This window comes from Ascidiella aspersa, chromosome 6 (genome assembly GCF_963924565.1).
Source record: "Ascidiella aspersa chromosome 6, kaAscAspe10.2, whole genome shotgun sequence".
Classification (NCBI taxonomy): Eukaryota; Metazoa; Chordata; class Ascidiacea; order Phlebobranchia; family Ascidiidae; genus Ascidiella; species Ascidiella aspersa.
Window position 1 is genome coordinate 13803060 of NC_139452.1, and position 144179 is coordinate 13947238.

Below are 144179 nucleotides of genomic sequence, written 5' to 3' on the forward strand. Positions count from 1 at the left end.
TGTATTAAGCGTATCGGCAAGGAATTGGTTCAATTCAAGAGTTTCGAAATCAAAAATATTTGTCCAGAAAAATTGCTTTATTCTATTTGTTATAGCCAACCAACATATATTTTATCAGTCAAGCTCATAAACGTAAAAAAGGTAAACTTGTTTTAATGTAGTCATGTGTCACCCGATCCGTTAGAAATCAGTGCATTTCTAAGCAAAAAGGTCTACGACAAGGGCATCCAATTGCAGAAAAGTCTAGACTTTTAGACCTTGAGGTCCTGGCAATGCACTGATTTGGACCTTTAGGTAAACTCCCGGCGTAGATAAATTAAAAATATTCATTAAAAGTTCAGAAAGGATAACAAAAAATATGAGATAGGATTAATAACACTTGACCCACCTAAACCCTAACGCTAACCCGAATCCTAACCCAAATAATGTGCGTATTTTTAATAATTCTTTAAATGCTGTGGAAAAAGGCCCAAACTCGGATGGGCATAAGATGGTTTCTCGTCCATTGTTTTTAAGATTATTACGTCACAAATTGAGGTATTGGGGCCTGAAGCGTTATAATTATTAAATTATCGCACATTATTTAGGTTAGGGCGCTGGTTAGCGTTTGGGTTTGGTTGGGTCAAGTATTGTTAAACTTAATCTTCTCATGCACATTTGTTAATGCAAATTAGTGCATTGTCCAAGACCTCAAAGTCTAAAAGTCGGACTTTTTGATCCTTTGAATGCAATGATTGTCATAGACCTTTTTGCTTAGAACTACACTGATTTCTGACGGATGGGGTGCATGCGTGATTACCCAGGGAGGTTCCCTTAACCTAATATTTGATAAACATGAAGTGACACGCCTTGAATCAAAAACAAGACTTTAATACATGAAACACATAACATTGGCAATGATATGAAAATCAATACCGCCTAAGTTGACGTCTAACTTTGTTGTTGACGGTCTCGCTTGGATGGTTTCCTATTACTGGGGCAAAGGTAACACGCCGCCTCGGTGTACTTGATATGAGCTATTTAGAGTTTTTGAGTGGTATATAGTTATTTGCGAGGCGAATTGTAGATTTCACGAGTTATCAAATTTAATAGCGTTTTGCAAATTGTCAGCATACATTTGTTAAAATTGTGCCTGTGTATTATATCGGAATGTGTACCAGTCATAGAGTTGAACCAAGACTACCCGCTTCATTTATGTACATAGACAATCTCGAAAAATGTATATTTGATTCTATTACTAATATCATACATAATTTGTAAACTCAAAAAAGTAGCAAATTCTTTGGTTTCTAATGGAAGTAAACCTTTTGCTTGAGGCCCTTTTGTCTACATTTTGTTATAATTGTGTTGTAGGCACTTGGCAGTACACAGCACATGTAGTAAAACCTAGTTCAAAACCCTGTTATTTCGCTAGCTTACCGTATTGTTTTGAACCAATATATTTAGAGTCTAAATATATCTAAATTTTAGACCATAGGATAATATTTGGCTCCAAATATATCTTTGCTTAAACTCTTTTATCTACAAGGTATCTTTATTGTCAAGATTTATGGATAACTATAAAAGTTGACTATTAAAAGTTGACTATTTGTCACCATTGAATTTAGTGGTCGGCACCGCCGGTCCGCAAGGAGTTCGTTACCGGTCCGTAGCAGGGTTGCCAGGTTAAATTTTGATTTCAACCCAAACTGTACGTAAAAAAAGTACAAAAACAATTCCCACATTATCATTGGTTTAAATATAGCCAAAATTTCGTCGAGTGTGAGTCCTGAGTTCGTCTCCTACTTCGCAGCTCAGTTAACGTAGAGGAAGTTATCAGTCAAGCTCATAAACGTAAAAAAGGTAAACTTGTTTTAATGTAGTCATGTGTCACCCGACCCGTTAGAAATCAGTGCATTTCTAAGCAAAAAGGTCTACGACAAGGGCATCCAATTGCAGAAAAGTCTAGACTTTTAGACCTTGAGGTCCTGGCAATGCACTGATTTGGACCTTTAGGTAAACTCCCGGCGTAGATAAATTAAAAATATTCATTAAAAGTTCAGAAAGGATAACAAAAAATATGAGATAGGATTAATAACACTTGACCCACCTAAACCCTAACGCTAACCCGAATCCTAACCCAAATAATGTGCGTAATTTTAATAATTCTTTAAATGCTGGGGAAAAAGGCCCAAACTCGGATGGGCATAAGATGGTTTCTCGTCCATTGTTTTTAAGATTATTACGTCACAAATTGAGGTATTGGGGCCTGAAGCGTTATAATTATTAAATTATCGCACATTATTTAGGTTAGGGCGCTGGTTAGCGTTTGGGTTTGGTTGGGTCAAGTATTGTTAAACTTAATCTTCTCATGCACATTTGTTAATGCAAATTAGTGCATTGTCCAAGACCTCAAAGTCTAAAAGTCGGATTTTTTGATCCTTTGAATACACTGATTGTCATAGACCTTTTTGCTTAGAACTGCACTGATTTCTGACGGATGGGGTGCATGCGTGATTACCCAGGGAGGTTCCCTTAACCTAATATTTGATAAACTTGAAGTGACACGCCTTGAATCAAAAACAAGACTTTAATACATGAAACACATAACATTGGCAATGATATGAAAATCAATACCGCCTAAGTTGACGTCTAACTTTGTTGTTGACGGTCTCGCTTGGATGGTTTCCTATTACTGGGGCAAAGGTAACACGCCGCCTCGGTGTACTTGATATGAGCTATTTAGAGTTTTTGAGTGGTATATAGTTATTTGCGAGGCGAATTGTAGATTTCACGAGTTATCATATTTAATAGCGTTTTGCAAATTGTCAGCACACATTTGTTAAAATTGTGCCTGTGTATTATATCGGAATGTGTACCAGTCAAAGAGTTGAACCAAGACTACCCGCTTCATTTATGTACATAGACAATCTCGAAAAATGTATATTTGATTCTATTACTAATATCATACATAATTTGTAAACTCAAAAAAGTAGCAAATTCTTTGGTTTCTAATGGAAGTAAACCTTTTGCTTGAGGCCCTTTTGTCTACATTTTGTTATAATTGTGTTGTAGGCACTTGGCAGTACACAGCACATGTAGTAAAACCTAGTTCAAAACCCTGTTATTTCGCTAGCTTACCGTATTGTTTTGAACCAATATATTTAGAGTCTAAATATATCTAAATTTTAGACCATAGGATAATATTTGGCTCCAAATATATCTTTGCCTAAACTCTTTTATCTACAAGGTATCTTTATTGTCAAGATTTATGGATAACTATAAAAGTTGACTATTTGTCACCATTGAATTTAGTGGTCGGCACCGCCGGTCCGCAAGGAGTTCGTTACCGGTCCGTAGCAGGGTTGCCAGGTTAAATTTTGATTTCAACCCAAACTGTACGTAAAAAAAGTACAAAAACAATTCCCACATTATCATTGGTTTAAATATAGCCAAAATTTCGTCGAGTGTGAGTCCTGAGTTCGTCTCCTACTTCGCAGCTCAGTTAACGTAGAGGAAGTTCGTTTTAAAGGCCAATCAAGTGTAATAACTACGAAGGTTTGAAGAAATACCTTCGAGAATTGTTGCCCTTAGTTGATATCAAAAGAGTAAAATGACATAAATTTTGTTAAAATCACAGATGTATAGAACAACTATACCGATACTGCCCCCTGCTACCGTGTATAAACCTATTTTGCATAAAATTGCTTAAAAAGGTTTCTAAATTACTCGACTTGAAAATGCAAAATTAACTTATAGTGTTTTTAGCAAACCACTTGCATGTAATCTATATCTTTGTTTGTCGAAATTTGACTGCCGGTTGTTTGGTGTGTACGATTGCAAAATACTAATGTGATGGGCATTAAACGGTCTGTTGAAAGAGCCAAATAGTTAAAAGAGAATAATTTACTTGAGGCAAACACAAGAAACAAAACAAGGAACTCCCATGAAAGTGTATATGTGTCATGCTTTGCCAAGTATATTACGCTATAACCAACTGTTTAGTAGATCCGTTTTACACACTATAAACACAACATTGCTTTTTGGCTGCATGTTTGCCACAAACAATTTTTTAAATCGTGGGCTATAACACGAGGCTTAGGCAAATTTACACGGACATGGTACAACATTAGCAAATGAGATTGAAATTCCACAGGTTGGTGGATTCTTACATTTTTTTTTACCTCGCAAAATACATGCGAAATCCACAAATGATCGAGCTAATTGCAAAGGTTACATCGCAGGGACAACGCATGTCCAGGTTTGTTTTATAATACTTTAAGGCGAGATAGTATTAAACTGATGAATAAACGATTAGTATTTCGTCTATCTAGAGCAGTGGTTCTCAAACTTTTTGGTACTGCGGACTTCTTATACTTCCTTGAAAATAACGACGGACCAATTTAATGTTAAAAAACAACGAAAATTAAAAATCTACGGTAGGCTACAATAATGAAAATTATTCAAATATTCAGCTCACTCATATTACTAATTACGTCATACCGTGACGTCACAAAGTTCTAAACGTGACGTCAAAAAAACGTCACGTTTAGAACTTTGTGAAAGTAACTTATAAACACCACACAGTTCGTTTATTTTGTTATAGTATTACATTGAACAGGTGTTACCTTCGATACTAAAGCTAAAACGATGTTATAAAATAAGGGGTGTCAGAGTACCCTTCAGTTGAAAACTTCCGATACCAACATTTGTTTAACCCAAAACTCTTTAACACTAATTATGTACACCTTTAAAATATTTTTTATGAAATTTTATATTTTCCAGAATTTTTCAAAGTTTAAAATTTGCATTTTATGCAGAAATTTGTCTCTTAAGTAAATAGATTTTTTTTATTAGGGAATAAAATAAAAAATAAAAATAAAAAAGATTTAAAACCTTTTAATTAGATATAACAATTGGTGGCCTTAATTTAAAGACCCCCTCAATAAAAATGCATGGAAGGCTCCCTGGATTAGAACGTGACTGAATGCCGCTGTCTAATGGCTTCCTTTTTTCCCAAGGTAAAGACGTCGATGGCGGTAGGTTTTATACGTCATTTTATGTTGTGCAGGGAAAGTTTAAAGTTAAAACAAAAGGGCACCATGGATTATATTACGAGGCGATAACGAAGCATAACCATGAGGGAATACCAGAAAGAAGTTAAAAATGTTTGAAAAATGTGGTTACCGTCGACTTTATGCTGCCTTCTGGGATTTACCCTAGAAAGCATTTGTAAAGTGGATTTGGATTGATGACGACTTGCAACCGGTAAGAAAATGAATTGGAATTCGTCTTAAACTTTTTTATTGTTTTTTAAACTTCTTATTTTTTTAATAAACTTCAATTCAATCCTAATTAATTAAGTATCATGGCAACAATTACCAAGAGAACCGATAGCCTGATATATTTTGCTATACTTAGATAGTTTGTTTTGCCCTAAAATATTTTAGATTTAATATGGTAAGCAATTAAGACCATGCACAATGCCTCTAAAATGTTCTCGTGTATAAAAAATATGTGTATAAAAGTAAAAAAATAAGAGGAAATTTAGGTTTTATCTGCATTGAAACAGAGTAGCACCAAGTTGGTTGCTTTCTTTTCTCCCTTCTTTAATCACGCGCTAGTAGTCGCGACCAATCAGACATAAACCTAAAGATACATACACCCCAGAAACTAGCCAATAGGAGCAATGTTGACTTTTCGTTGTACGTTCAACATAACAGGTTTGGTGACGGTAGAGAAAGGCGATCGTCGAATGTCGCCATTTTATTTTTCCTTTAACTTCTTGATCTAGACTAGAGTTCGAACTTTTTTTTATTTTTGTCAAATATTTCAAGCTAATATACATATTTTTGTGTGTTGTACCGATTACCAAATGTTTGAAACACGTAGGAAAATAATAATTGCTTTTAGGTGTTTTTTTGGCTTATTTGTTTTGATTTTTTTAATAAAAATTCATGTATTTTAGGCATTGGATGTCTGCTATTAGAAAACTGAACAGTTTTTAAAAACCTAAACACAATTTTGTTTTAGTATAATCACACTTGATTGCGCCGTAACGAAGGTGTATTCAAATTTACAAATCACATTACAACACTACTGTAAATCAAGTTAGTGGTTTCTACTTTTCGCAAGGCGGTTGATGACTACGTCAGTAGTAATCACAATGTCTCGATGTACATATAGTAATAATAAACTGCTGAATTGTTTTCCACCGATCCGACTTCTTGCTCACGTTTTAAATGAGAGCACACTTGAAAAGCTTTTTTCTGGATGTGCGACGCTCACAGACAACGTAGAAACATGCGATTTGGCGAAGATTAGATATCCTTTGTTTATCGCATATTTGTAAAGCGTCTTCTACCATTCTAGAATTACTGATGATGCTGCCCTTTTTGAAACAACCAACTTACTATTCTTAACCTGACCCTTTTCTAATCGGATCTCTCGATTCCAATATTAGAACTAGCTTTCCAAGACACTACTTTAGATTAGGCACTTTTCAGAAATGGACTATACCATTTATAAAAACTTGTTCAAATTGATATTTTCTTTTATGCTTTCTTTTTTATGATAATTGATGAGTTAAATAGGTCATGGCGAAATTTACTGGTGATCTCCATGGTTATTTAGTAATTCATCATTTGTTCTGTCATCCAGACTAAAAACTAAGTCGATGGAACGCACGAAGAGTGGCATCCATAACACCTGTTATGGTTGATACGTTAGTTAACTTTGATAAGGAAGGTATATACTGACCATGCATATTATTAGCGGTTTTCTACCTCTCCTATATATTCTCGTCCTTTTCGTACTCTCGTCTATGATTTTACTTTCCGCTCCCGCCTTTATACAAACGTTATACAAAGTTTTCTAAGATCTTTTTCGCTTCTTTCCTGAATTACTGTAACATTATAGCTAGAAAGGTATCTTACCAGGGCAGAAAAGGTATCTTACCTGCAGAGTCGGGGTCGGACTCAGGAATAAACGAATCCGGTTTATTTCGATGGAATCGGATTTGGCCCTCGAATACAACTATACGTGAAATTAGCCTACTGCCGAGTCACACGCGCGCATGCGGAGTTCCAATTTTCTCACATAAGGCCGTAAACTGTAAATTTTAAAGGTGCAACAGCCTATAAAATTACCGTGATAAGCGTTATTAAATCGAATAAACCAGAGTTTTTCGATGGTGGCCCTCGACCCCGCTTGGGGTGGGGAGGGACGAAGCAGTCATTAGTGATCACCGGCATAACTTTGTAGATAGGTATAGCAAAAACAGTGTCACAATTTGAAAAAAATTAAATTAACGTAAATTTGTGTTTATTATTATGACTGTAATCCTTCTTGCAACGTTTTGTAACACAATTTTCTGACACGTTCCTTGACTGTCATTGGGATTGTTTATAGTATATTACAAATTTGATCATTTATTCGTTGGGTAACACCTAATCGTACGTACGCAAATGACAAGTTAAGATAAAGGCCTGTCGCTGTGGCGAAACAATTACTGTGTTGCTTTATATGTAGCCATTTGGGGCAGCGTCAGCGTCTTCGAGCAGCCAATTACTTGCCGATAACCTTCGCCTGATCATCAAGTGTCTGCCAAATGCTGTTAGGCGAGCAACTAACGTGTAGTGCCAGGTGCAGAGATTTGTTGCAAAAAAACATAACATTTTATAGAAAAACACATCAAGTACGTTACAGGGAATTCCTCAAGGTCAATTTTAGGCCATAATCAGCGAAGTTAGGCATAGCGTATTTGTTAAATAGTAGTAGTGAATTAAAAAATTGAAATCATCACGACGCATGTAATAACATTCGCTTGGCTCAGTAAAAAACAGGACCTAATATAAAAATATATTGGCGGGGCCCAAGAACAAACTTTGTAGTGTCTAACAAAGTTAATTTAAATTAAAATGTTAAATACTTGGAAAGTAAGTGTTTTTTCTCGTTGATTAATGGTGGAATTTGTTATCAACGTGCAGTGTAAAACAAATGAAAACAGCAAGGGGGCACGAGGATTGAAAGCCTTTCAAAGTGACCACGAACTGAGCAGCCACTGAAATAAACTTTTAACTTTTTTATGTGTCAAGTCTTCCTCTAAAGTCAAGGCTTCAATTTAAACTCATTATTTCGGACACCGACCGAATAGATTGCATAAAGAGATCAAGAATTTTTGGAATATTTTATTCGAAGTCATGTTATGTCACAACAAATATTAGCATAAATCTCCATAGCTGAAAGCGTATGGCACTCGAAAGGGTAAAATAATATTGTGGACCCAGCGCTGGAGAAATCATTGACCAGCCCTGATTTCGTAGATATTGTGGGGGGGGGTTACGCGGTGCTAGTATATTTTACTCAAAGTTATCTTCCGTTTCGGTGCTTTAGCAGGTGATAGCCGATGTGGCCCGAAGTTGCGTGTCATTAGTTGGCCATGGTGCGGTCTCACAAGATGTTGCTAGTGGACGTTGTCAGAGAAGTTCATTAAAATGTAGTGCCTAACACTTATTTTTTATCAAAATAATGTTTTTTTTTTTGAAAAGGTATGTTTATTCTATCGATAAAATCACCTCAATTTTTATCTTATTGTTCATATAGGTTAATTCTTTAAAGTTTTGCTGTTAAGCAAACCTACAATTGGTCTATATAATCAAACATATTTTTATTAAAACAAATGGTCGAATTTGAATTTTTGTCCCTTCTAAAATACCACCTGCTGTCCTGAGTAGTAAAATGCTGCAATTTGTCATCTCTGAAAAGCGCCTAAAACCAAAATTAATAGAAAACGACACCTTTAACCCCTAAAATCCACCCTAGGGTACAAATTTTTTACAATACAAACACATTTGTTAGGGTCTCTAACAGCTGTGAATTTTATATAATTTAACTTCGAATTGTGATTTTTGAAACTGACTTCTTAGACTTAAGGTGTTTTAACTTAACTTAAGTTATTTACAAATGATTAGTAACAAAAAGGCGGCTCGATATAATGGTCGTATCGGTAAAGTATAAAATATCAACTTACCTAAGTAGACAAAGAAACCCCGATCTCAACAGTTGGCCTGTAAAATATCTTTGATTTTCGCACTTCATTGCTCCGAATGTTAACCATGACAAAAATCAAAATATATTTTAAACAAGAACAAGTCCTTTAAGAACAACCCGAGTCAGACTCAAGTGAAAAAATAAAGCAGGAAAATCAATTAAACGTTCAACTCCCAAATACCGAGTCCTGATTTCGACTCCAGCCAAGTTAAGTGACTCGTTGAATCCCTTGTCCAAGTCCGACTCCACAACCCTGTATTTTACCCATCCCGTGACCAAAAATGAGATATGCAGTAATCCACATGTAGTGATGTCATACAACTCACCCAGTCCACTCAATACTATTTCACCTTTTCAACTTACAGTTTGCGGCAAACAAAACTTGCCATTACTCATATGCACGTCAGATCCGGCACTCGAGTAGTATCCAGTAGTCTTAATTAAGCGAGACCGACTCATTATTCTGCCAAGACTAGAGTTTTGAGTCCAGCCCCGACTCCACAGCTTTAATGTGCACGACGTGGTTGTCTTCCAGGAGCAGAATAATTAAAAAAGAGACAAGCTGGCTGTTACAGCAAACGACTGTTGCGCCATGGAATGACTAACTTTATTGAGGATGTAAACAACTAGGACTTGCATGATATAACCCTTAACACTTCAAACAAGTGATTACCTAAATTTCTCTTGTTGTTAAAAAGTAAAAAAATGGGCAAATTGAGGTTTTGCGAGCTCTTTAATTAATTAAAGGTTCCACTATACACCGCTAATTTGTTAAGAGACCACAAAAAAAACATTTAACACTTTGACCGAATGAAACGAGGCTCTAATTTTAGTTTCTTATGGCGGAAATTTTTATACAAATGACGCGTTGACAGCATTTTGTCATTGATTTTGCTGTAGTTAGGGTGCCCAATATTAGTTTATTAAACCGATACCAAGTTGTAGTATAGTTGTCGGATACTAGGGTGTGGTATCGGTACCGATCGGATACCAACTCAATCGAACTTTTTAGATTGGTAGCAAAGTAATGCACTGATTTCTAACCTAAACGTTATTTTTGTTTTTCGGTAAAATAAATGTTCTTGTTTACAAGGACATATCGCTTTTCTAAGTCATCCAACCAAACCCTTAACTTTACTTAAACGGAGATTTCAGTTGCATCAATGCGCATAACATCTAACGATAACCTCAGGCTTTCAAAAGTTACCTGTTTTAATTTTTTTTTTTTTGCCTTTTTAGGCTTTAAGTTGCCGATGTAATACCCGGTACAACGGCCATATGACAAAGACGGCATAACTCGGGAGAAACACACAACATTCATTAACTTAATTAGGTTGACAAAATGTGAATCGGTATGTTTCAGAGTTTAGAAAACGGCTGGCGGCTGGTGTTTAGTTCATATTTTAAAGACGGAATACATTCGACCGAAGCGCAAAAAATATATAAATAGTAGGATAAGTTTGTTAAACACTTGTTGGAGAGAACACCATAATGCATAGGCCGCTTTTGACTGTAAAAATACTAAAAAACGGATGGCACTCACGAGAAAGACAGAAGAGATTCGCGCAAAGCGCGATAATAATTTCCATTTTGTTATTTAAAACAGGCCAAAAATGTTTTGCGTGGTCAAAACTAGATCCATCTCTGGAAAGAGTGTTTAAGATACAACCAAACATGTATAATTCGCTCTTGTTTTTGCTTATATGCACTTTAGGAAAAATAAGCCGCGGCCGGATTAAATCGCTTGGCATGCCGCCAAGCGGGGTGTATGTTGCCCAGGTCTGCTCTTGATAGATATCATCTACTTTTTTATAGCTTTAACTACGTATAGCGTTGAATAATACTATAGTAAGCTAAAAATAGATCGAGACAAAATGTTCAAAATAGTTGTCCGGCAAGAAGTGGTACGCGTGGCAGCACAAAACGTCTAAGTGGTACAAGATCGTAAAAAGGTTGGGAACCCCTGCTGTAGGGTAGGCCTATATCAAGATTAACCCCTCCCCCAAACAAAATCGAGGTTAAAATTAAATAAAATATACTAGGATTCGTTATTCTACATTCTAAACCTAAAGTTCTAGAATCCTTTGGGATCTCCTCTGAACATTCCTACCTAATTAACTCTACTAATCTAATTCTTTCCGATTAATCCGGCTCGTGGCCCATATAAAAAAGTTACAACCAAAATAAAAAAGTTACAACCAAAAATAAATAAGTTATTTATGGATTATAAGATATTTTATTGAATAAATTAAACTTGTGTATCCTTAACATATTTCTATTTTTTTTTTCAGCATTAAATAATCACTTGCCAACGGTCACGATATTATAATACCTAAAAATACTATATTTTTATGGTAACATGACATCATTGCAACTTAAAAGGCTATATAACTCGACAAATTCCAAATAGTTTACTTAAAGCGATGGAAGAGGGTGGAAAGATCAAATTGTAAAAAGCTATAAAACAATTATTAAAAGAAATGGCAAAAAGGATTTAAAAAACATTTTTTTTAAAACATTTTAAAAAAACGAAACAAAACTAGACCTAAATTTTTGAAAGGAAGACATCGGCCCTCTAGAAAAGTAAAACGGGTATTATTAGGATTCCAATCCGTTTAGGTTAGCCACTGTATTGGCTGTTAACAAACGTTAAGAAGTTGTAAACCAAATAATTAGTAAAAAATGTATAAAAAACGTAACAAAGATACGCTTTTCAACGTGATAATCACGATATAGCAAACTATTCTGTTTATTGTACAAACTCAAAAGTTGGGTTTCCAATCTAAAGAAAAATTACGCGTTGAATCGCAATAAAGATAAGCTTAAGACTAAAGCAAAATTAAAAATAATAGATTTACAAATCAGAAAAATAACATCAATAGAAAGTAACATCATTAATGCACTATTAGTAAAACAAACTTGCTGTTATTTGACCAAACGCATAAACCGTCATTTTAGCAGAGCAACAAATAAAAATTATATAAAAGCAACTAACCTCTATAAATGCTCCAACTTGTCAGTAATTACATAACACAAATCGTGTGGGACTATAAGTATAAATATTTAGCATATTTTACAGAAAAGTTTTACTTCAGTTTAAGTATTAGTGTTAACTCTGTAGAACAAGTCAGTTCAACTGACAAAAATAATATTTACATTATTGGGTTAAGCTGGGGTCGGGTCAACATTTTGAAAAATTTCTTCCCTTTTTTTCATTCATACATAGATATGACCAAATGCAGACGGGCTACTGCATTGCATATTTAAACAAAGTGCACAAAAAACTGCAAATATTTTATTATGCTTTTCTACTCAAAAGTATAAATATTTCCTAAATGGTACTTTTTTAGTAATGTTTGTTGATAGAAATATTTTATTGTAAGCCGAAGGTATCGTTTAATTAAGCCATCAGATTCACTGTTGTTTGCGTTAATGAGTAACAAATCAACGACTTCAGCTTTTTATTCACCATTAGTTCGAAAGGCGCATATCTTCTATTAAGTTATTTTCCACCAAACAATGATAGTACGTTGAAACATTTTGAAGGCAGAAAATCTGGTTTTAAAGTACGCATGAGGCAAAAAATGTTGCACAACAGTCCAAGTAATCGTTTACGAGCTGAATAAAGTATGATGATATGCTATTATTTTAATTTAAGACCCTTGGCTGCATCACAACCTTGAAAGGCTTCGGACTCAAGGTCAGGCTGCAGACTGGACTTTCGTCTAGCTTTTGTCCATCCTCCGGCGGTGAAAATGTAAAGTGTTGCAACATTGCGGAGAAGAAAACGAACAGTTCCTGTTTGGCGATACTCATCCCCAAGCAAATACGAACACCTGATAAACAGTAGACGTCTTTGCCTTCCTATTTGTAAGCATTTAGTTTTAAACTATAGGTAAATTTTCAAGATCAATTTGACTGGTCGACATTTTCCAATTATGAGAAATAATGAAATGAACTTATTCAGAAAATACTAAAACTAACGTGTGGAACGCCAATTATAAACTTTACTTCACAAAAGGTCACCTCCACCGTACGGCATGAACGCGGGCCTGGAACCAACTTTTCCGTCGTCGTCCAGAAAGTTGCTGGGATCAAAGGTGTGGGGCGACTTCCAGTGGTCGGGTGATGCGTGGATGGAGTGGTAGCAGGGGATGATCCCTGTTCCTTTGGGGAGGTTGTAACCAGCAAGCTGAACGTTGTCGGTTGTTACGTGAACAAGACCTTGTGGACAAATGTAAATTAGACCAATCTTCTATGCAAAGGTAACACACAAAGGAAAACACCTTTGTTTGGCTGTGATTTGAATCGATTTTTCACTCTCAGCAAACTCGGATTTACGCTAAGCTTGAAAAACTTATTAATCTTTATATTAAAATGCTTTATAATCTGACAACAGGATCTTAAGTATGCGACTTAATTTTGTTTAGAAAAATTACAGTTTTTTTTTTGTTTAAAACATTGCTTTTTTGTTCCAGATGTCTGCTTCTATCTTGCTTTAACCCTAACGAAAATATATTTATATATACCATTATTGAATATTGTGTATATTCTTTGAAATGTTTAGAACACCAGTTATCCGCAAAGTATATAGGACCCTACTATTATTTTTTGTTAATGCTTATGTTAACCGGTTTTATATTGACATCATGAATTAGTTTTTTAATAAAAGAAGTAGTTTGCTCACGATTTCAGACCCACGGATAAAAACGAAACCATTCTAATGTTTTACCTTACTATGAGTAGCACTTAAACTTTAGAACTGTGCCTTTATAAAATTTGGTAAATGTGATTTGTTCGGCAAAACTTTTGGTGAATCAAACGTAATTTTTAATTCTAGTAAACTCGCATTACTCAGTGCTTCTTTTCAATCGCCTAAATTATTCGGTCTTTTCGTGCCTGTGTAAACTTGCTGTCACGTTCTGTATACGGTTTCCCAACTTTGCAAGGAAAACCGCACAATTTTGTCTACGTGCTTCTCAATGACACTAATTTCACCCTGACTATCCAAAATTGCTCTGCGGCGCTCCTAGGGTAAAAATTAAACAAAATAACCACCTACACAATTCCATTGTAAGCAAGCCTGTCTAGTATCGTTCACAAAAAATTACGTCACTTTTGTTACGGTACTTGAAGATAGAAATTGTTTTGACATACACAGTAACTTTGAATTGACCTTTTTAATCAAAACGGTAGGACACTCACAGCTTTAAAAAAGAAATTTATTAGGCATATCTTCACATGTTGTGTTGGCCGTTTACCAAATGCAACAACGGTTGGAGTGGTTAAATCAGACCACTTGTTTACGCTTACACATTGGCGGTTGCCCTTCTGTAGGCGAAAGGTGAATGCCTGAAGGGCATTTACCTCGGTGAGGTAATCCATTATTTCTCGCTGTACGCTGAACGGTGCAAAACAAATGCATTTGGTTGTATTGAAAAATTTATTTGTATCAACTTTACGAAGTCCTGTTTATTGAAATGCAATGTACTGTTTGATGTAACAGCCGTATCTTATACTGGATCAAAACAACCATTTTATTTAGATACCGTTAAATATACCGTGTATAATTTTGGTATTTCTTATATTCGATATTATCGTTAAAAATTGAACGAAAACAAAGATGTACATATTAGATCAGTATTGGTGAACAACACAAATGTCAATAAGAGTGTCTCCCAAATTCTAAATTTGCTTGTTTGAGTAAACAAAAAATATTCCCTTTTTGCGAATTTTAATGTCTATTTATGGTGACACGAATTGAGAATACCTTTATAGCCCAAAGACGCTGTGCGTATCGTGGCATTCTTTAATCTATTTGTTTTTGCTTTCGAGATAATATGTCTGTTGTATCGTAATTAACACCCCTCTAGCCTAAAGTTTTAAGGCGCTAAAAGCATTTTAAGATTATTCGCGTTTGAAGCAAACTTTGGCGATGGTTTTGGGAGGACGGCTGTAAAATGGCTCAAAATTTGTTTGCCATTTTATTCATGTGACACGTCTAAATGAATCAAAATTCCTTGACAAATGTATGTACCGTACCTACTGTGTTTGCTTGTAACTGTAACTGTTTATCTTGCTATTGCACAGCCTTATCTTCGTACAACAAAGCTCTGTCGTATATAATGAAAAATACAATCAGTTTACTTGCCAGAAAATATGACTTTTTGTAACAGAACCGACTGAAAAATATGACTTTGGGATAAAACCGGCTGACAAAAAATTTGATTTCCACCACTGATGTAAGTATGCACCAAAGGATTGCTATTATTCATTGCGAACAACCATCCAGTACATTAATACTAATTTATGATAAGTGATATAATTAATACACAAACTATTCGTGGAACCATTTTATTGTCCACCTTATTTTGTGATCTACTACTTCGTATTACCCTTATCGACAACGCACGCTTATAATCGATCAAACTGTATAAAATATCAGAAAAATTAAGGTGTTTAACTGAAAATTTGAGTGAAATTTAGTTTATTTTTCAACTAGGATGTGTTTAAAAAAAGTTACCTAACTTTAAAAGAATCTGCATAACATTTACTTAAACTTCGTTAATATTATCAAAGCTGTAGTCTGTTGGTTACGGAAAGTACTAAAGAAGACCTGTATAGAAAAATATATAGGAATAACATATTATTCCTAATAACACGTAGCAACGGTAGCAATATATTTTACAACGACAATTTGTAGTAAATATTTTTAGGGTCAGTTTTTCTTCGTGCGGTTAGTTTTATATTTTTTGTTCATAAATGGTTTGTTAATTAAAACGCGTAATACGTTTTTCTTAAAAGACTTTTTCTCAAAACTCTGTTATTTTAACTAATAGCTAGTATTTTGTGAGGAATGTTCGTTATGTTTGTGACAAATTAGTTTAGCTTTTTATATAGGTTATTCATTACAAAATGGCGCTTAACATTTTATTTTGAAATCGTTAAAGCTAGTGTAAACTGCTTGGAGGCAAATATGGTAATGGAAAAAAAGAATGCAACTAAACAAGAAGCTCTTAAAAGCAGGAACAACGATAAGAAGAAAATAAAACTAGCTTCAGATATGTTCAACTGCTAATTAAAAACACCTGAAAAGTTTTTGCCGCGTGAAACCCTTAAAAGCCTGGTAAGTTTGTTTCAATTTTTTTTTGTTTTAATTTTATTTAAGTTTATTTGTATAACCAAGATGAAATGGAAACGGGATTAATACATTCTCCGATATGCATAATCTTTGCTGTATTGTCACATATTTTATATTTTTCCTGATGGCAATTCGGCAAATTAATTTTACTGTTATGTTGTTTGATTATTATCTAGGTTTAAGTTCGTTTAAAAACGTCACAATAACGAAGACTGAAAAGACAACAATCAAAATGGCAGTTCATTTTCGACTAAAACGATCTTTGAGATTGGTATTTCAAGAATAGGTCAAAATTTATCTCTGTTATTTTAATGTTCTTAAAATTTGACTAACGTAAATATGATATTATATATATTACTCATTTTTAAAGCATAAGGCTTTTTATTTAAAACTAAACTTTCAACACGTTTAAATGGGTTTACTAAAGTGATTTTTAAGGACCGAAGCAGTTCGTAAAACTTTCTAGTTAAGAGGATTCTAGTAATGAAAAATTAATTATTAAAATAAATTGTTCGAGTAATATGCATTTTTTGAATGCTAAACCGAAAGGGTTGAAATGTTACGAGGATTTCGCTTTAAACCAACTTGCCATCTTAAATACCTTTATTACGTCACATTTTTCGACCAAAGGTTTTTTTGCTTGGCGCTGGTATGCTTCTGTCTCTATCGATCTTTTTTGCGTTACGCGTCAGTGATCGCAGCAACCAGGGTCTTCGATAACTAGTAGAAAGGTGGCCTCCATTCCTGAAACTCACCAATAGGAGCAATGTTGGCTTTTCGCTGTACTTCGAGTATGGTGGCTTCGGTAAAGGGCATCGACAGGCGATCGTCGTAGCTCGGACATTTTTCTTTTCCCAAAACTCGGTCGATCTCGGCTTGCACTTGCTCTTAAAGATTTTTTAACAGCACAAAAGTACAAATTCAGTCCGAAAAGTATTTCCTATTCATGTTAAACGTTATACAGCAATTACAATCAGACAAATAATTTTAGTTGTACAATTTAGTTTTCTAATGGCCTTCTAAAGGTATAGATGTAATGGCAATGTTGATTTCGCGCCTAAAACGCATAGGATTTTTTTTTGAACACTTACATTTGCAGGCGTAGGGGAGGTTTAAATCTATAGGCCAAGCTCTATAACTTTAATAACCTTCGCATATTATGCAAGACAAACAATGTCGCATTTTTTTCGCTTTTAACAACAACTTTCCCTAGCCTACATGTAGGTGGCTATTCCAAACATTGCACGGCAGTCAGGCGCACTTAAACTGTTTTTTGTTTGGTCTGCGGCCTTTTTAAATGTTTTGGATTTGATATATAGGTGGAACCAAAACATTTTTAATGAGCTTTCAATTAGACTATAAACAGAGAGCAGTGTTGTTGTACGTAAAATCGTCTTATATCAGTGATTCCCAACCAGCAACCTGGGGATCGCTATCCCTAAGGGGGTCACAATGCGTTGTCTAAGGGGGGAGGGTAAAACAAATGTAATAAAAGTTTTGCAGTAGAAGCTGCAAATGAAATGAAAGTTTAGCAGTAGGAGGTACTAAAGCAACCGCCAGTCTAAAAATTGTGTTTATGAGGTATTTGCTGCAGTGAACCAGTCGTATTTGTGACGTCAGCATTACACTTGTTTTTAATTAACAAATCTAGTATAGCTTCAATCAATTAGTGTTGTCAAATAAAAACCGTAATGCGACGAAGAGTCGTAAACCGTATATCTAGTGCATAAACTTTTGAAGTTTTACGTTTATCCCAATATTTAATAAAAGATGAGGAACGTTAGAACAAAAGGTGGGAACCGCCTATATGTAAAACAATGTTTGAAGAAATGTCATTTGATTTGCTGTTGTTTTGTGAGAACATAAAATATTCGGTTGTACAAAATACGTCAATTCAGTTATACAAATTCGCAAATAATATAATGTTAAAAAACAATATTGGCTGACTCCGAAATTAGATTAAAACTGTGCCAATAGCACTCTAAATTGTGTAACAACAATCTTTCTTTAAAGTTAACTTTAAAAAAAGGCTTTGTTGGATTAACTTACGATTATTTTTTTTAAGTTTAACGAACATAAAACGCATTTTAAACTAATAAAGGCAAAACTTTTTTAACATAAACAAATTGATTCGATATTATAGAGGGTTTAATAACTTTTCATTATCACATGTCATAACACATAAATATTCTACAAATTGAACAATAATTTATTGCAAAGTTTTTAATAGGGCGATTATTTTCGGACCAAACACTCGCCCTATTTATTAATAAAAAAATTTACAAGAAAAGATATTTTATAGAACTATTTTTGTCCACTATCATCATCATCATTTACTATCATCATTTATTAACGAAAAAGTAAGATATTCAAGTGTTTTGCCTTTTTCAGATCCTACAACGCAACGCACCATGTTGCCACTTATGAACTTTCTATATCTTTTGAATTTAAGGGCAATAAAATGTTTTAGCGGCCATTTACCTTTTTTAGGTTTACTTAAATCGAAGGTAGCACGAAATAGGGGGGGTGGGTCGATAAATTATCACTAAGCGTGTATACAAGTTTACGAAAAAGAAATATTATTTTGGCCAAATACTAATGATTTTCGGGCTACCTAGAGTTTGCCTATTATTTTTTGTATGTTTTAGAACAAATTTGGTTCTTAGCTACATAGAAAAGCAGAAACCGTAAAAACTTTTAAACCTTTGTAAGTAAATAAGTTTTTGAAAGATGACGTAGGTTTGTACATAAATGAATTTTCGGGGGTTAAAGGGTTTGCATCCTTTGGAGTTTTTAATAGCGTGGCTAAATTCCAAAAAGGATAAATATGTAGTTTAATAATTTCTTTTTTTAAATACTATGCAAGATAACACTACAAATTCGTCGTTTGTTTGTTTTATTTAGACAAAAGCTAGTATGTGTTGCACATACGGGTGTTGGAAGCCAGCGGTTGGAACGAATTTTTTTTGTAGACTAAAAAATACAGAATATATATTTGGCGATGGAGTAGATTTATAATAGGGTGCGTGCTAAAAGGTAAGCTGTTTTTCGGAGGAACCAGGACGTTTCACAAAAGAGTTAAGAGTGGAAAAGGTTTTAAGTGAAGGGGTAGCAAAACAGGAATAAGGCTAATTTATTTATTTGGGGAAGTTTAAACAACCCGCTGGCAAACTACCCCCTTATCATCTGTGATGTCAGACATGAGAACGACACAATTTGGGCCCGCCTTGTTTTCTCTTTCAAAATGAAGAAAGGAAAATAGAAAGCATATGCTATAGCGTAAACCAGTGGTTCTCAAACTTTTTCCCTGCGACGCCTTATGAAACATTTGCTGGAATTGCGACCAACCCAATAAGCAATTTTATTAATTTTCCTTGTTTATTTGTTTATTAAAATACACAGCGGAAAGAAAACAACTGCGCTTACTGAACTACGTGAAACAAAGCAAGGAATTGATATGTCATAAAAATACAAAATATGTATTAATTTATATTTTGGTTGCAACATTGTCTCTCTCTTCTATGTTTATATTTAGCCCTTGTTTGTCTTACGCCCAAAGGAGAAATGGTATTGTTGAATAATTATAATCAATTGTTACAGTTCTCAAAAAATACTTTAGTTTCAATGCAAATTTCGATATTTGCTAGCATTGCATCACTGTAGGTAAATTTTGATACAAAACGGAACGCCCGTGATAAATTGAGACGACGCACCAGGGCATCGCCACGTAAAGTTTGAGAACCTCTTGCACAAACCAACAAACCCGGGAACCAACGAACAAATGTAAAATAAGAAGGTATAATGCGCAAAAGAATTAGGCCTATACATTAGGCCTAAGAATTAGGCCTCTTCCCCAAGAATTTCAACCCCATCCCATTTTCTAACCCCACCTATTACCAACAAATAACTCCAAACAGTCCAAAAAATCTGTTGCCAAAACAGCGGCGCCCTAACGGCGCCATTCAAATTAGGGCGCCAAAACTTCGACACCATAGCGCCGTTGCCTGACCCATGGACCCCGATCGTCTCCATACAGTTTTAGGCGTTATTTTGGCCTATCAGGCCTTATTCCGACATGTTTAAGTCTTATTCACACGAAAAAGTGCTTTTTCTGTTGCGTATATTACGGCGTATATGGCTTTATTATCGTTGGTTTAATACTACGGTTTTATAGATTTTTTGGCCCTAGACTTATTGCTTTTTAGGTCTCATTGCGTGTGACCAGAGCTACATGGCAATAACCTCAAAGTAGTAAATTGTGTACCATTTAAAAAAATATGTATATCATCCATGGACCTATATTGTGTACCGCTAAAATAAGAAAGGTGAACTGATAAGCAATTAAAAAAAATATTTTAGAAAGTATTCTTGATTCTAGTACTTATATTAAATATCTATCCCTAAACTGACAGTAAACAAAACATTCGGGATACTGTAACAAGTCATCATGATTTAATTAAGGTATGTTCGGTGGGCCAGGAGTTTTCTGCTCTGTTCTTTTCGTTTTTAAAATTATTTCAGAATTTTTTTATATTTTGGTAGTAGGCCTACTTAAAATGCTATGACACTATAAGTACCCTACTTCTTTGTCTGTTTAAGGCTGGCAGTCAACAACAAGGACGGTAAAAACGAGAGACATGCAAACATCTCCCTTAGACAGAACTAACTTTAGTCTATACGCTCAATCCAGAACCTAACTTTGCTTAGCAAACAAGCATTAAAGAAAATCCGTTGACTAATCAACTGCGATAAATTAACTAAAGGGTAGAAGGGCATGGGGATTATCTTTTTTCACAAGATTAAAATGGCCATAGCGAATAAAGCGTGTATATGTGTTTTTAAAATAAGGAAAACGTCGCAAAATTAGATCTTATATATTTCGTCGACAGTATTTAGTTTTGAATGGACCTATATGAATTTACTTTAGAATGTATTATACTTCTGTGCTCCACATTTTCTAAATATGTTGAATAATTTGTTCTTTGACGCCAAATTTGCTTTTACCGATGGTTATGGGTTTGGTGAAAATGTTACCTTTTCGTCGCAATTTAAAAATGTGCCTTTAAAGTTTTCCTTATATGCTTGACAAATATGATCAACCATATCGAGCATAGCCACTGTGGTGCATCTCTAGGGATTATGTGTTAATAGAAGTGTCACATATCTGCTTGTCCGTAAGACACAGTTCCTATACAGGGATAGAAATGATAAAACATTTAGGTACAGATTAAGTTCTAGCACTGGCTGCAAAAATCGTGTAAATTGATCCACGAAGGGGGTAAATGTGGTAACAAATCTGTGTGATTGTAACTGTTGAGAAGCTAACATTTGCTTTAACCATTGATACATAATGTCCTTAACACACACGTAGTTGTTCTGTTTAAATAGCGATATAAGTGGAATAATTATATTTGGACTATTTTGTATTCACTGTATGTTTATAGCATGTCTTATCAATTTATAAAGCAAAGTTTTTTAACTGAACTAGTGCCTCCATGTAACATATATCGTTGCTATAACGAGGAGTATTTCACACAGGTACCCTATGGGGCTAATATAACACATTGTTCTGAAAATGTTAAAAGTTGACAAACATGTGTGACAGGTATTTTCGTATGCGCTTAGCGTCATACAGTACAATCTATCAAATCAATTAACGTAAAACCATAATGCCAAATAACTGATGCAAATTGGCAGCGGATGGGAAAAAATGCGTGTTAGTAAAACAATTGTTTTATGGCTTTTGTGCTAATTAACCAACCTTGTTTATGGTGACTTGAGATGTTTAATTTTAATTGTTAACCGAAGCTCAGTTTCGTTAAAATAATCTCTCTCGGGAAACGACCCCTTGTTCATCACTCGATACACATTTATCTACACAACTGAATTCCCTATAAAGGCATATTTCCCTACCTTATATTAAGGAAAATAATTTAGATTAGTTTAGTTTTAGACTTATGTAATATTATTTCACGAAGTTTCTAAAATCGTAAAACGGGGTCGCAAAAGCAAAACGTTTTGGAATTACTGTCACAACACCTTTCTGAAGCTCAAAAAAAAACGCAATTGTAACGTATGTATTACTTTATCCTGAAAGATATCGGTTAACCTACAACCTATTGCAAGCTAACATTCATTATTAATTATTAAAAGCGATATTGACTTGTAACATGAAATTAAACTTTACAGTATTTTAAGAAGCTTACGTTGCAAGTCCGGGTTATTAGCCATGTAAATTATGGCCCACTTTAACGTGGTGACTGTCGTTTCGGTACCAGCTTGAAAAAGATCCAAAATGGTCATCTGAAGCCCTGAGAACAAACAAATGCTAGTACTAAACTTTTCAGTTTGATATCACAAATTTCAAAAAAAATCATCAAAAAAATAATTAGCTTTTTAATTTTAACTGTAATTTTTACAAGTTTAAAATTTAAAAGTGATTCGACTTTAAACGATTATTTTTTTGTTTTTTAAATGTATTATGGAGAGCCATAAATTGAATATTTTGAAACTATAAACTTACGTAGAAGGAAATAAAATATTCGTCATAAAATAGCAACCTCATGTCAAGACAAAAATATTAAACACGAAAAAAAAAACAATCTTAGTTTTATAGATTTACTGTGCAGTGCTGTAATGTCAGTGTCTTGACTAAAGTGCATCTAAATGACTGTTTTCAAATGACTTGACTTGACTTAAGTCTTTTGGGCAAAATGACTTGACGTGACCGAAGTCTTTTGGACAAAAGACTTTGGTTGAGAAGTGTTTTCATTAGCCTAAGTATTTTTTTGCTGTATGAAGCTACTTGTAGGCCTACTAATTTTTGCACAAAAAAAAATTTGCTTGCTATATGTTGCGTTTTTCTTATTTTTTATTTTAGTTATTGCAAATAATCGTACGAGTTTAACAACTCTAATAGTTCAACGTTTTATTTTTATGACAAGGACGTGGCTTAAAGTTGACTTGCTCTAATTATGACCTGACCGGGACTTTATTTTTTTTTTAAATAAATAAGTTTGACTTCAGTTATTTAAGTTGTGTTACCTCACAGTTTTGTTCGAGTTACCTTCTTCTGAAAAGTTGATATCGCTTTCAGCCATTTCAATCAGGTAGTGATCAATAAAATCTCTCGGATTGGAGACATCCAATGTTTTTCTGTGATATACTACTTCAGAGTCAACAAACGCCTTTATGCTTCTGCCATTTTACATAAACTTGTTAAATTTTTTTTTATTTGGTAGAGAAACGTGTAACAAAACCGTTAAATTTACGTACTTCCCACACTGTATAATCTGCTTTAAAGACTGCGGATGCCATATTTTGTGCAGAAATGGAATGGCGGAAAGAACAAATGTCGCCTTCTGGTTTGCGACTAAACTGAAATACTTATTATTTAAAGCAATCAGATCCTTGAATTTTCTGTCCCCATAGGAATACCTTAAAAAAAAGCAAGTTTATTTAGAAAACCAAAAAAAATACTTAGTAATGTAACTAAATATTTGTGCGAAAGTGATTGGCATTATTTTAGCATAACACTACTTTTTAAATTTTATTTAAAAATTTAATTAAAATTTAAAAATAATTATGCAGAGGTTTTTAATAGGGAGAAAGTTTCCACTGGGAATAATTTTAATTTTACCACTGGCGGTAATTTTTTTAAGGGGAGAATTTGAGATTTTGGAATTATTTATGTTAAATGCGTTACTAAGGAAAATCTGTTATTAACCAATATTTTTAGCCCGGTACGCCATTAACCTCCAAAAACAGTTCTTTAAACCCAACTTTTCGTCGCGACCCCTTTTCAGTATTCTGAAACTTAAGCGACCCCCCTATTTTGGCGAAATCAAATCACAATAATTAAACAACTTGGCGAAATTTTAGCATTTCTATTGAATTTAAAATGTTACAATTGCATTAAAATTTGCCAAGAATCCCCGAATTACGCCATAAGCATGCAACAAGATCTAAAATTGCGGTCGCGACTCCCAGTTTGGGAACAACTAATATGCAGTGTAAGTAGAAAATACTTTTGCTTGTGTTTTCAGAGGTAGCGAAAATAGCAAGGCAGGCGGAATTAATTTGTTTGGGATAATTTAGGTTGCATTTAAAATATTCTTAAAACATTAAAACAAAAAAAAAGTTCAAAAAATTTAGCTTCTTTTTAATTTTAAAGCACCAATTTAAATCAAATTAAGGCACATTTTATTTGAGAGTGATATTTTTGACAAATTTACACAGTACACATGTCTATCGGTGAAACGAATAAGCAAATACCAATTTAAATACTAAATCAGGGTGGTCCAAACCTAGGCACGCGGGATACACGTGTCCCGCGACCTAATTTTTCGTGGCCCGCGAGCAGCTTTAAGTATTAAGGGTTTAATCCGCAGTGGTTCTCAACCAGGTTACGCGGCACATTAGGTTGCCATTTTAAGGGTGCCGACTCCATTTTTTGCACTATTGGTAAGCTTCTTGATACAACTTGTTGTGTACGATAAAAGGGCCAAAAATTAAAGAGTTTTTTTCAACCTTGTTGCACAGTTAATATGCTGTTTCGATATCGTTTATTGTAACGTTACAGTCAATCACTCAGCAAAAATACGAGGAAGGGTGTTGCGAACTTTCTATGATTTCTGTAGGATGCCGCAAGCCCCAAAAGGGTTGCGAAACACTGCAATCAAAGAAATATGACCAACCAACAACAAGCACGTTCGAATTGTTTAGTTATAATTACAATATTTCGGCTATACACCATTAAGTAAACCAGTTTACTATCGCTCATCAAGTTCGGATCTGGGGGTAAAAAAGACTAATTTTTGGTATGTGTTAGACCGGTTTGAAAGTCACAGAACGTCCTATATGGAACGTTTTAAAATGGCTGTTTTGCCAAATTATCAATTACATTTGCGATATGTTTTCCGTCTTTTTAATATAAACATAACATAAAAAGAAAAACATTCCACGCTTATAAAATGCAGTCTTTTAAATTAAAGTTTTGTCAATTACGCAATTTTTCCGCCCTTGCGCGAACCATTTTGCCAGTCTCATTATTACTCGATTTTAATTGCGCACAACTTCGACGAGACCAGCAAGTTTCTGGAGCTTATATGTCTTTCGACGTTACTTTTGACGATGCTTTGTGGCGTCATCTGAAAACATTTCATACCCCGACCAAACGAAAATCAATGATTTGATCCGCCCCTGGCACGCATGTATCACTCTATGTGGCCCGCAAAGAATATGCAAGAAATATTGTGTCCCGCGATCCTGTCAACCTTAGATCACCCTGGTCTAAACAGATGCACTAATTTTTATCTCTTTGGTACGCTAGAGTCATTATTATTACGTCACAGTGTGCTCTGTGTGCTTTCTGTTTTTTCTACAACTGCGTAGGCCTAAGTTGTTTTCCACAAAATGCCATTTTGTAAATGATAATTGATAAAGATTAAAATATAATTTAATAAAGATTAAGCACAGAACTTAGTAAACCGAAAATTAAGTTGGTTTGGATGTTATAATATGATAAACATATTTCGCTACTAAAAGCATCTTCAGTATCTTAATTAGAATAAAGGTAATTGATAACTATTAATGTAATAATAATATTGCGTTTAAAAAGCTTACAATTGTAAAGAGGTTATACCCTTTTCATATGGACATGTTTTTCTATGCGGGGATTTAGTTTTGGATAGCAGTTAAAAGTGTCCACGAGATATAAAAAGGTGGAGAACCACTCGCATATTGTAAATAAGCTTTAAGTTAAACCTATTTCCAAATGTAAAATATGCCAGTATATTAAGAACAGCGGAGCCAAGAAAAATCGAAGGGTCCAACGACATGGCTTGTTCCACGGCTTGATGAAATTCCGCAATCATAAACGAAACTTCATCACTAATGATTTTTCCAATTCCCCGATTGGTTAACCCCATATTTCGAAGAGTGGTATGGAACATTTTTCTATGTGCAGCCCAACAAGGCCCATACGGTGCGCTTGCAATGCCTATAAACATAACAAAAAAAACTTTATTTATCGTTTTTTTACCGGAAAACAAACGTTTTCGGACCATTGCTCAGCAAATTGAATTAAAATACATTTCTGGTATTTCATCTGATAATGTCAGATGAATGTGTTTTGTCCGGACAACACAAATACTTTTTTAAGTGCCTGGTAGCAAAAAATTAAAGCACAATAGGCCTACAGCGCAACAAAAAAATAATAATAGTTTTACAATGTTCACTATTCACGACTTATGTCAATTTATAATACCCAACACAGTACTTAAATATAAAAATATACGAGAAAACACTATATTCTTTATTTTAATGAAAAAAAGGTCAAATCATTATTTTATAATTGGTTAAAGTAATTTGAAAAATCGGGATAAATGAAAATCTGAACACTAGTATGAAATATCAATTTAAGGGACTAAAACGTACAGTTAAAATACACAAATAACAACATTTATAAGTAATAAATTCGAAATAACAGCGAAGCTATGGCCAACTAATTCCCTTTACTAAACTATTTGTAAAAGACAAAAACATAACGAAATAGGATTTCGAAATGATAGTTAAATAATTTAATTAATATGAGCTATGTTTTCGGTTTGCGTACGCAAAGTTTACTGCAGTCGGCGACCCAACTTAATCGAGTCCTATAGGTTAAGTACAAAGCATTAAAGCATACCCTTCGTGGAATTTCCACGCGTAAGCTTGCCAAGTATTCCATTTGTACGAGATGCAAATTCTTTCGGTCGGTCAATCATCACCTGTAAAAATAAACGTATGTTAAGTTCGGCAAAGTTTTACTGCTTGACTGATTACGTAATGACACCCACCTCTTTAATTAGGTCATAGCCCAAAATGGCAACTAGGGGCTTGGTCGATAGGAACAGGCCATAAATATTTCCATATTTTTTTCCCAACTTTGGTAGAGCTACAAATATACTATATGTTTACGAAGGAAAAATAAATGAATGTTAAAGATTTTTATTTCCATACATAATAGAGTTACAAAAAAATAAAAAGCAATTAGGCTGCGCTTTAATCTGCAAAATTAAACAAAAATATAATTTTACTTATAAGATAAACATTAGTCTATTTGACAAAGTAAATGAAGTCAAGGGTATAATTTTGCTTTCACGTCATACATTACCTAATTATCTATGTATAATTTTTAGAAATGCCACCAAAGTTTCACTGCTGAAATAGCCAGCTTACCTTCACTGAAATTTGGAATAACATAAAGTAAACTGCCAAACATTGGAATTCCAATCGGCCCTGGCGGAAAGTTCTTAGGTTTGCGTAATCCAGAACTTAAGATATAAAGCATCATTGATACCACCGTAATGCACAACAGGGAACAAATAACATTTTCCAAACTTAACATTTCTTGCAGCAACATTGAATTGCCAAACGGAGTCATCGCAAATGTTTTCAGCAACCCTTAAACAACATAATATGCATAGCTAACATTTTACTTATTGAAGTAGCAATACAATGCAATCTTACTGTTAAGAGCGTAAAATACTTATGATGTGCTGCTTCCACAATTGTTAACTAAACTGGCACATATTCGTTATTTTTTTATGCTAGCTTGCTGCAGTGCTCTTTTTCTTTTTATTCCTTTTGTATATTTTTGCATGCGATATATATTTAGAATAAACTTTCAACATACAATATGTGTAATTTTTTTTCCTAATTGCCGGCCCTTTGCAAGCACGCCGTAGAGTTACAGCGAGCAAAATTACCTTTTTCTCGTTGCGATAAATACCAACAAAAATTCCGCCGTATTGACATTTGACAAATATTTTCTCGAAAGAATCTTTGCAAGCTGAGGTTTTATGTAGTCGATTTTACTTACTTCAAAACGCAAAAAATCTAGTGTATATAATAGCCGAATACACCCTTTTTTTAGAGCATTGTTTACACCGGGTAAAAAAGAGTATAGTAAGACTTTGATCGGCGTAGAGCAGCCCAGCAAATTTGTTTGAGATCTACTGCAATCCAAACTTTGGTTGCAGTTTACTATTTTGTACTCTTAGTAGAGGATTTGTTATGTTAAATCACACAGGTCCTAGTGAGTTCCTTTAGTCTTATCAAGATAAATAGTACAATCAAACCAAACCTTAACAATATTCACGCTTCATATGATACATATTGCTTTGTATGGCCGCGTTATTTAGATTTATCGTTCAATATTGTATAAAACCTATAAAGTGACGTATTTAGTCGCTCAGCAGCATAATCTTGTGGCAAACTTCGGCTTCAAAGTAAATTCTTATAAATGCTTCAGTGAATCAAGCTATGTCTCGTATTTAAGGGCCTGTCAAATGCTAGGAACTTTTTTCTAAAAACAAATAAGCCATATCTGTGTATCTGCTTTACCTAAAGAAGTTGCTATTTGTTGCCAATCGCGGTAAATTGAATAATAAATCTGACTTAAAAACACCATACACGTTGTGTTGTCCGCAGGTCAGAATTTTGCAAAAAAAATAAAAAAGAGCAAAATCGTGGCAAAATAACAGGCAAATTAGTTTGATTGAATAATAATTTATTACTTTGTTGGCCATAATTATGTTAAATCGACAGGTCACGGTTGTTTATGCTGTTAAAACACAGAATCCTCGATACCAATGAAATATGGCAAACCTCGCAACATAAACCATTGCGAAATTTAAAATTGTTCTTCTCAAAACTGCATCCATAAAAATGTAAACACATAATATTGGTAGAAAGCAAAATAAAACAGACATTTACTAATATGGTGTTATTGCATGAAAACAGTAAAAGTGTGAAAAATTGTAATACATTATGACAATAGTAACTAAAGCATATATTTCCTAGGAAAATATTGGACTAAGATGACCTTCGACCGACAAGCAAATATGGAAGCAAAATGGCCGACGACTTAACATGTAGCGATTTGTAGTCAATTTTTGTTTTTATTTTCATACTTGTATTACAAAATATTGCGCGAAAATGAAGAATATTAAAGCGGGAAAAAGTCACATTATTGATTAAAAAATTTAAGTCAGCGTTCAGTGAATAATAGATCACAGATATGTTCAACCCTCATAATATTTTCTACCACCATTTGAATTACAGACTAAATTAGTAAATAGATATGTTTATCCAAAAAGAGTCGCATTCCTGGACTGCACCATGTTCTTGAAGGGCATTGGGCTCAAGGTCACACTGTAAACCGGACTTTCATTAAAGCTTAAAAAGTGTGAAGTGCTACACTATTGAGGCAAAACATATATGAGTTCCTGTTTAAAGATACTCATTCCCAGACAAATGAGGACACTTTGCAACAAATAAAAACGTAAGGCAGTGTAACCGGCATAGAGCAAAGTATTAAAATATGTATATTTTTTATTGCCAACAGGCATCTCAAGAAAACAATGAATTTTTAAAGAACGAACGATGACTTTACTTTGTAAAAAAAATATTTTTATGCATGTCATGTAAAAAATTGACACCTTTTAATATTGAATACCTTTGAACCCGATATTGTTCACAAATTAAACTAAGATTATTTTAATAAGGAGTTAAGGACAAACGTAATTTTGAGAAGTGATTCTGAATATAGTGTTATTTATTAAAATTCAGTAAATTTGATCTATTTATTTAATTTTTTTCATATGAGTAGTTTGATTTGCATGTGTTTATTTTAAGGTGTTGGGTGTACGAAAAAATTGCACCAAATCGAATACGTTCAGAAGTTAAGGAATAGTTTGTTGATTAACAATGATTTGACTGGCTATGCACTTCTTTCAGCAATTGATTGTGTGGTACCTTATACTTGACTAGATACTAGTTCAAAAGTACAAGACCTTTAAACGTTTAATATAAAATAACTATAACTATAGATTTGAACATTCCTGACCGTCAGGTCACTATTATATCCACCGAGTAATTTTCAGAGTTGCGTAGGTTGCGTAGAAAAACAACCAAGGGACAATAATATTTAGCGTTGTCTATTACACTTATATTATAGTTCGTGCTTTTCGACATTTGAAAAGCAGAAGAATAGACGCTGTTTGCAGAACATATTAACATAATTGCAGCTCGCGCCCTAGATACGAAATACAGTGTTAGTTACCAAACACTCCTGCTTAATAAGCAATAGCACCAGAGCTTAAGTCGGGGGTTCTAAACCTGGGTTACGCTTAAACCCAGGGGTTCGTAGGGAAAATGTCGTGGGTATGCCAGCAAGTTCATTTTACTGGCACAATTATTTAAAAAAATCGTTGCGAAAGTTAGGTGATAGGCGAAAAATCAACCCTCACTGTTGCTATTCATGCAGATAAATCGAAATAAAGGGTGCGCAGCTAAAAATGTATGAGTACTCCTGCCTAAGCATTTCTCGCTTTGCAATTAAACCCAGCATGAACTCAATACGACATCATCATAAATAGCAGTTAACCGACCACTCTCGCAAAATGTAAACAATTTCTACTTAGGTGGTGAAACGTTTTTTACAAACCACACCGGTCCTTTATCACGCGATGTTGCCCTAACCAATCCGAACGCGAGGTGCAAACATTTGAATGTTGCCGAGAGGCGAACTAACCAATAGAAGCAATGTTGGCTTTTCGCTGTACTTCGAGCATGGTGTCTTCGGTAAGCGGTAGCGACAGGCGATGGTCCTAGAAGAGAGAAAAGTCATTTGAAGAGACATAGAAAAGAACCTGCCCTGGGTTAAACCTTTAATTTAAAAATAATAACACCTATGTAAACGCACGTGTGGTCGTGCGCACAAAAAAGAATGATTATAGGTAGATTATAAACACCCCTTATATATTTGGCTATAATAAATCTAGACTTCGCGGACTATAATAAAACAATTAACCTTTGCCTATTAAGGAAAAAAAAGAACCTTCAAAAGCTAATCGACAACTTTTATTTACAACTTTTGTTCTGCGAAATTGAAAAAAAGCATTTCTTTAAACTATAAAGAGACCATACAAAAACTATATGCAATATAATACCCAAGCGTGCAAGTCAACATTTCAAAAGGCGGACGCCTTGCTTCAAAAATCCATCTTTGCATACATATACAACATACAACTACCAATTCCTTTTAGTGAGAAAGTCTCGCATGCTTGCAAACATTCCAATGTGGTTATTGTCTAATAATTAAACATGAAGCGCAGCCCACTTGAAAATCGTCCGAGGTACACTATAGTAGTGGTTCGTCGCCTGATTCTTTTTTTGGGTCGCTTGTTTTTCAGGCATATTGTATCTTTTCACAAAATATGAAAACTAAAGAGCGAAACCGGCTGGAAGTTAAAGCTGACATGCGTGACTCTATATGCTCAAGCAAAATAACGCCTCGATTTCAAAAACTCACTGAGAGCAAGCGAGCACAACTATCTCATTAGTAAATTAATAAACATATTATTTTCGGAAATAGTAACTGCTTTTGTAGTGCAGTTTGTTTGCAACGCAATCTTGTATTTGCTTGGGTCGCAAGATTATACCAAATTATTTTTTTTTTCAAAATGGGTCGCCTTAAAAACGTGTTAGGAACCACTGCATGGTGTGCTCGGCACACAATCTGGGAATCAATGCACATTCGTTCTGGTAACATATTGTCCACCGTCAATTACAGACTCGTGTGAAAGGATTTATGACTATGGTAGGAACGTGAATGTATTGATTGACTAGTTGGAGTTCAGATAAAAACAATTTTGTACAAAACAGTCGCAAAGAAAGTATTAAGTATAGTGTCTATTCATATGTGGTGCCATTTCGAAATATTTATACCGGAACAATCAACTTTGCCATGAATAACTTAGGCCCTCGTGAAATATTTACTGTAAATAACACTAAAAGAACAAATGAACAACGGATAGCAGAAAACCCTCGTTAAAGCGATTACCCTTGCGAATCGCGTGCCAGTGTTGTGTACCGTAGGGTGTGGTTACCTATTATGGGATATTTGATCGACGATAGCATAACCTCAATGGGGTCACCTGTGGCATAAAGCACGTGTTTGTCATTTCGTGTTCCCAGTTCAAATAACTTGTCAGCTTGCGATCACAAAAATGACTCGCTAGGATTTATTAATCCTATATATAGGACATTAATGTACTGCGCAGCGTAAGGCAAACCGAAAGTAAAAACTCAACCTATGGCAAAATGATAGTTTTCGAGGATAAAGCTTGGTTTAAACATGATACTACCATAGGTTAAACGTTAAACGCAAAACTTTTCAGTGTACTATGTAGTACCAAAACCCATGCAATGAAAACACGATAACAGGTTTAGTTAGCTTCGGCTTTTTTCGTTTTGTTTGTCATATATTTATTTGTTTTTATTTTGTATATTTAAGACAGATGTCTTGACGTTGAATTTTTTTTATTTTTATTTTACTAAACGAACAATAATAGGTCAACTGATCGCCTGAGATTGTGGAGGGCCCTATATTGCGCAATAATGTAAACATAATTTCAGCTCGGTTAGGTGAGCCCAACAAACAACTAATTTCTAAATTACGTATGTCAGCAGTATCGGTCGCGTTGCAAAATGTAAACACACCAATAGTTGTAAAGATTACACACAGCTAGTGCAAAATGATTACGTCAAGGAGTTTTAAACCCAATTCGTGCAACTCTTGGCAAGTATTGCAACAACCAAATTTAATGTTCAAAGTTCACCGGCATGGAGTATGACCCTTAAAACAGGGTTTAGCCAAATATACCGAATGACTCTCATTCTGTGCTATGAATAAGGATGCATCACACATGTCTGATTATTATTTCTTAATAACCCAAGTGTTTGCACGTACCTTATTTGCTTTAAATCAATCTCTTTTGCAACACAAACCTACGAATCTAAACCACCTCATGGTGACTTTTAAGCAATCAACTGTCAAACAACATATATTTTAACACGGTTTGTGATTTTTTGTATTTTTGTTACATGAAATTGTAATTTTTACAAAAGGAAAAATTATGACGTTGAAAGCAGTTAGACGTTTTAAAAATACCTAATGTGTATTCATTGGTTATTCGGGAAAAATATTGATCGGCGATATTATTACTCTTTGCTTGTTAACGTCACTGTTTATAAAATAAAAACAAAATAGCAAAAAATTAAATAAAAAATCATAAATTTAAACGGTTAACAAAGTCATATCAGTTGCAAGCTGGAGATTACCCAATGTTGAAAGCTTGTAACTATGTAAAAGTAAGTGTAAAAGTAATGCACTTTTCTTTAGCGAAAGCTGTGTTGTAAAATTAACTTTGAAATGGCTTAATTCCCAGTTATGTTATTTGTAAAAATCTAAGTCAAAAAAGACCAAGTCAAGTCATTGTTTGAGCAAAATCGAATCATTAAAATCCAAATTTAACGATAAACTATTACAACTTGTAAACTCGTAGGACTATGAGCAATGGGACAACCAAAATACATGCCTCACTTAAACATTTCCCGTTTTATTCAATTCAAGCAGAATTGGGTATTTGTACACGTTTGTTAACTTTGTTCATTTTTTAAAAAACAACTAGCATTTTAGTTATATTGTCATGATTACTCGGATAGATTAAACCGGGTTTATTAAACTGTTGATAGGCAATCAACATAAAATCACAGCTCTTTTCAAAATCATTTTGTCACGATGGGATAGTTTCCACCACTAGAGGCGTTGCGTGAGTCAGATGAACAGTCGCGAACTCGTGTCTTTTTAAGTTAGCTTTAATAAATATAATTAATCAATTTTTATTTGTATTTGCTTTCAATACTGCTAGTAAAGGATCCTTAAACATGTACTGTATCAAAAAGTTTGTACTCAAAATAGGTTTTAGGTCAAAACCTTTGAACCATAAAGAAAGTAGAATTACAATACTTGACCCTTGTCTAAAATTCTACCACTTTTTTTCGCAAAACTATTTGAGAACATAAATCGCAAACTATGGGAGAATAAATATAATAACATTTAACCTACTCGAACCCAAACGATAACCCGCTGCCTAACCCAAATAATTAGCGTTGATTTAATAATTATTTGATCTCTGCGGTAAAGAATAGGCTTAAACCAAGATAGGCAAAAAAATTTGTCGTCCGGAGATTTATAGCATTAGGCCTACTAACATTATTTGGGTTCGAGTGGACAAAATATTATTAATATATCAATTCTCTCATATTAATAATTCTCTTTTGCCATTTTAATCTTGTCAACTAGTTTCGTTACTGTGCCTAAAAAAAGGTGGTAAGATTCTAAACTAGTGCTCTTAAACCGGTGTGCACAGTGCACCCTAGCGTGCACTAAAATATGCATGGGGTGCAACAATACGAAAAGGTATGCAAGGGAGCATCACAAACTTTTAATGAACCATTAATATTGGACTTCTCAAGTTTGTTTAACTGCTGTTTTTTTCTCAGGTTTATTTGAATGCTGTTTTATGACATGCAATGGGACTCGCAAGCAGCCTGAAGCCATACCAAACTCTCACCGACAGTGTGTAAAACTTCGGCATCTCCGCACGGTTTAATTGACAGAATGATATTGAAACGCATATTCATTTTTCATATTGCTTTTTACCTCAGTTTACCTTTTTAATAAACAGGGTGCATGAGTTCGTCACAACAACTTTTAGGGTGCTCCAAAATAAAAAAGGTTGAAGAGCACTGTTATATAATATAAACTCCAAAAAAAATAGATTAAGGTGGAAAACCTAGCGCTATAACATCCTTGTCCTGTACACCTCACAAATATTACCTGAGCGCGCCTAAATAAAGTAATTGAGTAATATCTCCAAAAGTTAAGGGCCTACAAACAATGTATTTGTTTACTCTAGCGTGACAACCCAGCCATCCGTAACAACATAACACATGTTTCTTTTTCGGGTCAAACCGGACCCGAACCGGAACTTTTGTAAACCGGTTTGGACCACTTTTTCGAAACCTGAACTGTTTTCAAGGGGTTTTAAGGAGCCAAACAGGAACTGAAACGAATATTTTCAAAAAAAAATGAACCTTACCCGATCCTAACAAGTAAATGCACTGGTTCACTCCCGCATGACGTTACAACTTGTATTTTACAGAATTAAGCTATCCAGTGGTTCTCCAACATTTTTTAAAAAATTACGCAATATTTAAATTGCTCGCAGTCCCCTTAAAAATATACGCAAATAAACACAAAATAACACGTTGTTTTTAATGGTATCAATGGGTGCACTTGCTTCTTTGCTAGTAGCTCGGCTATGTTTGGTTCCGTTTTGGATAACGCAACCCTCATATTGTGAATCGCATCCAAACGGTTTCTTGCTTTTGGCTTGATGGAAAGTACTGTCGAAAGTGCAGATTCACACTAATATGCTGTTGGGAATAGAATTAGTACTTTCAAATTCATCATTAGCACAACCAGGGCTGCGGATTCGGAGTCGGTTTGTTTTGCTAGAGTCGGACTCGGGACTCGAGTAAGACCACGTAAAACTACCCGATTCCAGAGTCCGATATGCGCATGCGCAGTACCAAATTTTAAATTGATATGGCCGCCAACTGGAAATTGTAAAGGCCGTATAGCATATGGTGGAATATTTTGATTTAATTATACGACACCACTATAAGTGAATTGCTGAATATCCACGTTATTTTAGTTACGTAAATTGGCGCAACACAGGCTGTAGATTCAGAGCCGGACTCGGGACTCGACGAAATCGCACATTTGACCGGATTCAGACTCTTCAGGTTTTATGTGAAAAAACTCAGTTATTCCAATAACTTACCATACGAAACCAACTGCGTATAACATCAGGGCGGTTAGAATCTTCTATGTTACCGAATGATTGTGCGATTGTGCGTGTAAAATTTGTTCTCTTTACCAGCAAACATAAAAGTAATCATCGTGTATATAATCTGCTTCCGCCCAAGGTTTTTCACGATAAATTTGCATAACAATTAGGTGAATTAGGCTATTTTGTTTTAGCCCGGTCAGTACCAAGTATTTTGTTGAGTGTTCGTGACAAGGTGGAAGGCCACAGCCGCTACATGTTTTCACTGGTTACTTGTGCTAACAATTTTTTTTTTGCGACTGGACATCAAATTGAAATAATTAGTGTTTTACAAAAAGCGTTCGTGTGAACCATCCCGAAAGGCGTATTGAATCGGACGTCGAAACGTCAGGAAAGAAAAAAATTTACCCAAAAGCGCAGTTTTTATTGATAAAATGCCTTGAAGCTATTAATTAAAGTTTGAATGCCAAAATATGATAATTTTACGGTTGAAATCATATATGATTATCAGGAACGTTAACAGATATAATTTTTTGCACTTAATGCACAACAGCCTGTTGCTTGTTTTAAAAAATAACCATAAAAACAGCTTTCCTTCGATTCACAACGCAGCCGATTGTTTTAATCAAACGTAAATAGGTAATTTACTGTTTTATATTTTGAACGGAGATGCATACCAATTTAATGGTTTAATTATTAAAAAGAGGATTGCACCCAACAAGAATTTTGATTAGCCGGAAAATAATAAAGCATATTAATCAGCTTAGCTCAAAACGGAAGTATCAATTGAAAGCACTTTGCGTCTACTCTAATTAATACAGAAAACATCACAAAAGAAGAACTATTGCAAAACTGCAAGCGAGGGTAAACAACGCGCACAAAGACGTAGTTGGGCCTGAGGAATTCTACTGGTTGAAAGCAGCATCGCACAAGTTAAAATACATTTCAGAAAAAGCGAATTAGGCACATAAGATTGCATCTCAATTAACACTAAAGCGACAAACAAATAGTAATGTTTTGATTAGAGATCGACCGATATCACTTTTTTTGACCGACACCGACCCAATTTTTTACTATTTTGTCCACCTATACCCGATCCGATACCGATTTTTTTATATACTAAGATACGTTCAAAATTTGAATTAATTGAAAATAAAATCCTTTATTAATTTATTGAATTATTATTTTGCATATTACTTTGGGGCGATGCTAAAACCCAATTTTTTTCATTAAAAAATGGGTAAGTTGTTTGATGTACAGTAAAAATTATATCATATTTTCGTACAAAAATATCGGCCTACATTTACCGATACCGATATATCGGTACAAGCCAAATATCGGCCGATATTATCGGTAAACCGATATATCTCTAGTTTTGATTTAACGCTCGCGGCAATTTTTGAAGTTGTTTATAAAATGGGGATTAGTCTTATAACAGCAATATTGAATTCTACGGCAAAAAAACGAAATCGAACCAAAATAATTTCTTTAGAGCGTGCAAGAAAGTACCAGAATACAGTGACTGGGAAAGCCTCAACCCGACATCACAATTAAAAATAGGCATACCCTTTGATTTACGTTTCGGTAAAGCAGTTAAATGGATAACGTTTCATGGGAAAAACACCCTTTACCACTACAACAACTCCTCGCGACTACAATATTAATAAAAATACGTTACAATCAATTACTGTTGGCCGAATTTTGCTCTAAAGCCCACAAAAAAGCAACAGTTTGAAAAGGTAAAATATAAGAATTCTAGAACAATCCCTGAACCTCCATGGTTTCGGGATCCAAGTCGATGTCGTAGAAGCACGGACGCGTCGGAAGACCCGGCATCGTGCTCATAGTGCCCACTAGCGGATATAGGAAGCCGGCGCCCGCGCTCGCCCTGACGTCACGAATGGGCAGCACGAAGCCGCTGGGGGCGCCCTTGAGCTCGGGCTTGTGAGAGAGCGAGAGATGCGTCTTGGCCATGCAAATCGGCAGGTCGGCAAAGCCCTGGGTAAAGCCAAAGTTGCTTGTTTTAGGTACTTACGTCAATAACTTTTTTTTTATTACTAAAGATAACTCTTATTCTTTCGGACAAGTGACTTAACTGGAACTTAGTCGTATGACTGCATTTAGACTACTTTAATTAAATAAAAACTACCTTTGTTTAATAAATGGACGCTTCGCAAGGGGGGCGGAGAAGGCCTCATTAATTATTTATTACAAAGTTTTGAATGTAAAAAAATTTGTTGTTTTATAACTTATTATCGTTATGACTCAACTTTAACAACCCCAGTTTTAGGCCATTTTAAGAAACCCCATTCAGCCGATAGGTGTCATGCATCTAATCGTACCGTATATAAAATAACATTTTTGGCATTATGATATTTGCCCCCTATAATAACTTGGACTAGGATTTGACTTTATCCATGACATTTCACAATGGCTTGGAAGAAATCCCGGTCGGCAGATTGGCCGAGGTAGCAGCGAAAAAAAGAGAGAAAACGTCGATTTAACCTGCTTCGTGTACAACTCTACTTTCTCGGCCGCTTCGGGCAGCAACTCGATGCCGTCGGCGCCGTAGATCTTCTTGGCAATCACTTCGATCTTTTCCTTGATAGGGAGGTCGAGTGGGTAGAGGAAGCGGAAATTGCTGGGCGCGTCGGTCGCCTTGACAACCGCCTCCGCGAGATCGACCGCTCCGGCGCCACCGTGTGACCTGAATTAGACGAAGTAAAAGGTTTAGGCCAAGGCTGCGGAGTCGGTTCAAAATACACCGCGTCCGACTCCGGCCAAAAAAATAAACCCGAGTCCAACTCCCGAGTCCGACGCCGGAGAAATGTGCGATTTCGTCGAGTCCCGAGTCCGGCCCTAACCACAGCCAGTATTTCACCAATTTACGTAATTAAAATAACGCGGATATTCAGCAGTCCATTTATAGGGGTGTCATATAATTTATCCACTCCCAATACATGGTTGGAAAATATTAGACCATATGCTATTCCACCTTTACAATTTCCAGTAGGGGGCCATATCAGTTTTAAAATTTGGTACTGCGCATGTCAGTCCCGAGTCCGACTCCAGCAAAACAAACCAACTCCTCGAGTCCCCAGTCCCGAGTCCTGGTTACGGCAACTTACCTTATTTAGACATTAGATCAGTGGTTCTCAACCGGGGGTCCACGGACCCCTGAGGGTCCGCAGAACGTTTCAGGGGGTCCGCAAAAACTTCTAAATATACTTTTAACAAATTAACTAACGCTGGGATGGATACATGCAAAAAATCACAATCTAGGTAAGTGATAAAATCACATTGTACCATTTTGTAAATCGCATTGAGTGTGACGTAACATTTCCATTGTGATGTAACACAAATATATGGTAAAATGGAAGGCAGCATTACAACAGTTCACATGTACTGGATTTTGGTTATGCTATCGTTCGCAAAGATGACATGCGTCGAATATTATGGAAAACACAACCACGCATTTCAAGACTTGCTTCGGAAATGCAGCAGCAAAAATCACATTAAAATAAACTTGTCATAAAGTAATTTGGTGTTGTCTGTTACTTTGCTCAACATAAGGTGCACTACACAGATATACTGAAATATTATAAAGAACTAACCGCAGATATTACATCAAAAAAATGTAAGGGGTCCGCGACAATTTGAAAGCGACCAAAGAGCGCCACGGGTATAAAAAGGTTGAGAACCACTGCATTGAATCATACAATAACCGTGTGTTTGCAGATTTACTTTGACGTTTTTATTATAGTGGCAGCGTACTCCTATTCCTACTCCTAAAAATCAATCGCTAATCACGATATTCACAATTTCAGTTAAGTAGACAAAATTAAACTATAACATTGGCAGGGGCAGAATCAGGGGAACCAGAAATAAAAAAGAACGACATATGGTACTTTATGGTTGACCTTTAACCCTGTTGTTGTTTCGCAATGTGAAAAACTAGTAATTTTTTTTTATTAAAAATACAAAATATTCCTAATTTACGACAGTTACAAAAAATAATTATAATGGAAGCCAGAAAATCGGGTGCGGATTCGTTGCTGATCAAGTCCCTTATTCCCTAATTAATTTTTGTGTTTCGACAATGGTATGCTATCCAACGTAGACCTAAAATGTAAATTTCTCACAAAATAGTTATTAGGGAATTTGTTTTACAAAATAGCGTTTTCGACCTGATAAAACAGATTTATCAACAGATGTTGAAAATGAATAAAGAGTTATTCGAAACGTTCAAAATGATACCTACTTCTGTATGGGCTTTGATAATCTTATTACGTCTTACTACAACCTCCAACCATTATGCTCCAAAGATTTATCAACAAAACTTGCCACCTAAAAACTATCACGTGTCGCTATCGGAACAAAAGTATAGTACATATCAAATCGTAAATCGGTCGAAAAGCGAGGTCGCTTACAGACCACAACTAGATAACTCTAGTTTTCTAATTCAATGAGTTAGAACAAAATGTGGCTAATTCTAGTTCTAATCTAATTCGGATTTTAACCAAAATTCTACTTGGTCCGAGTCTCTCAGTTAAAACACAGAATTTCAATTAAAAACTCTTTGGTTTGAACGACTTGTATGTAATTTTTACAGTCTAAAAAGAATAAAAAGGCATAAAAATTAGCACACACTTATTTCTCATTCACATTCTTATAAGAACAAATTGCGATTAAATCAAATTGATTGTAAATAATTAAATGTGATTCTAATTGAAATTTTCATTTTTTTTAGAAATTCGGTAATTCTAATTCTAATCTAATTTAAGAAAACTCAATTTAACGATCTAATTCTAATCTAATCTAATTTGGAAAAAACTAAAATGCTCTAATTTTAACTCTAATACAGAATTAAAAAGCTAAAAAATAAATCTAGTTGTCCAAGTCTGGTCGCTTACCAGTGGCTGGCGCACACAGCGTCGAAGGCTCCCGCTTCCCTAGCAAGTCGTAGCGCCAGTTCGACTTCGGTGTCGCTGTCGGTGGCAAACCTGTTGAGGGCAAACACAACCGGCACACCGAAGAAGCGCGCATTCTCGATCTGCTTGCGAGGGTTCGAGAAGCCGGCCTCGACCAGTTCCAAGTTTTCCTGAAACAGACGCGTCATAGGTTTAGGGTGACTGCGTATAGGCCGGGTCGCAAAGGAAGGCTTCGCTGTTAAGGTACAGCAGTCTTAACGTTCGTTTAATGTGTATATAGTATTATATACAATTAAAAAAACATTTATAAAAAAAAACAATCTTACATTTTCGTTGTTAAATTACAACATATATGAACCTACTCGTGCTAACTTGTCCAATGCGATTTATTCTTGTTTAAAAAACAAAAAAGCCAACAAACTTTATGGACATTTGAGTTCCTGCATTTATCCAGACCCTTTACAACATTTTTGTGTATCCTGTCAAAAGGATATGTCCGGTCCTGGTGTTTACAAAACACATTGAGGCTCATGTGTCAACAATGTTTCCCGCAGTTTTGAAATTCATGTTTTTCTTGGATTTCCAACCAGAGTCGGCGGCTTTTAATTTGAATTTTACACAGAAAAAGCGTTTTAACCATATTTAAATCTGCGGGACACTAAGATGGACACGCGGAAATACAATGTTGCTCATATATATCCTTCTTTAAACCGCCTAAATACATTCAAATCCAAATCATTGCTAATGTTTCTCAAATAACTCGTTTATATATAGAATTCTTACAGTCTATAACGTTCACAAATAATCATGTTTTACACAAGCGCTAAACACAAAAAGCAAGCCCTGAATGGTCTACGTAACGGCATAAAAATCTGTAAAACTAAGCTACCATCCGAAGACGTTGTTGTACCCCGAAAAATTTAAATCATCTGACTTAAAAAAGCCTATAAGTTAAAATAACAAAAACCTTTGTCATAGTTATATTAAGTGGCATTATTTGCACACATTAACATATTTCTGCGGCTGATGACATCAATTTTCATGAAAATGGGTGATCACTGATCAATAATGCTTAACAAAATATAGTAAGAACTATTTAATAGCATAAAAGTGAGTTTTCCTTTTAACCTGCATCGTTTAGGCAAATATCTCTTTAACAACGAAATTAAACAGAGATAAAAAAAACATGAACGTATCCCAAACTGTATCGCAACACAGGATAGCCGCACCTCTCTCACTACACACAAGACAAGAGAAGTGCATTTTGACCCACCTCACAGTACTCCTTGGCCAGGGGCCTCCCGGCCACCACGGTGGGGCCGCCTCCGTGCATCTTAATGGCGCGTACGGTGGCCACCAGTACAACGGCGCTTGGCACCAACCCGGAACGTCTGCATTTGATGTTGAAGAACTTCTCCATTCCGATGTCGGCACCGAATCCCGCTTCCGTCACGACGAAGCCTTCGGGGCCTAAGTCGGGAAAAGGTGAAATAATGAGGGGTAGGATTGGAACCTGAACCGTAAGGAGAGGGCATCTCGTTGCAAAGTTTGAGAGAAAATAGGCAGACTTGGCCAACTAGATATCTTCGATTGATAATGTAGTTGGTCGTGGAGAAATACCGAAGAAGTTGTATTGCTACTCGTAATTTTGTTATACAAATTGCCGCTATATTTTTTGGCAAATTTCAATTTGCGGTTTTGGGGAAAATTTTTTACATGTTCCAAAAGCCGCCTTTAAAAGCAACGTGCAGCGCCAACCGCCGAATATAACAATCTTGCCGAACTTATCTTTGCCATTTACGTTGATGGACAATTTGATTTCGTTTTAATTTAAATTGTAATCCAATTTGAGCCAAATTGTAAACTAAACTCGTATAATTCAAAGCACCCATCTTTTTGTTTAAGTTCCGCGCATACAAACACGCTATGAAGTGGCCATAAAAAACTGGGGTGTGCCGCCCACTTTTTGCTAGAAAAAAAATATTTGACATACTGATAGGCTTGCAGGCAAGCACTCTAAATTCAAACACTATACATAAGATAACTGATTTTGGTATTTCCCTAATGCCTTTCCGTGTAGGTAGTGTTTTATTTAAGTCATAATTGTAGTTTTGTAGAAAGTCGGACGCAGTTTTTTTTTAACTTGTTTAGTGTGCCGCAAGTTAAAAGTAAAAAAAGTTTGGTAATCACTGGAGAAATTACATACAAAACCAAAGTTACACAAACTAGTAATGGAATTTTGCATCACACAATTTTTAAATATATGTGGCCACTTAGTAAATTAATACTGGGTGTAAATAAATTTTTGATCAAAAATTATGCAAATACGCACAGTATAAAAAAGCAAATCGGCAGCATTGTACTTCACAATTACTGAAAACATGTGGCTAAACAGCGTTAGTTATCGCAATTATTAAAGTATTCTAAAACGTAAACATTTGCATAAAAATACTCAATTTTGCATACACGTAAAGGTAACAAATGTTCACTTAAATCAAAGTGTGAGTTGAAATCAACCGATTAACTCGGTCTGCTAGCAAAATGTAACGCAGTCCAAAAATTAAATACGGAGTTCTATGTGTCAATCATGTGGAAGCTAAACAACAATCGCCCCCCGTCTCACTTAACTTCTATACCAATGGATAAATATCGACAAACTCCAATAAACAAAAATTGGTAGATACACATACCGGCAAGTTTGAGAGCAATCATATCGGCCAGCACAGAAGAGTTTCCATGCGCGATATTGGCGAAAGGACCGGCGTGCACAAAAACTGGGGTGCCCTCCAGTGTCTGCATCAGGTTTGGCTGGATCGCGTCACGCATGAGCACCGTCAGCGCACCTGTAGCTCCAAGGTCATCGCAGGTCACGGGGTCACCGGACCTGTTGGTAGCCACGACCATTTGTCCCAGGCGTTCTCTCATATCAGCAATGCTTGTGCAAAGAGCAAGAACCGCCATCACCTGGCGTTTTTTTGTAAATTGATTGTTAAGATATTCAAATTTTTATAGTACCGACATTTTTGGTAGATTAAGTTTCGGGATTTAACTATACAATTTCCGCTCGTTTGGGGTTGGCCGGATTTAAAAAAAACAAGAAAAAAAATGACACAATTTTTAATTTCCCGAACGACGTGCCAGTTTATAAAACTATTATATTTTTAAGATATGGAAACCCGTTAATCACAAGGCGTAAATAACAATAAAATAGGCTGGTCAATTTCCTTTGCGTTTTGTGTAGCCACAAAAAGTAAAAAAAAGCAGTGGTTCTTAACCGGGGTGCCGCGGCACTCTAGGGTGCCATTTTTAACGCTCAAGGGTGCCGTGAGGGTTCAGTTTTTGCTCTATAGGTCTTGATATAATTTTTTGTGAACGACAAAAGTGCACAAAATTAAAAAAGGTTTTTCAATCTTATTGCACAGTTAATGTGTTGTTTCAATCGTTTATTGCAACGTTACAGTTAACCACTCAGCAAAAATACGAGCAAGGGTGTCGCGAACTATTTATAATTTTGGTGGGGTGCCGCAAGCAGAAAAAGGTTGCGAAACACTGTCTTAAAGAAATTTTACAATAACAATAAGCACAGTGAGTTACCATTTCAAAAACAATAAACATAAACCGCGTTTCGAACAAACCTCGCTGGCGACAGAGATGTCGAACTGCGCCACTCGTTCGCGACCCTTTTCAGTGGCCGACTGACCAATGGTGATCTTGCGGAGGAAGCGGTCATTGGTGTCCATCACCCGCTGCCACGTGATCGCGTCTGGGTCGATGTCCAGCCGAGCGAATCGGCTGACCTCTTCGCTGGTCAGCTTGTCGGGGTCGCGCTCCGAGATGCCAAGCTTGTTTAGGCGCCGGATCTGTTGGAAGGGGACTTTGAATTGAAAATTGGAGAAGGAGAGTTTAAGTGAGCCAGCTATCGAGTGGCTTAAAACGCCAGGCTTTTATTGGGCGTCTCCAACATTAACATTGCATGATGCTGAACGAATTTTTGTTCGGCTTGTTTTTCAGGAAAAGCTATACCTTTTTTCATAACAAAATATCGCCGAAAATATCGGCTCAAATTTACCGCTACCGATATATCGATACGAGCGAAAGCGAAATATGCCGATATTGCCGGTCTATCTCTATCAAAAACTCTAGCAAAACTGTCAAAAACACCGACCTGGATTGCGGAAAATTTGCGCACGCCCTTCTTGTTGGGCACCAGCCGCGAATAGAGCGCCTTATCCTTCTGAGTCGACTCGTGGAAGACGCGCGCGTCGATGGCGGCGGCGAGTAGGTTGTTGGCGGCCGTGATGGCGTGGATGTCGCCGGTCAGGTGGAGGTTAAATTCGTCCATGGGGATCACTTGGGAGTAGCCGCCTCCCGCTGCGCCCCCCTTGATTCCAAAGGTCGGGCCCTGGATTGTGACGAAAAGGGGATATTTTTCGTTGGTGTACAGTGAAAAGTGAGTTTCAGAGAAGGGAATATTAAACCAAAGGAAAGTATGCAGCTTGAAATTCTTCGCGTAATATCTCCGGAAGTAAACTAGATATCAATCAAAAACTTTTACACATAATCAAAGCAACCTAACTTAGCCAGCAAAAAGACTTTGAAATAATATCAATATTCAAACTTATAAATATTAATATTCAGTCAGATTCGGCCTTAAAAAAATGTGTTTGAAGTGACTCACATAGTGTGATACCTACGAGTGTACTCTTTAAAATGAGCCATGACTCGCCGCCAGTTATTCAGGGTTAAATATTTCGAAAAATTAAAATAAAGTCCTCGCGCCAACTGACATTTTTGTTCCCATTAAACGTAGCTTGTAGACCAACAAAAAAACAAATGATTTTTGCGTGTGCGCTTTTATTTTTAAAAGGTGTAACTACACAGTACACATAGCTTGGGCAGAATATCTCATTAAAAACATGGTAATGTGTAACAAGGGTAATTTGAGCGAGTCGCCCCTTAGGGTTTGGTCCAGTTTTTTTTTGTCAAACTGTGTGCCTCGAAAGATTCTCAAGTATGCCGGTTAACTTTTTGTTGTTATTTTTCTGTACCGCAAGCCAAAAAAGTTGGAAACCCAAAAAAACGACTAAAAATACCAAATTGAATTTGACGACCAATTGAGCTTATGGTATTTGGTCGTCACTCTTTAGATGTCCACACATTTTTTGATGGTTCAATATAATCAAGCCAAACTTAGACGTATAAGTTAGACATATGATTTGGACAATACAGCTGTAATTTGGCCCTAATGCTGTAACAAATGTTGTCAAAAATTAAACTTATTTTTGTGTTTTTATCTACTTCGATTCTATTATTATCAAAGTATTCAACAGGAAGCAACTCGTCTTGCATGATTAAGTGGCGTATATCAACTCTTTTAACTAACATGAAAATACTGGCTTGGGAGACGATATACAATGACGCGACTATAATCACTCGAAAAAAATGACTCGTTTTCAGCCAAAAAACGACCTAGATAAGCTAATAATTCACGAAGAATACAAACTATGGATTGTGCAAACGCTATGGAAGGTGATTTTTGAACTATTTGAAAAGCGACCACTCAACATAAGCCTGAAATTTGCACATTTGCTTGAGGAGATGTTGTATTACTGAAAACAATTAGCAAAACGCAACAAAAGTAGTACAACCTCCTTAACTTAAGTATAGTACAACCTTCTCAACTTGCTTGTCAAACCCGAGTGTAAAATACGGTTCAGCTTTGTAAACACGGCATAGCACGGAAAATCATAGCAGGATTCCGTACATATGTTTTTATTTAACAATATGTTTTTAAGTAAAGGTAAAGAAAGTAGGTAAGGGTTGTGGCTGGATTCTTCCCATTGGCCAGGAAAGAGGCCGGAAATTTAAGAGCAAGTCAGTATAGAGTCTGGTCCAGTCTTCTGAAAACCTGTCTCCACTAGCGAGCAGGTGCCGCCACGATGGTTTTATTTAATTAGTGAAAAACCTGGTGGAGATAATATGTCCAAAACGGTTGTTACCTGTGACGGTTGGCGCACGCAAGCAAATACGTTTTTCCTCAAGTGGGCACCGAGGGCCTGAACTAGACCAATCGTGGTTGTGCTTTTTCCTTCGCCCAACGGAGTAGGGGTGATGCCTACGACAAAAAACAATGATATTAACTGTTCAGCTTTTGCCAAACATCGTTCTTTACACTTGTAGTGAAGCAAAGGCGAAATCTTCTACTGGCAAATATTGAGATTTTGCCGTTTGCAAAAGCTTTATGGCTGGAGAAAGAATGTTGGAGAAGAATGAGGTTAGCATTGTGTAAACATCACTAAACTATGTCAAGCAGGCTCGTCTCTGGGTAACAAGAGACAATTTACTTTAGATAAGCAATTATATCAAATTGGGTTCCCATCAATTCTTTGGAAATACATTGTCTGTTAAACCATATTAGCCAAATAACAATTTACATCTCCTGAATTACGTTTAGTTTGTGTGATTAGTTGCCTGAAAACAGTGATTTTCTGAATCACCCTTGCTTTAAAACTTATTTTTAAGAGGTTCGTTATTAGTGACAAAAAAAAACGCAAAATATAACCATGAAATCTACTGACAAATAATGAGATTAAGATTTGTGGCGACAAAAACGAGGTTAGTATTGTTTGTAAATGTCACTAAACTATGTCAAGCAGACTTGTCTCTGGGTAAATTTACTTTAGATCAGTAATTATATCAAACTGGGTTCGCGCAATCTTTTGGAATACATTGTTTGATGCACCGATTAGCCAAAATAACAACCATCTCCTGAAATAAGTATAGTTTATGTGATTATGGTCTAAAAACAGTGACTTTCTAAATGACCCTTACCTGTTACGACCACGTATCGGCCGTTATCGACCTTGGCCAGTCGATCGAGAACACTTAGCGAGACCTTGGCTTTCTTCTTGCCGTAGAGGTTGACCTCGTCGGGAAGCAGGCCGACCTCGTCCGCCAGCAAGTCGACGTTCTTGGGCGTTTGCGACGATGCAATCGCAATATCGCTTGGCACCGGATTGAGCAGCCTCAGTGGCAGACACCTGGATAGATATAACCAGGGCTGTAATGACTCTTTTCTCAATCGCGCCTTTAACTAATCAACAATCAAATAAATTTACTTGACCTAATTAGGTCTTTCGAGCAAATGTCTCGGCCCCAAAATTGAATTGACCGAGACGTAAACCAGAAGGGGGGTATCATTTTATTACTATTTTTGTAATATTTAGGTATTTTGCTTTATAATAAAAACTAGACTTAGGTTACTTTACTGGAGCTTGACTTGCTTTTTGCATATAACTTCACTTGAGATATTTCAAAAGACGTGCTAATAACACTGAATACAACGCACGGCGGAGTTTTGCTCTAGGCTTTTCTCAACGCTTAGCCTTTGGATTGCTCCTTAGGAATAGGGGGCCTGTCGAGACTGTGGGTATAGTGAAGCAGTTAACAATTTATGAACCAATAGAGAAAATCAATTGTTTTAAACCTGATGCGATGAAATTTCCCATGGCGGAATATGAATGTTAAGACGGTTGGTTTTTAATTTATGGAAAGTCGGCTTATTCATAGCCACTCTAACAAGCCGTGGAGACGCCTGGCTGCATAGTAGCCTTTACTTTTGGTACTGGGAAGTGTACCAATTTCCTATGAAGCTTACACCAATGTCAAAGCAGATTCTATATTTTTTTACTAGTTTGCTTAGCTACTTCTCTTGTAAAAGACATTCGCTTGTGGTAGTGCCAACGTTAGAGTTTACATACACCTATTGTAGTGACGCAACAGGAAAAGATAAGATACATTCGTCAACGCATAATTATCGTAACTACAATTAAACCAAAAATAAACACTTTTTTAAATGATTTACTAACATCTAATTCTTGTTAAACGAACAACAAGAACGAGATAAACAAAAAACTTTCTATCTACTTCGACCATAACACGCCGTAAACCGTTCATCTTGCTTACCTTATATTCCATGATGTGGCGATTCGCTTGCCCACATTTTTCCACGCTGCCTCAATGGTGTTTTTCATCAACATAGCAACTGTCAAAGGACCCACACCACCAGGCACTGGACTTATCCACGAAGCTACCTTCGCAAATAAATATATAATTGTGCAAGCGAGTTCGAGCTGCTGGGTGTTATTTTTAAAATCGCAGCTTTTGAAACAAACCACAGCGGCTGTATATTTTGTTTGTTTTTACTCAATTTGGTAAAACTGAAAGAAAAAATAACGAATAAGAACCAACTGTCCTTAAAATTATTTGGACCTATTTGTCTCAAGATCGCCAGGTCGGGGAATGAAAAAAACAACCAACACATATCGAAAACCACAAAGTGCAACAAACTGTCATTTATTACTTTTTCTGTACAACAACCAAGCTATGACGCCGGCCCAGTTATTGCGTACAAGTCACGATGAGCGTGATTGTCAACCAGTGTGACGTAACACACGGCAGGTTATGTTTACATCAACCAGTTGTGCTGCAACTACCTTCCGAGAGTTTGAAATAACAATAATGAAGTCACGCCAAGTCAAAGGGACTGAAGAATAAAATTTAAACCTTTCGTCCGCAAGGCTTGAGCATAAGGTACTAGGAAACTAGGATACAAATTACAGACATAGCATAGAATAATCTTGTTTTTCGAGCACGACTGCTCAAAAGCGAAACTAAAGCCTTAAACTACATTTAACATTAGGTTTATTTTGTGTCTAACGTTGGCCATCAAACAACACTATAAATGCCTTTAAAACACTTGTTGACAGCAATAAAAATGTGACAGGCTGGTAAAACAACATCCTAACATTTAAGCTTTCAGGCAAAACACCACTCGGCCCTAGTGCGCTGTTCCCTTTTTTGTTCTAAATGGGTCTTTGGTGTATCACGCATCAAACTCGTGACACTTCAAAACACAAGGCACATGGCGGCAACTTTTTAAAAATTCCCGCGAAAAGTTCGATCGGCCGTGCCGCGTTAACAACAAAGAGAAATTTAAAATTCCTTTGTTGGTTTCAACAAGGCAGAACAGGCTATATACTCATCGTGGTCATTTCCATTCAAGCCCAGCAAAAAGCAAAATCTAGTAGTATTCTTTTCAAATAACGTACTGACTATGACAGGCTTAAGTTTAAGAGCTTGTGCGTCCGCCCTTCATAACGTTAAGGTATCAAATATCGTTTTTTTGTTTGTTTTTTATTGGTAGCTCCCCGAGGTATAAAAAACTACCTGTTATGATATATTAGGTCTATATTTGGTAGTTTATGGAATCATTTTGCCAAACGTGCTTGCCCTCGACGTTTATGGACCATAGTCAGTATCGGCTTTCAGACTTGCATTAAATTACTCAGCTTAACAAAATTGGCCTAGTGCAGCCTAGTTGCAGCCTAGAGATACTAAACGTTTTATTCGGTTTTACTTAAAAGCAACAATGAAGTTGTTTATTACTTCTCAAATGTCATTACGTGAGAGTTTTGGCGACAATGGTGCGCTGTACTTTGTTTTCGCAAATAAAAATCAAACAGAATCTCACATACAAATGATACGTAAACGTGTAGTGCCATTAGCGCTGGAGAAGAATTTATACTGTTCGATACTAACTAACTGTTATATCTATTTATTATCAAGGTTCCGTAATGGTGACATCATAAAAACATTTGTTTAGCCTACTTTGACTTCAATAAACATTTTTTTGACTGGTACGTACTCCGTTCTTTTATTGTAAACGTAAATTGGTTTTATTCAATTGTAAAGATTAAGATGTAAGAAGATTAACTCTTTAGTAACGCCATTTCTTAAACTGTTGTAAATTGCAAAGCACTACATTGTGCTTACATAGCATATTTTTTCTCGCGTATTAGAAAACAGGGAAAACCAGATGCCGGAATAACACTCGAAATATCCAAATAAAGGTGCGCTCAGCTACGAGAAACAGCCAAACTAACGTAACTTATCATTATGCCGATTTCCTACTAAATAATTGATGTTCAACACAAAAATGCAGTTAGACAATAAATCTTGTAAACTAATATGAACAAAAAGGCATCGCGAACCGCGCAAGGACAGACAACAATCTTTATTTTATTAAACAAAGGCACAGTTCCAATATTTATAACCCTCTAGAAAAAAAAAATGCATCTGGTCGACTACCTTTTTCGTGTAGCAGATTTTATTTACATTTACACCTTTTCTAAGTTGTTTGTCGTCTGACAGGAAAAGGAGATAAGAACTGTAAGCCTGTAGCCACTCACGGTTTTTCTGCAGCGGTTCGAAAGTCTCGTTCCTGATAAATTAAGCCTACTTCTGCGCTATCGCGTCAAATAACAAACAAGGAATAGTTTGTTGTGTTTTCAATTATAGTCGGTCGGTCGGTCCATTCATATGAAAATATGCTATTCTTAATGGCATGGAATAAGTCTTGTAAAAATGTTTATTGAAGTTAAATTCAAATGCGAAATAGTAGAAACCGAACTAAAGCTCAAGAAAATTTTCTGATACAATTTAAGAGAGTGCTTCTCAATCATTTTAAACATTTCGAGGAATACTGTGCAATATTTTACTGAGTTAGTTTAAATTTTGCTGAGACAAATTATAGCTGTCAACTCTACCAACAAATCATTTGATTGATTTATGTGAATTTGCATGAACTCACAACTACTGTACGCCAGTACAGTCAAATGTCAATAATAAAGATCTGTTGATTATGCATTAGGATTTGCTTGCGTTTTTTTGTTGTAATAATTGTTTTACCCGCACAACTACTTGTAACGTTTGTAAGCCTTAAAATGAATTCTCAGGAAAAGTGGGCCGCGACAAAACTGGCTGAGGAAAGTACTAAAAAACGATTAGGGCTAGCCATACAAGAACTATAAAAAAGTACTGAAATAAAAAGACAGATTTAATCATTTTTGAAAACAATCAGGTAGGACCAGGGGCGTATCCAGAAATCCAAAAAGAGAAGGGTCCCGAATTTTCAACTTAGGGAATTCCCATATTTTAAAATAATGATTCGTAATGAAGTTATTAATAAAAAAAAAAATAATTAAAAACTGCCAATACACATCTACTACCTTAAGACATATGACCCAATCACATTTAAAACATTGCCGCTTTTGGACGTCAGTAGACACACATCAGCAGCAAACATTCTTTGTATACTTTTAAGTTGCCTAAGTTTTATACCTTAAGGAATCTTGTATTTTTATGGTTGATACTTAAAAAAAACTTAGTCCAATGACCAGAGTAAAGTTTTCAAAGATGAGGTCATAAAGTAGATATTATTTATTTTCCTTTAAAAATTTTATTCTATTTATACACAATATTTTAATAAGGCATTTGCAGACCCTACGCCAAAAAAACTTGTCCTAGTTAAGAACACGAAATTAAACACTCACACTTGACCGACAAAAAAGATAAGATGAGTAATATTTTGAAGCTTACTTGTGAGGCATCCTTAAAGTCAACATCTCCAACAAGCCGTTGTCCACTTTTCTTGGTTGAGTCAGGAATAGGGTTGATTCCACAATCGATGATGACTACTCCTGCTTTTAACCAATCTGCCTTAACCATCTAAAGTAGAGTCTTTTTATTATTTATTATATATATAGGTGGAAAATAGGTTTGTGATTAAATTAGAAAAAAACATGCAAAAAAACGTTATCCGCCAGGTATGTAAAAGGCAATTAACACTATGGATCAGATCGGAGTAAAAAAGTGCTTGTATAAGGTTTTTTTGTATTCTTTGAAATCGTTTAGGTTATTTTTAAGATGTGTGTAGACATTAGGGCATGTTTGTAGCAAACTTAGCTGTAGCGTAACTTTACGGTTTCCAATTTAACTCTTATTACACAGCTGTTTCTAGATGTTTAATTTGTTGCAATGATGTGTATGGCGATGTCATTAAACTCTTTTCACCCTTTATTTAGTCCAGTTTGTTAATCTTAATTATTATTAGTTGTTGACATACCTCAGGTTGTCGTACTGCAACAACAAGAATATCTGCCTTCTGTACAATTTCTTTGATATTTATTGTTTTCGAATGACAGGTGATAACTGTTGCATCGTTCCACTTAAGAAGCTCTGCGATTGGTGATCCAACTATCTTACTTCGACCGATTACTACAGCCACTTTACCAGATATCTGACAAATTAAAATATTGATTTAACTACACAAAATATGCTAAAATACAGGACTTGTAATGTGATTATTTAATAATAAAAAAACATTACAAACAGGAAAGTAAATTGCAAGAAAACAGTACACTTAAAATAGTAAATGCTACCAAAAACAAGAAAACTTTCTACAAGTATGATGCATTTATTCTTGCCTAAATTAGTTTTAAGTAATATCTAAATTATTGTCTTTTTTTGGACTACACCCAAACACCCCAATGGTTGACGAAAACAAAGCCATCTAATTCAAGGTTGGACATTTTTTATGACATGTCTAGACAGCTCTGAAATGCTTGATCGCCTTACCTGTACATTAGAATCACTATTTTAATAAATGCTATTTTTCTATAACTCTATAACTGCTTATTTTAAGAAAGTCCGCAATTACATTGGCAGTAGACAACAGACGCCAAAAAATGGTCTAGAATTAGTAAACACCTGACAACCAGTGGTTTTAATTAGCTCCAAGCATCCTCTTGGTGTACACGGGATATAAGTGCCTTCCTCCAATATACCCCGGCTAAGCTTCCCTGCATTAATATCACTCAGACCATCCACATCTTTACTTGGTAGAATAGCATTTACAATGACATCAGAATTTATTTCCTCATCGCAGTCAAGGGGAAGTTGCACAATTATCCCGTGAATATCTTAACATTGGATAAACAAGTATTTTTGCATTAGTGTGTTTTAAAGTTTCATTAACAAATATTTGCCACACTACACTAAAATGGCATAAAACTACAAAAAAACGAATAAAAACAAACATCACCTTGATTCAAATTAAGTTTTTCTATCTCCTCAATAAGTTCTTGTTGTTTTACTGATCTTGGAATTTGTACATGTTTAACATTGATTCCAATTTCAGCTCCTGCTTTCATCTTCATTCTAATGTAAACATTTGAATCCTCACGGCCACCAACCTATAATTGCTACAAGTTTATTTCATCTGTAGAACTTTGTATGAAATAAAACAAAAGCCCATTATTAAAGCCTGTCTTAAAGTTTATACTTGCAACACTTCATAACCCCCACTATGGAAATATAGCAAGTGCACCCATAACGTTTTTTCAATCAGCTTAAAGCTGCACCCCTAATAAATGAATATACGCCCGATTTTCCAGTACGTTATAACAGCAGTGTGCACTTTTAACCGTTTTTGCACCCAGTCAAACCTATTTGTTCGACCATACACCTGCAAGCTCTTGTTGACATCTGCCCTACTTTCCATGACGGGCTAACCATCAACTATAAATAATATATTATTTTTTTTAGTCAAATACAAAATAAAGAAAAACTTCCGAAAATATACATACTAATACGTTTTTAAAATTGTATACATACCTGAACAATAGATAATCCAGGATGAAAATTTGGTAACTTTTCTTTCATACTAAGCACTTCTAAAGACATCTTCTTGCGAAGATCAGCAGCAATGCTTGTTCCGCTAATTTTTTGTGCCATAACGCCTAACATAAATAAATACCTAAAATGTATACAGGAGCAATAAGGTTGTAATCAAAAAAACGACCACCCTTTTAGAATCATAGCACATAACAAATATCACAATTGTTTGAATTTGGCAACCACTTATTGCCTATTTTCACCTAAACCTGGAGAAATGAACCGATGGAAAGCATTTTGCTAACTTACAAAATTTTGCACAAAAATGTATTGGAGCTGATTGGTTGAGCAAACTGGGTGGCCCTTAAAGTAAACATTTGCAAAAAATATGCTTAGTTTGCAAAATAAGTGCTAAGTGCAAACAGTGTAAAAATTACTAATCGTGGTTGAAACCTGTATTTGTGAATCTATATGACCAGGATAAAAATTATTGTGGAGATGGTATAAATTTCCATTAACAAATATTAGGAACGCGTGAGTTATAAAGCATCAAACATAAAAACAATATTCGGAAAAAACTCACGTGCTGCTAAGGTTGATTTGAAACGTCGTCGTGGTTGAGTGAACACATATTTTATTTAAAGGTTGCTATTGCTACTCCATTCCATACCCGTTGTTATTTCCAAGTTAGTTCAACGCTCTGAAAAACCACCCGATCCGTTAAAAATTAGTGCATTCAAAGGATCAAAAAGTCCGACTTTTAGACTTTGAGGTCAATGTGCTTCAAAAGATTAAGTTTAATAATACTTGACCCACCTAAACCCAAACGCTAAACAGCACCCGAACCCAAAGGCGCTCTTTCACTATTGTACGTGAAAAGTTATGCAAAAAAAAATATTAATACCGCTTACCACAACGCGTATTGTTTGGGTTAGCGTTTGGTTGAGGGTTGGTCAAGTAATATTATGATTATTATTAATAACAACTTGACCCACCCTCAACCAAACGCTAACCCAAACAATACGCGTTGTGGTAAGCGGTATTAATATTTTTTTTTTTTGCATAACTTTTCACGTACAATAGTGAAAGAGCGCCTTTAGTTGCCTCAGAAAATAATTCTACAATAATATAACTTCCCTTAAAGCTTAATTTGATATATCTCTTTATTGCATGTGTATAGCTTGGTGGCTGGTGCTGTTGCACACAACAAACCTTATTTGTTATTTTGGAGGTGCTAACTAACTTTTTTGCAGGTTATAGAGAAAAATAAAGTGTAAACATGTTTAATATGTAACTGCAATTAAGTTTGAGTAAATTGTTTCATACATTTTTCAAATGGCAGTCAACACGGTTTATAAGTTTGTTTCAAACATTTTACGAGGTAGCTCTTAATGTTACTACATTGCACCATACAAATTTATGTGTTTTTTTATAAGGCAAATCTTAAAAAAGTAACATGTACTGTTTTAGGTTGCTCTTCAAGTCATCCTATCTTTCGCCAAACAGCAACAGCATCATCTGCCGAACTTCATGCAGCAAAGGATGCAAACTTAAGAAACTCTGACATTGTGCCATTAAAAAATTTTCAAAATAGAAATCCGAGGAGTTTGGAAAGGCTGTCATTGGCACACAAAGACTTTGGTTGGGGCAGAGGATTATCACATCACAGTGCAACAAACATGCCATCTAGGCAATATTATCACAGGTAACATGTTTTTATTTATCTTACCTTATATTGAACAAATAGTTTTGCTCCTTTGTTTATTTTAAATGGGTAATCAATACGGCGGAAATAGATCTAAGACATTCAATTAAATATTAATAGCTAAGCTTTATAGTAAACCTAAAATGAAAAACAACGTAGACAAAATTGTAGATATATGTTGATTCCCTACTTAATATGGGTTTTGTAACCTACTGGACTGAGGATAAAACATAACTTTCCACTTTAACTCTTTTTGCCCAAGGGTGTTTGTTGAAAAGAGAAGACATTCAACAACGGCTGTGCTGGAGCACTATAATGGCTGCAGAGTTATTGAAGTATCAACAAGAGAATGGTTAGTAAACCATAATTTAAAGTCTTTATCACTGTTGAAAGTATATTTAAGGTTGCCACACAGTTTATGAATTTTTTTATGTGCAGCTTAAGTTATGTGCTCAGTTAAAACAGGCCTGTAAAATATGTCAATTTAGTCTAATTAACGGCTTATTTTTTAAATAAACCTATTTTCACCTCATTTGTTGCACAGTGCACCCAGAATTCTTTCTTGTATTTTAAAAAATAAAATATTATAAAAAGTACTGTACTATTACCAGGGAAGGATGTAGATGTGCTCCCTCAAACTATATATTTTTATTTACCTATTTTAACCAGGGTTGCTAAGTCCGTTCAAAAAAACTAACTACAGCCTAAAAAAAGTCTAACTACAGCCTTAAAAAAGTTGAGTCCAACTATGGCCAATTTTTTTAGGCCTACAGCATAGTTGCACTTTTTTTTATCCACCCAAAATACATAGTTATTTTCCACAATATGCTATTCAACTTTTACGATTTACAGTTATCAGTAGGGCCATTTTTATTTTAACCTAAAAAAAACTTTTTTAAACTTTATTTTTATCAAATTTTAATGTAACAAAATTGCTTGTTTGTAGAGGCCACAGTTCTTCCTTGAATTGATGCCAGTTACCTAAACATAATATTGTGTCGCAAAGTCAAGGTGTTTTATGGATTATCAAAAGTGTGTCGGGTTTTTTGGCGATAGATTTAGATTGCTTAGGTATTCTTGTACTACAGAATGTCAGTAGGCTATCCCTAAAATCCAAACTGTTGATCTTCGAAAAGACCATGTTTATCAAGATGAAGTGTTTTATAAGAATTATTTAAATACGTAACAATAAATAAAAAAATGGACAATTTGCGATAAAAGTTACTGCTGATTCAAGTAGGCATTGTGACATATTTCCTGCTTTTATAGGTTAATATGGTTTAATTGCGTCGCAGTTCCTGATTTACAATGCTTCCACGACGATTTTTACAAAAATTACTCTCAAGAAACACAAAAACTTTGTCAAAAGCCATAATTTGACTTTATTGTAGCATAATGGTTGGAGGTTGTAGTAAGCCCATACAGAAGTAGGTATCATTTTGGACGTTTCGAATGACTCTTTATTCATTTTCAACATGGAGAGAAGTCACTGATGGTAAGTGTATATATAGTGCTAAGGCACACATCAGAAAGAAGGAAACATGGATAGATACATAATCTAAACAGGATTTGCAGCGATTAGAAGGTAGGTTGCCGATAGCAGATAAGGCCATCCACATGATCAGATGTTGAAAAGATAGAGTGGTGTAGAAGCTTGGTCTGTGTTAATTTCCGGGTTGTGCCGTGTTATTTCTACGGTTTCCTTAATCAAAAGACGACGCCAACACCGACTTGCCGCAAGAATCTTGGGGTTTTTAAAATCGATTTTGTGACCAGGATTTTGATGCAAATGCCTTGCCACGTTGTGTCCTGCGTGGACCGTGATGAAGGGTCGTGGTTGTCCATACGCACTTGTAGGTTACGCTTGGTTTGTCCAATATAAGTAGCTCCGCACAAACATTGCACTTTGTATATCACTCCTGAACGACGTAACACATGCTGGTGGTCCTTGTGTATAAAAACGAACTGATAGGTGTGGTTTTGTGGCTGAAAATAAATTTGACTTTATTTTCGGTGTTGCACGCTACGAAGGTAGTAAGTTCTTTGCATATGTTCATCGATATTTTTCCAATAAACGTGAGTTTCATTGTGATGGTATACAACATTTTGTTTTCTTCATGTTCTACCATTTTGTTTTGCACGTCCTTGTGTTTTTGGTCAAGAAACCTGTAAATGACAGTATCAATAAACTGCTTGGGGTAACCATTCATCATCAACATTTTAGAAATATTGCGGAATTTGTGGTGCATTCCCATGTAAGTTTTACAAATTCTGTAAGCCCGGTGTAATAGGCTATTTATCAGGTTGCGCTTGTATTTAAATTGCACAAAACTTGACCGTCTTGTTAGGAGGCCTGTATGGGTAGACTTGCGATATACATGAGTGCTGTGTCCATTAGGCATTTTCTTAACCAGTACATCCAGAAAGGGCAGATTATTTTCCTTTTCCCACTCACAGGTAAACTGGATATTTGGATGGATGCCATTTAGAGTGCAGAGAAAAGCCTCAATTTCATCACTGTTGTAGAATACGGCAAAAATGTCATCTACATAGAAGATGGGGTTGTGCTGGGTTTTCCGCGGTTTGATCAATTAACCAGTTCATGAAAACATCAGCAAGCAGAGGGGCGATCGGGGAACCCATAGCGACGCCGTCGATCTATGTGTAAAATTTTTTTGCCTAAATTGAAAAGTGATGTCATTGCAGGTCCAAATTAACATTTTCTTGAACTCAGATTTCTTTGAGTCCATGAAACAGCTTAACACCTTCCTTGTATATGTTGTTGAGAATCAGGTTGGTGGTAAATTCAACTGGAATGTTAGTGAACAGGCTTTTTACATCGTAAGATACCATGACCTTGTCATACAGTTGTGTGTGGTTAACACGGTTCACGAAATCAAAGGTATCTTTTATATTGGTGGGATGTGCGCGCAGTGGTTGTAGAACTTCACACAGCCATTCGGCACAGTCATAGCAAAAACATCCACGCGAGTCTAGAATAGGTCGAAGTGATGTGTTGACCTTTTGTACTTTAGGAACGCCATACAATGTAGGGGTACGGGCAGCGGTTGGTCTGATTCTGGCGTACACATCATCTTCCAGTTTATCATTCTTGTGTAAACGATAAAGAAACCCTTGAAAACTTACCATCTATGTTGAAAATGAATAAAGAGATATTCGAAACGTCCAAAATGATACCTACTTCTGTATGGGCTTTGATATTCTTATTACGTCTGACTTTATTGTAAATTTTAACTTTATTTTGACCTACCTTCTTAGTAACAGTTCCCTAGGTGCTGAAAACAACTTTATTTTTTTATTGGTGGACAGACGAGGTCCTTAATTTTAACTTTATTGTTTTTGCGAGCCCTACTTATCAGTCTTAAATTTGGTACTGCGCATGCACATATCTGACTTAGATAGTTATAATTATGATATGGAGTCTCAGACCCAAGTCTGACTAAAGAAAAATAAACCGACTCTACAGCCCAGATTTTAGCTGTATAAATGCAAATCACTTTTGTGCTTTGGATGAGTCAGATTTGTCTTTTTAGTATGTTTTACAATGATTTGAGGGCATCTTTTCATAAAAAATTCACCACATGTAAAATGTCATGGTTTTGCGCTACACTGATTGTTAGGTATTCAGTCTTTAAAATATGAACAAAAAATCGGTAAATTGAAGTTCATGCAATTTTTTTATGAATTCTTTACTGGTAAGTGTAAACACATACAAAGTCAATATGATCATCATATCATAAAACTGACTCTGTGCATCCTTAAACAGAATTGCATCCAGAGGCCTACCAGGTTTGACCTCCCCTCAAAAACTACAATTTTTGCCAATGGATCTACCCTTAATGAGAGTCGCTACTCATTATGTGTATTGGCGACCCTTTTTTTCTCAATATTTTCTGCTTTACATTAGATATACAGTAAAAATTGCCCAACATCGTTTAGCAAATGCCTGGGTGTTCTGCTGGTGAAATAAATTATTTTAAACTTGCCATATTCATATGAATGAAATTAAGTTTGTGGTTATTTTTATAGCCAGGTTTCTGACTATAAACTTTACACCGGAGAAACCAGGGGCAAATAAAAATAATTAAAAAAATGTTTTAAGAATATACTGTTTCCTTTCCGTGCACCTGGCAACCTTCCATGGAGCACCCTTGCATTGAGTGACGAATGTTGCATACTATTTTAAAGTTTACGAATTGTTACGTCGCACAAAGCATTATGTTATATGTCATTTCAAAGTTAGGGAAGTTTGGCAGTTGTTTATTTCAGACTCAGTTAATGACTTGTGACGCATATAGCTTTTTCTACAAAAAACTTATTATTGGACTAAGCTTCACCTACATTAACGCAAGTTCGTATTTTGTGTTTTATTTATATGTGCGAATGAACACTTTGTTAGTTGGTACTTGATTCAGGAATGTTTCCAACACAGTTGAGCCTAAACTGTAATGCTGGCGACATATACTGCATAATCTGTTAATAGTTTTACCAAAGGCATTTTAACGTCCTGCCAGAAATGCAGGGTTTAAAATCCCTTTCACACCCACGTTTGGCTCCTACGAGTGCTAATATTGGCACTATTTTTTTGAAATATGCCTTTTTTTTATAAATTTTAGAATTATAGGTAATATATCTTAATATTATTTCAGGTACATTAGAAAACATCTCCAATCACCAACCAGTGTTGATGCATTTCATATAATTGGACTTGTATTCGCCGAGCGTTGTATAAGAGCCGGAATTTCTAGTGCCTCATGGTTTCCTATGTACAATATTGGCAGAGGTGAATGTACAAAAGCCTTCAAGAAAGCTGTTTTTTCTACCAGTTTTGCTTTGAGGGAGCCAGAGCAAAAATCTTATCGATATTCATATCCACGTAAAATTATTAGAGGGCCCACAGCCCTATCAGAATAGTAAATAAAACCATTTTTCTTATTGAAGTTGTGTTTGTTGGTTATTTTGGCAAAATTAGCTACAGATGCCCTTTTTAAATAAAGAAACAGAATGAACAGTTTTTATTTACTGCATAATCTTTACACATAACAGTTAACTTGCTATGGTAATATTACTCAGTTTAGTAGTTTTAATATGTTATGCTTACTGCTGGGGCTTGATTTTGAAAGTTTTTAGGGATTATGCAAACCTCTAGCCCACGTGAGGCCTAGATTTAATAACATGTACTTCTGTTTAAGTTAGTGCAGTCTTATAGTATAGAAACACATATCACCTGGTAGTTAAATTTGTTTGCAAGTAACAACGATTAGCAATTACATGTATAACATAGGTTTTAAAAACTTATTTAGGTTTCATCTGAAATGTTGCATCAAATCCAATCCAGATTCCCTTATTTAAGACACTATCTATGCACTGTAAGATGGCACCCCACAAAAAATTATTCAAACCTGCACCAGTTTTTAGGAGCTCAATTTTGTGGTAAATCTGGTCTAACCTTAAAAAAATATTGCAATCAGAATTAAAATTACCTTTTTTGTTAGAAATATGCATACCGACAAGTATGCAAAACTCATTGCACACTTTCCATTATAAAACTGGGGATGTTATAGTACCCTGTACTGGGACCGATTTTCAAGGTATGATATGCGCTTCTATAATTTTCTATTTTCTTAGTATGCTTTAAGCCAAAAAAGTTTGGTAACCATTGGCTTAGCCCAGTGGTGCCATTTCTAATGCTCAAGGGTGTCCACAGAGATATTTTTTTCTTAAAAAATCTGATTTTTGATAGCTTCAACTTTCTGTGTAAAGATTAGAGTGGAATAAATCCAATTATAACTTCCTACGTTGTGTTGATGTGTATTGTTCCTGTTCCATTTATTGTGACATTCTAGTTAATTACCTACTAAATTGTTATTTCTGAGGGGTGCCGCTAGTCACAAAAGGTTGAGAAACACTGGCGACTTGCCCATTAGTTATAAATTACAACTTTGCAAATTTATATTTAATAACAAAGTTTTTATTTGCATGTAGTAAGTGCAAAATTTTTGTAAGGTGTATATAAATGTAATAAAGCTTCAAATATTTCATTGAATCATTCAGGTCGACTATTTTCATGTTTGGGAAAGTTCGGTGTAACAAAATAATGTATCAGCTCAAAAATGACCTGAAAGTATAACATATGCAAGATTAATTATTTATATGATTACATTAACTAATAGCAGCTTATAAAAACACTGATTAGCAAAGAAAAAAAAGGTATTACAAACCTCTATTAAAATTAGTAAAACAATCAAAATTTCAATCCGCAATGACTTTTGTTCAGCCAGGTGGGACTTGAGCAATTCAACAATATGCGCACAATAGGACAACTTTTCATTCATAATTTTAACTCTCAAAGGTAAGTTTAAATACCTAAAATATATAAAATAAGAAAAGCTTAAAATTTGTGTGCCATATTACATACTTGTTTTGGAGGTTTACCTTGTTGTCTTAAGATAAAGCAATTCCAGGTCTTCCCGGTCCCAGTAAACATCAGGAACATCCAGCAAATTGTACTTTAAATTTAGTTGATGCCTATACAATACAAAAAAATTAACAAAATTTTATTTGAAATATTTAATGTAAATACATATATTTGCATTTACACATTAATTGGGGAAAATAAATGTCAAGTGAAATTCCTATTAATCTTTAGGGAAAAGCATATATCATAATAAAAAAAAAACTGTTGTCAAATTTGTTTTTTTGATTTTTGTACTAATGAAATTGTTCGCATTTTTTTGCGAATAGTGTCGTACTAGCTTGTTTACTTCTGAAGATATGAATTTCTTAATTATAAAGTTACCACCGTTTTATGAAATAACCAAATTAACGACCTAAGACAAGTTTAGTAACGCAACAATGGGTGAAACTTTAAAAAACACAACAAAAAGGTGTGAAATATCATGGTATTTTGTCTGTGTTGGGCATTTTGGAAGTTAAACCGCCCCGATTTTCCAAAAAGGTAGTTATAGTGAGTGGTTGGAAAGTGTAGTAACTCTATGAAAAACGACTTTAATATAGAATATTCAATGCCTAAAACTGGCAATGAGAAATTTAACTGGCACAACTACTTAATATCATATATTAAAATTATTTTGTTTTGTCAAAAAACAAAAAGTGTTAACAAAAACATTAAAAATGCGTTTTTCTTAAAACCATAAATTTGGACTAACAACAGTTTTTTTTATTAGCGACGATATGTATTTATAAAATATATATATAATTCTTAACTTATTTTGTAAGTTTAAAATTTTCTGGTTCATTTTTACCTAATTTGGAAGAGTTCACCTATCATTTGCAGTACTGAATTGGAATCTTTATAAGAAAGCTTCCTAGTGATTAGTTCCTTAGGTATGCCTTGTATTGAGTCAATGAAATCATCAAGAGAATGTTCCCAATGGGCAAGTTTAACAGACATCACAAGAGCATTGGAAAAGGCATAAATTTCCTCAGCTAAAAGAGTTTCATCTCCATTTGACTTTATTTCAAAATGATCTTCAGAAGAAATAAAAATTTTTTTACAGCAGAATTACACATTTTACATGTTTTCATACTTTTCTGGAAAGTTGTTTTAGTTTCAACAAATTGGTAATTCATTTGCTCGTTTTCCCAATGAACAATGTTGCTTGGATATGGCTCAATTTCAAATGGCTTAATAAGATACATAATTTTTTTAATCTGCTCTGGATCCGTGTTCCAAAAAGTTAAGGCACCTTCTCTGGCAAATAACAAAATGTCAATTCTGTGTTTTCATTCCTTCAAATTCAAAACATAACAATAGAGATAAGGTGCTATAAAACAGTATTAAGAAGTATCTTGTCCTGACCATGTCTAAACTTTGTGAACGATTGTGGAAAATGGTTAACATAATCATTTGAAAGATTTGCAAGCTTTATCTGACTGAAAAATGCCAGTGTTTAATTTAAAAAAAGTAATATATACCTGAAAAAGAAAATGAAGCCCATTCCCTTATTCTCCAATGCATTTTCTTCCGTCCATTTTACACAAATTACATTAGTAATATCTTGCGACAAAGTTACAATTTTGAACATTTGTGCTGTTCCAATAATTTTTTGGAGTTTGGTTAACCTTCAAAAAAAAGCATCCATGATGCACAAATTATTATACAATAAAAATATGCATGTAAAGTCTGTATGCCATCCATGATATATGGTAGGGGTCTGGAACCTTTTTATCTAGGGGAGCCATATAATACTTTTTCAACATCTAGTTGTAGGTTTCTTATTTTGTTCTCAATAAAACTTTTAAAGGACACAACATGCTACGCAACTTTGATTACAGAGTTTTGTTGAAAGAAAAGGGCCTTTTGGAATTTAAGGGATTTTCCTACAAACAGGATAACAGTCTCGAAAAACAAAATCGAAAATTTGCTATGATGTGTGTTAAAAAAGGAAAGTTAGGAAGGCGGCGTGCAGCAAGCAAGATTCTTTTATCAAAAGAGCCATATATGGCTTGCAAGCCATAGGTTCCCAACCCCTAATATATGGTATTGGAATTTAACTGGGGTGACCCTTTATTTTATATACAACACTACTTAACTCCTTATTAATCTTTCCACAGCAATTTATTAACAAATTTACCCTTAAAATATAAGTAAATTCTTTTTATAGGACACTTACTTGTAACCTTCTGCTGTTGCAAATGTCACACATGTGTTTTCATTACATTTGGTTAATACTTTTTGAATTGGTTTTCTTGTTTTGGGCCTAGATTTCATATTTTGTATGAAATGTCCACTTTTTTCAAAGTTGTTTACCTGTGATGAGTCTGTTTGCGACATTCTGATACATAAATGTAACTGGTTAGGTCCTCTTGGTTGTTTATTTGAAAATGCTCTCATCAACTTTCCGAAATGTTTAATAACTGGATGAAGTGGTTGTCGCCAACAGTGAAATGCTGAAGACATCAACATATTTTTAGGCTTGCAAACTTTATAAAGTAAAACATCTACAAAATAAAATCCCTATAATTAAAAATAGAAATACATTCATTTTTATACTAAAAGCTGAATAATTTTCAATCTTTTTACACTATATATGTTTTGTTTAGAACAAACCTAACCAAAGTGTTCTATACCAATGGTTCTTAACCTGGGCGCTACCGTCCCCTTGGGTGCTTTGTTAACCTTTACTGGCAAAAATACTCAGCAGACGCTATATAGTGGTTTTTCAGAAGTTTTAACAATATTTTTTCACTGCAAATTTGCTTTAGTAGTTCTGCTAGATGAATATCAATGCAGTTGGACTCCAGCCATAAGACTGAAATAAGAACAAGATCAACGTTGGAAAAAATAAAGTTTGAATAGGCCAAAATATGACTAATATCTAATATATAGTTGTAAAATCGTCTAAATCTGCATATGTCCTAAATCCTTCTGAATAATGCCTAAATGGTCAGAATCAGGCCTATACAACCTTTTACCTGGTCCTGGCCCAAATCCCACTCCTAAGTATCACTAACCAGTAGGGATGTTCAAAGTAGAATCCCAAGGTATTCTAGAATAATAGGATTCGAATCCAGAATAGCGAATCCTAGTATATTTTTTATTAAATTATCTAACCTTGGTTTTGTTTGGGAAAGGGATTAATCTTAATCTATCCCACAGGGCCTACAATCACAGCAATAAATCGCCCAAACAATTTGCTAACATGTGTACATTATAATAAAAAAATCTCCCATATATTTAACATTCTTAACAACTGTCATTTGAAGCAGTTCTGTAAACTGTATTATGTCAACTGTCCAGGTTGTTGCTATAACTTATATTTTTGCCAATAGTGAGTACAATAAAACACTGCACACAGAAGTCTTAAGCAATTCAGTCCTGATTTTTAAAGCTTTGTTGGGTTTTAGTGCTTCTTTTTAAAGTTACTATTGACATAACGAATTCTTGACAATTCTGCTGTGCATAACTGCATAACCTCACTGAATATTGGCCTTAAGTAACCCTATAGCGTATTTTGTAGGCGGCCAGCACGTTTTACAACGTAATATTACGATTGCAACTTTAACGCATTTAGGGCAATTGCGAACTCCGCACTAGACATTAATTATTAGACGAACGTTATTGCGATAGGCGGTAATTGGTCGCCGAAAAAACGCTGACACGGCACTACCAGGTTACATTTAAAGCAAGCACTATAAATTGGTCGCCGCAGCGCCAGGCCAACTTACCACACACGTTTCTACAATTAGGCGCAAAAATTGGCGGTAAAACATTAAATTATATCAGTTCCAATTACCCGAAATAAACGGCAGAATTGGATTCGATATTCTACTTTGAACATCCCTACTAACCAGCCTAATAATTTTAACCCTAAACCAATTTCTAACCCCTACCATTTCCCCTCCCACTAACCCAAAACTAGGGCAAACCATTCAGTGCCAAAACAGCAGCACATTAACGGCGCCAGTCAAACTAGGCTGTCCAAAGATGACAAAAAGACGGCAGATGCCAGCCTGAAGGCCCCCAATCGATCCTACCATAGTTCCTACAGTTTCAGGCATTATTTGGGCCATTAAGGCCTTATTCCTATGAATTTAGAACTTATTTCGACAGGTAACGAATATTATACCTATCTTGTCTCTGAAGTCCAAATGGAACTACCACAGTTCAAAAACATAACATTGAATAGCTTAGTATAAAAAAACACAGAAAAAAAACAGTAAAACAAATTCAATTGCCGAAGACCCCAGTCAAATTTTCTTTTAGAAGACCAAAGAATTAATAAAACGGGAATTCACACTTGATTTATTTAATTCAACAAAAAGTTTGATATCCATGATGTCTTTGCCATGCTGACAATGTTTTGTAATCAACACCATAAAATGTTAAGGCAGCAATTAAGTTGTATAGACAATACGGTAGTCCTGGTTGCATTCCACTGCCTTCCCGCCATAGATCTTTGCCCATTTGGCGTGGAATATCACCAGCCAAGTGAATTTACCCAAATAATTTGGCGTATATATCGTCCTATTTTGGCGTAGGATTTCAGCCGAAAAAAATTTGGCGTAAATCTTTGCTGGCCACAAATTATGGAATGCAGTCAGGACGGTAGTAATCTTTCCTAATGCGGCAAATCTCCTAAATCCTCTTTTTTTAGACTGTAACTATTATTATTAGGTTTTGGGATTATTCATATTCTAAATAACTGAGTGAGACACCGCATGCCATATTTTGATAAAGTAATAATAATTGTGAATGTATTTCTTTAAGTAGATTTATAATTAGAAATAGACCGATATATCGGTTCACTGATAATATCAGACGATATTTGGCTTTTACCTATATGTCGGTATTGGTAAATGTAGGCCGATACTGCCGATATTTTAGTATGACAATATGATATGATTTTTCCTTTACAACAAACAACTTACCCTTTTTTTGATAAAAAAAATTGGATTTTAGCATCACGCCAAGTTAATACGCAAAATAATGGTTTAATAATTAACAAAGGTATATAAACTAAAATGTTATTTTGATTTTATTTTTGATTAATTCAAGTTTTATACATTTCCCAAGTATATAAAAAATCGCTATCAGTATAGGTTAACAAAATTGTAAAAAATCGGGTATCGGTCTCAAAAAGTGATATCGGTTGATCTCTATTTACAATATTCTTGAATTTGATTTTTAATTTCCTTATTGAACAACGCTAAAATGCCTAATACCATACCTAGGCTATGGAAATCCCGAAGGGTGCTGGGGTAAAAAAGGTTAAGAACCATTGTACCGATACTACGACAAATTAATAACTCTAGTTGAACAATTTAAATAATTGAAGCGTAGAGTGAGTAATTTAGTTTAACATGAGTATTTGTAATCTAAAGTCATGGGCAAAGTCGGTTTGCAGAACTGTTTACACCTGTTTTTATCTGTCTTCTGGCTAGCCTTCAGTTTGTTTACTTTTTGCACGCACGTGGATGTAAAAGTAGATATCCTAAGGATAACAAATTAATTTTTCAAGGGGGATTTGGAATTTAAATAAAGCGTGTTAATTAAATAAACAAATAAAAAAGACTTGAAAATATTTTATTTTTAATCTATTTGATCTCGTTCAAAAATAATAAGAAACGAGATAAAATAGTGCAACAACTTAATATGAACTATTAGGTTGACGCAAAGAGATTTTAAACCGATGGTCTCAACCTGTGGCACATGTATAAAACTAGTGGAACGCCACCGATTTTCAGGTAGGCTAAATTCACAACCAACATGTTGTATGCGTTATTGACGCAAACTGTGTCAATTAACTGCAACTGTCTGAAATTTTATTCTCTGTTTTCCATAGTGCGGAAAATTGAAAATTGACCTAGGCTACAACATCCGGAATCGAATATTTCCGTTTTGCCTTTCACAAGATCATGTCAATTTGGGCATAAATGTTAGAAAATAACAGGGACAAAACCAAGCAGTAATAAAGACCACTGCGTTCAAATGTAGCCTAATATTTAGAAAAATGTCAAGTAGAAAAATTAGCCTCAAAATCTACAAATGTGTATAGGCTACACTATAAGATATACAACAGGGGTGGGTCCTGGATATTCGTTTGGGAGACGCCATGAGCATTTTAAGGAATGACGTCACAAAGTTACCTCATAATGTAAGTCGTAAAATAATTATTCTTAAAATACATGCCATTTTCCAGCGAACTCGTGTGTAAATACAAATACGCAGATGCAATGTAGTTTGAAAACAGACTGCATGTATTTGGTTCACATTGGTAAAACTTTTTATTTATAGGATAGTGACGCAATGGTCATATAGAAACGATACCAATATTGCTCGGAAAATGATGACAACAAAATTAATTATGGTAAATATTATTTAATTGTTAAGTTTTGATATGGTTTGGTTCTTTAAAGCACCAACACTGCAATGCTTCTTATATTAATTACACATAAACTAATTTAATGCGTTGTTTTATAAAAAAAAAATACATAAACGAAACATGAATATCAAGTTTAATTGGCGGCCCACGCGTGGCCACGGTAGGTTGGCCGCCCTTGCTGTAAACGATACATTTTCGCTAAAAAGCTTGTTAACCGCCAACACAAGTAAAAAATGCCATTTTCTTTGTTTCGCCAATTTTTACTCTGATCAAGTAATTCAATCATTATAATCAGGATTAGGACCCACCGGAACTACTATACGTGCCGTATGTAAGACTAACTCTCGTTGATATAGGCTATTTTCCTAATTTCCGTTCATATTACTAATTTTCCGTTCATATCACAATTTTACCAGGTAGGCCTACCACCGGCGTTGCGCGAGAACCATTGTCCCAGCTAACCACTACTATTCGATTCTGTGTTTGTTAACAACTTTCTTGTGCTATAGATAAAAAAACGCGAAAGATGATGACAAACATTGCAGGCTACTTAAAATTAATTTTGGTGGTTGCAATATTTAACTATAGCCTACTTTTCTACTTTCATGGCTTTTGATATTCCACTTAGATCAGTGGTTGGCAAACTGTGGACCGCGGCCCAAATGTAGGCCGCAGAGCCATTTTTAGTAGGTCCGCGAGTAATGGTAGCTGTACATTCAATGCACTGTTTATATTATCTCAGCATGGTTTAGGCCCGCATGAATGTGGCCCTTTTGCCAAATTTAACTATATTACGTAAACGAAAAATTTTACGCGCTTTGGGCGTACATTTGGTTTATTTTTATGCACTTTTATAAGTTTTATATACTGAAACTATATTATGTCAAAAAGCGATATTCTATTATTTCTTGCGTCGGGTGACTCATAATTTTACAGTCAAATTTCTGTCGAATTGTATTATAAATTTCGCTATTACGAACAATATTCTGTCATGTGTCTTGGGCCTATACGCCACGTATTCTTTTAATTAAAGTTTTGCCAATTTGAAACCAATAAACGCAATGTGTTTCGCGATACGCGTAATTAAACTGGATTTTAGCTTTTCGTTCGAGAACAACAGGTGTTTCTAAGAATAATTGTTTTACAAAGTAACTTTGTGATAGGCCTATAACTCTAATGGTTCCAACTCAAAACAAATATCGTGAATCCGCCACTGTTTTGGTAGTGGTTTTAGGTAGTGGGCCTTAAATAGCTTTGAAAAAAGTATTTTGAGCCGCGACAAAAAAAGTTTGCCGACCACTGACTTAGATCAATTATAAGTTTCAACGTATTTTCAGACTTTTTAATAAGTTTTGTTCGAATTAAACTAGGACAAACTCTGATCTCAAAAAGACTACGTCAAACTACACAGTCCGAAAAAACAAATAGTTGGAACTTCCTGCTTATTTGAAAGCAACTTTTTGGTTTAGATTAGGTTCTTGTTAGCATATTTTTCAGAATGTGGTTCAGTTGCAGTTTCGGTTCGAACAACTTAAACGTTTCGGTTCAGTTCTGGTTCGACCAAAGTATTTAAAAAAAAATTCGTAATGTTTCGGTTTGCCTTAAAATGTAGCTTGCGTTAAAGACTAAAACTATAGAAATATGCACTAAATAATTAGGCCTAAATTTAATTAGAACTAACTTTGTAACATTCCTATAGCGCCTTTTGTGATCAATGATAGCCTTAAGAAAACCTACGGTTACTTACAGTTCAAAGTCGTGCAACAAATATACAACCAAGATCTTCTAATAAATATATATATATTAATTTAAGAGAGGGCGGTAGGTCTATGGCCTGATGAAAAACGGAACATGACGCGGTAAAACAGTACATTTTTTAAGGTACGAAGTACCGTAACTTTTTCTATAAATCGACCAATACACACCACCTTTACGGAAAGAATCCTAAAATTACTGCTGTCCTTTGCATGTTGAGATTAGGCCACAGTCCACTGAATATAACATATACGTTTCGTACTTGTATTTGCGGAGCTTCTGAAACTCCAATACATTTGTGTTTTGAGTGTCCACTATTAACCGCCGAAAGGTCCGTTTTAATGAGCGCAATTTGTTCTCTGTTTGTCGATAATTCTGTAATGTCACCGACTGCGTTGTTTTCCTTGTCTAATGCTACTTTGTTGAATTACATTCTGTTTGGACATCCTGATTTAATTTTCTCTGAATCTCTCATTTTATTTAACGCTGTACATAAAACTAAAAAGAATTCTTTTACCAGAACGCTGGTCCGGCTTACCTTCAATGTCTGTTTTACAAGCTGGACACAAGACCATGCCCGACTTTTTAATATTAACTATGCGAAAATTTTCGCGCTCCGTGCCGATTGTATTTGTCTTTATTTTTACGTATATTTGCGTTTTGAGAGAGGTTTCTCTGACCAAAGGCGACGTGCGCATGGAAGCTATGTCCAAGTGTAATTATTTCATAACATGTAACTCTCCAAAATAAAAGTTCCTTTACCTTTACCATATAATCTTTGATGTTTTTCGCTTATGTATTCGGTCTTTTATAATAAACATCAACAAAAGTATAAAAGTTGTTATGGTTTGGCCTGCGACAAGGTTGTCGAACCATGGTCTAAAATATACGACAATACCCTAGATACGGGAAGGCGAACCACTGTCCCGCGGGTCACGAAGTGACTCACTAAAGATTTTAATGACCCACTTTCTCTCAAGAAATACCGAAATGTGTTATCAATCATTTTCATGAAAGAACAAATATCAAAAAAACAGTTCTTCGTTAGATAACCGTATACTGTTTAAATCAGGGCTGGCAAATCTGTGTGTCGTGCAAAAGTGTTTAAGGGGTGACGAGTAAGCCTACTAACAAATCGGTGCAGAAAAGCAGACAACTAAACAGCATTTTGTTTATCGCTGTAAAACGTATCGGGTGGTGATCCTTTAAGGGAAACTATGAGTTCGCGGACTAAAAGTTCTAAAAACCCTGGGTAAACCATTAAATCATGCTGAAAAGCTTTCTGCTGAACTCCTGTAACGCTATAAAAAATGCAGCATTTGTTAACTATTTAGCTTCTTAATATTTGTGGGAATCCGAATTTGGAAATCATCCAAAAACCTGGAATTACCAACCCAGACAATAACACTTAAAACGAACGCAGCAGAGTTTCGCAAAAAATCAGCAAATTATTAAATGTAGGCCTATGACCCACTTGTGCATTTTGTAAGGATTAAAGTTGTGTTTGTGACCCGCGCGATGATAAGGTTCGCCATCCCTGCTAGGGCCTAGGCCTCAAGTATACGACAACATCAACTATTAATAGCAAACCCTATTTTTATAGTGACAAGCTAAACAACTGGTTCTTACTGAATGCATTTTAGATTCGACTTTTTAAGAAAAGTTAAGCAGAAATACACAAAAATATTATAACACTTTAGGGACACGTCCTGGAGGGTTAGGGTCATGCCAACCGAAAATAAACAGTTGTTTAACCTTAAGTACCTTCACAAATGCAAAAAATCGCGCTTAAAATGAAGATGAAACGCATAACTTTCTAATAAAGGTGAATGACACTGAAAATGTGAAAAGAAACACTGCTTTTTGCCAGTCCACACTTAGTGCTACGGTTAATTGAGAAGGTATTTTCTTGAGAAAGATAATCCTTTCGCTGATTTAATTATTATATCTTGATATCACGGATTAGAAGTGCAAAACACTTTATTGCGTGGTTATAGTAATTTTGAGCAACAGTAAAAGCAAGCGAAAAAATAGTAACCAATTGCACAGAACACAACAAAAAAATCGACCAGGAAAAAGGATAAAATTATGTACTTAGTACCGAGGCTGCGGATTCAGTTAAAAATAACCTGAATCTGGCCAAAATAATGAACTCGAGACCGACTTCTAAGTCCCGAGTTCGACTTCGGCCAAATGTCCGATTTTGTCGAATCTCGAGTCATGCTCCGACTCTAAAGCCTGTATTTCACTCATTTACGTACCTAAACTAAGATGGACATTTAGCAATCCAAACATAAGAGTGTCATACAACAATTTATCCACCCACCATATTTGGCTGGAAAATTATTCCACCATATGCTTTTTTACAATTTCCATATTGCAACCTTGTTAGTTTTAAAATTCGGTACTGCGCGTGTGTCTTACTCGAATCCAGAGCCCGACTCCGCAACCCTGCTTAGCACAACAATTATATCAACAACAAAAATTAGGTTGATACAAATATGAAAAGCGAAACATAGTTTAAAAAATATGACATGAATTAATGCAACATAATAATAAAATATCAACTTAACTCCAACAACATATACACTGTAACACTATTTTATTTTCCATATTTTTAAAATAGAAAGAATGGCATTAATTTAACAAAAATAAAGTACATGGAAAACACATACACAGTAGTTGTTGCAACAGAAAACAAGGATAAAAGTGCATATATTCCTATTTTAGTTCCAAATTATTACAGTAGCGTGTATAGGTGTTTAAACACACACCATCCTTCAACATAAAGACCCAACAACCTTCCAGTTACAAGCACCCAGAAAACAGATTCCTTAATTGTCTGTATTTGAGAAAATACATTTAAGGATTGATGACAATAAATCGCCATGGGCAACCCGAATATTCCGCACATTGTCAATGCCCCAAGGGGAGTCTTGAAATCTAAACAAATAAATACCATGTTTAAAGTTTAAGTATATACAGTACACCTTACAACCAAAAACTGGGTAATACCTTTTAAACTATTATAACCATAACATGTGCCTACAATACCTAAATGCACTTGGCACTTAAAATTTGTACAAAAATAACAACAAGAAAAAGTAAATGTTCATCTTTGCATGACCACACTGGTTTACATCAGAGATACCAAACAATTTTAGGGAAACATTTGAGGTTGTTGGCATTTTTACAATACTAAATAAACATTTATAATTCAAAGAAAAGTGTAACCTTATTCAGTTTGTGTAAAAAAAAATTGGAAGGATTTCTGCGATTTTGGTATGCTAAGTATTTAAGTCAAGATATTAGTGAAAACTAATTAATGTGCTGTGTAATAAGGTTTTTTTTTTTATTGATAGAGGTAACATCAAATTTACTGCAGTATGTAGAGTAGATACCAAGCCTGAAGCAGAATCGTGTTAACTCGTAAGAACTTAAATTGGTCACTAATTAACGTGGAAATCACTTGCGTTGAAATAAATTGCAAATGCGCGTTCTAAAACGATGAAGCGCAACATATACCTGAAAACCTGGCGAGCAAAGCGAGCGCGAATTTTTTTAGGCAAGATTCATATTATTAACATTGGAGGCATTTTACAAACATTTCACTATACATGGATTGTACTGCGCCAAAAGCAGGGACCGGATCCAGGGAGGGCACTAGACCATGCTCAACCAAACTATATTTTTCGTCTTTTTTAACTAAGTAATTGCAAAAAAGTTAAAAAATGTTGGTCTTAAGGCGCCGTGAATAGGCCTGACCTGCCAATCATTAATTCAAACCTTGTCAACTTCAAAAGTTTAATAAGATATTTTTTTTGTGCTTGGTGCAAATTCAAACAATGTTTTTTTTGTTTTTTTTGTGAAACCATGTAGCGGTTGGAGTAATTGGTTGAAAACTAGTTTAGCAAGACATCTCGATAAAAGTTCAATGCGTGTCTCTTCTTAAGAAGTCTGACAATTTTATCCCATAAATAAACGCATTTTGTTTCTTAAATTGTGCGAACGTCCCGCCTTCTTGAATATGTTTAAAAATCATTTCGTTTGCACACGATTTTGACGGAAAAATGCAACTTTCTTAAAGTTGCATCTTTTTTGACAAAAAATTTAAAACATTAAATTAAATTTTGGATTGATTTAAAAAAGGTTGAGAACCACTGCCACAGTACACATGAACTCCTCTTCATAGCAAAATTATTTTTGCATACGGAATAAACTATGTTATTATTTGCTAACGTTTTGATTACACCAGTGGTTCTCAACCTGTGGTACGCATACCACTAGTGGTACACAAAGTCATTTTGGGTGGTACGCAGTATGTTTTGAAACAAATTACAGTTCTACGAAAAAGTTTAGCATTTTTTTCTATTTTAATAAACTATACACTCATCAATATGATTGCATAGTTAAATATTTTATGCTTCTTCAATGATAGGAATATTATCTATTATCTTTCCGAAACATCTATGTAAATTTATTTTATGACATCATAGAAAAACAACAATTGACTACTTGTAACTTGCAAAGTTAAAAAAGGGAAATTTTCAAGATTAGTGGGCCTAATTTGTTTCGAAATTTCCGGGCTAACTAATTAGCTAATCAACCCCTGTTAATAACCCTATATACCAGGGGTGATCAAATGATTTCTGCCATGATCCACCACAGCCAAACCTGACAACATGATGATCCACCAAATACGAATATTAAACATATTGGACACGCTTAAATTTTTATGGGGCTTTATTTATGTTAAACGCGATAACTCTAATTGTTAATCTTGTTTAGTGTTTGTTAACCTTTGAAAATCAGGGTGCACATGGCGAGCGAAGCGAGCGCGATTTTTTGGTATACTGGCATTTCTTTTAAATTTCTTGCAAGTTTTTATTACATTTCCGAAAATACAAAATGTTAAAAAATATATGTCCAATATTTTTGAATGCGTTTTCCATTAACGGTAACAAAGCGCTGATCTAGTTCAAAAGACCGCATCAAAACGTAAACAAGGCGGACATACAAAGATTATTCGCGCAAAGCGGGAAAAATTTTCGCCCTTATGGTACGTAGTTAAAATAGTCAAAAAGTACTTGAAATGGACTCGTAGTTTGTCAAAGAGGCGGCTGGCCGAATGAATTACATTGACGGGGCACATGCGACCTGCGGACCGTAAGCTGCCGACCCCTCTTTTAGACTTTAGGTCTTACAATAGCATCGAATTGGGGCTTTCTGTCGCTGACTGATATCCTCAAATGCTCACAAAGATTCGTTGTTTGCTTGATTTTTTACAAAATTCTTTTACACTGACAATTGGTATTCACATCAAAACACCGTAGAAATTTATTTTTTCAAAACTACATTAGAAGATCCGCACAAAACGCTAAAAAGATCCGGAACCAGATAGCGATCCGCCATTTGAACATGACTGCTATATACATTTTGAGTAAAGTTGAGTTTTTCAATAATTTGTTGGTACGCAACAAGATTATAGAACCTCGACGCAGTGAAAAAAGGTTGAGAACCACTGGATTACACGCTTGCTAATCAACCAACCAAAACGAATAGAGAAAGACGATCTACCGAGACAAAAATTCTCCATCTACCGTCCAACAGGCTAAACAAGGGACGAAAGACAGCGTTTTGCGTTTAATTTTACCTTCGCATTAGCTTAAGACGCCTGTCCTAATTACATTAATAAACATTGCTGCTTTGGCAGTAAGTTGAACCCTGACGGAAACACAAAATGATTTTAGAACTTACAAAAAGGAGAGTCAGAATCTACAACCGCATGTTGCTGAACACACTAAACCAGGGGTAGGCAACCTTTTCTAGTCGGGTCAAAACCAAACTAAAAAGATCTCTGCGGGCTGCACAAAATGCTAACTAATAATTGTGTTATTAACATGTTAGAAATGTGAATCAGGCAGGCCTCGGATCGTTTTTGCGCTTAAAAACGTGTTTAATTACATTCAAGGAGGCAGTAAAGTGTTTACGCAAAGCGTTCACATGTCGTCATCCGTGCAACGAATGAAAACATTCAAAGGTAATCTATAGCTCAGTGTAAGTAAGTTTTCCGTTTTTCAGGGACACACTTAGCAACCTTCCAGGGCGCAACAGTAATAAAGAGCTAATCTAGTTCAAAAGACGTAAAACAAACAAACTTCAAAAAGACGTAAAACGTAAACAAACCGGACACAGAATGGTCAAATTTTTTCGCACTTACGTAGTTAAAATAGTCAAAAAGTATGTGAAATGGACTCGTTTTAAATTTATCAAATAGGCGGCAGGCCGGATGAATTACATCGGCGGGCCGGATCGCAGGCCGTAGGTTGCCGACCCCTGCACTAAACCAAGCTCTATGTTAAATCAGAGAAATATTATTTTGTACCCTGACTTTATACTGTGTGACTGCAAGAATTTAACACAGAGTCACCAAGAAAATGAAAACAAATGGCAATGCTGTAAGTTGAACAATTAAGAAATGTGTTTGTTTTCAAAAAAACGTTATATATTTTTAGTAAAATTTATGCAAAAAATAGGATTTTTAGGTGGAAGTGGAAAATTGGCTGATATAGTTAGTTAACCGATTTATATATTTTTCTCTAATCCAAATAGTATTAAAAGTAAATCCTCCTTTATATTATAACGTTATTTCAGATAAGCATTTTTCTTTGCCAAATATCAATAGAATACAGAAAGAAAACACAATGAGCTGGGACAACAGCAATGTAAGAAACACTGCACTTACTGTGTGCCATCACTTTTTTTACCAACAGGGGTGCATTTTCAAACTGATATTTCCATTGCTTTCCTCCAGCTTGGGCATGATTGCATGTAAAGACAAACCATTCCCAAGCAGCAACTGCATAACCATACTACAAAAAAACATTTTTACCTGTGGATAAATCTAAGAAACATTGAAATTTGAAAACAATGCCTAAATATTTAGATTGTTGGTAGTATGAATCTTAATTTTATTAGAATTATAGTAATTTATTGTTAAAAATAAACTAAAGTGCATGAACATACTTTTCCTAGATGGCACCATAGAACACCACGTCCGAACAAATCCACCACAGCATCTAACACTGCCCCGAAATTAGAAGCTTGATTGAGCAGACGTGCTGTAATTCCGTCAATCACTGGAAATCATTTTTTTCACATTTTTTAAAAACTATGGTTTTAGTTTTTTCAATAGGGCAAGTTGTTAAAATATTTAATTTGAATGCAATTTTTCATGAAACACTATACCAGGGTTTATCAACAATACCCTCGGCCACCCTGTGGGACCACAGAGCGGTCATTGCGGGGCCACAATCATAACTCTCTTGCTAGGTATTGCAAAACCAAAGTGTCACTATTTTCAAAATTTGCCAATTAACTTAAATTTGTGTTTTTTTATTTTGACTGTAAAACTTTCTTGTAACGTTTTGTAAATTTTTTTCTGAGACATTCTTTGACTTGTCTGTAGGGATTTTTAAAGTAAAGTATTGGATCCCTTTTATTCATTCTATCGCAGAAGATTACACCTAAATTTACATTGGATTAATCGTTCGGGCATGTGGCGATGGTGAAAAAACTACTGTGCTTGCTTTAAATGTGCACATGTAGTGCAGCGTTAACATCGACTTGGCTCAATTCAAAACGGAGCCAAAAATAGAAGTACCTTAGTAAGATTAAGCCTTGTAATGACAACCAATTAAATTTAAATTAGAATGGCTGATTTGTTAAATTTTAAAAAACTAAGTGCATTTATTTTCGTTGATTAATGGCTGTATTTGTTATTAACGTGAATAAGTAAAGCAAGTGAAAACAGTTCAACACAATGTTAGGCATTTTTATAAGCAGGTGGGCCACAAGGGTTGAAAGCCTTTTAAAGAGGGCCATCAAGCATAAAAGGTTGAGAATCACTGCACTATGCTATCATTTAAAAAAAACTTACTGTCCAAAACAACATTCAATGAATATAAAATCAAAAAATACTCCGGGACGTCAGTGTAGGTCCATGCCCAGATTATAAGAATCAGCCGTAGGTAACCTGAAAATATTAAACGCATTTTCAAAAAATTCATTGATAAGATCAAATGTCAAAAAAAAAAAATTATTCTGTATTTGTCCTTTAAAAATAAAGCGTAGCTTGAGATCTACAAGTATCATTTAATATTAAACTTCCATGCAAATAATAATTATCTTGTATAATAAATGTTTTATTGAACTGTAATACCGTTCATACAGTAAAATCAAAATTTTGTAAAAATATACAAAAAAAAAAAAAATTAGCAGCATCATACTGGTAAATATTTCAAACATTAGGATATTGGAAGAAAATTTGTGGCAGCACTCTATGGCGACCCTATATTAATATATAAATAGTTGCAGTATTTGCTTTTCAATATTTTGTTTATATTTTAAAACAACTACTTGACACTAGGGATGCTCAAAGTAGAATATCGAATCCAATTCTGCCTTTTATTTCGGGTAATTGGAGCCGATATAATTTAATGTTTTACCGCCGATTGTTTGCTTCTAATTGTACAAACGTGTGTGGTAAGTTGGCCTCTCGCTGCGGCAACCAATTTACAGCGACTGCTTTAAATGTAACCAGTTAGTGTAGCGTCAGCGTTTTTTCGGGCGACCAATTACCGCGTCTTGCGATAACGTTCGTCTAATAATTAAGTGTCAGTCAAGCGTTATTGGGAGAGCGGCTAACTTGTAATGTCTGGTGTGAAGTTCGCAATTTCCCTAAATGCGTTAAGTTGCAAAAGTAACATAGCGTTGCAGATCGTGCTGTCCGTCCACAAAATGCGCTATGGGGTTACTTAAGGTCAACTTTAGGCCAATATTCAGGGAAGTTATGCAGTTATGCACAACATAATTGTCAAGAATTCGTTATGTCAATAATAACTTTGTATTCTTTGCAGTACATCATTTGACTGCATAACAGATCATGTTAGTCAAACAAGAAGCAATAAGACTTAACAATGCTTTCAAAATCAGGACCGAATTGCTTAAGACTTCTATGTGAAGTGTTGCATTTGCTCACTTTTGGCAAAAATATAAGTTTTGGACACAACCTGGACAGTTGACATATTACAGAACGGCTTCAGATGACAGAACTTTGTTAAGAATGTTAAACATATGAGAGAGTTTTTTTATTATAATGTACTTGTTAGAAAATTGTTTGAGCGATTTATTGCTGTGATTGTGGGCCCTGTAAGGTAGATTAAGATTAATCCCTTCCCCAAGGAAAATCGAGGATAAATAATTTAATAAAAATATACTAGGATTCGCTATTCTGGATTCGTTATTCTAGATTCGAAACCTATTATTCTAGAATACCTTGGGATTCTACTTTGAACATCCCTACTTGACACCATATCTGAAAAGTATGCCAGATCTAAACAACACCTTGCATGTAAAAAACAGAAATGGCGGACCAAAGTTATAACAAAGTGATATTTTATCTTCAATACAGTATTCTGTATCATAATTAGTACACAACTTACCAATTATATTTGGAATATATAACAAAACAGCAAGGCTGGCCATGATTAACTAAAACAATAAGTCTATTTACAATTAATTGAAACACTAGTTAAAAACAGACGATTTGCTGAATATAACAGAAATGTTAAGCTACCTGTAATGGAATAGTAACAGATTAACCTATATTTACACACAAAATTGGAATATATTAAACTACATGTAATATACTGTTGCAGACAGGCATTTTATGAATTATAAACTTGTGCGTCTAACAAAAATTTTTACTATTTGTGCCAATGTCATGTTATCTGACTTTGTCTTGTTTTATGCTTCATTCTGTTGCTGTGTTGCGTTGTTGTATTTGTTGTTTGGCAGCATGTATGTATATTCGCTGCTAAGTTGCAAGCTAATTACCTTGAATAATAATTGGCGCTCTTTTACTTATGTACGTGAAAATTAATAAAAAAAAAACTTTCTTCAAATGCCGTATACCACAACGAATATTGTTTGGGTTAGGGTTAGCCTTTGGTTGAGGGTGGGTCAAGTTATTATTAATAATAAACATAATTTGACCCACCCTCACCCAAACGCTAACCTGCACCCTAACCAAAACAATATGCGTTGTGGTATGCGGTATTATTGTGTTTTGTTTTTTGCATAACCTTTCACGTACACAAGTGAAAGAGCGCCAAATAATGTTACAAGCAATGTAAACCTCTGGATGAAAATGTGATAGGATTCTAGCTAGACCAAGGCCTGTCCTGCACTTAATACTTTTTTTACGGTTAAACCTTTTATCTTTTTTTTCAACTTCGGCAAACGTTTGGTTTAATTTTATTCCATTATTTTCTTATATAACTTAAGCGGGACTGCCTGTTTCTTATGTAAAAGGTATTGTTGTTTGGGTTCTTCCCTACCTAACTTTTCAAAACAAAAACCTAATAAAGGGTTTAAAGTCTAGATGTGAAGGGTCACGTTTAAAACGGTTGACTGATATTTTAGCATTTTTTTATTAATGTGCTCATGTTAACTTTGACTTATATTTACAGAAACGCACAATAAGATTTGTAAACACAGCAAAAAAAAAATTAAGCGGAAATATTAATAATACCATAGTATTCGGACCTGGGCGGATCGAGGATTTTTGTTTTGGGGGGCAAGAAAATGTGTAGGGCTGACGTCACAAAGTTAAGTTTTGATCTGACGTCATAAAACAATTATTCGAAAAGTGCTTGCTGTAAAAGGGATTGGCATGTTGCTCAAAATAAAACCTTTATAGTTCAATTTAACAAAAAATTATTGAAAATATGAGTTCACAACATGACATAGTATGCATGCCATCATAGAGAACTGCTCTATGATGGCAGTGTGGTAATGATTTAACCCAATCTGACTTACGGTAAGTCAAATGTTTTCGACTTGACTTGACTTAAGTTTTTCGGACAAAAGACTTGCGTTAAAGTCTGGTTGAAATTATATGTTTTTATTGAGCCTTTTTCTTAAGAAATTGGGTTAGGCCTATTTATCTTAAGTTTCCCACATGCGTTTTGCGCTATGTTTAGTTGAGTTATTACTGCTCATAATCGGATTAGTTTACCAATTTTGATGGTTTAAAGTTTAATTTTTTACAAAAATTTATCTCGAAATTGACTTGCTCTAATTATGACTTGACTTGTTATTTATTCAAGATGACTTGTATTGGATCTAGGTCATTTCAATATGACTTGTTTACAACACTAATGCATGCCACACCGTCTTAAGGCTGAATATATTTCTTTAAAACGAACAAAAACAAAGTAATAATGGATAAAAGTTCTCGCGGAAGCATTGTCAAAAAATAGTTTTGGTAGGCGAGGCCTGATGGACCACTAGCTAGATCGTCCCTGATTAAAACATAATACATATTAAAACCAAATACGCAGTAATATCTACATCTAATTAAGGACTAAAATCGGAATTAGGCCTTCACAAATCTCGACTTGGCTTCAGCTATTTTGAAAAACAGCTTGACCTAACTCAATCAGACAATTGACTTAATTGATTTTGTTAAAGACAATTTTTTGATAAGGTAACTCGCTTAACTTGACTTTGTTGTATTTTAAAAGAAAGTTTTTACAAGAGTGCAATTTAACCCGGGTATTTTGTCTCCTATATGTTTTGATTGAACAAATGGTAAATGTTTTACGATTTCACATTCGCCAGTTGCCCTACTTCTAAAAAACACCTACTCAAGAACATCACAGTAAAAAAGACCAAATTTCTGTGCATTAAACTTTTTCTTTCTTTTTAAGAACTATTGTCTAACGAAGATTCTGAGCTTGTAAAGGAGTTAAATTTAGCCTAAAATCCCCCTCACTTATTTGGCAATGGAATGTTGTTTATTTACACCCTTTATGGCACATGAAAACAAAAATAAGAGTGATCATCAATTATGAAACAAGAAAAATATAGAACATAGAATTAGACGTGCCAGTAACAATACAAGTACACAGGGACAGGTTTGCGCTTTAAAAAATGCAACACGGTAAAAATAATTACAAAGAACATTCTGTACAGTTAATGCGCCATTTATGCTGTTGGCAAATTACAGTCGAATTGCAACGAAACGAAAAATATATTCGATTACTCGGGCTTCAATAAGTTTAGTGCAAAAAGCGATTATTGATACGAAAAATTGTTTAATGAATTAAGCAATACAATATAGGCCAATCAAAACTACCGCATAATACAAGGTAATAATACGTACTGCATTTATTAGTTTTACCTAAAACAGGTTATGTGTTGAACATGGCGAGAATTAATATAAAAGTAATATTTAACGGCAACTTTTTTCGCAAGCAAAGCTTAACCAAGAAGCTTTATTAAACGATAGTTCTTTGAGGTATGCTGTACGGATTTGTCCTGCAATAACAATACAGAATAGTTCATAATATGGCTACCAACAGTTCAGTTTGCACATTTAAGATGCCAAGGCCGCTGCTCGTATCAATATTAGTTTGGCAAATATTCTATAAAATAATATTATGTTGTTGAGCGTTATGTCCAATAATAAATCGTCTTTGTAACAACACTGTTATTTACAACTAAAAATTTGTTTGGCAACGCTTTGGTTTGCTTGTCATAAAAACTCGCGTAAATACTTACAAATTAACAAAAGTAAAGCTTTAGAAAGCTTAAGGAGTTTTACTTGTTAAGCATAAGCGTCAGAAATTTGGGGTGAACATTTAGTAAGAACAAGCAAATATGGAAATGTTTAAAACAGTACATTCACTTAAGCGGGTCGAAAATTCGCAAGTAACGGATAACAAAAGACCGCACGCAAGTACGACATTACAACATAAAACGAGTGCCAGTAACACCTAACGAAACGCGATCTTTTGCAAAATGCGACAGGGCAAAACAACCCAAAAGCCGCCCCGCGCGGATAATAGTTTCTCATCTATATTGCAACAAACGAAAAGATATACGCGCAAAGTAAAACAAAAATAAAATTCGATATGTGATTAATCGATGGAACATTTGACAAATGATAATTGAAAGATAAAAAGTGACGAGTTGAATCTAAAAGGCTAAGTTTTCAAAGAGAGACAAAAACTTGAACATTGATAAAAATCGCGAAAAAAAGCGAGTTCGTTGTTAACGCACGGAAACGTATTAGAAAAATGTAAGCTGGAAACACAGGGCTCTTCCAAAACAGAAAAAAGTGTTTGAGCAAAAGTTAGACGTCAGACGGCGCAGGTGACACAGCTCCGTCGAATTCGCTCCCTGTAAAATATAATAAAAGTAAAATTGTAATGTCAGGGCAACAGGTCATAGAACAAGGGTCGAATTTACGTCTACCCTTTTTTTTTCTTTTTTTTTTATTGATTTAACGACAATCAGGTGGCAGTCTTACGACTGAAGAAAACCTTTTGTCGCGACACCAATTACAGCGAGTAACAAACAATTTTAAGGAACAACACGTAATAAATTAATACTGGACACTGGAAAGAAATTGCATCAAAATCTACGAGAAGCTAACAGAAAGTCATGTACAGCGTTAAATAAAATGAGAGATTCAGAGCAAATTAAATCAGGATGTCCAAACAGAATGTAATTCAACAAAGTAGCATTAGACAAGGAAAACAACGCAGTCGGTGACATTGCAGAATTATCGACAAACAGAGAACAAATTGCGCTCATTAAAACGGACCTTTCGGCGGTTAATAGTGGACACTCAAAAAACAAATGTATTGGAGTTTCAGAAGCTCCGCAAATACAAGTACGAAACGTATATGTTATATTCAGTGGACTGTGGCCTAATCTTAACATGCAAAGGACAGCAGTAATTCTACCCTTCTTAAAGCGTCTACCCTTCTTAAAGCAATAAGCGTTACAGATAAGTCACAAGATATATGTCACTTACCCATTGGTGATGCGGCTCCAACACTTGGCGCGTTTGATGTATGGGGACCTTTTGTAACAACGTGAATAACCTTGGGCCAGTAACCGCCGTTTGTACCTAGAGGTAAACATAAATGTTGTTCCTATTAGCAAAACCACAAAACACTGAAATAATACAATTAATACATAAACTAGCTCAGTGAGGTAAAGGAAAACCTATGTGGCAACGTTGTGACACTATCAGCAGAATTGGTTGGAGTACGTCACGGAACATTTTTAACAAAACCATTCTACTCCACGTGGATTACGCTTGAGTTCACTTGTTTGTATTATACATTTCCAGATAAAAAAGTGGAAAGAAAGAAATAGTACAAGGCACTTTAAATGAAAATTAATTCGAAGTAAATTTAAACTTAAAAACTCATTTTTACACCCAAAAGAGTTTTCTGCAGACAATTGGTATCGGCGTTAAAACTCATGCCGTCATCGGTAAGTTTACACTACTATAATTTTTTAGCATTATGAATTGTAGTACTTCAAAAGTGATTTTGGTTGTGTCGGCATTTTATAGACTCAAGTCAAAGTTTACTTGACTATTAAGCATTGTCGAAGTATAGGAGTTCGCCTATTTAGGTCTATAAACAGAAAAACACATTATAAACCCGTAATGTGTAACTAACAAATTTTGGCGCACTGATGATCACTTGCGTATCAGATTGGATCCGATCATTTACAGATTTCACCAACAACCATACGCATATACGCATTGCCCGGAGTCTTACTGGGTTCTGGCGTGTAGTAGGTACCGAAAGCGTGGTCCTTTGGCGTGTTGGGATAAAGGAAGTAAAGGTATTGAATGTCCTTGACCATGTCGGGAAGACTGCGCTGTTGGAATTTCCGTATGGTGTCCGGCTGCAGGTGTCCCACTTCGAAACCTAAAAAAGTCGATCAATGAGACTTAGCTAACTAAATTAGTGTTTTTCAACCATTTTTCGCGGCGACCTGAATGCTAACCGTAAATGTAGCAGCAAAGCTTTGGCGACCCCATTCTATGCACTGAAATTTTCATAGGTGAGCAAAACAGGCCACACAAATACCATAAATAATTTCGAATTTAATTTATTTGAGCCGTGTCTTCGTGTTTCACCTGCATTTTTTCAAATTTTGAGGAAATATGGCTGTTGACTGATCCCTACAAATCTGAGCATATAAAACTACTTCAGTTGTCGACCCAACCAAATCAAACAGCAACCCAATTTTGGTTCCCGACCAACAGATTGGGAAACACTAACCAAAGGGTATTCAACAAAAGGGTTCGTTCTAGGTGGACATTTTCATTATTGCTTTTTAAGGTTCGTATAAAAAGCTCCAGTTAAGTTTAATTAAAATTATTTTTCGCTCAGCCCAAGCAAGATTTTATATCGCAAAGAACAGATAAAATAAGTTCAGTAAATGGGAAAAAGTACACAGCATTTTTGGTATTTTTACACAAACGTTAGTGGGGTTCTATGTCAATAATACAAATTAGGGCAAAGGTTACTTACTGTCCTGGCAAACCGTATAGCAGGAGATGGACAGCGCTCCGAGTACAGTGTCGCTGAATCGAAACATGAACGTACCGGGGGCACACACGCGCAACATGCGCTGGCAGTCGGCCTTGCTCAGGAAGCCGTGGATCAAACTGCAGATGTTCAAAGAAGGTTAATTTACGCAAAGTGAAATGACGACATAAAATATTTACTCCAAGTTCAGGTTTTATCCACAGCATCGTGTTTTAAAGGAAAGCCTATCGTTTAACTAGACAACTGCGTAAGATGGACAGGTTAAATTTACAGTAACAACTGAATAGGCCAAAGAGTTACAGAAAGGGGAAAAAACTAAAACTTTCCAGCGCTAAGAATCGTGTTACGCCTTTTTTAATGAACATTGAAGGCATGGCAGTCAGTAAATATAAATGTCAAATGATAATTTAAATACTAGTACCTATCGAAATGTTTTCCATAAGTTTATGTCGTTTTATTCGACCTTTTGGGCTTTGTATTAAAATTTAGGCGATGTTTACTCAAAAAAAGTAAACAAAAACTATACCAGCGACTGAATTGACGACATTTTATTCCTCTGCCCAATACGTTTATATAAACCAACAGAGAGCAAGGAAGGTGGGAGAAAATATATCGACAACCGGTAGCTCGCCGTATTCTCGGCATAAAGTAACCTGCAAACCAACGCACTTTGCGTTCCAGTACTTTTTCACGCAGCTGCTCGACACCAGCTCTTTGACCTTGAAGAACCAGTTCCAGAAGCTGAAGTTCTTATTGGGGAGTTTGTCGTTGTTGAACTTGCGCCACGAGACCGTCGCGTTCGGGTCCACGGCGTCGGTACCTGTGTTTAAATGGGGGTAGTGAGAAGACTTGCGCGACTCGATTGATTTAGGTTTCAAAAATTACATTAGAATTAAGATTATAGTATTTTGGTTTGTTTTCAAACTGGATTAGAATTAAAATCAGAGATTTTAAGTCAAATAAGAATTACTTTACAAGTAGAAAATAAACTATAATTTGTTAAGAATATCAAAGCCCATACAGAAGAAGGTATCATTTTAAACGTTTCGAATAACTCTCTTTCATTTTCAACTTGTTTTTTCAACAACTTCTGTATGGGCATTTTCAACAACTTCTGTATAAGCTTTGATATTATTATTACTTCTTACTACAACCTCCAAACAATATGCTCCAAACTATAATTTAAATCGCAATTATAGTTATAAGCATGTAAATGACAACTTGATTCCTGTGCCCATATTTTATAGCGTCTGCTTTTCAGACTGTAAAATTTACCTTCAACTCTCTCCGACCAAAGAGTATTAGTTTAAATCTATCTGACTGATAAGACCTAAAATGGTGTTTGGAGTAGATTTTATGGTAAAACCCAAATTAGATTGGAACTAGAATTAAGCAACTAGATTTATTTTTAATATGGCTTGAAATTTACCAAAGCCAAATAGGTTAAGTAAATCGATAGAAACAGGACAAATATTAAAATTGAACTGCGCGAAAGACAGTTTTCATGTTGTAAGGAGAAAACATATTTTAGCGTTCGGACGCTTAGCTGCCCCGATTTTTTTGGATAAATTTACGTTTTTAAGCTAAAAGTTGCGTTCGATCGTTTTTTCATAGCTAAAATGATCAAATATTATTTCATTTCCAATTACTAAATTAACCAAACAGTACCAAGATGCCAAATAAATGTTAGATCTTAAAGGCGCGTTTTTTAAGTTAAATGAAAGAAATGGATAAAACAATATAAGCTGTCAGCATCAATGCAGAAGACATAAAATTTAATACAATTTAGCAAAAGTTAATCAAAGATCTAAAACGCGAGGCACTTTGTCTATAAAAACATTCCCCTTTTTAGGCAACAACAAAACGCCATGGTTAGATTTTCACACAACAAAGAAAAAATAAAATCCATTAATCTTTTCCAAAAACAAAGAGTCACCAAACAGCTTGACGGTAAGGTATTTGCGTGCTTCATGACTGAGCCCGATTCCGTCTTGGGAAAGTCCCGGTTCGTTTTCGCACTCTTTCTTCCATAGCCAGTGAAGACCATCCAGGATCCAACTCCACTGGACTTCGTCGGGAACGTCAAAGGGTCGTCGTATCTATGGGAAACGGAACAACGGTAATCTTACTTAATCGCGCCTGTTTGGCAGTACTTAATTGTTTAAGAACCCCTGGTATAATCAAACCTTAATACAGTGGTTGTAATCCGGGGTGCCGCGGCCCTCCAGGGCAGTGCTCTTCAACGGTGTGCACGGTGCACCCTAGGGGTTCGTCTGAAGGCTGTTTGTGACATGCAATGGTAGGCCTATACTCCTAAGCAGCCTGCAGCCGTAATCGAACTCACATCGACAATGTTTAAAACTTCGGCAGATCCGCTCGGTTTAATTGACATAATGATATTGATTTGCATATTGATTTTTCATACTGCTTTTTACCTCAGTTTACCTTTTAAGTAAACAGGGTGCACGAGTTCGTCACAACAAACTAAAGGGTTCACCAAACCAAAAAAGGTTGAAGAGTACTGCTCTAGGGTACCATTTTTAACACTCAAGGGTGCCGAGAGATATTTTCAAATTCTGTAGGAGTGCACATTCTTTTTTGATCTAAAAACAAGCGAGTATTCGCCACCACAAAGATCGGCCTCAATCGACAAACCTCCAAACCTGCGCAAAAGTGCGACGAAAAACACAAAACTCACGGCTTCCGAGAAGGCGTTGTCCCAGAAGATGGTGGCCTGCGCGTCTGCCTCCTGCTTGCCGTGCGAGGTGACCACGATGGGAAGGGACATGGTTTGCGCGTCAACGTCGCACTCGGTCTTGGAAGGGAAGCGCAGTCGGATAACGGCGCGGTACACCATGCAGTATTTCTCCTCGGCCACTGCGTCGGCCCGGCCCCTGTCTCCGCGCTGACGCATGCTCAGGGTCTAAGCGAGACAAAACCTGGACTGTTATAGTTAATAGTTATGTGGTCCACCCAGAAAATTATCTTAGACATATCTCGTTTTTGTCTGAACTTTTTTTTTGACTTTTTTCCACTAGATTTTTTGTGGATCGCTGTTTACAGGGCCATGGCATTTTTACCTAGCGTAAGGATTGGAAAAAAACTTGCAACATATCCGACCAAAAAATTAGTATCGAGCCTTACCCTAGCAATCTATTCAGTCAAGTAACAAGATATAAGCTAGACACAAAGATTAAAATTTAATTTATCCGGTTGTATAGCGAGAATTTTGCTTTGTGTTGAGATTGTATTTTTGCTAATTAATCCTATTTGGTCAACAACAAAGAGTATTCAGCATTCGATTCATTTTCTATGTTTTAAATATATCTAAATCTAGTTTGTATATGTTTAGGGCAGAGAAGATAACCCTATAATCTACCGGATTTTATTCGCCTTTAAGGCAGTATTGAAAAAAGTGTACTTATAATGTTTATCACAATAACTACACTTATTGTAACATATAACAGACAGCTAACTTGCAGAAGTCAAAAAAAAGAGCTTAATCACTTTAACAACCCGGCGCTGGGTGCTTACCATGTTTCTCATGTGCACGTGGAGCTGTCTGGTTTGCTCAACGAAGTCCGACTTGGTAACGTTATTTAGGATCTTGCCCGACGGACGTCTGAAAACGTGGCAAAACCAAGGTTTACAATTACTTTAAAACTTAACACCAAGATGTGAAAATAACGAAAAAAATATATATAAAACACCCTTCGAGTGTAAACAAAGGTATTTTCAAGAGCATAACATAAGAAAAACTGGAAAATTATTAACCTAACCAAAAGACCAAATAAAGCCGGAAAAACGTCAACAGGCAGTTTAGGGAAAGCCTTGTATTTGGATTGCTTCTCAACTGACACAGGAGAAACTAACCATTTTTCTTTGACAAAACAAAAATTAAAAGCCACGCGTGATGACCACCACGAACGGGCACCACAAAGTTAGGTTGGGAGACTATGTGGTTGAATATCGACACGAAATCGATTGTGCTAAATGTTAGATCTAGGGCCTGGAACCGCACTATTAGAAACGACGGTTTCTTTAAACTTCCGAATCAACCAAGGTCGTAACACCGTGAACAAAAAGGACTCGCAATCTTTACGTCGCTGTACAATACATGAGCGCCATGTCTTCCAAGCGCCACAATGTTCGATAGTGCAGTTGCGCACCGGGTAAAAAAAAATTCGCGCAGCAGCTTCTTGTGCACTACAGCGACGTCTAATTTCCATTATTGTATAGTACAGGGGTGGGCAAACTGCGGTTCGCGAGCCACATGCGGTTCACCGGTATGTTTTTTGTGGCTCTTCTTCTAGTTGAATAGTAAAAGGATACCAAGATTACCGTTAATGGACATTTTTCTCCTTTTCTTTATTTAGACCAGCATTTCGTTTATGACGTAACACTAGACATAGAATCCGAAGAGTAGTTCACAGAAGACTGACATTGATAAATATTGTGCGTGTTTTTTTTTGTTATTACCCTTATTATTATTGTGTTGATTATATTACAGTTTTGTTATATTCGAATTATGTTATTAATGCTGACTTTCCATTATTTACCGTTTTTGTAGTGAAATAGTTTGAGGCTCTCTGGTACTTGTATTTTCTGCAATTGGCTCTTCCATTAAATTTATCTGCCCACCCCTGGTATAGTAAATTTTATTCCACTATTTCAGCAGTTATAAAGTGTTGAACGTATTCTCTTTTAATTATTTTTCCAGCAGGTAAAACGTCGGTTGATAATTTCATTATTTTTTAGGTTGAAAAAGTAAGGTTATCCATGAGAACATTTTTTTTTTCATTAAACTTATTATGCAGGACTTACATTGGTGTCTTCGGTCCACCTTCGATAATGTTGTACGCCGTGTCGGTGTTGATAAGCCATACTTGCGTGTCGAAACGAAACTGAGGAAGAACTAAAAATGTTAACGGTCCAAAAACCGAAAGAATTTAAATCAAACTTGGTGACTAAAGAAAATGTGAAATACAAATAGTACATGTGAATCATTGTGCGCCACACATTAAAGTGCTTTTCGGGGTCAAGCTTTTTTTATCAAATGAAACGTTACTTGAACAAAACTATGAATTCAAAAAATCTAAAACAAAAGTAATGTAGTATAAACGCAGAATAGTAAAATGGTGCTTAGTAAGACCTAACACTGAAGATTTGTTCAAAGCTACGCGATTCTGTTTATTCATTAGACAAATTTACAACGGCAACCATTTTGCATAAATATTCTGCAACAACCGTATGTGATCCACTTTAAAGGAGAGAACAAAAAGGTTTATTTATACCTGATGAATATTGAGGCCGTCCGCTACCAAGTGACGTAGTTGACAAAGGAATTTCTTGTCTTTCATTAGAACTTGGGGCGGCTGCTTTTCAACCACAAGGCCCCTACAAAAACAAATAAAAGTTTACTCTCAAGGCCAATAGGCGAATTAGTAGCCGTATCGGCCAATTATAAACAACTTTAAAATACCCTTGTAACGCGAAAACAAAAACAAAGTTATAATCTATCCTTAACCGCTTCCGGCGTTTTGGTGCATTCCTTCAAAAAAATCTTGCAATGAGTATAAAAGTCAGGACGTACGTCGATTAGATAAAAAAAAAGTGCCCGACTTACACGGCTACGATTTCCTTAACGAGTGTCTCGTACTGCTGCCTCATCTGTTCGAGCAAGTCCCGCCAGCTGGGCTCCTCAACAGCGGTGTCCACTTCAAGCTGTGTGAGGTGAAGAATCTGCTCGAGGCTGGCGTTCAGCAGCTCGGCGATAGGCTTGCAGCTGCGCGGGATAAGGTTTATTATCGCGGTTGTCCAATATAAATAAAGTAAAGGGAAATAAAAATACTGGGTTAACAACTTGAGCTAACCAACTTCTTAACGTTTAAGCAATTTTTAGCCTGTTGACCCTGAAAAAATGCCTTTTAATGTTTTAATTTCATCTACTTTGCTTGTTTGAGCGCATTAATGACGTCATTTGGTATCGGATCGGATCGCGATACTTTTTGCGCAAAATATCGGGAATCGGTATCAGAATAAAACGTCATGTTTCAAACTACCTGAGAGTAAAATATATATAATGTAACTTGAAAAATGCGTAACATGTTATACGACTCTAAAAGCAAGAACGTTAGATTAAAAAGCGAAAATCGTAAATCGTGATATATTTTATTAAACGCAGGTTTTTGTCTGCGGTATATATATATATAATATATCCAAGTGTTTTTCGCAATACAAAGAATCGGCTTCAAGCGTGTGAAATTTTTCTTACATCGTTAGACTTTTTTTGCGATCAGACTTGCTTTATTTTTTTAAAGGCAACAACCTTCTGTGACACCAGGCAAACGAAAGACGCGAATGTATAAGCCCAGTTTTACTAAAACGAAGCTCAGACGCAGTTATTAACATATGCAAGCTACGGTGTTGTAAACAAGTCATTTCTAAAAAGTTTTTTCAATAAATAACAAGTCAAGTCCCAGTTTCAAGTCATAATTAGAGTCACGTCATTGTCCAAAAGACTTACGTCAAGTCAAGTTATTTGTCCAAAAGACTTAGGTCAAGTCAAGTTATTTGTCCAAAAGACTTAAGTCAAGTCAAGTCGTTTCAAACAGCGACTTAAGTGCATTTACGTCAAGTCAATAAGTCATTACAACACTGGCAATCTCACCGCTCACTACTCACCAGTCTTCCAGTTGATCGATGTCGCAGCTTTCAACCGGTTTACCGTTGGCGGCGTAAGCCTGGGCTCGATGCCACTCGGCGATTTCGCGACGAACGCGGGCCAGAAGTCCCTGTAAGGGCCGCAGCATTCGGTCGCGGTGACACTCGATCAGTCTCTGTCGAAGCAAGACACCGGCGTTTAGCAAATTTTTGAAATATTTAAAGAGTGAACAGAATTTGCGTAAGAAACGCTTGACAATTTCCGTAGATATTTTTTTTCTGGTTTATATAGGGCGATTTTGCAAACGAAAAATACTTGCTTTAAATGGGAGAAGAAAATGGGAGAAGAAAATGGCAATACAAAGACATGGCTCGTATGAATCAAATTTTAACCTAATAATGCCAACGTCATATTTTTGTTCGCTTACAAACATATTAGTGAAGATAGGTTCGCAAAAGCTTGCTATGATACTTATGTGTAATATGGTGTGGTATACTTAAGCATTAAACGTAGTCCCCAGCTCATATTGATAAATGTTCGGTCTGCTCTTTAAGTATATAAATGATCCTGGAAGCAATAATTTAGCAAAGTTCACGGGCTGAGAAACGATTGAAAAAAGTTTGCAAGCAACGGCTTGCTTGCCTTTAAAGAAAAGGGAACGTTTGACAATAGCTTGACCGGAATTAAAACATTCGCAAATACCCTAAGACAGGGTTTCCCCCGGGGGACCACGGGCATAACTCTCCAGCTAGGTCATTGTATTACGAAACTTCTGCCGTTTATGTCGGGTGATTGGAACCGATATAATTTTGTCGTTTTGTCGCGGAAAGTTTGGATTAATGCCGACTATTGATGTGGCGAAACAATTACTGTGCTCCTTTAAATACAGCTATATATGCGGGGTACAGATTTTCTTAAACGTGCAAAGTTCGCTACGGGGTTTCTCAAGGTCAACTTCAGGCTAATATTTGCGAGGTTTATTGTCAAGCAAGTAACATCAATGGTAGTAATTTCTTTGGATTATTTTGCAGCATATTATTTAACTGCCTAACTGACATATCACATCTGTAATGAAGTATAACTAAAACACAATATTGTTTTTGTTGCACTCACTATTTGGGCAAAAAATAAGTTTTGGCAACAACCTGGTGTTTCTATCATGTTTTATGTTCTTGTTTACTTTTTCTGGAGTTATGCACTCTAATTTTAAAGTGATAGTTATTTAGAAAGTTATTCATATGTAATTTTCGATTACAATTACATATATTAGCAATTATTGCTGTTTTGTCACTCCCCCCCCCCCCCCCCTAAAATAATAAATATTTCAAAAATTTTAGGATTCTATATTCCGGATTCGCTACTCTTTCGAAAACTATTATTGTAGAATACCTACTTATGTACAAACCTTCGATTGGCGTGAAAACGCCAGGCGTTATAAAACACAGACTTTCACTTTTACGACTGCAATGAAGTTGCCACATGGTAACAGAAGTGATGGTATTTGTGTCCGTTCGAGATTCGTACTCACTACTCAGCAAGAAGGCCGTCGTAGTGTGCGCCTAATCGCAACTATTAACTATCTTTGCGAAACTGGATTTTCTGAATAAAATGAAATCCACAAATCGCTTTGCCGTATGCAATGACATTCCCTTGGCTCAATACAAAACAGAGCCGACTAAAAAAATATCTTGGCGGGGTACAAGAATGAGCTTTGCAATGACTATTAACTAAGTTATTTGAAGTAAAATAACATATTTGGTAATTTATTAGAAAGTAAGTACATTTATTCGTTGGACTTTGTTTAATGGCTGCATTTGTTACTATAGCGTGGAGAATTAAACAAGTGAAAAACGTTAAATACAATGCTAGGTATTTTTATAAGCAGAGGGCTCAAGGGTTAAGAGCTTATCAAAGGGGGCCACGAAGCATAAAAGGAATTGAGAACCACTGCACTAAGATGTTATGCAACAGGTTGTCGGCGAAACCAGATTCGCGAATCATGACTTAACACTGAAGATAATATCCACGGCTTCGGCGTTTGATCATTCTCGAAACAAAAGGGCGAGGTACAAGGCTGTGTATGTCCCTAAATGCAAACGAGGAGCGGGAACCAAACCGCGACGGGTCGTGTTTGCGGCTTGCTGGAATTGGAAATCCCTGGGAAAACGCCTCCTGTTGCCATTTGAGCGGATAAGACGGCCAAATCAACCACTTCGCACTGGCTTTGTTTGTTTTTTCCTCGCAATCGCGCCAGGCATGTTTGACGCGTTGCAAGTGACCGGGTTTGTTTTGATTGTTAGGGCGTCGCAAAACTCGATTTTACTATTGTAACTTGAAGATAAAACATGAAAATAAAATAGAAAAATTGCAAGTTACGGGTATATGCATACAATGTTTTAACACTGTCAGCAACATAAGCATGTCAACCTACATCTATAAAAATATGTCTGATTGACTTTTTTATACTATGTCTAACATTGCATAAAACCAAAAGCGTAAGAACCGCGATCAATCTACATTGTTATAAAGTTGTTACCACGAACATGATGTTGCAAAGCAACTAGCGAGAAAACAACCGCCATTTTGTTTTTACGTCTGGCAAAAGAAACAAAGATTGTAATGCAAAGAAGATATACTTTAAATTCTCAAATAGAGCTTTTAACGGACATTTTTTACAAAAACACATCAACAGCTAAACCAAAATTTTGTGAAAAGTCATTCCTTGTTTAAAGTAAAAGAGTCTGGTTTAATATTTGTACTGAAATGATTACATTCAAGGATGCCTTTCTCGAAACGAACTACTGAAATTATTAAGAGTTTCGACCACATTGCTTAACATAAACAAAAATTGTGACAGAAATGATGTGTCTCAACAGTCAAGCTTTATAATTAAGCGAGTTAAACGTACGTCAAAGGAAAAAAATATAAACAACCTAGATATTTTAGCTCTGCAACTAACACAGGTACATAACAGAAACCGATTTACGTCTAGGCCTAGCACGTCTATCTGAGTATTTAGTGATTTAGCTAACTTCGAAATATTTCATTTATTTTGCTGTTATTTGTTTTTTGGTGTAAGGGTTTTTTTTTTTGGGGGGGGGGGGGGTAAAAGTTTAATTTGTATAGCTTTTCAAGGTTGTTTTAACATGGGTTTACTCCGATTGAGGTATGTATTTTAGACTTAAAAATTAGATTAGAATTAAATAAAGAACATTTCAGATTTCTAACTTTGATTAGAATTAGATCATTTTGGTTGTATCAAATTAGATTAGAGTTAGAATTCCTAACTACGAGAATATGATATAGAATAACATTTAATTTTTTACAATCCATATAGTTTAAATCGATTTATAATTAGCTGAGTATGGCAAATTTCCAGTGCTCTTTTCACATACCTCTTAGTACAGCCTATGCCTTTCAGACTATAAAAATGACCTACAAGTTATTCTGGCCAAAAATATTGTTTTTTTGGCAAAATCCGAATTATAGATTAGAAATATGAATGGGATCACACGCGCACTTTACAAGTTAGATTAGATTTGGACATTCTTCCCAGCAATGATTGAATTCAAAAACTAGAATTATCTATAGTTGTACAAAGTCTTCTTACTCTTCTGCTCTCGACCAAATTGGTGCGGATGTTAATGAGCGCCTGCCACCTCCGAAGCTCTTCCTTGTTGGTGATGCGGCGAAGGTCGGCATTGTCCAGAACGCGGACTGCAAAAAAGTAAAAAATGGCTTTTAGTCTTTCAATCACAAAAGTTTTAAACTGCCGTCAAGGTAAAATACGTTTGAGGTACCGGTGATCGGTCCAGTCGTTTTAAAAACAGCATTTTGGTTTCTTGGCTAAATCGTAAACACACCAACAACGAATGGCTTGAAAATATTTTTTCTGTATATATATTTTTATTGGATTGTTTCGGGACCAAAGAGCTCTGTTTTTAAACATTAACAGAAATCGTTTAATCTCTACATATCGATGCCACCATGCATATTGAAATAAGAAAACGCTTCTTGTACTCGCGCGTTTTGCGTAAGCCACACCGGTCTCTCGAATCAAATAAAATGATCATTCATATAGTCAGTGTTCCATGCAACTTTTACCACCACAGGTGCCCAAAATTTTGTGCACGAGCCAAAAATCAGTGCGCTAAGTGCTCATATTTTGTCCGGAAGACCTTTTTTATTTCAGTCAGCAAAGGACAATATCAAGTCCGCGCGCGGAAATACTTTCCATCCATTCTTTTTTACCATTCCGCATTTTGTTTGACGGCATGTAACATAGGAATTCACCTTACTGTCAAATTCTATAAAAGCTTACAGACACAAAAATATAGGTTTTTTAAATACTTCTGTTTTTTTAAATAATTTTCAGATATAATCTTGTATATCTTTGGCTTGAGTTATCCGGCAAAATGTTATGCCATTTGAAATATAGTTTCACAAAATTTAACCCTCTGAGATGTTACGCTATTTGTAACATTATACTTTTTGGTTAATTGCTACACTTATTTCTTATAATCATTAGCTAAAACACGAGGCAAGCAAATTTACACGAACACACATACAATAGTGATGAAGAGCTTACTGGTTGATTGTTCTATTTTGTTTATCCAAACAAAATTAAGGTAGATTTCGCAAAATCGTGCTTATTGCGTGTGATTGATTTACATGGCTGGTAGAACCCCAATAGTTTTTTTTTTACCAGTTAAAAGTAAAACTGGAAATACTTTATTTAACCTTGACAACGTTTTTTCGTAATAAAACTAATTTGAGGATTTTTTCGCATTTTATGGTTGTATACGTATTGCTCGGTTAAAAGCAATCATGGGCACTTAATAGGTCGGTAGCTCAAATAAAACTAATTTAGGCACATTTTTGTTCCTACAAAAAATTCATTTGTGCACTTTTTTGTTTGAACGTAGCTAGAATAAAACTAATTTGGCCACGTTTTTGAAACTTAGGTGAAATAAACTGGAGTACTGAAAGCATTATATTTAATCTTCCTGCAAAATAGTGATCGTGTCCAAATTTGTAAAAAAGCAACACGTAAGTTATTTTTTTGCTAAGGCGCCCAAAGTTTTGCGTATACGTGTAATAAATGCGCTAAACATAGGATTCAGTTATATTTTATTATTTATAAGATTATAAACTATTTTTTCAATTTTTTTATATCGATAATAGCTATTTATTTTTTTTAAGTCTTTTTATGAGGATATTATATATATGACAGCTTAGTAAAAAACTGTTGAATGGTACGACATACTGTTTTCGCCGGTGTAGATCCGAAGGTTTTGAAAATCAGGCATCATTTGCTCTAGCTTTCCAGTAGCGTCACGACGGAGTTCCTGAAGCTCAGTAATATCCTGCCAAAAATGTTTTTTCTAATTTTTTTTTGAAGGATGGGTTGTTTACCAAGTCTAAACATATTAAAAATAAAATAGTTTGATAAAAATTGCAAAGCCAAAAAGGTCAAGTAGATCGGCGTCATCTTGATCAAAACATTCCGATACGAGCTTTTATCATCTTCAGTTAATGTGGTTATTATCAGTATAAAAAAATCAGGGAGAAAGGCCTTAGGTAAGAGGGTTGTATCCTAACTCTAATTAGTAATTCTGCAAAATGCCAAATATCAATAGACTAATGATATCAAAAGAACATATGAAAAACAATGAAGTTTGGTTGTAACTATATAATCAACACTTTGTATATCTTTACTTTGTTCTACAATTAAAAGCACATAAGTATGATGTGCGCTTCGACGCTCAGTTTTGTTTTGAATTAATGTTAAGGAAAGGTCGGTTCCTCGCATTTTAGTCGCATACCGATACCCGATATTTCGTCAAAAAATACGTTAGATCGGATAACAAATGACGTCATTATTTGAAAAAGGTGATTTAGTTCATAAGTTCAGCCGTTTTTTGTTATTAGGGCAATATTTGCATTAGCATTAAATACTTTAGTTACCTTCGATTGTTAATTATCTGTTTTCTAAAAAAATTGTTTTTGCGGGAGTTAATTTGTTATCGGACGATTATCGATATGCAACGTAGTATCGGCTCCGATCCATTAATATCGGACGCCCTATTTAAATTAGCCATAGTGTATTTACCCTCATGATCGTCTGTAGCCTGCTGGGCATAGTGAAACCTTCCTGTGCAGTTTGCGGAACGCTGCCGCCAGCGTGGCCGTTGGGAAAAGTGGAAGCGGGTATCGTCATCTGTACAAAACAACGGGGCGACATGTGAAACGCGCAGGTCGATTTGTATCGCTAGCGAAAAATCGCGTTCAAAATATCTTGTTTAATAGCTAGGTTTTAAACCAGTGATCGGCAAACTGTGGGCCGCGAGTCACTTTTGAATAGTTAGTGTTCAAGTAGTTGTGGGCCGCGTGATAGCCGTACACTCATTGCACTTTGTTTTAAAAATACATGTTGGTTAGAATTTTTATATTTGTCTCAGCGTGGTTCAAAATAACGACTCACCGATTGCGCTGTTTGTATTATAGTCTGTTCTCTTTTGAGCATTCTCACAAACACCTGGACGATTTCAAACGGGTGCTGCTGATTTCTCTGAACACAGAAATAATATTTGTTAGGTCACCATTAGGGTAAATCAGTATACAACTCGGATAGACGAGATTAATTTTGTGGGGAAAAAATATGTGGCTTATGAAACAATTATATATTTCACTAGGAAAACCAGAATATTACCTGTAGTGCTCAAAGTGGTTTCCGCATCACAATGTTTTTTAGCAAATTGGGAAAATTGCTAGTTTTTTCACCACTTTGTCACCTGTTAAGCAAATAAAAGCAGGTCCTATCCGCACTCAATATCAAATTGTAAAGCAATGCATTGGACAGACCTGTGACTTCATATTCCTGTAATATTCTAAGAATCCAGGCAGATAAATGTCAAACATGATTAAACATAATGTCAAAAACGCCCAAGTAGTATAATTTCGAAAATGTACGCCGAATGAAAGCCAAATAAAACCATAACTTTATAAGTTGGCTGCTCCTTGTTTTATAACGCTATATGAACTGTTTGCTTGCCAATCTAAAGTTGTGTATAACAGTCGCGGCAAAATTCACTTAAACCTAAATCCAAAATTCCTCTGCTGTACACTGGCCTTTTTCACTTGATGTCTGTTGACACCGACTGAGGCACAAAAAATGTTTAAAAGGGCATCGACAGTGTTTATTTGGCCGAGACTAGGAAAAAAATAAAGCCCAAAACCGAAAGTGCGTTCCTGGCCGGTAAAGCGGTTGAGGGCGCAAGAAGGGATATAGGTTTTACATGTCGGATTGTCGGGTCATTCGCGGTTTGGGGCGATTTCTTCGAATTTGGCTTTCATTTCGCCTGGCAAAACCGAGGCCAAGGTCCGCTGCGGTTGAACTACCGGTTTACTGTCCAAGGTATCCCCTGCTGAACGGCGAAAGTGCGGTCGACCCCCAAAGGCACTAAAATGAAAGACACACCCGAGCGACTTCACTTTCGCAATATATTTTGGATTTTAGGCGAATGTGCAAATCGTGTTGTTTGATTTTGCTTCGCAGGCATAAAATAAGCGTGTTCGCTTAAAGAGCATTGTTTTTGTCAAAAGGCAAGCGTGTTTGCTTAAAGAGCATTGTTTTTGTCAAAAGTTTGGCGAACAAGGGTGCTTGGAATTCGCGCGACTATACCCGCCTTTTTTATCACTCCGCCAAGTTCAACATTTTGGTATGCGTGTTTTAGTTGAAATTGGACGCCATTCGCATCTGATCCCGCCCTTGTTACAATTTACGGCTTTTTAAAATTATTTATTCTTGTCAAAGTCACTAAAATAGTATTTTCGAGAAAACTGGTACTGGGACATTTCTGGTACACAACGAAAAACTCACTTTTGATATGCTTCTTCGCCTACTGCTTTAAAAAAATTATTTTCGCCAATGTTGGCTTAACGCAGTGGTCGGCAATTGCCGGTCCGCGAGGAGTTCGTTAACGGTCCGCAGCAGGGTTGCTAGATTAAAATTTTGATTTAAACCCAAACCGTTTAGCGTAGGGTATGCGTAAAAGCCGGAAAAAGGCTAGAAAAAGTCAAAAACAATTTAAAGTATGGTTTATTGGTATAATGAAAAATAACAATTAGTTTCAAGCACTCGTGAGGTACAAAACAAACCAGTGTGCTGTGGCTATATAGTATAAAACACTTTCACAACATCCTAAAATGCATTTTGTAAAATATAACTTCTCGTATGTACAATATATTGAAAAAGGGCCAAAATATCATGTTTGCTGATGCTTAACCGTGTTCACCCTAAAGCTAAATAGAATCAAATCATGCAAACAATGTCCCACAATAAAGTGAATTATTTTTTTTATGTTTAGGCAGGACATTTTTTTGAAAACCAACATATGCATTTTAATTAGTTTATTGGAAAAAGTTGTAATAAATTTCATTTACTGAGCATTTGTTGTTTTTTAAGGCCGGTCCGCGACAAAATTTCAGTTTTAAACCGGTCCGCAGTGTAAAAAAGTTTGCCGACCCCTGGCTTAACGTATACAGTTAATGTGTTAGGGCCTGTTAGGGCCTATTAATTTATTTATATGTAAAACAAATTACGCTAAACATTGTCACATAAAACAATAATATTGGTTTGTTACTAGGCAGAAATTTGTTGACCTCTGAGCCTAAATTGGAATGACCATGTTATTTGACGTTAACTATAGTTGCTTAAACGTAAAATCTTTCGTTAACCGAAGTTTAAGGATATTGCAAAATGGAGTTTGTTAGTTTGGCGGGTCGCGGGCCTCGGGGTTTCGGACGATACTGTTAGGGTTGAGCGTGGAAAGCTTTTACAGTTACAAGGTCTGACATAAAACTTGGTTATCGAGATTCACAAGCGAAAATATATTCAGTAAAAATATTGGCTATCATAAAAATATAAACGAGGCAGATTGGATTTTCCTAAACCCAACACGACAAGCATAAATATTATAGACTTAAAACAACCATTATTTTTTGTTTTTTATAGATAGTTAGACATTGTATGACTGGTAACGGTACTTGGCATTCCTTTTTTGACATGACATAAACCTTAGTTAACGTCAAATTTACTTTTAAAAACACCAAATCATCCCATCTATAAAAATTAGAAAACGTATTAATAATATAATTTACTTGAAAGGGAAACGACTGTTCGACGTATTTGAGGCAAGATTTTCCCGAAAAAAAAATAAAATAAAAAAAATTGTTTTAACTTTAAACGTTCAAACATGTAATTTACGCGATCCATCGATGGCTTGTCCAACACGTGGTTTGAGTGCACTCCTAGGCTACAAACTACTGCAATTTCAGTCTCAAACTCAACAAAAAACAACGGTACAGCTACGACGGTAAATACATAGTTCATGGAACATTATTGTATCTTGCTACAATTCCAAACTAACTCAGTTGGCGCTGCGATAGGTCTGTGACCAATGTAAATTGAGCAACTTCTCAGTCAAGCGTTGCACTCACAGCGCTAAGTTTCGTTAGAAATGACTTGGCGGTTTCGCACGTTTTTTGCCTTTTTTGTTGCCTTAACTGCCGGTAGCTTTCAGTTGTTGGTCAAAATGAGATTTCTTGCAACGGCGCTGTCTGGCAAACAGCGGCGATTTCTAATAGGATACTACAGGCCTACATACAAACATAGGGCCCCATGCAAACACTTAACAGATAACCTCCAAAATGAGTTACGTCATTCGAAAAACCTTGACATTTTGATTCGCGCTACCAGTCGTCAGAAAAGCCACAAATATTTCAGTGTCGGTGCAGCAGTAAATTTTGCACTTTTACTTCTTACCGTAATAGCCAGTGATAGATGCTCGGTAAAGGTCAACATATATTTATGACATCTGAATAATTTTTTTGAAAGCTTTGAGCAATTTTTTGTAAATCAAAACTGCTGAAACCTTGTCTGATACCATTCAAATCCAAATGGCTAAACCACAAACAAATAAATACATAAACGAAAACCACATATAATAACCTCTGACGAATTTTAAAAATTCGATATCTCGCGTAGGGTGTGGTCTTTGGCACACGTTTTTTAGAGCGGTATTAAGTAAAGTAAATTGTGGGCATTTGCAAAATTATTACGTTGCCTAAAATAATGAAATCTTAAATCCGCGTTGACAAAAATATAAATTGTGAACTTCGAAACAATTGCTGATGAATATTTTTTTAAATCAGTAATTTAGATGGCCACGTGCTAACATGAAAAACCGATGAGTCTCGATACAAAAAACAACCTCAGTTAAGTTCAAAGTTATGTAAATTCAAAAAAAAAAAAAAGCAAGTCATGTTAATTAACAACTTAGCGATTCTAAATTACTGATTTAAAAAAAACATTCTGTGTTCCGTAAATTGTCCTTAAAAATATAATTCGAACCGTAACACCAAAAATATTGCAAGTGTTTGATGTTTCGCCAAGTGTAGCAACTTTACGTTAAAAAAGTAGAGTTATGAACATTTACATAAAAGTTAAATGAAAGTCTTCCGGTCCCGTAACTGAATTCACTACGTGATAACACGCTCGTGATTCTAACGTGACACAAAAATAAGGAAAACTGAAGGTTTCGTAAACATTGCTATGTCGACCAACTGGGAAAACGCCAAAATTTCAAACGGAATGGCCTTTTAGCGTCACGATCGACATCGCCAGTCGCGCACATGTGACCAAGGCACATTTCCCGTGATTCCAACTCCCCGGCATCGAGTGGCAATGTGTTTATTGTTGTTGGGAGCGCGAACCTCGCCAGTCAATAAAAAACCGGCGAGTGGAGATGCTGGGCGAACAACGCGCCCCACGCGCGTTATGTAACGATTTTCGCTTTGCTTATGCCCTTGGAATTTTAGGCCTCTTTGGGATTCTTTTACAAGGAAAAAAATCGACCAGTGAATGAATTGCACGGAATGCAGAATAGGGAACGTTTGATTAGGGAAATATGCACGATTTATTAAAACATTTTACGTTAAATTTGTAAGTGTTGAATATTTTACCACATTAACGTCACGGTTTACCAGCAAGCCATTGAATGCGATTTGTTTTACTACTTAAAATTGGCCATGAATGGCATTTAAGCACCATAGTATAGCCACGCGTGTCGCGTATGTTAAGCTATACAGTATACATATCCATTACTTAAGTGGCGATTGGGTTAATACAGATCTTATCATCATGCAGTTGACTAAACATTAGTTTAAACCTGTAAGTGTCCAGGATGGAATATCTAGAAAAAGTAAACTGGTGTTGAATTATCTGGGTTTAATTAAAATGTTTATTTATTAAACGCTTAAACACTTTCTGATCACAGCTTTCCACAAATTGTAGTCGTGGGCATTTACACATCTAGGCAAATCTGAACAAGGAGTTGATTTCCAACATTTCGAAAATTTAATTATTTCATTAATTTTTTTAAGTGCTCTTGGACATAATGAGACGACTTTTTGATTCAGACACGCGTGTTAAAACGTTTACACGACGCCTAAGCCAGGTAAGTCCAAGTTATTGACAATGCAAATCGGACGCTAGGAGCAAGAATTTCATTATTCATTAATCCGGTGTTTGTTAAGCGGTTTGTATTTTGTGTGCAGTGCAAACAATGAAGTCATGGTCTTTATTTCGTATTCAAAAGATAAATGCTTGTCATCTTTCTATGATCTTTGTTGACTAGGAATAAAGAAATTCACGAAAACAATAATTTTAAACGAATTACGAAAGAGGGTAATTTATGGATTTACACTTAGAGTGAGGGAGTCGTGCGAAGCCATAGAGTCTTTATACAAGTTCACATTATATCTTCGGCCAACTAAAGATGCCAGTAGCATATATAAATTGGTAATACTGGTGGCTATTAAATTAAACAAACAAATTCGATAGAATAAACAATTCAACAAACAGCTTCCTTGTGCCCACACTGCTTGTTAAACCGAAGCAGAAGGGACAACGTAACCTTGTCCAAAACAATGCCCCGGCCCCGTAACTCACGACACAGGAAGGGAAACTCCCCTTAGCTGAGTGACGTCACAAGAAAACCAACGTTGCGAGATACCGTCGCTTCGGCGCGAAAACCGAAGCGTTGCGGAGCTTTTTCGTATGTTTTTCGATCGAGTGCTCGCTTGTTTCTTGGTGTTTTCGAGGCGACTTGGCAAGCGCGGAGTAAAGGGCGTCGGGAAGCCGAAACGCCTGGGGAGGTTCGCTGTACTCGCGAGCGGTTTTGCTTCATCCGAGCCACAAGCGAGTGGGACCGCAAACTGACGCCTGAACCACACACGGCGCGAGAGACTTTCGAGGCGTGCTTCTGTGCGTTTTCTGGCCGAGTGTTAACTAAAGTGGCTTTTAATGTCGCTCAAAGAAATAATTTGAAGTTCTAGATTACAGCTCGATTGAATGTGGCAACAAAATAATTGATCTTACGGCGGCCGAATTTTTTTACATTTGCGTTGATTTTTTCCATATAAGGCCAGAAAGCTGTGCTACTGGTCTACCACAGATTGACGAGTTAACGACTTATTAGCGTGACCAGTCAACGCGCTGGATTTTTGTCGCGCTATAAATTTGTGAGAATAGGGTTCAATAAAATAATCAGATCTAATCTCGCTTAGTTTATCAGTGCTGGCATTTAAAGAGGACGCCAAATGACTCTTTATGAATACATTTTTAAAGTTATATGGTAGATCTTTTTACAACTTGAAAACGTATATTTCATTAACACTGGCGTTTTATATGTAAAAAAAATTCTCTGAAATTCAATTCAGAATACAAATGTCAAACGGCAAAAGTTCTGATCTTTCATCTAATAGAGTTAAAAATATGGAATCAAGCGATATTTGGAATATATTATTTTTAACTTATAAAAAAGAAATTCGTAGCAAACTTACTAAACGCCATGGCGCTTTACCAAAAATTACAATTTTTTGACAGGCCAACAATCATTACATTTTTTGTTTACAGGCAAAATACAAAGAATGCGATCGATAAAAAACCTCCACCTTTCGCCAAACCTTCACCTTAAGCAATTTTAGCGCTCGACTGGAAAAGTAGCTTCGTGAGTTGCTATTTACTGACACCCAGCGGGACAAAAATGAACTCGTAACTCACACAAAGGGGATAACGCACATCTACATCGATAAAAGTAGGCGTGCCTCTAGCCCAGTGGTTCTCAACCATTTTTTCTTCCGTGGCCCATTTTCGTTGCACAAAAATTCTGCGGCCCAATAATTTTTTAGAAAAGAACAAACTATAAAAAAGGTTTAGAACAAAAAATAGCGGAGCATATATTAATAAAGAATATTTATTCAATCGTGCATCAGCAAGGTACTTGCTTCTAAACAATGAATTTATGTTCATTTACATTTCTTCTCAATTCCTCCCCAAGCCATTATTCCTGTAAAATAAGGTATAGCGACACAAATGAAACTAAATTCTTTAATAAATCTAGCTTTTTTAAATTGGTCTGTGGCCCATCTAAAAAGTTTCCATGGCCCACTGGTTGAGAACCGCTGCTCTAGCCCAACCTGTCACTTCTTGTCTGCGTAAATGCATCTTTATTAGTATTGTCATGCACATCTCAGTAATGATAAAATAAATATAAATTTTAGGCCGCAGGTTTATTGAAATTGTACGCAATCTCGAGTCAGGGCGATGGGTATTTCGTCGCTTTATTGCAGCAAAAAGCTACCAACCAGAGTTATGTGAATTGAAATTTGAGTTTAGCAAACAAATACGGTGGTTAGTACAATAATCGCTGGTCAATCCTCAATAAGCTTTTCATATTTAGGTTTGTTGAATTCTGTCATTTACGATTGCATTTGCACTATATAATTATGCTGTTGTTTTTAAGTGTTTCGAATATAACATGGCTGACAGTTACGTTATTTTAAAAAGGGAGGGTAAGATGTCTATTATTTCGGCCGCGGCCAACATTATTTCGTGTATACAAATGTGTCGTTGATTTCAATCGAAAACTAGGACAAGGTGTGTGTAAGCTTTAAACGTGAATCGTGAACGGTGTAAGGTAAGCCTTGATTATAATTAATCACGATCGAAATGTTACTTCCGCAGCAATAACATGTTCTAAGTTGACCATTTCTAACCAGTGTATTGGAGTGGTGCTAACACTATAGAAACAGCAATACAGCAGGTGTTACGAAGAAGACGGCCACAAACTTTACAGGCGCAAACGTAACTGGCTGAAGTGAAAGATTTAAACAACATGCGGATTTTCGATGTACTATTTTTGATGTGCCGTGATTGCAGCGGACCTCGAGCTAGCTTGAATTTCGTGCGTCACAATAAACAAACAAAAAGAAAAAAACGTTTAAACGTTGCACAGAATTTTGGGGATAGTATAACCTGTATTACTTTAACAACCGGGTGGCATAACCGGAAAATCTTGAACATCTGTACTTAAACATTAATCTAAAACTAAGGTGGAGCGTTTTTTTAGTGCCATGAACAAATTGAACATTGGACAAGTTCTTAATATGTTCGATTGAGTGCAACGTAAAATAGAAACACTATAGCAAAAAAACACTATATCTGCGTTTGTATATAAAGGGTTGTAATAGTTTATTTGAAAATGCACTAATATATATACTTGAAAAAGCATCTGTTGAAAAATATTCCTAGACGAATTAAATTGATTGAAAGTCGTTGGATATTAGTAAAAAGATCGTGAAAAGTCTTCTCCTAAACTACACGGGTCTCCAAAAAAGAAAACAATGTATTCTTTGTACTCATAAGTCCAGGGTTTTTTTAAGGTTTGGTTTGGGTGACCGCTAAGTAGTTTTAAGAGACCACAAGTGTTTCATTTAAATACCAAAAAGTTGGAAGTCCAAAATTTGGGAAACCGCTGGATAAATTTGACAAAACACCTTAAAAAAACACTGCTCATGACTAACAACTTATAAGGTATATAGAAACCAACAAAGAAATAGATACCAATTCTGCACCGAAATGGTAAACGTGTATCATGAAATCGTTATACGCTTGAAAACAAACCACAACAAAAGCGCAGGGTACAGGCATCAGGGTTGTGATGATTTTAGTCAATACCATATTTCTCGGATGGCACCTGGCTGCTGTTTTGGAAAGGCAAGATAATTTCGAATTACAATTGGGACGTTGCGTGCTAAAACGGGACTGTTCTAGTTATTAGTTATTCATCAAACCAAAACCGTAATAAATCGAAGCATTGAAAGATTTAGTACACTGTACACAGCTTCATGCATAGTTTATCACGCGAGGGTGGGCCTTAAAAAACTTGAAAAAACATTAAGGTTTATTTGAGGCACGTACACGAAAATAAAGGAAGTTCTATAATTGCATGTCAATGAAAGCAAACTTATAAAAATCTACTGCTTTATAGGATGTCTGTGACATGTTATATATGTAATATGTATGTTAACTAGCCTTCAATTAACCCAAGAATTATTCACCTTCTCAAGATCAAGGGTCACTTTCAAAAGCAGGATAGAGGTCAACAAATTTGTTTGAAGTTGCCACAATTAAAATAGATTTTTTAGTTTACAAATTTGTTAGTTCTATGTGCTGCAAAGTTGTGTTTAAATTAGTTAAGATTGTTTTCAATTGTTAATCTGCCTTGGTTTCATAAATGCTTCTTAAAAACTGGCCTTAAAATGGAGTGTTCAGAGTTCCTATTAAACTGTGTCTAAAACCTAGAGATATTTTCTGATACATTGACGATTTAATTTAAAAAAAATTATTTGCCAGGAACAAAGGGGCTCGGCAGTTACTGTAAGTAGCTAGATCAGGATATTATAATTAAACAAAACAATTGTAGAAGAAGCAGTAGGCAGATGTGACTATTGCAAGACTCATAGAGTATTTGGTTGAAAATGTAAAACAGGATGCAATAAACAAGGTGAACTTAAGATTAGTCAGCACACATTGCTCTACATTTCTGTCGGTTAGATATTTAAACTCAGTGCCAAGATTAGGTACCTCTAGTTGGTCATGGAATTCCTGAAGGTTGAGTCTATCTTCTCCGAGCATTTGGATTGAGTGATCTGACAGGCGTTGCCTCACTGTCACCAGAAGACTCTGCTTTATAGCTCTTGCTTTCAGGTAGTTTTCTGATCCAACCAGATCATCAGTTAGGTCGATCTGATGCCTATTGCAAATTAACAAAGTGTTTAATGAAAAGATTAATCATTAAACACCTGCTATTTTCCTTAGATATGCCAAGTATGTTTAATTGATACACAAGACGTAACTTATACAAGCTGTATTAACCCAAAATCAATAATTCAGTTATATATTAGGTTTACAATAATTGTCTAGGAATCTTTGGCGTATTGATTTGTCTAACCTGTGTAAGAAAATTGCTTTAGGATGCTATATTGCTTATGTAATACTGAACAGATATAATTATCTTAGTGTAATTGATTAATTTGGTTTGAATTATAAAAAAAGATGTCAGTTGGGGGAAGGGGGACTTCTATGTACCGCAAAACAATAAAACACTTTGCTTGCCTGATTTATTATAAACACTTCATGTTAACAGCATAAAATATCAGACAAATCAACTAAACCACTAAGAAACCAAAGTGTACATCCCAGATGACAATTTAATACTACTTACCAGCACTTGTGTTCAATCTCATTAGCAAAATGAGTCCGGAATTTAAGGTAGGTGGAAAAGTCAGCAAAATATCTCCTGAGAAGTGAATTTATAGCAGGAATGTTCTTTTTAATAATTTGTCCAATATTGTTCCATTGTCCAATGTAAGGCCCATCATCTAAAATCGAAAACAATATAACAATAGTAATTTACAAGCTATATATATATATATATATATATATATATATATATTGGTTGATCTAAAAGGAAAGTTAACAGTTCTCACACATGAGTATAAATGTTTTACTGACACATTCATGAGTGAACAAATACAGCTATGTCCAGGAGAGAAAATCACCTTTAAAAACAATTATTGAATATATAAATAAAAAGTTGCTCAGTTTGCTATTAAAGGGTAAAGTGAAAGTAACAATGTTTTCGCAATTTTTGAATGATGTTTTTTTTCTTTACCAAAAACGCATAATTAGTTTTTACTTTCTCATAACATGATTAGTAGACCCCAGTTGAGGGTTGTCATATTTAATATCTAGATTCAACCTTTTGACAAAAAAAAATATATATATTTATGCATAATGTAATTCAAGTATTCTACGGCATATTAAGGTTGCAAGACTGTTCAACACCTTAAACAAAAATGTTAACCTAACATCATACCAACATCGACGTTCATAGGAATCAATTGATCAACTTCAGGAATAAAAGATACAAGATCATCAAGGTTTAAATCCATTAAGTCAATGTCTCCAAAGTCCTGAAATTGCCAACATTCAAAAAAGTTATGTTAGAATTAATACAATATGACAATGTTACCGACATAATGACTGGAGGTTGCACTTAGATAACAATGAATATTAAAAGTAGGTAGCATTTTGTTCTAAATGAATCATTATTTGAAACGGTTCACAAAATGCTACCTACTACAGCATGGCTTAACTAACTTTATTCGTGGGGCATCAGATTTTTCACGCCATTAGCAACTTGTATTATATGGTGGGTCATTGTTGCAGAGTGCAAGCAGGTTTTAGTTGGGAGACATAAATATGACATCACAAGTTACATTACAAATGTCATAATTTAAGCAATCTTTACAAACGAAAAACAAGATGTAACAATGCATTAGTGATGAAACTAATTTGCGTGCCCAAAAATATTTTTCTCAATTATCACTGGCCCTTAAAAATAAGATGACATCTCAATAAAAGGCCTGATGTCGGATTATGCTACAATAGTAAGAATATGGGCTTTATATTCATTTATATAATACTAATGCAAACGTTTGAAATTCTTCACAGCTGATTTTGGTAAAAACAGACTTTCATGATTATGATTCATGTAACATAAATGTAATGCTCAGCTGAATGTAATTCGCTACATATTCAAACAAAAAAATGCGATGACATCACAATCAACAAAAAAATAGGCACCTACCATGATAAGAAATCAAACACAACCTGTTATTATATATTTGACATGCTAATTTGATGCAATACACTTCCACAATAGATAGTAAGACAAAGGGACAACTTTACATAAAATATAATTGATAAAACCAATTCATATCTTACAGGCATTGTGACTCCATTTTGATCATCTCTGAATTCAGGGCTCGACATATCGGTTATATCTACGTCATCGTGATTCATCTTGGCAAAATAAGCTCAAAAATATTTTACAGCTTTCCTAGAGATTACAGACAATTCAAATCGAACAGATTAGAAAAAGAAAAAAATGCTTCTAAGGTAGAATTTACTAACAGAATTGAAAAAAATATGGAAAGCATAATGTTGGAAGTAAAGATTTTGCAAACCAAAGATTAAAAAGAGTAAGTTGGTAAGAGATACTACCCAGACAAAGTTTGGATAGTTTGGGTGTGCAAACTTTATTACAGCCGCATAATTTAAGCTGCATAAACATCTTCACTGCATAACATCTGAAGTTTCCAATCTGGGCGCTAACTGAGAGCAATTTTGGTATGGAAGATTGGCCTTAGCTTTGTTATGTCCGCTGTTTTGCTTTAGCACTATTTGTACTTGTTTCGGACAAGGGGTGGGTGGGCGACTGAGGAAAGTATAGCGTGCACCCATGAGTGTTTTCAGCCTTTTAATAGTACACCATGCAAAAAATCTGAACTGCACCCGAAATATATGTAAAACGCTTGTGCAGCATACGTTTACAGTGCAATGCATGCAATACAGAGTACATCGGAAAAACCTTTGTTGCAACCGTCACCCAGATTTTTTCAGCCAAGCACCCACAAGATCTTGTCGAAATCTGCCATATTTTCCAGACTGGGAAAGGTTTCAATTTATAGGTTAGGGTTTAAATTACTAAATTTAGGTGATATTCAGATTAGGGTTCCTTTTTTCCTAGATTTATTCACTCCCGGTAAATGGGATTGAAAAGTAAATACTTCCCGGAACCCGACGAAAAATTTTTACGTCAATAATTACTTTATATTAGCTCGGAACATTTTATTTAGCTGATTTTTGGTTCTGTAGTATTGCTCTTGCAATCTTACAAGACCTTCTCGTATTAAAGGCTGCACCCTTATTTATTTTTATTTAGAAAACAAGCGCATGCGGGGAGAATTTTTCTTGGTAAAATTAATTAAATTAAGTTTTTCCGCTGGTAAGCGCAATGAAAGCAACTCAGTCAACAACTTCAATAGTTTTGGTAATAATGTTTTTCTATATATAAGTCAAAAACAACAAGTTTTATAAAGTTTTGCTACGTTAACTGGGATTATAAAAAACATTCCTGAGATTCAGAAAAGCTATTTCGCGGGAAATCCCGGGAATTTCCTGTCTAAACATTCACGGAGAGGAACAAAACGCTTGTGCGGCATACGTTTACAGTGCAATGTGTGCAACAGAGTGCATTAAGCAATTGTCAAGTCCACCGAGGGGCACTATTTTGGGCGCTCTTTCACTATTGTACGTAAAAATTAATAAAAAAAAAAAATTTCGTCAAATGCCGCATACCACAACACATATTGTTCGGGTTAGGGTGCGGGTTAGAGTTTGGTTGAGGGTGGGTCAAGTTATTATTAATAATAAACATAATATTACTTGACCCACCCTCACCCAAACGCTAACCCGCACCCTAACTCAAACAATATGCGTTGTGGTATGCAGTATTATTATTATTTTTTTTTTGCATAACTTTTCACGTACAATAGTGAAAGAGCGCCCTATTTTGACCTTTGTTGCAGCTTGGTCACGGATTTTTTCAGACATGCACCCGCGAAGTTTCCAAAGATCTGTCATACTTTCCAGACTGGGCCATGTGAATGTGATGTGACCATCATGGACGCTGGTCTAGAATCCTAGGTACAACAGCACACATTATTCCGGGTTAGGGTTAGCGTTTGGGTTAGGGTGGGTTAAGTATTATTATTAAATAATGAATGTATTAATACTTGACCCACCCACACCCAAACGTTAACTCGCACCCTAGTCCAAATATTGTGCGTTGATTTAATGATGGTGGTAGGATTCTAGACCAGCGCCACAAACATACATTCAAAGTTAAATAAAAAACAGAAATATTGCATAATTGCAGCAAAACAACTAAACGTCAAAAACGTCACAACAAAAATAAATCACTACAGGGCGGATAGCTGGCTTTTACGTCATCTTGTGTAGTACGTTTTAAGGATTAATCATCCGTAACATAACAATCGATATGTTATTGAAAAACCCAAAACACGTAAATAAGATCATATATTAATGTGTTTATATGCAACCTCTTTGAAAATCAGGGAGTCAAACCGTTTAACTTTTTTGGTTCAGGTTCGGTTCGGGTTTAAGGAATTATTCGGAATACAGTTTAGTTCCGGTTTCGGTTCGGAACCAATCAAATTCCCGGTTTAGCTCCGACCATTGTTATTTTAAAACCTGTTCATAAAGCTCCGGTTCGGACATAACAGCAGTTGCGTTAAATCTAAAAACGTTGTTCAAAAAATGTAAAAGATAATTAATGATTAAATTGTAACTCGCATTACATCTAATTTTCGTGACGTATTAAAAAGCAAGTAGGCTAGCTCATTTTATTAAAATACCTGAAAAATTAAAGGAAACGTTTTCTTTAATCAATACCTATACAATATAAGCCTTGATTTAATGGCGCATATTTGAGACAAATTTTGTGTTACAGATGGTGGGTTTTGGGCAGTGGCGTAGCCAGCCGAAAATTTTTTGGGGGGGCCAAAAAGTTGGAATTTTTTGTTTAACTTTTACCATTGTATTAACTGCCGTAACGAACACAAATAACAATGCTAGCAAACCGTTTCGAGCAGCAACTGAATGAGTGTTAAATGCAATACTCAAAACACAGTCAAAGAGCAAAAACTGTCTAAGAGTAGTAAAACTACATTATTATATAGAAAACGTTTATTAACTACATCGTTTTTAAAGTAACAATGCATGGCAATTAAAGGTGTGGCATACCTGTGATCAACTGTTGTGACTGTTGTGGTACTGCTCATGAATGCTAAAAACAAATTATTAAGAGTAAAATATTTATAAAATTTGTTTGGGGGGACCATGGCCCCTCAGACCCCATTCTTGTTTAAAAACCACGACAGTGACGTCATTTACAAATAAAACATAGCCTTCTACAATGAAACATAACGCATTTCTTTCAGAATTATTTTCAGAATTTTTGAAGGATTTCAGGCCAAAAAAAAACTGGCAGGAATCTTTGGCGGCTTCAAATTATTCAAATTATTTCAAATTCCTTATTCCATTTACTGGAACAACGTTTTATATCCTTAGCAATGATGCGTTCCAAATGTTATTTAACTTTCTCTTAACTGTGTATGGTAAGTTCAAATAAACATTTTGGCCTATAGGCTACACACAATTCAAAATAATATGCCTACATTTGAACGTTCTAATAGACACGCGCACATCTGGAAAAAAATGCGCACATTTGTCAAAAAAAACTATGTCCCCAGTTAGGCCTACTAATTCGGGTCCGTTAGTTCCTCATCGTTTTGCCAACCTTGTTTTACAGAAATTAACAAAATTATTTTAGCTGTCACCTTCCCTGCAGGAACTTGTTAAAGCCAATTGATTAAAAGTTACTATAAGCCTACTCGTAAAGTCGTTCGGTAAAAAAATATTCAAAGTTGTCACTAAAAATCTGTGGTTGTTCGCTTCGTGCACGCGGGTCAGTGGTTCGCAATCTTTGGATTAGTCTAGTGCTGTGATCCAAACGTTTTTTGTATTAGCGCCCCCTTTGGTCCTTTGGCTCTACAGATTTTTAAACGCACCCTACAAAAAGCAGCCCCAGGGATGGATCTAAAATGCTTGATTGGGAGGCGGCATGATAACCTTAAAATATGACGTTGGAAAACCACATTATAAATCAAGTCTTTGATTTACGTGCTTTTTAAGTGGCTTTATTTACACTTTGACATGATGAGGCACGGTTGCGTGAAAGCTTGTCGAGAATTTAATAAAATTTGTCCTTATACAGTGACACCTAATTTCTTAATTTAGAATTAGACAAATACGGCCATTTACAGAGATTAAAAATCAAGTAAATTAAATCGAGGTCAAGTAAATTCAGCAAATTTATGTCGATAGTTTAACAATTCTGGCCCGCAGAAAAAAATGACAGCAATTTAGTTTAAATAGGCAAACATTTTAACTTTATAAAGCGAAACATGATAAAACACATTTAAAAATTATAGCCAACCGAAACAATGCTTGCATAAAGGTAATCGAGATTAGCACGACGAAAAAGTAAATGCAGATTTAGTCTATTGGCCTAAATTTAGTGTTGAAGATAAGCATGGGTTATGAGGTTAAATATATTAACCAAAACAAGGTAAATAATATTAGAGGCAAATAAGGACTAAACTATAGCAATTGAAGTATACCTTTGTCGTATAATTAAACGCTATAATTTGTTTTTTCGTTATTTGAACTAAAGTTGTAAAAATGGAAAATTAATAACAAGAACAAGTTTATTAAAGATCTTGAGGCATCTTCATATAATAGTTGGCTTTTAAATCATAACATTATTAAAACCAGCTGCAATTGCTTAAATGCAAGCAGCAAATCTAAGCATTTCATTGACTATAGGCTACTAAATTTGCCCTTTTTAATGCAATTTCAAAATAAAAATAGGTGAAACAGCATTAGGAAAACCATGTCTCGCAAGCCACGCTGCTTTTTATGTGTAGTGGTCACTGCTCAGTACAACTTGCCTAAGTCGAAGTCAATTGGTTATGTGTGGCTCTTGATTACATCAAAAGGGACACAACGCACTTTGTTTCTTTCTAGTTGGTAACCTCGACTCCAGCATTATTTACACAAGCATAATTCATGAGTTATTTATAAACGCCCCCTTTTATATCGGCGTTATACCCCCAACGTTAGGAACCACTGGTCTATTCAGTGAGTCAATGTAGCTAAATATTTTAAAATAGTGCGAATTGAACATGTCGGGAAAGCACAAGGCGATTTATTGTTCTGCTGTAAGCTCTTGGGATCATATGCTTTTTTTAAGTTCGTCAAAAATGTCATATAATAATTAATCGTACCGTATAGAGCAGGGGTCCGCAAATACTTTTTGGCGCGACCCAAAATTAGTAGCCCCGAGGTCTCGCGACCCAAATACTTCGAAAACACAGTAACTTATTGTGTTTCTATTTATTAATAGAAATCTTTGTTATGCGTTTTGCTTATTTTAAAAGAAAAAGGGTTCTGCAACACAACTGAAAAGCAGCCTTGAGTTTTACTAGGTACTTGTGATGTCTCATTCGGATGACAAAAAATGGTTTAGAAAGCAATATGTGGTCTTGGGGTTGCAGCCCCACCAATTTCCCGCCATAACCCCTTCAACCCCTGTTCACTTCTTAGCTTACTGCAATAATTACTGGCAAGTTGTGTAATGATTTTTTGGCTCGAAAATGCCCGACGTATCGCAATTGTTTTAGGAAAACACAACAGTATAAGGCGCAGATTCAAGGATTTTTCAGGGGGCAATTCAAATTTTATAACAGAGGTCGGCAAACTTCACCTCGTCGCGGCCCAAACCAAACTCAGCAGGCTCTCGGCGGGCCGTACCTATTAAAATTTCAAATATTGTTATAAAAACGTGTGGCTTTTAAGCATTTTAGTACAATAACTCTTAATCAGGGACGGACCTAAATGTTTGATCCAGTGAAAATTAGTCTAGTGATACTACAACAGGAAGCAACGCGCGCAGAGCGAAAAAACAAATGTTTTGCGTTTGTTTGGTTTAAATTTAAAAACCTTTTAATTTGCAAGAAGACGTGACGTATTTGGCTCACACAAAATAAAATGTGAAAATATTTCTTATACTCTTTTTGTTAATGTTTGTTATAAAACAATACTTTAGCGAATTAATTTGGGGAAAATTGCGTTTTAGAGAGTTTCATGCTACGAAAAATTTCCTACTTATAGTTGACCTGCGCAGTGGCACGTCTCCTTTAGTCTGAGGATTTCATCAAAACGCAAATATAGTTCAGTCACATCAGATACACAAAATTTTGTCTATGATTTACAGTTAAAAATATGGGGAATGGCCTTGTGTACAGTTTGTAAAAAGGTTGCGGGCCGGATGATTGTGGCCGACCTCTGTTTTAAGACTTGATGTAACAAAATTAAACCAAACCGCGACATCTTGACACAAGGACGTTAAACACCCTTCTTTATCCAGCGTAACTAAATGCGCCAAGCGCAACCAGATTGTCTCCATGCGGTTTTAGTTAGCAAAATTTTTATTGAAAAAGATTGGACGCTATCGTTGAAAAAAGTTCGTAAAAAACTACAGAACCTGGTTAAGCAGTTTAAGTTGGCAAAAATTTCAACATTAATAGAGACAATAATGCCTATTACATATGGCGTTAGGCAAAAAAAATATTTATCTGATTAAGTTTACATATTTTAATTTAAAGAGAACAACGTGCTTACGACGCTTTGGTTACAGAAAACGGGGTAAAAATATGGATTTGCCTTTGGGCCAATCCACTCGGAGTCGCGCGGCGGAGTTTAAAAGTCAGTGTTGTAATGAATTAAGTCAATGACATGACTTAAGTGCACTTAAGTCACTGTTTTCAAATGACTTGACTTGACTTACGACATTTGGGAAAAATGACTTGACTTGACTTAAGTCTTTCGGACAAATGACTTGACTTGACTTAAGTCGTTTGGACAAATGACTTCGGTTAAAATGAAGCTTATCCAAATTTTGGCACATAAAACAAATTGCTTGCTATATGTTGCGTTTTTTCTTATTTTTTATTTCAGTTATTTCTCATAATCATACAAATTAAAAAATTTTTATAGTTTAAAATTTTATTTTTTAACAAGGACATGACTTGAAGTTGACTTGCTCTAATTATGACTTGACTGGGACTTGGCTTGCGCAACTGATGACTTGGACTGGGACTTTACTTGTTATTTATTCAAAAACACTTGACTTGGACTTAAGTTATTTTACAAATGACTTGACTGGGACTTAAGTCAATTTAAAATGACTTGTTTACAACACTGTTAAAAGTGTTCACGTTGCTTGATCCCCGCCCGGCGCTTAACGTCGTTTAAAAATGGCGTGAGAAAGGCCTATATTTTAACTGATTTCCATTTTACAATGTATTTTTAATAATCCTGAAAATTACGCTACACTTTGGTTACAGAAAACGGGCTACTTTCGAAACTCAGACTGATAACAATTGCGTCCCATCTCTTACAAGTGATGCTTGAATTGCTTCTTAGTCACATTAACTCAGTGTTTCTCAAACTAGGGTCCACGAGACAATTTTCTGGGACCGCGAAGAACCCAACAAAAAATCAACACGACGCTCCTGAAGAAGAAAGCTTTTTGTGCAATAACATTTTCAGGCAACTTAGTTTTCCAAACCGAACTGATTATTTGTTCTTTCACGTTATTGTACGCTTTGAGTTGAATTGTCCATTATGACGTCATAGTGTTGCATTGTGCAGTTTACGAGAATCACGTTTTTTCAGCTTGCTGCGCTGCCACTGTGGGCTGTACGTTCACGGTTTTAAAACTGTTCGTGATTGTTTCACTCAAATAAATGATTCGTTATAGAGGTTAACATAGCCGAGCTGATAGCAAAGAGGCAAGTGCACCAATCCCATTGATACCATAAAAAACAAATGTTATTTTGTGTATATTTTTAGGGGATCGTGAGCAATTTAAAAAGTTGCTGAGGGACCGTTGCGCAATATATTTTTAAAAAAGTTTGAGAACCTCTGCATTAACTGAAGATGATACAAGCTCGTATCGAAACGTCTCAATCAATATGATGTCGATCTACTAGACCTTTTTGGCTTTGCAATTTATTATCAAGCTAAATTGGAATTGAAATGTTGAAAAATCGTTATAGTCAGGATAGTTAGCATCTGCGTTATACGGTTTAGCACAAAGATATTAGAGAGGCCGAATGCAAGTATAGATAACAAGTAATTTTTTAAATACTTAATCCTTTGTATTTTTTTTATTTATGAGAAAATGCACAACAGTCGGTCTTATACTTCAGCATCTTTATTTCACTCACTCCATTTGCTAAGTCTAAAATTATATTTTCCTAAAATCACTCTTTGCAAGGCGATTGCGCAATAATGCCATATGGAGTGGTACAGATAGCGCCACTAGTATTGTTGAGATTGAAAATGCGCGCAAGGTTTCTTCCAAAATTTAAGCCAGGGGTTGTTAAAATTTTTAAACATGGATATCAAAAATAGTGGACTATCAGGGTCGGGAAGAAATATTTTAGTAATAACGATATAAAACAAAAAAGTGAACTTAAGGAAACCTATAGTTTCCAGGCAAACTATTGCACGTCTACACATACATAAAACTGTTTTTTTATTTATCAAACACGGGCAAGCCGAGCATACGCAGTGGATAAATTTTACTTTCAAGTTTATTTTAAGTATGGGACAAATTGCTATATTCACTATTTTCAAAAAAAGTAAACCGTGAGCCTCATATAGACTAACAGAATCGGTCTTTATTTATTTAGGCCTAAGCACTATGTAAATCCTGGCAAGTAAACAGCCAGAACATAAAAAGCAAGATGTATTCTAAAAAAACTGAGAAATTAGAACCACAAAAGCTGCGCTTTATGAAGACATTACGCAATTATAAAACCTCGTAAAAACTAACAATAAACTATTTAAAAACAGCACAAGATTTGCAAATCAGCGAAACAACAGCAAGAACAATAAAAATAATTTAACTAGCCGGAACATAAGTGTTGGATACCGATTTTAAAACTCTGTAATCACAATTTTATTGTGGATAATGCCATGGGATAGAATTTTCTTTTATCAAAATACTTTAAAAATTACGTGGTTCAAAAAAGAAGTATGTTAATCTCTTCGTAAGGACGTTCCTGTGATAGATGAAGCTTTTCTTCCTTTGCCAGTTCTAATAAACATCATAAAATTAATATATAATTAACCATTTCGGCATAGCCCATAAAACAAAGTTTCTGACCTGAACATTGACATAATTTCCTTAACAAAATGATCACAACTAGGGCCATTTTTATTTTAACCTAAAAAAAAAATTTTTAACTTTATTATTATCAAATTTTAACTTTATTTTAACCTAACAAAATTGCTTGTTTGTAGAGGCCACAGTTCTTCCTTGAATTGATACCAGTTACCCAACATAATATTACGTCGATTTCAGACCCAAGCGTAATATTATGTCGAAAAATCAAGGGGTTTTATGGATTATGAAAAGTGCGTCGTGTTTTTTGGCGATAGATTTAGGTAGCTTGTGTTATTTTGCCCTTGTTGAAAGGGCACTTTGCTTCAATTTTCTCCACATGGTAAATTCTAATAAACAGCAAATTAAACAGGGATGAAGTAGTGTAACCCCCTTCACGCGGCTATAAAGAAATCACTACAGAAAAGTGTTTCAACTTATTTATTGTAATACAGCATCATGGTACACCGAAAAGCCATCGCAGACTCATCATCATCAGTCCGTATCAATCAATGAAAGACACACACAAACATATGTGTTTAATAACATCTATGCTTGCTCTGCTTGCATCATAGATCGACAGATTCGGCGAGTCTGCGATGGCTTTTCGGTGTACTATTGATACGGAAGCCGTAATCGTTGGTCATAAAGCAACTTCCGAGGGGCTAGATCACAGATGTTATTAAACACATATGTTTGTGTGTGTCTTTCATACAGCATCATGTAATTTTTAACATTTTCAGGCTCGAAATTTCTGTCTTTTCTCAATAGATTTTACAGCATAGAATATGAGCGTTCAACTATAGCTGATGTTGGCTGAGCTTTTTGCAGTAACGCATAAGTGGCTGGTGGAATGCTCGAGTTTGAACAGCACATTATTGTTTCCAAATCTGAATTGGCTAACCGTTGCTCGATGTAATCTCGAATTGAGCAGGGATCCTCGTGAAACTGCATGTTTTTTTTACCTTGAATGCTTCTTCCATGCTGCAGTCACTAGCTTCCAAGAGTTCGACGTTGTTTGTAAGCGACTGATAGTTTGAAAGAAGGACAAGGTCTGATGCCAGCTGAAATTCGTTTATAGCCTCCATTGCCCTGGTGACCAAAATAAAACCGCTTGCCCAGTTGTTTACAATGGCACGAACAGCAGGAAGGTGCTCACTGTAGTAAAAAGCAGCTCTAAGCCAGGTTGCCCATCTCGTAACCACAGGTAACGGAGGCGGCGGTAAGCCGGCATCACGAAAATCTTTGGACCGGTCTTTGTTTTTAACTGTTGCCGCTTTTACTGTTGCTACGACTGCGTCGTAAGAAAATTTCAGAGTTGACGTCGCAACACAAATAGACTTCAGAAATCTGCTGATTTCAGGCCGAAAAATGTAAAAATTAAATAAAGTCTAAACACATTAAGTACAAAACCGTTTTATTTTAAATTAAAATATTTTTTTAAATTGAATACTTTCAAATATACACTAATATTTCAATTAGGCCGCCATGGACCCCCTAAAACTAGTTCACGAAACCCCAAGTGGCCCATGGACATGGACCCCAGTTTAAAAGCCTTCGTTTAGACATTTGGGCTTGACTTTGATTTTGCTACGACTGCGTCTATGTTTTTGAAGTACGCACGCACTCGCATTGCGCAGTTGTGCAGTAAGTGTGCTAAGCAAGTAACGTGAAGTAGATAGGGATAAAATTCTTTGAGTGTCCTGCCGGCAAGAATCATGTATCTCGCAGCATCCGTCAAAAGCAAAGCAAAATGTTCACGCTTAGTACCGAGTTGTCGTAAGACATCGTCCACAGTGTGAATAATGCTTCTGCTGTTATTGCTACCATCACGAGCAAGACAATCAATCAGGAAGGTTTAAGTAGGAGTTTTTAGACTTCCTACAAGCACGTTGATGTACTTTTGCCCAGCCACATCCGCCTCATCTACGATCATGAAAATTTTTTTATCATATACTAAATCACGGATTTCATTTTCTTTTTGCCTTGCTAGCGTGGCAACGCTAGCTCGAGCAGCAGTCTCAGAAGGCAAATTCTTTCTTACAGTGGTAAACAAGGATTTTAAAGCTGGATGATTAAGCTTATGTAGAGGAATGTCAGCGGATAAAAATGCAGAAACTACCATGTCAGTAAATTTTTTCGTTGGGGCTTGTTCAATAAAAGTTTGCCTTGATTGCGATGCTTGTTTTTGCTCCAATCCAGCTTGATGGCGTTTACTATTCCTGTGGCTTTCAACAAAATTATTTTTATCGAACTTCACTAAGACCTCGCAAAAATTGCACCTTAAATCACCTCCGGGAGTTGTATTAAATTCATCAGGAAAATCTCTACAGATCTGTCTAACTTTTGCTGAAGACGATTTAGCTTGCTTAGGCATTTTTGTATTACACAATGTTAGTAGGCTATTTCTAAAATCCAAACTGTTAATCTTCGAAAAGACCACGTTTATGAAGAGGAATTGTTTTATAAGAATTATTTAAATACACAACAATGAATAAACAATGGACAATTTTATAAAAGTTACTGCTGATCCTAGTGGGCATTGTGACATATTCCTGCTTTTATGGGTTAATATGGTTTAATTGTGTCGCAGTTCCCGATTTACAATGCTTCCACGACGATTTTTAGAAAAAATTACTCCCAAGAAACACAATTTTAACTTTATTTTAACCTATAAACTTCTTAGAAACAGTCCCCTAGGTGCTGAAAACAACTTTATTCTTTGTTTCGTAGACAGACGAGTTCCTTACAAAATTTTAACTTTATTGACTTTTGCGAATCATAACATTATGGCAGCACAACAGATTCTAGTATGCAAAGCCGAAAACCAACCTAGAATGTTGTAGAAGGTCCGAGCGGCCTCACGCTTGGACTTCTTGTTGGGTGGGGCCAGGGTCGAAAAAGTTAATGGGCCACGAATTTCGGCCAGAAATCCTTCGATGGTGCTGCAAAGAAAAAAACAATATGTTAAGATGTTTTATAGCGTAAAAATGGAATAACAAGGTATTGTTTTGATTCTATGAAAGTATTTTCGCTATCTCAATGTTATTCTGCTGACAATTTAAAGGAACCATGAGAAATTTTCAGTAAATAATTCTTAATAAGTGATCGACTTAAACAATGTGCATAGAGTGTCTGTTTAGATCAGTGGTTATTAAACTTTTTACTGCGGAACCCTGATTTTCGCGTGAACCACGGTAGGCAAGAAAATTTCAGAGTTGACGTCGCAATACAAATAGACTTCAGAAATCTGCTGATTTCAGGCCGAAAAATGTAAAAATTAAATAAAGTCTAAATACATTAAGTACAAAACCGTTTTATTTTAAATTAAAATATATTTTTAAATTGAATACTTTCAAATATACACTAATATTTCAATTAGGCCGCCATGGACCCCCTAAAACTAGTTCACGAAACCCCAAGTGGCCCATAAGGGACATGGACCCCAGTTTAAAAGCCTTCGTTTAGACATTTGGGCTTGACTTTGATTTTAGATGTCATTTAGGTCACGAAATTGTAACAGTATTCCTCTTTTAACAGAGATCTTCAATGCTACTTTCTTGCTGTCTGCTTTTTAACGGTACAATGTACACCGGATCACTATTTTATAAAGATCTAACTTCATTTGTTTGTGTGCAGCATGTGTTATTATATCTTTTATTCAAGGAGGGAAGTTAAACCTTTTACTTTATGTCAATACCAATTTGTTGTATGTCTACTCGAAATCCAACTTTTCAAATAATAGAGAAAGGAAATATAGTTGAAAATGACAAAAATCATATTATGTAGGAAAAACATACTATATATTATTTGGTTTTGGGATAGCGCCGATATCAACCGGGATGGGTATAGTTTGTAACGACTTGCTATAGGCATTTATTTGTATTGTAGGACATTCAATTCACATTTAGCAAAAGTTAAATAAAGTTTTAAAGATTTCAATTGAATGACGCTATTTACAATAAAATAAGCTACAAGTTTATTGCTCGGCCGTATGCCCTGAACCTTTTAGCTCACAGTTAACGAGAACACTTTTGAAGTGCCTTATATTAGACCTAAGTATAAACACTAAACAGTGCAATATTAAGACTTGGTAACTTACTCCAGCAAATGATGCCTCCAAGCAACTCTCGAGACGTTCAAAGATGGGGGCTCATCGGGTTGGAACGTCAAGTCTTCCACTCTCGCCTGATCGATTATTGACGTTTGGACCAATTCAGAACTGCAAAATGTTTTTTGTTTTTTGATAACTCGCTTTGCCGGTAACATTACTACCGACAACTTTTTCGTACTACAACGACAAAATATTTTACGAGACACCTGCAGGTGGTAAGTATTTCTTGGGGCCAAAATATAATTTTTTGCAATATATTTTTTAGAATTAATATAGGGTAAAAACGGACTACTTAGTAGTGGCTTGAGGCCTATTAAAGAAAGTTGCCAGGCACTCACCTAGGTTCGTCCAACGTTCGAGACATGCCAAGGTCGTGAAATGTGGCTGAAAAACATTTTGCGAGAAAAGTTGTTACATTTTCTATAAAGCCTAACTGGCTGTTGTACTCTAATTTTCATTTTCCTCGTAACTAGGCCATTGCTTGGTAGTGCTTTTAACTTTACTGAAAAAATTGTCATCGTGTCTTGGCAATTCCCCAGAAAAGGTAGGAACACCAGAAACAGCACAAAATATTGGCGAAAAAAGGCATAATAATAAAAAATAGCTCCTCTGGTAATTGTAATTGCTAACCAACGTTTCGGCAACATATTCAAATCGCCGTCTTCAGGGTAAATGAACTGAACGCTCATAGTAGAACAATTTGCGGAAAAATACAAAGGAAAAAAAATTACAACTAGCTGAGCTTTTATTATTATTATTATTATTATTATGCCTGGTAGCAACAGTATATATATAACAAACATATTGATCGCGAACAACGAAATGTCGACCTTTGTAAAAACGACAGATGACAAATGTTAAATCGACCGATTTGCGATTTTCCCGCCATAGTTACTAACAAAAGATTGCAAAACTTAGCGGACCGCGTGTGACCAGTATGACTTAGTGTTAGTAGGTCGTGCCCATACCGTCCGCTTCAGGAATTCCTTCCATAAGACTAGCCATTCCGCGACCCAGCTCCGAAGTGTTTCTTGCGTGGACGCTGCTTTCGCCGCTCATGTTCGCGAAATCGCGCTGCGGTAACCAATCGAAAACAGTTAAGGGAATGGCCGGAAAATGCATTATAAACACTTCCTTGTTATAAGTGGAAAACTGGGGATTACCAAGAGACAACTTGTCGCGTAATCTAGGGATGTCCGATGCTTTGTATTTAGCGATACCGAGCCAGATGTAATTTTGAGGTTGATATCGGGCGCCGATAATATGGGAAAACCCTAGCGTTATCAATAGGGGTAGACGCAGTTATACAGGAAACTTCATGCGACTACTAGCGGGAAACTTTTTTAAATTTTTTTTTAATTTCACACGCCAGCATTGACTCACGTTTTACAAGAACTAAAAAGTAGAATCGAGGGTCCTTACATTCGAATCCAAATCAGATTAAGAGTCGAATTCTGCCATTTATATTGGGTAATCGGAATCGATATAAGTTGTACGCGAGTTGGATAAAGGCCTCGAAACATTTATAGTGCTTGCGTAAAATGTAACCTTGTAGTGCGGCGTCAGCGTTTCTTCGGAGAAAAATTACTTGCCGATAACATTTGCCTAATCATTAAGTGTTAAACAATGTTATTGTGCCACCGGCTAACGCGAAATGCCAGTTGCGGAGTTCGCAATTTCCTTGCATGCGTTAAGTATGTCAACCCCCTAAACGGTTGAGGGGTCGGTTGCAGTAGGAAAACGTCGACCAATAAAAATTACTATAAGTTCATTTTATAGTTAGGCCTATACACTGATAGTTAGATACCCCGTCATGCGAAAAAAAAACAACCAAAAAAGATGCATCTTAGCGTATTATGATTAATCCCTCCTAATGAAAGTTAAATAATAATTAATGAAAAATATATTAAGATTTGATAATCTGGATTCGTTATTCTGTATTTGAACCTACTATTCTAGGACTAGAATACCCTGGGATTCTACTTTGAACATCTCTAATAACAACTAAAGAAAGTTTCATCAGTTAATCGTTAAAAGTCCCCCCTTACTGATATATGCTACTCGTAGAGGCATACAAACTTTGTACCGCGATTCCATGGCAGACCCTGATAAGCAAACCTTTTTGCGAATATTAGCCGATTATAATCCCTGATATCACGTAAAAAGTGGCTGATCGAACAGTGTTGAAAACACTAGAAAGCAGTTACGAAACACTAGAAGTACATTAAGTCTATGACTTGCATAACATCAATCGAGTTGAACCCATGATTTTTTGTTAACTAAACTATGATATTTCCATAAATATCTTAAACATGTTAATATTTCCATAAATATATTAAACATGTATCAGAACATGTTAATTCTAATTCAGTAAATCAATTTGTCGTTAAAGAGTGCCACCTGATTTTTACATTCCCTGAACATATACAATGATGTAAAGTATTATAGTAGTAAATAAAGTTTTATTGCAATGACATGACTTGCCTTGTTGTTAGAGTATACAATTGCAATGGAAATTGACTACGGCAACTAAAAACTACGGGATTTGACCTGCTATTTGTGCAAGCAATTGTTTTGGACTTAATTTAGTCTCAAAAACAACTTATGTTTTTAGGTAGTAAATCCAACTAAGCTACATAGAGAACAATCTTGTCCCGGGAACATTACCGTTCTGTCTCCAGGACCGTCAGGCATCGCCTCGTACTCGTCTTCTGGCCGCCTTAAACCTTAATCAATAAAAATGCTGTGACAAGTTTCACAATACGCATCATACAAGTTTACTAAAAAGTCAATAGTGCATCATACAGGACCAAGATTTTGTTTTGTAATTAACGTTAAGGTAAAAAATGCATCAATAAAGCGCCAATAGCAGCGTTTTCAGGACTTTGCTAGTTAAGAAGTAACATTTTGAATAGCACCACCAACGGCAATCCTTGGGTACCTCATGAATAACGCTAATCAAATACAGACGAACATCGTTAAAATACAAAAGTAAATCTTAACTACCGAATTCGCGATGTGCCGAAAACGGCTTAGATTGGTTTTGTGGCAAAGCATTGTCTTTTTCGAGCAACTCCACCATTTCACTGAAGTGGTCAGATATCGGACCCTCCGACTGCCCTCGTCGCATTTCTTGTTGCTAAATCAATGGAAGCGATTTTTAGCCTCATAAATTAGCGTTTCCAAAAGGTTCATTATTTAAATAAAATTGCATAGAAGAGTGTTTTTATATGTGTTTTGATACATAGAATTAATACTCTGTTTTCTGTCTTATGAATTAATTAAATAATGATTACGTTGTTTCAAGTATGACAATGTCCTAAAAAAAATTTTTTAGTGATTTTTATCCCTTTTACACTTCAACAAGGTTATTTGCAAACAATAAACACATACTTCAAAAGGGTTAAAGCGCCCCATGTTTCCTTGTCTGTATGCCCAACATCTGGTTTGGAACAGCTTTTTCGAGCTTTGCAATGAACTAGGCTGGGTAAGAAAACCCTAGAAATATTAACTTATTTCAATTAACGTTTCCAGGACAGTGATGCACGAAGGCCAACTACAAACATTTTTTTAGGAAGTGTAGAAAAGCAGTAAAGTAATGAGTAATGACATACAGTAGTATCCCCCTTTCTGTTTTAAACGTTTCAAAAACACAAGAAAAATATCATTTTAAATCACTTTGTTTTGAAAGGGGTCGTAGGATTTAATACGAAAGTTATATAACGCAAGCGAACAGGTTATCATCACTTATTATTTCTGCCAAGCACAGCCAGTTATATCCATAAACAATAGCTTTTAGCACATACATAAAGAAATAAGTAAAAGAGCAACAAAACAAGGATAACAAAGCATATATATCTTTTTGTTAACAAAAATTAAAACGATTTGTTTTGCTGTTTCATGATGGAAAAGTGACGCACAATTAAACTTTAATCTAAAGAAATATATATTAAACATAAATATAAAAAATATTTTTTTAACCTTTTCACCATAGTTGTTTATGTTGTTTAGTGGCTTTTTCATCTGTTCCCTCATGTTTTCTGTTGACAGTTCGATTGTTTCATCAACTAGACTTTGAGCAATCCTTGCCCTCGTTCGTATGTTCGGAACAACAGGATCCAAAACCAACTCCGATGATTCCTGATAATTAAAATTAGGGTAATTACATAAAGGTGTGGCATAAACTTCTATCATTCTAATTTGCGTAGGTTTCAACAAATATACCAACAACCTACTGATGAAAGTCCAACCTCGGTTGGAATGATATTGGATAAATTGGGCTCTGCAGGAAGATTAAGCATTCCAGGTTGAGTTGACAACGTGACTTCTTGAGGTGCTTCAACTGCAATTTCCTGGTCTCCAGGTGCTGAAAAGTTCACAGTTTTTGCATGGTTAGGTGTTTATCTCGATGGTTCTTATTTGTTAATGCCTACTCAGTCTCAGATTTACGAACAAGCAAAACGTAAAACAACAAACAACATGTAAAAATGTGCAGGTCTGCAGTAATATAGAAACAATACCTTTCCAAACAAATAGTATAGAAAAAATATGGGGTTTCCAAAAATTTAAGATAAACACTATATATAACTGCATTCAACTTTTATAATTAAATAATAAAAAATAATATAAAAAAAACATTGAAATGCTTCTCAGTCACATTAACTGAAGATGATACAAGCTCGTATCAAAACATCTTAAGCAAGATGCTGTCGATTTACTCGACCTATTTGGCTTTACAATTTATTATCAAGCTACATTACAGATCCGTGCATAGTGTACCCAAATAAAAAAAAAAAATAAAAAAAATGTGCATTCCATTAGAAACAATTTCTTTAGCTGTTCATTTTACCCGCTTGATGTGGAATAGGAAAAGCAAGTAATGATTCATCATCTCTCACTTCTTTCGTTTTTCTCTTTCTAGTACTCTGGGAGTCTTTTGATGGCCTTTCTGGGACACTTATAAACAATTGTTGAACCTGATTTAGTATTTTTTTTAATAATATCAAAGTTAAGCTGTGTTGACTGGTTGACACTTTTTATGTAGGTTAGTGTGCTAATGCTAAAGCAGGAATCCGTTTATCTAAAGCTGACTGACTTTTGCTTTTAAAATGGATTCAACTGTAATCTACTCTAAAACTCAAAAACACAGAATCACAAAAACTTTTAAAATTAATTATCTTAAAAAAACTAAAATGGCTGTCTGGTCATACGGGGCAGTTGGCTGAACAGAAGCAGATGGCGTTGTGGTATTTTGATCTGCCACGGGATGATGCACTCTTAAATTGTCAAACATTGTTTCTCCATAAAAATCAAGCAACTCCTCTGCAGTTGTTATTCCACCGTCCCCAGTCAACAACTCATCATGAATCTATGGTTTATTCAAACAATTGTAAACAGAAATGTTTTACGCCACAAGAAGACTTTTGCTATGACAAAAACCCAACATTTGGAGCTGTGTATTGGAAGAAACACATACAAGCATACTAGGTTTGGCCTTATAATATTTGGATAAGTTTTATGATGTGTATAACATTAGGAAACTGTACAAAAAACCTAGAATAGCTAGTATGTCTTCATTCAATGCTTTTCCAAATATTAATTGACCCAAAATCATATTTAACTGGATTTTACCTTTAATTTAAGATTATATAAATGAAAAGCATATTTTGGTTATATTTTAAATACAATATACACTTTAATTAAATCAGTTTGGCTAAATTTTTATATAAAAATAAAACATAAAAAATAAAAAACATATGGAACTTTTTTTCACAAAAAAAGGTTATTTTCACAGTTTTACACTTACACTCTGCATAGGTATATCTTCTGGCAGAGTAATTGTGGCCATGTCATGCACTGTGTGAAGATCTCTTCCTTTCTACAGTCACAAAACACATTTAATGTAAAATGTGTTTATTTTTTGGGCCTTTTTTACTCACCCATAACTTGAATGAAAAGTAATTTTGAACAATTTTTTAGTTGAACATCACTTGAATAAAAATAGTTTGAGCTCTATTTGGCTCTCAGTAGCTCCAATAAAACCAATTTGGGCACTTTTATTAACCGCGTGTACTACAAATTAAAGTACTTTGAGAACTTTTCTATAACTTAGGTAAAGTAAACATGGGTACTGAAGGTATTATATTTAATAATCCAGGAGACAATTGTAGATTGAAATTTGTAAAATAAATAATATTTAATTTGTTGTTTGCTTACATACTTCCATGAAAAAAAGTGATTAATGGAAACACTGGTACTGGACATCAACAAACAAACAAAATATCTTTAACTTCAATTTATTTATTTAGTAAAGTAGGACTTTCAGTTATAAACAATTGTTTGAACCCTAAAATGATATAAAATGTAATCTTGAAAGCGGTTTATTTTCAATTGCATGTAAGTTTTGTTTTAGCAAATAGTATAGGATTTAGAATAATAAAAAAAATTAGTAATGCAAGTCATAACGGTAACACTTATTGATTCATTTAAATATTAACAGCAATTATAAAAGAATGTTTAAACCTAGTAAATCACTTTACCTCAGAAGCACCTGATCTAGAACCATTTGAAAAACTTTGGTCCGAAGAGAGTTGAGTGAGGAATTCTGGTCCAAACAAACAGTGAGGTTCCATGTCAAGGCCATACATTGGGTCTTCCCATCGCATAGCTTCGGGCGGCAGATCTTGTACAGCCGCCAGTGTAGGGTGAGTCACATCCAAGTCAGTGGGACATAATTGCAGACGTGCTTGGTATCGATGAATCCGTTGCATTGCAATGCTAATTTCCTCTTGAACCCAAAAAACAATGCTCACGAAAACAATCTTATAAAAAGAATCAACCATATTCAACATTTAAAGGTAAGTTTGCTAGGATCATCAAAATTTGTTAGGTGGTTTAATAATGTTTTTGCCATCTCAGAACATAGTATTCTTTTTAATTAATAAGCTGAATAGGTAAAGATTTGATAGGGCTTAGAAAGTTCATATTTTCTCAAATATTCCATTGAATGCTCAAACATCAACCTATATAAACCATGAATTAACAAGTAAATCTTACTGTATAGATTTTGAACTTGGACATTGTACACCACAGAGACACCATACACTAGTTGTGCAGATAGACGAAGAGAAAATCCTTTTACCGAAGCCATTCGTCCAGAAAGAGCAGGTTTAAAATGCTTTTTCAGTTCATTACTGTGCATTTAATGCAAAGTTTAGAAAGTGGTGTTCTTAAGTTAACATATTGTTTATCTGCTGGGGTGCATTTTTTCGCAGACACACAACCAAGAAGTAATTTGTGTGCACATTTCCATTGGGAAATTTATATGTCTGAGTCTCATAATTAAGTATTTTTTTTAGAAAAAAACAAAACAATTGCATTCCAGTGATTAAACTACGTAAGTGACGTTATTTAAAGTAAAATTATGCCTTTTTACCATAACAAATAGAATTTCTGGCGTTTATATTGCATTTTTTTTAATCGCGACTTATAACATAAAAATTGAAGGTCAACTATTAGTGCCAACAAACCGAGTTGGTTTTACAGAAATCCAAAGCTTTAAAATAAAACATTGGCGTTGGTCTAGAATCCCAACCAATTTTCGTCCAGAGGTTTATATTGCAAACAAAATTTGGGTTATCGTGCGAGTTAGCGTTTAGGAGGGTCAAGTATTATTCGCAAACTCGTTTCGATACTGTTAAAATAAAAAAATCATAGTGCAAATGAAGCAGCATTGTTTAATAACTTTGTACAGTTTAAACCCGTAAACTTTCAATGATTATACAAAATCTTACCAAATGTCGTGTACATTCACCCTTTCGTACTCCCGTTTTTTGACAGAGTTGCGTTTTATAGCTGCAAGCCAGATGATTGCAAATTTTCCTCCTCGCTTCGATAATACCTCATCGGTAAAAAACATTGTTTCGTGACAAAATCTTGTAACAAAAAACCGATGCCGACAACACGAAATAAAAGTTACAAAAACTGATTAGTTTTCCCGCGATTTTACATTTTTCCTATAGAATACTAACTACAGAGAAGATCCACAAAACGTAAATGTTTCAAAATATGTAGCCCAACTGGTTTACAACTGGAGATAACTAAACCTCTCAAAGCTAAACCAAATTTTGTTATTACAAGTTGATTTGAACGTTCTGTTTTAAAAATATTTTAACCCTTTGTAATTTCTTGTTCGCTGGATTTTCTAACTTCGGGGGTCGACCAAAGATAATTTAATAAATCTCTTTGGGTCGACTGATTGATCAAAGAGACTTTTCGATTGATAAATTAAAAATGCGCTAATTCACGCTGGATGTCTCATCCGTTTTCTTGAGAGGTGTTTATGCTTGTGTCAACATAAATTTGAGTTACGTGAAAAACTTTTGTTCAGGGTGTCAAATCCAACCAAAATCGCAACTTCATGTGCCAGTTTTATGGCAATTTTTTCAACCTTAACAGAACCTGAACCGTTTTTGTAAGACTTTAAGAAGCAAATCGGAATTAAACCAAACTGTTTAAAAGAACGTGAACCTTAACCGAACCCTTCAAAAGCCAATTTGGGTCGCGGGACCATTCAGTTTGGGTCGCGAAAGCCTTCATAATAGAGGCCTATATTTTAAGTTTCGAAGCGTTTCCATTAGTACACTGAATTGAATACTAGAGAGCCGCCTTACTTTGAGCGCGACTAAAATTGTCACCCGAAATATATACACTAAGCCCCGTAAAACGTCGTGAGTGTTCGTTCGATCCAGGTGATGGCGAAGAGCGCTTGCAATCCAACACAATTTTGGCCATTACCACTCCAAACTGCTCTGCTTACCGCAATCTGGGTTTACTTCTTGGTATATGTTTTTAAAAAATTCTCTTTCATTTTTTTATCCCGTTTCTGTAACCAAAGCGTCGTAAGCACGTTGTTCTCTTCGTTACATCGCGTCTTGAAACAGAGGTCGGCAACCTTCGGCCCGCAGTCCGGCCCTCCAGTGAAAATCATCCTACCCGCAAACTCTTTCACAAACTGTACACAAGGCCAGCATGCTCAATATTTTTAACTGTTTTAACTATACGAAATTATTTTTTTCCCCGCCCGTATCAAATTTGAATTTGAATTACATAGGCGTTTTGATGTAGTCTTCTCAGACCAAAGGTGACGTGCGCATGGCAACTATAAGTTGGAAATTTTTCGTAGGATGAAACTCTCTAAAATCAATTTTTTCCAAATTAATTCGCTGATGTATTATTTAATGATAAACATTCACAAAAATAGCATAAGAAATATGTTCGTATTTTATTTAGTGTGTGGAAAATGCGTCACGTCTCCTTGTAAATTTAAAGGTTTACCAATTTATACATTTTTTCGCGCTTCGCCCGTTGTTTCCTTGTTGCAGTGCATCTAGACTCATTTTCACTGCATCAAACATTTGGGTTTGTCCCTGATTAGGAGTTATTATATTAAAGTGCTTAAAGGCCAGCGCACACGTTTTTATAAAAAAATTGTTAAAAAAAATTGTGGAATTTAGTACGGCCCGCCGAGAACTTGCTGAGTTTGGTCTGGTCCGCGACTTGGTAAAGGTTGTCGACCTCTGTCTTAAAAATTTATGTTGTCCTCTGAAAAATCCTTAGATGCGGGCCTTATAATGTTGAGTTTCCTAAACCGATTGCGATGAGACGTCGGGCATTTTTTGTGATTCGCGCCAAAAAATCATTACACACCTTGCCAGTAATTATTGCACCAAAGAAAGCACAATAGCGGACGCGGGTTGAAGGGTTTATGGCGGGGAATTGGTGGGACTGCAAGCTTGCCACCCATATTGGTTGCTAAATCATATTTGTCATCCGAATGAGATATCAAAAGTAGTAAAACTCAAGGCTTCTCTTTTCAGTTGTGTTACAGAACCCTTTCTCTTTAAAAACGCATAACATATAGATCTGTCTTAATGAAGAGAAACACAATAAACTACATTTTTTTTTAACAAAGCTATTTTATTAAAAAAATTCGAAGTCATTGGGTCGCGAGACCTCGGTACTAGTTATTTTGGGTCGCGCCAAAAAGTATTTGCGGACCCCTGAGTTAGGGTACAATTCTACAATTTTTCTCAACATTTATCCCACATTTCAGATTTAATTCAAAAAATTGAGTCCGAGCCATATCTTTTTAAACCAGGTTTTAAAATAAATTAAGTCGAAAATGAACTTTTAAATTGCTCGGAACCAAAACCAAAAGTAAACTGGATTCCGAAAAAAATCCTTGAAACCGAACCTGAACCGAAAAAGTCAAACGGTTCGACTTCCTGCTTTTCTTCGCCAAAACTTCATGGTAGGATGTAACTTTCTAACGTTTTCTAAAAAGTTTTATGGTCCCCAAATAACAAACCTGGACCCGCCCCTCCCTGTCAGAGAACCGCATCGTGCTTTTTTTTTTATCTTGATAGATGGTAACCTGTGTCTAAACATAAATTAGTTCTACCTCAATTGCAAAGCGCTTTTAGGCTTTTAAAGATGAATCTAACACTTTTTGTGAATCAATTTGACATTTTTCCATTTTACTTTAAAAAACCGTTAACAAACTTTAAACCTTGCCATAAGCAATTTTCAGTTTAAACCAATGCAGAAAGAATTTACAAAAATAATGATACGTAACGACAAAGATTATTAAGATTATTATATGATTATAACGATTTGTAAATGTCATTGCGTACACCGCGGGTCGATCATTTTACTTCCTAAGAAAAGTTGTTTCAGTTAAGCGTGACCCCTAAATAATATGATTCGCCTGAACCAGGTCGGCACAACATTTTTAAGGATGACGCCTTAAAACCTATTCAAACTGGTGCTATTGGTCAACAGATATGAAACTTTAATGGAAATTAAAAACATTTAGGGAGAAGCGTTAGCGTTTTTTTCAATTAAATTATTTCTTAAAAATCTCCATTACATTTTATAATTATACACCAAGATTTTAATTAGGCCTGAATAAAAGTAACCCAACGACCCAAAAGGGTCCATTAACTCCAGTTTAAAAACGTCTGTTGTAAGGCGACTGCAATACATTAAGAGGTGGGGTTACTTCTTGTTTTCCTTAAATCACAAAAAACATCAGCTGATATTATAAAAAACTCAATTTTATTACACAAGCTGCTCTAACAACAGGTATATAAAGAGCGCTAGGAACCCCTGACTTAGGTATATGTATGCTTATGTTACGAGAATCCTTCTGCTGTGAAGCACGGCATACAATTTTTTAGCGCGATAATAAAGTTTGCTATAAAAAGTAAAACATAATTTACGAATTCGTAATTACCTCCGTAAGATAGTTGCTCCAGCCGTTTCCCAACAAATAATACATAAGTGAGTTATCTAAACACGAAATGCACTCGCGCTCGACAGAAACTGAACGGTAAAACAAACAAACGATTCCTTTCAGATAATATGCGTATTCCACGAACTTATCATGACAGCAAGAAGATACAAAATGTGCACAAAGACATACATAAAAAGACAAGTCATAGAGGAAGGAGGCGCAGAAGCAGGAACTCTTTAGTCTTATTTCATTTTAACATTTTTCTTTCCTTACTAAACAAGGCAATTAAGAAGTACCATGGACAAGTTCAAATCGCACGACTCAAAAATCTGCGTAATTCGCATTCTCTGGGAGAATGGTTTTAAGTGCATAGCGACATAGGCAGAAAAAAAACAATGGTATAGTTGAAGAAATCTTTTTAATTTCTGGCAGCACCCCTCATTTCACGTAGCCTGAAAAGAATATGAAAATATAAAATATGTGAAGTATATCAAATATACAATATCCATATCCAATCAGAGCTGGCCCCCCATGCCAGAAAATAGTATCCATACTTACTTGTCCAACCATAGTGAGGTAGGTAGGTATTGGCACCAAACACATTGCAGTTTTGCCACGGTCTGTATTTTTAGTTGCGGTAGTTTACGCATTTTATCCATAGAATCAACGTTTTTCAGCTTATATGGTAATTTTTAATAAAGTAGTATACTAAAAATGAAACACATAACAAAAACATTCACCTAGGAAGCTTAATTGTTGTTAAGCTTAAAATTTCATCAATTTAGCTTACTTTTGCATATGGCAACATTCTTGTTAAAAACCTAGTCACCGGATATGGCCCGCGGGCCGTAGTTTGGTGACCAATAAACTTTTGAAGTAATTCGTCTTTTGGTTGGACGGTCATACTTAGTTAACCAATTGTAGAAGAGAAAAGACAACAAATATTAACAGGTTCGTCTTGACAGTGAATAAGGAGACGAAAAAAACTGCATACATTTAAAAAAAATGTAATATTATTCAGGACCAGGAGCACATAAACAGTAAACACCCTGGTGTAAATAGTGCCGTTTAACAACTTTACTGGCCTAAGCAGACCGCAATTGCTCTACTTGAACTTGGGCAAAGGAATGTTAGTCCACAACCAAGAAAGTATATTAGTAGGGAGCTGAAGATAATACTGACAATATACAATAGTTAGCCCAGGATATCATAGACCAAAGCAACTTGTAGTCAAGATAATATAAATTATAATCTATAAGATTATTTGTAATTTATCAACCGACCTTCTGTCAAGATCATCTTCTGTTGACGGTCCAGCCCTTTCTGTCGCTAGGGAACCAGTGCCAATGCCAACACTGTCAAGCTGAGAGGTGATCTCCAGGCCGTTTTCGTCGGCCACCTGCTGAATAAGTGCCGAAACCTGGTCTTGTGGAGTGGTGGAGGCAGTAGCTGATCCCATGGATTTCTCCATGACCTACCAAATTTGAAAAAAAATATTACACGTTCAAAAACGAAACGAGGTTAGGGAACAGTAAGTAACCCTTGTTAATGAATGTGTACAATAGTTTGACAGAGTAGACGTTAAAAAAATGGTTTCTCACATTGAAAGTGCATTTTCGAAAATGTCATTGCGAGCTACATGTTTAATTACAAGGGGGTAGACCAGGGGTGTCCAACTCAAACATGCGGACGTGCCAATTTTTATCTTCTAACTTCTTCCCGTGCCACAGTTTAGCAACTATATTTTTTCTAATATTAAAAGCGCTTTTATACAAAAAATAAAAACAGTATAATATTATAATATCAGAAGTAGTTGTTTGTTGTCCCCATTACTGGGGTTGTTTTGTATTGTGACCAAACAATGACAATTGGCTTTATAACAAATTTAGCTTTTTTGACAATTGGTTAAATAACAAATTTAGTATTTTTGGGGGGCTTGCGTGCCATTTTTTTTATTAGGCCGCGTGTCACATATAGGCACACGTACATCATGTTGGACACCCCTGGGATACACCCTATTTCAGGTATTGCTTATTGAACAGATTAAGTACAAATTGATACAAAAACTTGAAACAAAAGTGTTACCTTTCAATGCCTTAATGTTTATATTTACAACTGAACTTAAATTCTTACAAAATTCAATCGGGGTTTAGGACAGCGCATTCCTCATTCAAACAAAGGAGAAAACAAAGTTTAAAATGGTGCTGCCCAATACTTACCGAAGCATGGACATCAAGGTTTTCAAATTGACTTTCAAACTTGTCCATAACTTTGGCAACTTGCTCAAGATTCATGCTCTTCATCGCTTGATCAAGTGAAACAGTAACATGAGTCATGTCCTTGGTTAGCTAAAAAAAAACAAAAAAATTGAATTAGGATATGTATCAACCAAATTTAATAAAATCTCTTATAGCCCATTTAGTAACATTCCAAACCTGTTTTATTCAATTAAACTAAATTATTGCTGTTGTTGCGAAACAAAGAAATGCTATTAATGTCCAGCAACATAGTATAGGTTTGATAAAAATCAATCTTTGTCTTAAATTATACAATATTTCTTAAACATTAATTACTAAAAGCTATCTTACTGTTTTCATTGCTTGGGCAGTTTTTAACCTTGACTTGACCCCATCCAGTCTGGATGACAACCTCATGTAGTTTAGGCTTTCATTTTTCTTTCTGCAAAACGTACCATTATCTACAGATGTTTAATATCCAAATATATATACTTTGTGTAGTTTTCAAACCATATATCAAATAATATAGCCTTTTACTTAAAAAACTGACAAGAAAAAAAAAACTAAAAATTTAGCAGCAGACAGTGGAAAAAGTGTGCACCAGTAAATTAATGGTGTTTATGAGTAGACCATTATGTTTGTTTTTAATCAATGGCTGATAAAATAGTTTTGGTAGAATGTCTCATAGAAATAGGAACAGTGACCACTTTTTTACCCTGAAGACCAGTTTTGTGTACTTTTGTAAAACATTGTGTACAACAATTACCTTCTATTGAGATTTCTGCACAATATTTAAGACAATGTAAAAACAAAGATAAAAAATTACAGCTGTAAAGTATTCATTTTTGTTTGAATCACTTTTTCATTATATCTAATACAAATCTAAAGTAAATCTATGCTTTATCTACTAGTTCAAATAACTTTACAAGATTAGGGCAAAGATCACTAAACATTTCCTATAAAAGGTCAGATAACTGTGATACCTGGCGATCTAGGGAGGATATACAATTTTGTTTGTTTCAAACCTTATTAACTTGAGTGTCGTTAAACGAGCTAAATATAAAAACCTTGGCAAAAAACACTGTAGTGAGCATTAAATAATTGTTGTTCAGTTCAAAGTTTTTCGAAATTTAGTTTGGAAATTGCATCTGACAACATTTCAACTGTTTATCTTCAAGTCGCTTAATCGGCGACTCATGTCAGTTGTCTCAACTTTTAAAAAACAAAATTTGGGCGCATATCACTTTTAAAAACTGGAGGTTGCAAAAAATGTTATAAAATGCTGGATTAGATCGGGGTTCCACAAATAGTGGATCACAACTAAAATTAGTGTTGCTACCATTCACTTTGGGTTGCGAAAAAAGATATATTTTTGGTGATTTGCATTAGTACATAAAAATAGTAAACATGAAAACATACATCTCCCTCAGCCTTTCTTTTAGAATATGTTTTTATAGTTATTCTACCATACATTTGAAACTTAGTGAAATGTTGTGCTGACATTGAAAGCGTCAAGGTTGAGGCATTGGTCCTTTCTTTTACTACCTAAATGCCAACCTTTTGCTCAGCAGAAATCTTATTTGCTTCCTAGTATGTTTTATTTCACAGTAAATAATTTTTTGTGTGTTTTTTGTGCGGCCAAAGCATAAACAAAAGGTAGGGGCCATTCCGTGTCAATTCACACAGTCAAACAATTCAATCGCTCTGATTTTCATTAAATTTTACACAGCTTTTCGCTATCCTATATAATGAACAGTGAACACCTGCAAAATTTGAGTGAAATTTATTGAGAAACAGAAGAGTTATGAAGCATTTAGTTCGAGGGGTCTGCCGAGGGGGCGTGATTTTTTTTCCCATGTTTGAGGCCTTATTACTGCTGAACTAAATTAGGCAACAACCCAATTTTTTTACCAGTGATCCGGGGGGTCTGCGGCTATTTTAAAGCATGAAAAAGGGGCCACGGGTACAAAAAGGTTGAGAACCACTGTGATAGTACTTCTGACAAATATTAAAAGAAACAAAACAATATTGTTTAACTAGAACAGTGCTTCTCAACCTATGGGTCGCGACCCCAAATTGGGTTGCTGTTTCATTTGGTTGGGTCGCCAACCGCAGTAACCACATGTTTATACTGATTGAGATTGGTTCTGAGCAAAATTTTTCAATTAAGGAATTAATGCAAATAAGTCTTATAATATTTATTAAAATTCGAAATTATTTATGCTAATGCCTATTTTTGCGCGCTTACAATAAGCTAGTTTTTATTTTGCTTACAAAAAAAAAACAATTGGGTCGCCAAAGCTTAGTCGTCATACTTACGCTTAATATTTGGGTCACCACGAAAAAAGGTTGAGAAGCACTACTCTAGAACAAGGGTTTCAAACTCACATTGCTATGAGGGCCACATGGGAATGTGTAAAATGCCCAAAGGCCGCAATTCACAATGAAATGTAAACCAAAAAGAACACAATAAAAGATAAACAAAAGTGGGCTGATGATTTAGGCTAGCAGGGTTGCGCTTAAGCACTCGCCCGCTCGCCAATGCGAGTGCAAATCGCTCCGGGCGAGTGCTGATTGACACCCACTCGCCCGACTGGCGAGTGGCTTAGGCGAGAAATTTTTAACTTGTGTTAAGCAAAACTACTAAGCGAAATATTACTTAGCGGCGTTAGCGCCAGTTATTTCGTTAAACACTAAGGCTCAAATATATTTAACACTACACAAATAAAAAGCTTAATCGAAGTCACGTTCGAAGCTCTTAATAAAGATTCTTTGTCCCGTTGTATGATCGTAATAAAGACTCTTTGTCCCGTTTTAAAAAAACGTTTACCGGCAAACAATCAAATACGTTATTGCTGCAGTGGTAAATATTTAGGAGGTTTATTGTTTAACTTAAACGTTGTTAATTTTTAAATGTTTAACCCGGTCGTTGACGCCTTTGGAAAAGTTTACTAAACTTGCGATGTACCCAGCGATAAGAGGTTTACTTTTTTGTATTTATTGAATTGTTTGTATGAGAAAATGATAAGCAATTACTGCAGTTTGGGGCAACAATAAGCAGTCTTTTTTAAGAAGGTTTTGAGGGACCGAAATGGCCCACTGAACACTGCGGTATTTTAAAATATCGGTATTTTTAAAACTACTTGTGTAACTGCAGCTGATAATTAGCAATTAGTCTACGTAAGTATGTCGTTGCGATCTCTTAATTTTATAGCGGTCAACCAAGCCAAAGCTTAAAAAATAACTGTCTGTGAATATTTTATATCGCAATTATGTTAAGATACGAATCGAAACCACTGCGGACGCCCTCGGAAAATTGAAACGACCCACTATAGGGCGTCTCACAGCACAGAATCTCTGGCATATGATTGTTAACTGTGAAAGAATGGTTTAGTTGTAAATTTACAATTATTTTGTGATTATTTGCTGTTCATCCAGTAACTATAGTGTTAGGCGAAATGTGTTATTTTGTTTCTAGCGCAAGGCAACCTGCGGTGAAACGTCCTTCAAGCACAGAAAAACCAGAATACGATAAAAAAGAGCGCGAGCATTTAAAAAAATTGGAAAACAGGCATGCCGTGGCTACTAAATTGTCATTGTTATTTTTTTCACTAAAGACTGTAAAAAATATTTCGGCTGAAAAACATTGTTTTAAGCGTAAACTGCTTTATGGGGAATTCATTTGTTCATCCATGCATGGAAATAAACGACCAGACTTTTATAAACACTAATGTTTACGTATAGAAACCATAAGACAGGTTAACGATAAACCAAGAAATGACCGCGCTAATGCGGTAATTTGCAGACTGCGTGCCAACAAATTGGGATGTTATTTCGTCTAGGCGAGTGCTGATTGATAGCCGCTCGCCAGGCCGGTGAGTGTAATTTTTTTCTTAGCAACCCTGGCTAGTTAATTTTTGTTGTGGCTACTTTACTGGCAGCGATTTTCATGGACTTTTTCTTCTCTAACTTTTCCATGGTAAGCATCATATTTATCGCGGTGCTTTGTTTCAAAGTGCAGACGCATGTTATACTCATATTCTTCGTAACGGCTATCTTTTACTGGCAAATAAGGCAATGACTAGTATCTCTGACCGCGGTGACAAGATATAACTCCTCACACTTATCTTGAAAAATTCTCCTTTCGTATGTCTAATTTAGCTTCTTGAACTATATATTTCAATTCAATAGTAGGCTAGCCTACACCTCGACAATCAATTTGAACATTATGACAGATTCCACCAACACCTGACTAGCGCAATTTACAATGTTATAGCGACAACTGTTCAGAATTGAATAGGCAATGTGACGTAATAGCCGATATTTGCGACGTAATAGCCGATATACCGCATAAATGGTAGCGTTTGAAAGTGATGTGAAAATGAAGTTTGATGAGTAGTTTCAGGTTTCTGTAGCAATTTTTTAAAGTGAATTTTAACTTATCAAATCTCAAAAAAGATACCTGGCATTTAAATTTTGTCAAATACTTGAAAATCCAAAATTTCGACGCGGCCACACAAAATGTTCTTGGGGGCAGCATCGGGCCGCGTATTTGAGACCCTTGCTCTAGACTAGAAGGTCAAAGGTCCTACAGATCCAAAGTTGTCTGTTTTCAGCTTTTCGTTGTAATTTCCTGAAATTTTGAAACCTCGCCTAGACCACATTTTTTTATTGGTTTCGGTTAAAATTTGATAGGATTGTTGTTTACAGGATTTTCTATAAACTGAGAAAATTTTGGGTTGGGAGATATTTAATGTGAAACATGGGTCAAAATTAAAAAAAGCAAAAAGTAGGGTGCTTTTAACGTCCCGGTTACCCAGGACCCCAGTGAAAATTTGCACTAAAATTTTGTTCACATATTCACTAAGATTTGACAAGTCTACCATGCAAAATTTATTCATGGTTCTTACTGTTTACTTATAGAAAGTGTATGTCAAAGTTTGGACAAAATGAAAAAAAAATTAAAATGCATTTAAAAAACAATTATTACATCACAAAAACAATTGTTACATCACAAAGCCAATTGTTGTACTTCATAACTGTAATGTAACATGTGAAATTTGTAATTTTTAATTTTAAATTGCTTTTGTTGAATGGGTTGAATGGAACAAAAAAAAAACGTGAATCAGAAATATATTGCTGTGATCCTCAGAATAAACACAAAAAGCGAGTATCAGGTAGGTGATTACTGATTGATTTAATAGATAAATTAATGTTTCATTGTAAGTAAATGAATAAAATTGTGGTTTTGTTATTCTTAATTTTTTTTCTTTACATTTCACAGTTAATCTTAGAACAATATCAAATGAAGAAGGCGCTCAATGGAATTTACAGCCAGGATTAAAGATTTGCAGAAATTGCCAACAATTGATACGGAAGTTGAACTGTAATCCACCTAGTTCTTCAGAAAGCATCAGTGAAGATTTAAATGGATTGCAGCAGATTTTTTGAGGCAGGTCATATTTTTTTAGGTAAAAAGCATGGTGAAACAAGCCAATTTTATTTTTCCAATAAGTTTGCTCTTATTAATATCAACGATTTATCTTTTTAGATAGTTTAGCAAATAGAATATGCTGATATTCTTTTACCATAGTTAGGCAGTCAGAATCCACATTAGTGTGTAAACCAACACTGCAAGCACTAAACTCTTCATTAACTGGATTTTAAATAACTGGATGAGTACTTTTTCGATAATTTTATGTAAACAATTCACAAAACTACAGAATTTATCAACTTGCAATGAATCTGAAATAAAAAAACATGAAATAATGCACTTTATCCACCCATGTTTTAAAAAACTATTTGGAGGAGTATACTTTTTACAAACATTTTAAGAATAAAAAATATATTGTGAAAATAAATTTATTTAAAAAACAATGTCACAGTTTAGTAGTTGAAAAAATAATGTAATAATTCAAACCAAACTGCTATTTTTTAGACGGTCATGTTACACAGCTCATATGGCAGTGGTATCCCTTGAAAATAGTAATAAAACCTGGTTTAAAAGAAGAACCTGGAATAAGCTCTCCATAGACACCTTACACAAAAAAATTTAAGTCAATGCTTTTGAGATATTTCGCTTCTAAATTGGGTTGCGCTTTACTGACTTTTAAAATTCACATTAGTTTGACCTGCACTTGACTTCTGACCTTAGGTCTGAAACAAAAAAACAATGTAACAAATGTAACATTAGGTTATTATCTTTTAAATAAACTTAATTTTAAAGTAAAACTTCAATCCATTAAAAAGTTATGCTAGATTGAACTTTGCTCGAGTAAAAATCAATGAATTTCACGGTTCAGCGAGCACAAAATCCCCAATATTTCAAAACAGCATAACTTTTTACCCCTCAAAAAAGTTTGGTAAAACAAAGTTTATTGTAATCAGGATGGAAAACTCTACACATGTACAACATTTGAGCAATTTTAAAAACATATGGGTTAAATAGGTTGGTTGCTTTGACATGGAATTACCCGACTTTCAAACTGCTGACACTCTTAACCAAAGTGCATCTATGTTAGTCAAAAAAGATTGCTGATAGTACACAAAAGAAACGAAAGTATGTCAAAGAAAAAAGTAGCCAATTTACCAGAGCCACCAAACGTAGATTGTCATTAG

The 144179-nt window shown here is 35.4% G+C and overlaps 7 protein-coding genes and 1 long non-coding RNA gene across 12 annotated transcripts in view; 2 read left to right on the forward strand and 6 right to left on the reverse strand.

Annotated features, from left to right (window-relative positions):
• The first annotated feature begins 4577 nt into the window (after nucleotides 1-4577).
• LOC146140004 (uncharacterized) lies at nucleotides 4578-15182 on the forward strand. The gene is made up of 3 exons (XR_014501385.1): nucleotides 4578-5247; nucleotides 12689-12900; nucleotides 13052-15182. It is a non-coding gene; the product is annotated as an uncharacterized LOC146140004 (long non-coding RNA).
• LOC146140005 (cytochrome P450 2U1-like) lies at nucleotides 11340-27570 on the reverse strand. Its single transcript, XM_083393112.1, has 10 exons — nucleotides 27392-27570; nucleotides 27010-27107; nucleotides 26859-26940; nucleotides 25937-26171; nucleotides 23447-23608; nucleotides 23238-23368; nucleotides 22378-22482; nucleotides 16927-17058; nucleotides 13057-13254; nucleotides 11340-12866 (listed from the first exon to the last, which is right to left on the reverse strand). The coding sequence occupies exons 1-10, from the start codon at nucleotides 27558-27560 to the stop codon at nucleotides 12679-12681; spliced, it is 1500 nt and encodes a 499-aa protein (XP_083249238.1). The 5' UTR covers nucleotides 27561-27570; the 3' UTR covers nucleotides 11340-12678.
• A 9014-nt stretch (nucleotides 27571-36584) lies between these two features.
• LOC146140006 (C-1-tetrahydrofolate synthase, cytoplasmic-like) lies at nucleotides 36585-54494 on the reverse strand. Its single transcript, XM_083392944.1, has 15 exons — nucleotides 54363-54494; nucleotides 53791-53941; nucleotides 53457-53668; nucleotides 52813-52986; nucleotides 52287-52415; nucleotides 48813-48940; nucleotides 47679-47887; nucleotides 46847-46962; nucleotides 45013-45249; nucleotides 44483-44707; nucleotides 43538-43811; nucleotides 42121-42317; nucleotides 40830-41017; nucleotides 38422-38623; nucleotides 36585-37914 (listed from the first exon to the last, which is right to left on the reverse strand). The coding sequence occupies exons 1-15, from the start codon at nucleotides 54492-54494 to the stop codon at nucleotides 37672-37674; spliced, it is 2817 nt and encodes a 938-aa protein (XP_083249070.1). The 3' UTR covers nucleotides 36585-37671.
• A 1052-nt stretch (nucleotides 54495-55546) lies between these two features.
• LOC146140007 (large ribosomal subunit protein uL18m-like) lies at nucleotides 55547-61028 on the forward strand. Its single transcript, XM_083392098.1, has 4 exons — nucleotides 55547-55743; nucleotides 55833-56067; nucleotides 56330-56419; nucleotides 60738-61028. Exons 1-4 carry the CDS (start codon nucleotides 55698-55700, stop codon nucleotides 61000-61002), a joined length of 636 nt encoding a protein of 211 aa, XP_083248224.1. The 5' UTR covers nucleotides 55547-55697; the 3' UTR covers nucleotides 61003-61028.
• A 1035-nt stretch (nucleotides 61029-62063) lies between these two features.
• On the reverse strand, nucleotides 62064-65063 carry LOC146140008 (required for meiotic nuclear division protein 1 homolog). 5 transcript variants are annotated; one of them, XM_083391917.1, is made up of 7 exons: nucleotides 64862-65063; nucleotides 64027-64173; nucleotides 63639-63797; nucleotides 63354-63579; nucleotides 62524-62616; nucleotides 62310-62454; nucleotides 62064-62206 (listed from the first exon to the last, which is right to left on the reverse strand). In XM_083391917.1, exons 2-7 carry the CDS (start codon nucleotides 64067-64069, stop codon nucleotides 62135-62137), a joined length of 738 nt encoding a protein of 245 aa, XP_083248043.1. In that variant the 5' UTR covers nucleotides 64070-64173; nucleotides 64862-65063; the 3' UTR covers nucleotides 62064-62134. The 5 variants fall into 5 exon arrangements, with proteins under 5 accessions (XP_083248043.1, XP_083248041.1, XP_083248042.1 ...); XM_083391915.1 differs by having other exon boundaries at nucleotides 63639-63802; XM_083391916.1 differs by having other exon boundaries at nucleotides 64725-65063.
• Nucleotides 65064-72659: 7596 nt separating this feature from the next.
• On the reverse strand, nucleotides 72660-80348 carry LOC146140009 (uncharacterized). The gene is made up of 5 exons (XM_083391604.1): nucleotides 80195-80348; nucleotides 78631-78726; nucleotides 77718-77830; nucleotides 77437-77563; nucleotides 72660-73634 (listed from the first exon to the last, which is right to left on the reverse strand). The coding sequence occupies exons 1-5, from the start codon at nucleotides 80235-80237 to the stop codon at nucleotides 73432-73434; spliced, it is 582 nt and encodes a 193-aa protein (XP_083247730.1). The 5' UTR covers nucleotides 80238-80348; the 3' UTR covers nucleotides 72660-73431.
• Nucleotides 80349-82539: 2191 nt separating this feature from the next.
• On the reverse strand, nucleotides 82540-111096 carry LOC146140010 (signal transducer and activator of transcription 5B-like). Its single transcript, XM_083391228.1, has 20 exons — nucleotides 110980-111096; nucleotides 110069-110165; nucleotides 109415-109571; nucleotides 108775-108943; nucleotides 99268-99354; nucleotides 98896-99003; nucleotides 98050-98149; nucleotides 96394-96500; nucleotides 92804-92958; nucleotides 91746-91904; nucleotides 91414-91516; nucleotides 90944-91023; nucleotides 89654-89741; nucleotides 88818-89042; nucleotides 88056-88218; nucleotides 86789-86939; nucleotides 86102-86238; nucleotides 85340-85492; nucleotides 84580-84675; nucleotides 82540-83939 (listed from the first exon to the last, which is right to left on the reverse strand). The coding sequence occupies exons 1-20, from the start codon at nucleotides 111055-111057 to the stop codon at nucleotides 83893-83895; spliced, it is 2460 nt and encodes an 819-aa protein (XP_083247354.1). The 5' UTR covers nucleotides 111058-111096; the 3' UTR covers nucleotides 82540-83892.
• A 23984-nt stretch (nucleotides 111097-135080) lies between these two features.
• The window catches only part of LOC146140011 (charged multivesicular body protein 1a-like), a 14959-nt gene continuing 5860 nt past the window's right edge, over nucleotides 135081-144179 (reverse strand). Inside the window, exons 4-7 of the mRNA XM_083391194.1 lie at nucleotides 137913-138003; nucleotides 137544-137672; nucleotides 136608-136798; nucleotides 135081-135776 (exon numbers count right to left, since the gene is read on the reverse strand). Of these exons, the coding sequence (XP_083247320.1) occupies nucleotides 135743-135776; nucleotides 136608-136798; nucleotides 137544-137672; nucleotides 137913-138003 (445 nt within the window). The 3' untranslated portion in view covers nucleotides 135081-135742. The remainder of the gene's footprint in view (nucleotides 135777-136607; nucleotides 136799-137543; nucleotides 137673-137912; nucleotides 138004-144179) is intronic.

Coding starts and splice junctions, on each gene's coding strand:
- LOC146140005 (XM_083393112.1), bottom strand. CDS start 27,560: ATGTTAAGTTTGGAAAATGTTATTTGTTCCCTGTTGTGCATTACGGTG. Junction 26,172..26,858: donor GCGTGGAAATTCCACGAAGG/GTATGCTTTAAT, acceptor TTATGTTTATAG/GCATTGCAAGCGCACCGTAT. Junction 17,059..22,377: donor TAATAACCCGGACTTGCAAC/GTAAGCTTCTTA, acceptor AAAATCTTTAAG/AGCAAGTGCAAGCCGAGATC.
- LOC146140006 (XM_083392944.1), bottom strand. CDS start 54,494: ATGTTAGGCGTTATGGCACAAAAAATTAGCGGAACAAGCATTGCTGCT. Junction 46,963..47,678: donor CCGATACGTGGTCGTAACAG/GTAAGGGTCATT, acceptor TTTTTGTCGTAG/GCATCACCCCTACTCCGTTG. Junction 37,915..38,421: donor TAGAGTTGTACACGAAGCAG/GTTAAATCGACG, acceptor GGCTTTACCCAG/GGCTTTGCCGACCTGCCGAT.
- LOC146140007 (XM_083392098.1), top strand. CDS start 55,698: ATGGCAGTCAACACGGTTTATAAGTTTGTTTCAAACATTTTACGAG. Junction 55,744..55,832: donor TGTTTCAAACATTTTACGAG/GTAGCTCTTAAT, acceptor GTACTGTTTTAG/GTTGCTCTTCAAGTCATCCT. Junction 56,068..56,329: donor TCTAGGCAATATTATCACAG/GTAACATGTTTT, acceptor TTTTTGCCCAAG/GGTGTTTGTTGAAAAGAGAA.
- LOC146140008 (XM_083391914.1), bottom strand. CDS start 65,017: ATGTTGATGTCTTCAGCATTTCACTGTTGGCGACAACCACTTCATCCA. Junction 62,617..63,353: donor GGTGAACTCTTCCAAATTAG/GTAAAAATGAAC, acceptor TGTATTGTATAG/GCATCAACTAAATTTAAAGT. Junction 62,455..62,523: donor CTTTATCTTAAGACAACAAG/GTAAACCTCCAA, acceptor TATATATTTTAG/GTATTTAAACTTACCTTTGA.
- LOC146140009 (XM_083391604.1), bottom strand. CDS start 80,237: ATGGCCAGCCTTGCTGTTTTGTTATATATTCCAAATATAATTG. Junction 78,727..80,194: donor ATATATTCCAAATATAATTG/GTAAGTTGTGTA, acceptor TAATATTTTCAG/GTTACCTACGGCTGATTCTT. Junction 77,564..77,717: donor TATGGTGCCATCTAGGAAAA/GTATGTTCATGC, acceptor GTTTTTTTGTAG/TATGGTTATGCAGTTGCTGC.
- LOC146140010 (XM_083391228.1), bottom strand. CDS start 111,057: ATGAATCACGATGACGTAGATATAACCGATATGTCGAGCCCTGAATTC. Junction 110,166..110,979: donor AAAATGGAGTCACAATGCCT/GTAAGATATGAA, acceptor TGGCAATTTCAG/GACTTTGGAGACATTGACTT. Junction 92,959..96,393: donor ATTTGGTCGAGAGCAGAAGA/GTAAGAAGACTT, acceptor TTGCTTCGACAG/AGACTGATCGAGTGTCACCG.